Source organism: Schistocerca gregaria, chromosome 5, assembly GCF_023897955.1.
Source record: "Schistocerca gregaria isolate iqSchGreg1 chromosome 5, iqSchGreg1.2, whole genome shotgun sequence".
In the NCBI taxonomy this organism is placed as follows: Eukaryota; Metazoa; Arthropoda; class Insecta; order Orthoptera; family Acrididae; genus Schistocerca; species Schistocerca gregaria.
Window position 1 is genome coordinate 349,468,215 of NC_064924.1, and position 144,179 is coordinate 349,612,393.

The following is a 144,179-nucleotide window of genomic DNA, read 5'->3' on the forward strand; positions in this document are numbered from 1 at the left end:
AAGCAATGTATATACTGCTGCACATGAACGATCTTTCCAAAATGCACTTTTTTTGCTGTGTTTCATTTCCTGAAGGACCGGGAAAAGTTTACTTTTCTGTGGGGAAAAAAATGTATTTTCACCCAGCACATTTGGAAAATTCCAGGAACTTTGTTGCCTTGGGTTACAAGTTTTGTGTGCGTGATTTTATAATGATTATTAACAAGTCTCACATTAGACTGCACACATCTTCATGATTGTCACAAAACCTGTGGCTGAGTGCTGACACACAAAAGTGCAAGGGTTCCCCTATTTGTTCTGATCACATCCAATGGTATAAATAAAACATGGAAGCAAAAGTCTTTTGTGAAACCACATTAAAAAGATATTAATGTTCCAATGTGAGACTTCTTACAGACAATCATTACAAAATATTAGTAAATAAAACTTAACACAATATTGGTTAAAACACTAAAGCGGGCACCACTCTTCATAAACAGAGAACAATAGGCATGAAATCTGCAGCTTGTTGTCAACAAGGGGGTGACCATGTTCAGTGACAACCTGGGTGAGAAACAGGGTGGAGCGTCTTGAGGAGAAATGTTTACACCTGACATTAGGTCGCAGCAACCTACAACTGCATGCCTAACATGGATTAATGTATTTCACATGGAAATAAAGATGATTCGTAAAAGCCCAATACAGAGATGGCTGTCTTCAAAAGTGGTGCTTATTTGCATAAAGCACTATGAAATTAAATTAAAGCTGTTGTAATACAACGCAATAAGCAGAAGGAATATAATTGGAAGGAGAATCAGCGATCACATATCGCTCTAAGATTGTAGATACCAGTGCCTACCAATTTTAATTGTGTATTACAGCATTTAGGATGGTCACTAAGTGACCGAAAATCGATTTTGTGGATAATAAAACAAAAAAATACGACCAATGCTGGTTCTCCTTCAATTATATCCATTATCTGGTCGTGGTGCACAGTACACTCCATGGAGTCGCCAATCAATAAGCAGAAGGAAGGTCGGTACTAGAGTCGTCATCAGGTTGTGATCATCATTAAGGCAGTGACCCAGCTTACTTTCCCACCCTTTCAAACACAGCAAACCTTATAATACAGGTGGCCATGACCCAACATGCCAATAATGAAAATCTTGCTTACTGCGCTAACGCATTATGTGATCAATAACTATGCAAATAGCCTGCATTTTCTGTTTTGTTCCAAGGCCGACTTTTTTCAGAAATCTGTATCAAAATCAATTTTAAAGGTGTTGATACCACCAAGAAAAACTTAAAATGTGGGAAATGTTGTAACATGGAATCATTAATGATAGAAAAACATTATACTGACAGAGTAGGACTTCTGTTCAGGCCAACAAAAATTAATGTAAAAAGCAGGAAAATTTAAAGTGAGGATGTAGGAAAGGGGGTTTTACTGTATTTACAGATTAAATACAGATAGTGCGCATATGTGTATAAACTACTGCCTGCCTGGGTCAAAGATTAGGTAGTATGGTAAAGTAGTTGTAGTTGTTGTGGTCTTCAGTCTTGAGACTGGTTTGATACAGCTCTCCATGCTACCCTATCCTGCGCAAGCTTCTTCACCTCCCAGTACTTACTGCAACCCACATCCTTCTGAATCTGCTTAGTGTATTCATCTCTTGGTCTCCCTCTACGATTTTTACCCTCCACGCTGCCCTCCAATGCTAAATTTGTGATCCCTTGATGCCTCAGAATATGTCCTACTAACCAGTCTCTTCTTTTTGTCAAGTTGTGCCACAAACTCCTCTTTTCCCCAATTCTATTCAATACTTCATCATTAGTTATGTGATCTATCCATCGAATCTTCAGCATTCTTCTGTAGCACCACATTTGGAAAGCTTCTATTCTCTTCTTGTCCAAACTATTTATCGTCCATGTTTCATTTCCATACATGGCTACACTCCATACAAATACTTTCAGAAACGACTTCCTGACACTTAAATCTATACTCAATGTTAACAAATTTCTCTTCTTCAGAAACGCTTTCCGTGCCATTGCCAGTTTACATCTTATATCCTCTCTATTTCGACCATCATCAGTTATTTTGCTCCCCAATTGGCAAAACTCCTTTACTACTTTAAGTGTCTCATTTCCTAATCTAATTCCCTCAGCATCACCCAACAATTCGACTATCTTCCATTATCCTCGTTTTGCTTTTGTTGATGTTCATCTCATATCTCTCATATCTCTTTCAAGACACTGTCCATTCCGTTCAACTGCTCTTCCAAGTCCTTTGCTGTCTCTGACAGAATTACAATGTCATCGGCGAACCTCAAAGTTTTTATTTCTTGTCCATGGATTTTAATTCCTACTCCAAATTTTTCTTTTATTTCCTTTACTGCTTGCTCAATATACAGATTGAATAACATCGGGGATAGACTACAGCCCTGTCTCACTCCCTTCCCAACCACTGCTTCCCTTTCATGTCCCTCGGCTCTTATAACTGCCATGTGGTTTCTGTAAAAATTGTAAATAGCCTTTCGCTCCCTGTATTTTACCCCTGCCACCTTTAGAATTTGAAAGAGAGTATTCCAGTCAACATTGTCAAAAGCTTTCTCTAAGTCTACAAATGTTAGAAATGTAGGTTTGCCCTTCCTTAATCTTCCTTCTAAGACAAGTCATAAGGTCAGTATTGCCTCACGTGTTCCAACATTTCTACGGAATCCAAACTGATCTTCCCCGAGGTGCTTCTACTAGTTTTTCCATTCGTCTCTAAAAAATTCGAGTTAGTATTTTGCAGCTGTGACTTATTAAACTGATAGTTCGGTAACTTTCACATCTGTCAACACCTCCTTTCTTTGGGATTGGAATTATTATATTCTTCTTGAAGTCTGAGGGTACTTCACCTGTCTCGTACATCTTGCTCACCAGATGGTAGAGTTTTGTCAGGACTGGCTCTCCCAAGGCCGTCAGTAGTTCTAATGGAATGTTGTCTGCTCCTGAGGCCTTGTTTCGACTCAGGTCTTTCAGTTCTCTGTCAAACTCTTAACACAGTATCGTATCTCCCATTTCATCTTCATCTACATCGTTTTCCATTTCCATAATATTGTCCTCAAGTACATTGCCCTTGTATAGACCCTCTATATACTCCTTCCACCTTTCTGCTTTCCCTTCTTTGCTTAGAACTGGGTTTCTATCTGAGCTCTTGATATTCATGCAAGTGGCTCGCTCTGCTCCAAAGGTCTCTTTAATTTTCCTGTAGGCAGTATCTATCTTACCCTTAGTGAGATAAGCCTCTACATCCTTACATTTGTCTTCTAGCCATCCATGCTTGGCCATTTTGCACTTACTGTCGATCTCATTTTTGAGACGTTTTTATTCCTTTTTGGCTGCTTCATTTACTGCGTTTTTATATTTTCTCCTTTCATCAATTAAATTCAATATTTCTTCTGTTACCCAAGGATTTCTACAAGCCCTCGTCTTTTTACCTACTTGATCCTCTGCTGCCTTCACTATTTCATCCCTCAGAGCTACCCATTCTTCTTCTACTTTATTTATTTCCCCCATTCCTGTCTATTGTTCCCTTATGCTCTCCCTGAAACTCTGTACAACCTCTGGTTCTTTCAGTTTATCCAGATCCCATTTCCTTAAATTCCCACCTTTTTGCAGTTTCTTCAGTTTTAATCTACAGTTCATAACCAATTAGATTGTGGTCAGAGTCCACATCTGCCCCTGGAAATGTCTTATAATTTAAACCTGGTTCCTAAATCTCTGTCTTACCATTATATAATCTATCTGATACCTTCTAGTATCTCCAGGATTCTTCCATGTATACAACCTTCTTTCATGGTAAAGTTCTGCTGCCAAATTCTTGTTTGGTGTTGCCAGTTGCACTGCATGGAAGCACTGGTTGCTGGTGCCAACAAATAGATCAGGGAACTGAATTGAGAGGAAGATTTAATCAGGACTAACAAAAATGAATTGGCTGTGGGTGGGCATTGAAACAAATGGATGATATATGGACAGGTAACTCTTTTGTCGGATTTCAAAACATAAGACCAGGGAAAAAAAAAAAAAAAAAAAAAAAAAAAAAAGAGGCTGCTAGTAACATGGATGTGTACAGCTGACGACTGTAATGCATGGAAAAGTCTACAGTAGTCTGTAGTTCAGAATCAGATGTAGAGTGGCTGACGCAATATGTAACACCAAAAAATAGACTTTATATACAAGGTACTTCAAATCCTTAAATGAACACAATCACTGCTTGTGGTAATAGAGCATATACATACATACTATAAAATTAAGTCTGCAAGAGCTTCTTTCTGTTATCTAACCTCAGGAACTACTATGGGGATTTTGTTACTGTTTTCACTAATAAATAGGCTTATTCACAATGAAAGTTTGTATATACAGGGTGTTCTAGCTATCTTGTCCACCCAAAATATCTCTGGAACAGTAACAGCTATTGGCAAATGACATTCACCGGTATCAATGTAGGGCTGGGGCCCACGAATGTACATATTTGGAAACATTCTACAACGAAAGCATGTGTGTTTTTCAACACAAACTTATGTTTTGTTTTTTTTTTTTTTTTTTTTTTTTTTTTTTTTTTTTTTTTTTTTTTTTTTTTTTTTTAAATGGACCTCTTATATTTTTTCTTCAGCAATCCATGGCATGACAAAGCACATACACAATGGCGTCGATTGCATAGCAATATTCCAATTACATTCCGAGATATTAAGACGTGAAGTTGACGCTTGAAACACCCAACATGCGCTGCTAGTGCACGTCCTGAGGCGTGAACCCCTGGCTGCCCGTAATCGCGATTTCATTGACATGCGTAATCACACTTCCATACTTATCAAGCGGTCTGAAACGAGTAATACGGTATTCTACCACCAACTCTTATAAGCACATAATGGTTTCCCTCTTGCATGTTTTACGTATCTACATACACAATATGAACCAGTACCGATCGGTGTACACCCATCAGGTTGTCTTATTTATCCTGCACACCCAAAATAAGGTTTATCTAATGCGTTATATGACCCACTGTGCCCGTCGCGCAGGGCCTGGCTCTACCTAGTCAAGTGTCCAACGTAGTTCCCACTACTGCCACAGTTACCACTTCACCTTGTTTATGATTTGCGACCCATGCAAACTCCTGTACTCCACCACCTATTACCATATATACAATTTCTGACATGGTTAAGGAACCTGTTAAAAATGCAGACTGTATTTGACAACTGCTGTACTATGAATGTGTTTTTGGGCTGAAGTAGGTCTTTACCACTTTCAGTGCGGCTGATGCTTATATGCGTCACAACAAGCCATCAGCCAGTGCGGTTGACGCTTATAAGCGTCCGTGCTCGCTGTCGGATTACTCAGTTTAGTTGTAGCGACTAAGCTAGCATCAAAGCGTGTAAACTTTTCTTCTGTGTGGTCAGTTATCGTACGTATATTGTTGGTAATGGCGGCTAATGAACAGTCACCTAGGCCTTCCAACGTGAAATGGAGCAGGAAAAGTGTTAAATTGAGAGAGGAACAGTTACTTAGTGTACTGGACAACAGTGATTTTCTGTGTAGTGAGGACGAGGCATATCGTGGAGGTTGTTATTTAGAGGCTGCTGAAGAACTGCATGGAAGCATGGCTTTCGAATCTGTTTCATGACAGTTCTGAATCTGACAATACGGATCATGATCGTCTGGAAATCTATGATGAAGAAGAACCTGACCTGTCACACGGAAATAATCCAGGTGATTCCTGGCATGAAAACCACATAATATGTAGTATCACCCATTTACGAAGGAATACGTTTTGCAAATTCATCCTGCTGGCAATTCTCCTATGGATTTTTTCAGATTATTGCTAACAGACGAATTGTTGCAACTTGTAGTTGACGAAAAGAATGATAACGCAGTCAACATATTGCTGAGGGAAAATACAAAAGAGGGATCTAGGATCTTTAAATGGAAACCTGTAAGTATAGGCAAATCACTAGTTTTTGTGGGTGTTTCGTTACATATGGGTAACATTAAACATGCATGATTACAAGACTACAGGAAGAAAGAACCGCTGTTTGAGAATAGAGGAATAGCAATAAGTAAAGCAGAGACCGGCATTTCATTATATTAGGGTCTCTGCATTTTTCAGAAAATCCACTTCCAGGAAAGCCGAAACCAGACAATTGTTTATATAAAATACGACCTATATTGGATTATTTGACACAAGAATGTCTCAAGTGTATCACCCGGGAAGAGACTTATCAATAGATGAATCAGTGATTCTTTGGAGGGGAAGATTGTCATTTAGACAATACATAAAAAGCAAACGTAATAAATATGGCATGGCATTAAGATGGGCATGATCAACAATCCAGACAGCTTCATAAATAAGTGTGCTGTATACACAGGAAGTAGTGGAGATGTGCAGGGAAAGGTCACGTGGAAAAGGTCGTTTTGCATTTGATGGCAGAAAAGCTGCATGTTGGTCATCACATTTACTTGGACAATTATTATAACATTTTTCATTTAGCTACATCTCTGTTGAACCTAAAAACACTTCCCACAGGTACTTTGAAATTAAATAGGAAATATACCCCTGAAGACGTTGTATCGGCAAAACTTGGGAGAGTAGAGACAATTGCGCGGTATTTTAATGGAGTTATGATTGGAAAATGGAAGGATCGACGAGGTTCCAACATTTCCACAGAACATCAAATGTTATGGAGCAAGTGATGAATGCACGCCAGCAAATAGTCATGAAACTTTTGCCTATTATTAGGTACAATGCGTGTATGTCCGGGACTGATAAACAAGATCAGATGTTTTCGTATTATTTGTGTGAACAAAAAACTACTCTTTCATGTCATTGACATGCTAGTTTTCAATTATCTATATCTGTACAACAAATACCCGGGAAATAAAATGACATATGATTACAGAATGAACATTGTAAAGGGCTTCCTTCCACCAATGAACGTTTCCACAAAATGTGAGCAAGAAATATCACAAACAAATGTGCAAAAGCGGGAAGCTACTGCTGTCTAAGAAGTGTGCGGAACAAGGCAAGTGCACTGATACACCATACTAGTGTACAACCTGCCCAGACAAACCTGGATACTGCTTGAACTCCTGTATAATTTCCCATAAGTAGCAAAAACATGATATCGGGGAAATTCCGATTATCAAAGACAACTTCTTTTATTTCTTTTGACATTGCATTGTTTCTTTTTATGAAGTGACAGGTTAGAAATTTTTTTCACAAGTTGACTTATTTCTTACTGCATTGTAAAGTGTTCACGTCAGTTTTCTGCGAAAGAATTTGTTGTGCTAAATTTGTTTTAAAAGCACCACAATTGAAGTGATGGGGGACACAAGAAGCCTCCACATAGGGTGTGTTTTGCTTACTAATTTCTACACATCCCCTGGGCATCTAAGATAAATGTAGGCGGCTAATTCTCTTGTACCAGGAGTAAACATGCTACTAAACTAACGACCTCTATCAGAGTCAATCTTAAAAAATGAGCATTTGGAGTAAATATAATTTCAAATCAATCCAGTTTCCTTTTTTGCCTTCTTAAGAATTTGGGTTTTGGAATCCAAGTTTTTCCTGAATGCAGTAGATTTGTTGCTTGTTTGAATTGTATTTTTTGTTACAATATCAACAAATCACGAACATTTGAATGATGCCTGTGACCCCTATAGGTGTTAGACAGCAAACACACTTTAAAACATGACCACAATACAATCGAAGCGTATTTGAAGTAAAGCATCTTAGGGGTCATCATTAAGTCAGTACAGAACATGATACTACAGATCTTACAAGGTCTTGAAGTCAGTCTGTAGCTCAGGTATACTTAGGAGCATCGGCTCCGAGCGGTACCTGCCATTTCAGAGTGTTACCAGCTGGCACTCGCATGTTGCTGGGCTGCACTGGAGAGCTGTGCAGCTGCACTGATTTCACAACGAAAGTGTTAATTGAACACATGAAAATGCTCAGCATTTTCACAAAAAGCTACACATAATTTTTAATTCATATCATGGAAAAATTAAAGACATGGCGTTTTGAAGCTTATACAATGAGTGGAATGTCATATTTTATTGATTAAAACATTAAAAAACATCAACATTTTCTGTGCACATATGCATGAATGTACACACACTTCTCATGCTTGTACATTTATGTAGTGTAATTAAAAAAAAAAAACAGTATAAACTGTCATAATTTTGGTGAAACAGTGGAAAATCGCAAAAATTAAATTAGCTGATTTAGGATAGAGAGAGAGAGAGAGAGAGAGAGAGAGAGAGAGAGAGAGAGAGAGAGAGAGAGAGTGTGTGTGTGTTCGCTCGCTCGCTCTGACACACAGAATGAGAAAGGCTGGCCAGTATTTACATTCCAAGACGTGCAACTTCTAGTACTGCCAAAAACGACATACAAAAGTAGAGTACAGCATTCTTATTTTTCCCCCCCTAATGAAATTGTCCTTGTGCAGGAAAGAGATATTGCTTGGGGAGTTTAAATTGAATATGAAGGAAGGTGAGGCCTATCAGGTCATTTAAATCCCAAGCTACGAGTACACACTTTTACGACAGCTACCTGCTATTGAAAAAGCTTTGACTGCTGTGATCTACACTTGTGCCTATTGACAGTGCTGGGATTTACACTTCCTGGATGTAGTACTGCAGTCTTCGTTGTCTTGATAATTTTCTGAACAATATTTTTGTACAATACATAGTAATGTTAGTTGATTTACTGAATATTGCAAGGAGACTTTCACTTTTCTTACAGAGGAAAGAGCAGCTCCTAAACACAGTAAAGACAAAGTATGTAAGTTCAAGGATACAATTGCAGAAGCTGACATAATCAATTACGAAATATTAAAGCACAGTCAGTAATATATTCCACATCCATTAATAGTTGTCATATTTATAGAATGGGTAATGATCTTTCTTTGATTGAATGTCAGTATTAAATGGCAAGCATTCTTGAACTCCAAAATACATCCACAACTTGATTCAGCAGTTAATGTAAAAGGGTCTCTGGATAATTTCATATAGGCCATGAATTAAAAATTTATATAACCAACTCACAACAAATTAAATTCAACACAAACAAGAGTAGCCATTTGCCGTATGTATAACAGTCCCCCAAGTCAAGTCATAACAAACTGTGGCAACTTGAGACGTGGAGCATGGTAATGTATGAACCACCATAAGGAATTCCCATTAAAAATACTCTTCTACAATTTTTTTTATAACATGATGTATTACAGTTGGATGGCAAACACTTCACAGCCTATAGTGACAATGTAATGTTAATTATTATATAGTTTTCCACTTTGGAAACTTCTGTACATATACAATTCAATGGCTTAAGTTACCTATTAAATAACACTGAATGATTTAAAATCATTTTTTTCCTCCTCTCTAACTTTCCTGTGGGCAGCATCTCAACCATTCTGTGTTCCAAGTTGTTATATACTGCCAGCATGTTGTTGCTGTTGCTGTTGTTGTTGTTGTTTGAGGTATACCATCACACCTGTAAATGGTACAATTCCATTGTCAGAAAGATAAGAACAACATATCATAAATAACAGATGAATAAACTGGTATCTCATTCAAAGACTGCCAGACATGTAAATACCTTGCTACTGTTTATTGATTGTGTGTGTGTGTGTGTGTGTGTGTGTGTGTGTGTGTGTGTGTGTGTGTGTGTGTGTGGTTAACAGAATCTGAGTAGAATGACAATACAAAATCACATAAATTAATAAACATTAACAATGCAGTATAATAATGTGGATTAATTTTAATTATCAACAGCCTCATTTGCACCATTTACCTAGAATTTATGTAAGTTTCACTCGGGATAACCCAACCTTCTTCAGAATAACAGTAACTACTGTTTGTCCCTAGTGGACATCGTCAAGCTAAAACTACAAATCCATAAATTATCGTCAGACTGTAAAACTTATCTGAAACTGCCTTGGCTCCACTTCACAACCGCGATGTGGCAGCCACGAGTCCTGTACTGGTAACCATAATTTATGGATTTGTAGTTTTAGCTTGATGATGTCCACTAAGGACAAACAGCAGTTACTGTTATTCTGAAGAAGGTTGGGTTGTCCCTACTGAAACCTAGGTAAACGGTGCAACCGAGGCTGTTTCTTATTAAAATTAATATTTATACATTTGCTGGCAGGGCCGCGTAATGTTGAAGATATTTAATAATGTGAATAAATATTTTGAAGTGCCTACTGCAATAACAACAGGCACCTAATACTCTCTGTCATGCTCTTATTTCCAAATCATATTTAAGCTTTTACTACAAAAGTACAAGTCATGACATGTGATGTGAAACAATACCACAATTTTCCACAGAAAAGTTCTTTACATACAGCTGGAGAGTTCTGTTGACATACTCTCATGGGAAAGCACAAATGAATGTAAAGTGGAAGGATATTCTTGTGTACTGATTACTTGAGTGTAGTACACTACCTTGATAATGGTACAAGATACAGCAGTTATTAGATACAGGGTACAACATTGTTGGCACAATACTATCAAGGAGAGGATCCCAAGGGAGGAATCGCCCTCTTGAAACTATCTCTACTATAGTTTAGGTTAGGGTCCCAGGTATTGCACACGATTCAGCCTTTCGCCCTAGGTTTGTTTGCGAGTAATCAATGAAAAAGAATTCTGCATGCTACACCACAGCATTAAAAATGACAGTGTTAATCAGAGCAGTGGTATAGTGTACTAGTTGAAATACTTTCCCTTCATTCTCAAGGGCGTCAGTTTGAATCCTATTGTGCTTTTAAATTTTTATTTCTAATCCTTTGCAGTATCATCTTAAGCATGCCATTAACTTTCTCATTTGCTCAGTTTTGCAAATCTCATCATATCTCCTTTGACAAAATATATCTTATTACCTAAATTAATTTTAAAATATTTATTATGGTTATAACAACCCACATGAAGATTTATATAAAAGAAGGGCTTATAGATAAAACAAAATTCACACTAATTGTGGAAAATAAATAATAGATGAAAATGTAAATTTATAAAATGAAAAGACTCTAGGTTAGAATAACAATATAAAGGAAAGGACAGATGTGTGCATATATTACGAACACGCAAACTCACCCACAGACAAATGGCTGCCATCTCAGGCAGCATTCCAATCCGAGCTGCCAGAGAGGGTGGTCGTGTGTGTGAGGTATGCTTCCTTATGTGAATGAAAATATATATGCTGAAGAAGGCTTTGGCCAAAAGCTCAATGTGTAACAGTCTTTCCATTGTGCCTGTCTGCAACTCAAAGTGTCATGTTTACAGTGAGTAGCCTTCCGAATGCCATGACAGGTACAGGGTGCATCCATCTGCAAGTGGTCGCTCATGTCGGCTCAAATGATGTGTGTCGCTATGGATCACAGGAAATCCTCTCTGGCTTCAGGCGGCTGTCTGATTTGGTGAAGACTGTCAGTCTCGCTAGCAGGATGAAAGGGCTCACCATCTGCAGCATCGTCAACTGCGGACCTTTGGTACAGAGCTGAGTGGAGGGTCTGAATCAGAGGCTGAGACAGTTCTGCAACCGTGTGGGCTGCTGATTCCTCGTCTTGCGCCATAGGGTGATGGGGTTTCAGATTCCGCTGGATAGGTCAGGAGTCCACTACACCCAGCAGTCGGAGCAGCAAACGGTATTGTAATTGTAAACTGTCAAAGCTGCGTTGGTAAAGTACCGGAACTTCAAGCGCTGATAGAAAGCACCAAAGTTGAAATCGTTATAGGTATGGAAAGCTGGCTGAAGCCAGAGATAAAGTATGCCGAAATTTTTACACAAGCCCAGACGGTGTTTAGAAAGGCTAGATTGCACGCAACTGGTGGTGGCGTGTTTGTCGCTGTTAGTAGTAGTTTATCCTGTAGTGAAGTAGAAGTGGATAGTTCCTGTGAATTATTATGGGTGGAAATTACACTCAACAACCGAGCTAGGTTAATAATTGGCTCCTTTTAAGGACATCCCAACTCAGCAGCATTAGTGGCACAACAACTGAGAGAAAATCTGGGATACATTTCACATAAATTTCCTCAGGATGTTATAGTCTTAGCTGAAGATTTCAATTTACCAGATACAGACCGGGACACTCAGATGTTTAGGGCAGGTGGTACGGACAGAGCATCGAGTGACATTATACTGAGTGCACTATCCGAAAATTACCTCGAGCAATTAAACAGAGAACCAACTCATGGAGATAACATCTTGGACCTACTTATAACAAACAGACCCGAACTTTTCGACTCTGTAAGTGCAGAACAGGGAATCAGTGATCATAAGGCCGTTGCAGCACCCTGAATATGGAAGTAAATAGGAATACAAAGTAAGGGAGGAAGGTTTATCTGTTTAGCAAGTGTAATGAGGAGGCAGATTTCAGACTACCTAACAGATCAAAACGAAAATTTCTGTTCCAACACTGACAATGTTGAGTGTTTATGAAAAAAGTTCAAGGCAATCGTAAAATGTGTTTTAGACAGGTACGTGCTGAGTAAAACTGTGAGGGATGGGAAAAACCCACCGTGCTTTAACAACAAAGTTAGGAAACTACTGCGGAAGCAAAGAGAGCTTCACTGCAAGTTTAAACGCAGCCAAAACCTCTCAGACAAACAGAAGCTAAACGATGTCAAAGTTAGAGTAAGGAGGGCTACGCAGGAAGTGTTCAGTGAATTCGAAAGTAAAATTCTATGTACTGACTTGACAGAAAATCCCAGGAAGTTCTGGTCTTATGTCAAATCAGTAAGTGGCTCGAAACAGCATATCCAGACACTCTGGAAAGATGGCATTGAAACAGAGGACGACACGCATAAAGCTGAAATACTTAACACCTTTTTCCAAAGCTGTTTCACAGAGGAAGACCGCACTGCTGTTCCTTCTCTAAATCCTTGCACAAACGAAAAAATGGCTGGCATCAAAATAAGTGCCCAAGGAACAGAAAAGCAACTGAAATCACTCGATAGAGGGAAGCCCACTGGACCTGACAGGATACCAATTCAATTCTACACAGAGTACATGAAAGAACTTGCCCCCCTTCTAACAGTCGTGTACCGCAAGTCTCTAGAGGAACGGAAGGTTCCAAATCATTGGAAAAGAGCACAGGTAGTCCCAGTTTTCAAGAAGGGTCATCGATCAGCTGCGCAAAACTATAGGCCTATATCTCTGACATCGATCTGTTGTAGAATTTTAGAACATGTTTTTTGCTTGCATATCATGTCATTTCTGGAAACCCAGGATCTACTCTGCAGGAATCAACATGGATTCCGGCAACAGCAATCGTGTGAGACGCAACTCGCTATATTAGATACAGGCTCCCAGGTAGATGCCATTTTCCTTGACTTCCAGAAGGCGTTCGATACAGTTCCACACTGTCGCCTGATAAAGTAAGAGCCTACAGAATATCAGACCAACCGTGTGGCTCGATTGAAGAGTTTTTAGCATACAGAACATAGCATGTTGTTCTCAATGGAGAGACGTCTATAGACAAAGTAACCTCAGGCATACCAAAGGGGAGTGTTATGTGACCATTGCTTTTCACAGTATATTTAAATGACCTAGTAGATAGTGTCGAAGTTCCATGCGGCTTTTCGTGGATGATGCTGCAGTATACAGAGAAGTTGCAGCATTAGAAAATTGCAGCAAAATGCAGGAAGATCTGCAGCGGATAGGCACTTGGTGCAGGGAGTGACAATTGACCCTTAAGATAGACAAATGTAATGTATTGCGAATACATAGAAGGAAGGATCCTTTATTGTTTGATTATATGATAGCGAAACTAACACTGGTAGCAGTTACTTCTTTAAAAGATCTGGGAGTATGCGTACTGAATGATTTGAAGTGGAATGACCATAAAAAATTAATTGTTAGTATGGCGGGTGCCAGGTTGAGATTCATTGGAAGAGTCCTTAGAAAATGTAGTTCATCAACAAAGGAAGTGGCTAACAAAAAGCTTGTTCGGCATATACTTGAGTATTGCTCATCAGTGTGGGATCCGTTCCAGGTCAGGTGGACAGAGGAGATGGAGAAGATCCAAAGAAGAGCGGTGCGTTTTGTCACAGGGTTATTTGGTAAGCGTCATAGCGTTACGGAGATGTTTAGCAAATTCAAGTGGTAGACTCTTCAAGAGAGGCGCTCTGCATCGCGATGTAGTTTGCTGTCCAGGTTTCAACAGGGTGTGTTTCTGGATGAGGTATCGAATATATTGCTTCCCCCTACTTATACCTGCCAAGGAGATCACAAATGTAGAGTTAGAGAGATTCGAGTGTGCACGGAGGCTTTCTAACAGTCGTTCACCCAGCGAACCATACGCAAGTGGAACAGGAAAGGGAGGTAATGACAGTGGCACGTGAAGTGCCCTCCGCCACACACCGCCACACACAGCACTGAGAATAATTTTCATTTGATACGGTCAGGAAGTGTAATTCACTCCATTTTGTTTCTAATAGATTCTGATTTGTAGATTGTAATTGAGATGGTGATATGGAACCTCGAAGCTGCATACATTGCTAATGAAAAGGTCTGTGTGTCATATCACGGTGATTCACTACCAAAAACTGTACTTTCTACATCTACATCCATACTCCACAAGCCACCTGACTCTGTGTGGCGGAGGGTACCCTGAGTACCTCTATCGGTTCTCCCTTCTATTTCAGTCTCGTATTGTTCGTGGAAAGAAGGATTGTCGGTATGCTTCTGTGTGGGCTCTAATCTCTCTGATTTTATCCTCATGGTCTCTTCGCGAGATATACGTAGGAGGGAGCAATATACTGCTTGACTCTTCGGTGAAGGTATGTTCTCGAAACTTTAACTAAAGCTCGTACCGAGCTACTGAGTGTCTCTCCTGCAGTCTTCAACTGGAGTTTATCTATTATCTCCGAAACGCTTTCACGATTACTAAATGATCTTGTAATGAAGCGCTCTGCTCTCCGTTGGATCTTCTCTATCTCTTATCAACCCTATCTGGTACGGATCCCACACTGCTGAGCAGTATTCAAGCAGTGGGCAAACAAGCGTACTGTAACCTACTTCCTTTGTTTTCGGATTGCATTTCCTTAGGATTCTTCCAATGAATCTCAGTCTGGCATCTGTTTTACCAACAATCAACTTTAAATGATCATTCCATTTTAAATCACTCCTAATGCGTACTCCCAGATAATTTATGGAATTAACTGCTTCCAGTTGCTGACCTGCTATTTTGTAGCTAAATGATAAGGGATCTGTCTTTCTATGTATTCGCAGCACATTACACTTGTCTACATTGAGATTCAACTGCCATTACCTGCACCATGCGTCAATTCGCTGCAGATCCTCCTGCATTTCAGTACAATTTTCCATTGTTGCAACCTCTCGATACACCACACCATCATCTGCAAAAAGCCCCAGTGAACTTCCGATGTCATTTAGGTATACTGTGAATAGCAACGGTCCTATGACACTCCCCTGCGGCACACCTGAAATCACTCTTACTTCGGAAGACTTCTCTCCATTGAGAATGACATGCTGCGTTCTGTTATCTAGGAACTCCTCAATCCAATCACACAATTGGTCTCATAGTCCATATGCTCTTACTTTGTTCATTAAACAACTGTGCGGAACTGTGTCAAACGCCTTGCGGAAGTCAAGTAACACGGCATCTACCTGCAAACCCGTGTCGAAGGCCCTCTGAGTCTCGTGGACGAATAGCACGAGCTGGGTTTCACACGACCGTCTTTTTCGAAACCCATGCTGATTCCTACAGAGTAGATTTCTAGTCTCCAGAAAAGTCATTATACTTAACATAACACGTGTTCCAAAATTCTACAACTGATCGACGTTAGAGATATAGGTCTATAGTTCTGCACATCTGTTCGATGCCCCTTCTTGAAAACGGGGATGACTTGTGCCCTTTTCCAATCCTTTGGAACGCTTCGCTCTTCTAGAGACCTACGGTACACCGCTGCAAGAAGGGGGGCAAGTTCCTTCGCGTACTCTGAGTAAAATCGAACTGGTATCCTATCAGGACCAGCGGCCTTTCCTCTTTTGAGCGATTTTAATTGTTTCTCTATCCCTCTGTCGTCTATTTCTATATCTACCATTTTGTCAACTGTGCGACAATGTAGAGAAGGAACTACAGTGCAGTGTTCCTCTGTGAAACAGCTTTGGAAAAAGACATTTAGTATTTCGGCCTTTAGTCTGTCATCCTCTGTTTCAGTACCATTTTGGTCACAGAGTGTCTGGACATTTTGTTTTGATCCACCTACCACTTTGACATAGGACCAAAATTTCTTAGGATTTTCTGCCAAGTCAGTACATAGAACTTTACTTTCGAATTCATTGAACACCTCTCGCATAGCCCTCCTCACACTACATTTCGCTTCACATAATTTTTGTTTGTCTGCAAGGCTTTAGCTATGTTTATGTATGCCGTGAAGTTCCCTTTGCTTCCGCAGCAGTTTTCTAACTTGGTTGTTGTACCACGGTGGCTCTTTTCCATCTCTTATGAACTTGCTTGGCACATACTCATCTAACGCATATTGTACAATGGTTTTGAACTTCGTCCACTGATCCTCAACACTATCTGTACTCGAGACAAAACTTTTGTGTCGAGCCGCCAAGTATTCTGAAATCTGCTTTTTGTCACTTTTGCTAAACAGAAAAATCTTCCTACCTTTTTTAATATTTCTATTTATGGCTGAAATCATCGATGCAGTAACCGCTTTATGATCGCTGATTCCCTGTTCTGCATTAACTGATTCAAATAGTTCAAGTCTGTTTGTCACCAGAAGGTCTAATATATTATCGGCACGAGTCAGTTCTCTGTTTCACTGCTCAAGGTAGTTTTCAGATAAAGCACTTAAAAATATTTCACTGGATTCTTTGTCCCTGCCACCTGTTATGAACGTTTCAGTCTCCCAGTCTATATCCGGCAAATTAAAATCTCCACCCAGAACTATAACATGGTGGGGAAATCTACTCGAAATATTTTCCAAATTATTCTTCAGGTGCTGAGCCACAACGGCTGCTGAGCCGGGGGGCCTATAGAGACATCTAATTACCATGTCTGAGCTGGCTTTAACCGTGACCTTCACCCAAATCATTTCACAATTCGGATCTCCGTCAATTTCCTTCGATACTATTGCACTTCTTATCGCTATAAACACGCCTCTCCCTTCACTGTCCAGCCTGTCTCTGCAGTATACATTCCAATCTGAGTTTAGGATTTCATTACTGTTTACGTCTGGTTTCAGCCAACTTTCTGTCCCTAGTACTATATGGGCGTTGTGACCGTTTATTAATGAGAGCAGTTCTGGGACCTTTCTATAGATGCTCCTGCAGTTTACTATTAGCACATTAATATTATTATTCCCTGTTGCATTTTGCCTACTCGTACCTTGCCGCATCTCAGGAGGCGTCCTGTCAGGCCTAGGGAGGGAATGGAGGGAATTCTCTAACCTAAAAAACCCCCATGTGCACTCCACACGTACTCCGCTACCCTTGTAGCCGCTTCCGGTGTGTAGTGCACGCCTGACCTATTCAGGGGGACCCTACATTTCTCCACCCGATAGCGGAGGTCGAGAAATTTGCACTCCAGCTCTCTGCAGAATCGTCTGAGCCTCTGGTTTAAGCCTTCCACTCGGCTCCAAACCAGAGGACCGCGATCGGTTCTGGGAATGATACTGCAAATAGTTAGCTCTGATACCACCCCGCGAGCGAGGCTTTCCGCCTTCACCAATTCCGCCAACCACCTGTACGAACTGAGGATGACCGCTGAACCCAGACGGCAGGAGTCATTGGTGCCGACATGAGCAACAATTTGCAGTCGGGTGCACCCAGTGCTCTCTATTGCCACCGGAAGGGCCTCCTCCACATCTCGGATGAGACCCCCCGGCAAGCAGACAGAGTGAACACTGTCTTCTTCCCCGACCTTTCTGCTATTGCCCTAAGGGGCTCCATCACCCGCCTAACGTTGGAGCTCCCAATAACTAATAAACCCCTCCCCCCGTGTGCCTGCTCGTACCTTGCTGAAGGAGCAGCCACATGTCCACTCACAGGCAGAGCGGGCGATGCCACACGGCCAGCCTCCACATTTACTCTCGGCCTCGTGTGCCGCGAACGCCACTGAACCCGCCACTCCCCTTGGGGAGAGGGTGGCCCAACTGCGCCCAGGACCCGTGAAGATGTCTCGACAGCAGGGACAGTGGGTGAAGCATGTAACACCTGGGGTGTACCTTGCGATGCACCAGACTCCCCACTGCCGCTACACTCCGAGGCAGCAGCCTGAAGACGGCTGACCGCGGCCATCAACACGTCCAGCTGTTCGCGAACAGCGGCCAGCTCCTACTGCGTCCATACACAGCAGTCACACATCCTATCCATCCTAAGGAATCAATTTACTGAAGAGATTTAATCAACTTTTAACTAGACTGCTAATTCACTAAAGGCGGCTGATTATTGACTAAACTGTGATTGCTAACCACTTCTTGTAGAAAACAATGAAAATAGCACTACCTGTCTCTGGACTGTATTCAAAACAAACACTAGCACTAGTGGCACTATGGCTGACTAAAGCGACTCACTCTGACTGTATTCAAAACTAACACGAAATCTATGGAACACTATTAATAGCACTCGACAATTAAAGCTTCCTAAAAGCAAACACACACACACACACACACACACACACACACACACACACACACACACACACACCATGTGTATACCTGCCATGGGATCCACACTGGGTGTGTTGGTGTGAGTGGAGCAGTACAAGGACAATGGTACTCACAGTGGAGCAGCGGGTGTTTGTTGTGATGACCAAGTTGTGGAAAGGGTGCGGTCAGTTGATTACTGAGAAGTGCTTTGGTAGTTAGGATTTTGAGTATCTGCGTATTTCTAGACACAGTTCGTGCGTTTTCGTCTGGGTCTACAGTAGAGTTGCGCAGCACGCGCTGATAGTCCATTTATCTGCATAGTTCAGTTTTCCACGGACTTTAGTATGGACAGGGCTGCAATTGTTGGGTGCAGATGCGAACTCAGTTGGCGAGATTGAGTATATTAATCAACTACTTGACAGATTTGTACTTCACAATGCTAAGAGAGCCATGACCCAATGGAAATCAAACAAAATTTCCTTGATGAGACATGAGCTCAATGGTCAACTCATTTAGCTTTCACAGAGGACTCTACCAGAGAGAGCTTTCTCTGTGCCAAAGTTGTCACAATATTGTTCAAAATTTAATATGAGTCACTTGAATACAGCAAAAAGGGTACTTAGGTGTGTAAGGAAACAGCAAGTTACCAACTCATATGATTCCACAGGTCAAACAAGAGGGAAAGTCAAAAAATAGAGGGACTTCTGCAATTTCTCATGGTTTTACTTCGTAACACTGCTAGTATCCAGGGCTGAAGTACTGTCATCTGCAACTATATTACACAACATATCATTCTCCCATCACTCTTATTTCCATGTTAGTTGTTGTATTGTAGCAGACCATCAAACATGGCAGCTCCTCTGTCAATCCACACTAAAGAGGAAATAAGGGGAGTATTCACTTTGTTTTCAAAAGGTGTTAAGCCTGTGGAAATTATTCGTTGAATGCAAGCACAGTATGGTGACAGCTGTTTATCACGAAACAAGATCTATAAATAGATAGAGCACTTCAAACAGGTAAGAACTACTTTGTGTGACAAGGAGAGATCAGGCAGGCTTCTGACAATAACTGAGGACAATTTGGAAGTCATCGAGGGTGTGGTACTGGACCAATACTTCACATATCCATCATTGTTCAGCATATTCCATCTCACACGGACTAAATTTTCGGAATGTGTGCACAAGGTAGGCACAGAAAGATTTGTCTGTGCAGCATAAGGCGCAAAAGATGGACATCTCTTGTAAACTTCTAGCCCATTTTCATCGTGAGGGAGATGGATTTTTATAGCAAATCATTACTGTAGACGAAATGTGTGTGCATTTTCATGAAGCAGAAAGCAAGGCTGCAAACATGGTTTTGAAACACCCATCACCAGAAGTTAAGAAATTTAAATGTCAACCATCAGCTGGTATGACTATGCTAACACTCTTCCTGGACATGGAATATGTGGTAGCCATTCATTTCACCCCAAGACGTGAAACTGTGAACAGTGAGAATTATTGTGATGTGTTGCAAATTATACTGAAACATGCAATCAGACGCAAATGTGGTGGGAGACTGAAAAGACGTCATCCTGCAGCAAGTTAACACTCAGCCACTTCTGCCAAATGGACGACCGAAACAATAAAAGAGTTGGGATTCTAATTGCTGGAACACCCTCCATACATTCCAGACCTGGCTTCAAGTGATTTCCATATGTTTGGATCATTGAAGGAAGCAATCAGGGGAAGAATATTTGTAACCAGTGCCGAAGTCATTGATGTGGTAAAATTTGCTACAGGTGCAAACAAAAAAACTTTTTTCCAATGGAATCAGAAAACTTGTGAAACACTGAACAAAGTCTGTAGAAATGTGTGAGAGAGAACTGTGCAATGTGAACTGAGTACTCGGGGTAAATTGAGATACATGAAAAAAAACCTAAAATCTTTATTGCCAATTTCAAATATCAGGCCACACGCCCAAACTATTGCAACCCCATTCACTGTTGGTTTTTGGTATCCCTAGTCTGTGGAAACAACAGGCTGGTATTTACACTGATCTTGGTAAACATGCATCACTCATTGGCACTGTATGAAACTTGGATTCTAATGATATTCCATTTATTTTCTAATTTACACAGTAAAACTTGTTTAATTAACACAGCTTCATTATGTATCGGTATGTTCTCACTACACCACAATCAGTAAAAAGATAAATTTCTGAGACCAAGATTATATCTTACCTTACCTTTCCTTTCCTTTCTAGTAAAGAAAGATGTTTCACAATAATGCATGCCTAGTGATACCACCATTGTCTTAAAATTTCAACATTCTTTCCCTATTGTTGTTCCACAAATGCTGTTAAATTTCTTGATTGTATGTTTAATATTAGCTTTCTCTGGGAGTAAAAGTGCACAACCAAAGAATTTAGGCTTTTAATACGGTTGTTATTACAATCAATTTGCAACAGACTACTGACCCAAATTGTTTTTCTCTACAAAATTTCAAAATTATACTTTTTCATTTTTTTCTGTATTCCAGCCAGAGCTTGAAACTTACGTAATCACCTGTCAATACAATAGTTAGGATGAAAATCCTATTACTAATGCCAGTCAAAAAACCAATTGGGTAAAAATTAACTACTGCGCCATTCAGAGAGATGATATGACACACGATACAACATGTAGCAATAAAGGTCAAGTGAGCAATATTTATTGCTGTGGCACTCTTGTTTTGTTCCAATGGGATTATACGACAAGCAAGGCGACACACACAAAATCTCATTTCTGTTTCTGTTGCAATCATGGGCTCTTTTGAAGAGACATTGTGACTTCTTGTTTAAGGCTCAATAAATAAATAAAGTACTTGGTGCACCCATACAATGCTATAAGTAGCAAACAGTGTGGCTACAGTTTCTAGTGATGCCTCACAGTTTCTAGTGAGGTCTCAATGAGAAAAACTCCAAAATCAGAAAAACTCAATGAGATAAACTCCAAAATTGCACTTTTCAGAGCAACTAGTATCAGCTATCCTGACAAAGTAGGACACAAATTTTTGACTTATACAGCAAGTTAGTCAAATTGTATGAATGACATAAATATCACCATGAAAAGTTTATTTCTGATAAGACCACCAAGTGTTATAACAACTGCAATATAAATGCTCCAAACAAAAGGTGTGCTTTGTCAGTGGTGCATATTTTCGTGACTTTCGCTGAGAAACTAATGTTGCACTGATCATCTTCAGATAGCAGTGTAGAAATTTTTGTCAGAATCAGCTAACAAAGCGAGGTTACGATGTTTGGATCATGGATTTACTTCAAACTTTGTACACTTTTAGTAGTCCATTAGGACAACATAACGAGCAAGAAGTACTATTTAGGAAAGAACTGCAAGAGTGTTTCACACATCAGTGACACACCAGTGTGTTGCAATCCTGTCGTGAGCTGGAGGTAGAGGTGGTCGTGTGGTTAAGTTCAAGCTCTAATCATTGGACTGATGCATTGAGTCCTGTGCACTCACCCTCTCAATTTTTATTTTTCCCAGCACTAGAGGTCATATTATTTCATACATATTACACTTGAAAAGTAATACAATGAAAAGACAGGAGTATTCGCATTAACTTTTATTGAATTTCCAGTTTTACTTGGTTGCTTATTAATTTTTATAATCACAACAAATATTATAATTATTGACAACCAATGACCAAATACAGTTTTCCTGTAAATGTATGCTTGCCATGACTTCTGAAATCCCTTATACCAGTGATCAGGTAAGGTACTGAGAACAGATTTTCACGTGGATACTTCGATCTGCAGACAGGTTCAATTATGAGGTACAGGCTTGGAAGCCCAAATAAATCACAATAAATAAAAGTGTTTATTCAATAATACAGAGTTAAAATGTGCCAGAATATGAGGGTAATGTATTGATTAATAGTTGGATGTGCTTTCAACATTATGAGTTGCAGGATGATATTTTTCACACAGATATGGGAAACAAAGCGAAACAACAGCATCTTTGTCAAATGAATGCAGTTTTCCTGTGTGCAAAAGGAAACTTCAGAGTTTCTAAGAAAAACAAAGCTCATTGGCATACTGAAATTTCTCTTTTTTCTGACAATTTGGTAAACGACTTGTAATGGAACATTATTGCAAATATTGGTGCGAAAATTGGTGATGTACAATTGTAAGTATTTTAATAGCATCTTCAAGAGAAGCAATTCTCGTTCACTGTCAGTCTAATATGGACATGTTTGAAGGCAGTCGATAAAATTTTTAACTTGACTATGGAAATAAAAGTCGCATACTACTTATTTTTATAATGAAAATTCAATAAAAGTTCATGCAAATATGCTTATCTTTTAACCTTATTACCTTTCAAATAGAATATACATGAAATAACATGACTAATGTTGAAAAAATTATAAATTAAAAAATATGAGAAGGTCTTGATCCATTACGCCACTTATTACAAAGTCTGAACACTTACCACACAACAGCCGCCAGCTTGTGCTCAGGGTCACAATGCAGCAGTAAATCACTGATTCATAAAACGTGAGATTTTCTAAAAAATGTTTGAGTAGTATTTCTTTCTACTTGCACATTGTGTTGACCTAATAAACTACTGAAAGTGCGCAAAATTTGAAGCAAATATGTGATCTGAACATCTGTGTGTGAGACTGCATATGCCAGATTTGTGTGCTGATTTGATATTCTCAAATTTGCAACATTTTACTGTTCATGTCACTTTTGCATAATCTTTAATCAATTATATCAATACTGGTTTGTATTGCAGAATTTCGAACATTTGCAGTAAAGTACTGTTATTTACAATTATAGGCTTAAACTTATTTGTGCTCTTTTAAAATTTTTAAGATTGGTATGCCTATCCTCATTCGAAACCATAGTCCTCTAATTTCATTGTATAATCACATAAGAAACAGTTTATTTTCAAGAATTTTCAGATACTTATAAAGCTATATTATTGAAAATTTTTGCAAGTTACCACTACAAGTATTATGGATAACTTATTTTGTAGAAAATTATTGTTTGCGATTAATATTTACTGCCAAAGAAAAGACCGCACTGGAATTCAGTTTATATAAATGCAAATAAACATATCTTTTTGAGAATTTTCTGAAGTTACTATTGCCCTGTGCTTAATCCTATCTGTAGTAAATTAGCGTTCAGATATTGTGACTAACATTATGTTACATCTAGTGTTCCCTTCAAGAGGAGTATATATTATCTACATTATTGCTCTATTTCAAATTTGTTGACGACCGTAACTAACCTCAAAAAGTTTTAAAGAACTAGTATTTTTTATCAAAATTTTTTCTGGTGCCTCAACAGAAATAGGAAATTGGTAATTTTTTAGCTCAACAGAATGGAAGACAGTCAGCATGTTTTGTTTAAAGTTATTTGTTCACAGTCCTGTAATACACTACACCAGCCATAACGCAGTTGCACTGTGAATGCTATTTTTGAACACGGGGATGAGTTGGTCGACGTTCATAAGCAGCTAAAAATCACCCTGATAACTTGCAAATGATTCGCAACTGCTGCAAGTGTGTGTGTGTGTGTGTATGTGTGTGTGTGTGTGTGTGTGTGTGTGTGTGTGTGGAGCTCCCAAGAATCATGAACCTACAGTATCGGTGCCAAAGGTACCTCAAAATACTATCCTCTCCTTTGGATCCTTCTCCCTCTTCAGGAAGTAGGGGGTCTGTCATTACTCACACACTTGACAGTGAGTGGCATGTCGGAACAGGGTGGACTCTGGTTGTTACACTGATTCCCCTAACCAACATGTTCAAGTTGCTGTGTTGCATTGAAACTGAGCCAAGGGAACACACTTCGTCTGTTTCATCCCATGTCAAGAGTGGGCAGTTCATATGTACAGTGAATAATAGTACCTCTTAAGGAAATGAAGCAAGTGACAGGAAAGAATATCAGATGTCTGTGGGCCTTATTCAACATGTTGAAGATACTATTCTGGCAGCCACTGAGGGAACGGAGTGCAACTAACTACAGATTGTGTCGCAATTCTGCCTATGGTCTGGGCTACAATGACATACTTGGGTCATACCAGCGACTGAAAAAGAAAGCTGACAAGACCATCCTTGCACACGGAGTTTCAACGTAAAACTCAATTTGCACCACTGGTCCTGGAACTAATCATGGCCACCTAGTTCTCAGTCCAGTGGAAGGACTGAACCAGAGACTTCAAAGGTTCTGTGACAGGCCAGGCTGAAATTTCCTGGACTTGCGCCTTAGAGTTAAGAAATCTAGGGTGCCCCTGAACTGGTCAGGAGTGCACTACACATCACAGGCTGCTATCCAGGTAGACGACAGAGAGGTGCACTAAATAACAAGGATGCAGGGTGTTTCTGGGTAGGGGAGGAGAGGGCCAATTACTTAAAAGGGTGGTGGTTATCTTACTCTTTGGCACTGTTTTGATTAGGTTTAGAGAGGTAAGAAGCATGCTGGTCAGGGCTGTGATCCAGCTGCGTGTTTCTCATAATATTTTTTTTGTTTTGTTGGTCATGACACTAAAATAATTTGCATGGATTCATCAGGGACTTATGGTCAGACTGAAGGGGTCAGAACTCTTTATTTTCACTAGTTGTTTAGCAGAACTTGTAATTTTGCATGTTAAGATGATATGTACTCTTAATCAATTGCACGAGTCTGAACTTAACTCATTTTGCCAGTGAGTAATTTTGAACATTTTTTGTTACTAATTGACACGTTTAATATGTTCTTTGTTGATTAGACTTCTGTTTAGTTGAGCTAGTATGGAGTTTAACTTCAGTTAATTTTAACTGCGAGCACTGTCTATATTTTACAGCTATTTTATTTACTTTTAAAAAATGAGTTTGCTAACTACTTTGTTGGGGCTTCGAGTTAATTTTAGTTCACTTAGTAACATAGTACCTTATCACCAGCTTACAAATTACAGTATGAATTTATTGACAATTAACTTTATTAGTTAAACTTTAACAATTTTAATTGGAGTATGTTATTTAACACTGGAAGCACCTATCTTCAACTTAACAGTAGCTTCTTTATCTGGTTCACACGTCATATGGAAGTTGCTTATTTTAATTTTAAAAAGTGACCAACCCTTGGCAAAGATTGTATCAGACCCAGAATAGACAATGAGTAGCCGAGTCTCTCCAGCCAAGAATATTGCCAGAATTGGCAGCACAGTAAGAGAGAGAGAGAGAGAGAGAGAGAGAGAGAGAGAGAGAGAGAGAGAGAGAGAGAGAGAGAGAGAGATAGAATTGCCAGATTCTTCGTGGCTTTTCACTGTCAAAAATAGTTTCAATATGTTACTTGTATGCAGCAATCTATCTCCTAAAATGCACCAAATGTGAACAGACCAACAACTACCGTCTTTACAGCAATTTTTTCAAACTATGCCCAGTGGGTATGAAACTGTCACATCAGACTGTATGATATGGAAAAATCAGGTTTTTTATTGAATAGTTATCTCAAAATCAGATGTGACAGCCTGCATAATGGAGAACATGCACAAATCTCAAAACATGTTTTTGAGTTTTTTATGTGAAAAGTAAAAGTTTTAGTGAGAAACTGACTACAAAGACAGATGTAGCTTTGCTTCATCTAGATAAAACACTGGAGGCACACTGAATGATCTGAGATTTTACCTGCCTTATATTGTACACAAGTGGTGTGGAGAGAACAGCACTCCATGTTGCGTTGGGCAATATGACAAAGATAAATGTTGGTGTTGTACAGTTGTCAGCCCCATGTGAACCAGTTAAGTCAATTCCACTATGTATCAATGAATTCTGCCAATGACTGTTGCTTTTGCACTGTATCATGCATTGCATGGCGTACCTTATTACCTCGGCGTGAATTGCACTAAAAGTAAACAGCAGCTGTGAAAACCTACATTAGGCCTGGCCAAACAGTGGCCACCAAATGCAAGTACTCTCGCCCTGCTCCTGCCCCAGTGCTCCTAGTGCAGTGCGAGTGGGGCTGGGGCTGGGGCATGAGTAAGAAAAGGAAAAGGCTGGAACCGAATTCTGCTACAGTGAGATACTCAGCTTGTCACATTTTGCTAGCAATACCAGTTGTGTTAAATTAGATTTACATTCTGCACTAGGAATACCATGTCTACGCACTTATCAAAAAATAGTGAAGAAGCCAAATCATTCAATGAGGAATGGGAACGGCTTTACTTTTTGTATAGTTTGAAGGCCATGCAATGTGTTTAACACACCACTGCACTACTATGAGGTGGGAAAATACTTACTGGAACATTGTTGCAACACCAGCCAGAAAGGTGGTACGCTGCACTTGTCTTCTGATGGAGGGGAGAGAATGCTAGCTGAACTTAAGGTAGCCACTGAGGAAAACACTTGAGATATGGGTAAATAGTGCTGGGGCAAAATTTTTTATGGTTGATACCACAAATTATTTGATTTCATTAAATCTTAATGCAAGGGAAAAACCATCTGGTAACACATGGAAAACAAGATTAACTATCAAACAATAATTAATCCTATGGGAAAATCAGAAGTTCATTACATGGAATTTTCCCAAAATTGAAAGCAGTCATTTGTGGACAGGAATGCCAGACTACATTTCAATGATTGAAACATTTCATAGTAAGTTCTCAAAGAGATTCCATGACATTGCATTTCTGAAGACTGATTTTGATTTATTTGTCAGACTGTTCTTGCTTCTGGCTGCTGGTGTACCACCTGCTTACCTCCAGCTTAAGCTGACAGGCACAAACTGCAGCACCCAGTTCAATGACTGTTTGCTTAATGCAAGAATTTAATAGACTCTCGTAACACATTACTCCAAGAGCCATATCCTCAACTGCACAGACAAGTCACTGAAGTTATTTCAATGTGTGTGTGTGTGTGTGGGGGGGGGGGGGGGGGGGGGCAGTGCCATTTCTTGGTCATATTTGATAACTGTCATCATGGAATTGACATAAGCCGATGTGTCTATATTACATATTTATCTTGTTATTTCTGAGCTTATACAAGGCACTACAGTGTCTAATATTTTGAGAGCTGTTAGTACCCACCAAAATAAGGAAAAAAGTCCAAAGGCTCTCAAATGCATACGATAAGAGCTATGAGCATTTTTTCCAACACTGCGAAAGATTTCTTCTACTGAAGATGTGCTCATAACTCTTAAGGTATGCAATTTAGAATTAATGTTTATTGGACCACTAAAAATATTTGACAGTTTTTTTAACAGTCTGCATACATCTGTGACACACACATTCATATTCATAAATGTAAAATGCCATGTTTGAATAATTAGTGTGTAAGGGTACAACAGATGCAGATTTTGCATTAAGGCCAACTCACTCTATGAGTGAGTTCCATGTATACATTATAATTATGATTGTTATGTGAAATGTGACCAAGAAATGGCACTGCCTAAGAGCTGACAGTGCTAATATAAATGACAATCTGTGGGTAAGAGTTTCATATTAGACCCCAGTGGGAAAGCGCCGGTAGATAGGCACAATAAATAAAACACACAAACACACACACACACAGAATTTGAGCTTTCGCAACCGGTGGCTGCTTCGTCAGGAAAGAGGGAAGGAAAAGAAAAGATGAAAGGATGTGGGTTTTAAGGGAGAGAGTAAGGAGTCATTCCAATCCCGGGAGCGGAAAGACTTACCTTAGGCACACACCCATCCCTACATACACAGACACCAGTGTCTGTGGTGTATGCGTGCGCGCGCGCGCGAATATATACCTATCCGCGCGCGAATATATACCTATCCTTTTTTTCCTCTAAGGTAAGTCTTTCCACTCCCGGGATTGAAATGACTCCTTACCCTCTCCCTTAAAACCCACATCCTTTCATCTTTCCTTTTCCTTCCCTCTTTCCTGACGAAGCAGCCGCCGGTTGCAAAAGCTCAAATTCTGTGTGTGTGTTTTATTCATTGTGCCTATCTACCGGCGCTTTCCCGCTTGCTAAGTCTTGGAATCTTTGTTAAGATTCCAAGACTTACCAAGCGGGAAAGCGCCGGCAGACAGGCACAATGAACAAAACACACAAACACACACACAGAATTATTAGCTTTCGCAACCGATGGTTGCTTCTTCAGGAAAGAGGGAAGGAGAGGGAAAGACGAAAGGATGTGGGTTTTAAGGGAGAGGGTAAGGAGTCATTCCAATCCCAGGAGCGGAAAGACTTCCCTTAGGGGGAAAAAAGGACAGGTGTACACTCGCGCGCACACACACACACATATCCATCCGCACATACACAGACACAAGCAGATTATATATAGGGTGAAGAGCAATGTCTGGCAAGTCTTAAGCTTTGGCTGCATGGTTCATATGTTCAAAGTTCTGTTAGCTGGCAAAGCCCAAAAAATATCAAAGCATATAAAACTGTTTGAGGCGACAGACTGGATCTGTAGCTTAGCCTGAGGTATAGGCTAGATCGGAAGGTGACAGATTAGTTGAGTTGGTGAAGCCAATGAATGTGACACTAAAAAATATAGTTGTGACAGAATGGTCGGTAGCTTAGCCCACTTTGGGGGGGGGGGGGGAGTGGGGGGAGAGAGAGAGAGAGAGAGAGAGAGAGAGAGAGAGAGAGAGAGAGAGAGAGAGAGAGAGAGATCACCACTAATATCACATTATAGTCACCATATTGTTTATGGTGTTTGTCGCACATTTCTTACATCACTTTACCAAAGCCGACACACTTATCGAACATTCCTCTATATCCAAATGGAATATGTGTCAAAATACTCCAAGTTTTTTCTATGATGTTAAATAACTCTTCTCAGTTTACCTTGCACTTTTGATTAATTCATCAGAAAAAGTGTCTTAAATATGAGTGAATATTGGCAACAACAGATAGTTTCAGAAGTCAGAAATCTTTCACTCAGTCATAAAGTCAGTTCAAATATTGTCATTATGACATCAGAGGCAACAGGAAGGAAATTCATGCCTACCTTATAGATTAGTAGTCTTGTGAGACTGACAGTATACCACTGTGTTTACCATGAAAGAGATGTTTTCAGAAGTGGCATTACACAATGACTCTGCTACCTAGCAAAGAATATAGTTATCCGAGAAATGGAGGTAGTAGGAAAATCAGCATAAGGAATCATTTTCAAGTGGAAAATGATGTTCTGATTGCACACACCATGATTTTTGAAAGCGGTAAGTATAGCAATCACCTTATTTCACATGTCTAATCTTGGAAATAAATGTGCTGCAAATTGTAATGAATCAAGAAGAGAGTCTACTAAACGTGCTTTCTGAATCATGAACTAGTTGGCAGGGAGTACGTAACAGCAGAAACACAAATCCGTATCTGGCATAGTGAAATTGGTAAAGGAGGGGGGGGGGGGGGGATTCTGCCAAGTCAAAATCACACTTTCTGTATGTGGCAGCACATAGAAGCAAAGCAATACTAATAGAATCGGCAAAAGGAGCTGACTAGAAGGAAGAATTTCATAATTCCAGGTGATCAAAAAGTCAGTATAAATTTGAAAACTGAATAAATCACGCAATAATGTAGATGGAGAGGTACAAATTAGCTCACATGCTTTGAATGACATGGGGTTTTATTAGAACCAAAAAAATACAAAAGTTCAAAAAATGTCCGACAGATGGCGCTTCATCTGATCAGGACAGCAATAATTAGCATAACAAAGTAAAACAAAGCAAAGATGATGTTCTTTACAGGAAATGCTCAATATGTCCACCAACATTCAACAACAGCTGTAGTTGAGAAATAATGTTGTGAACAGCACTGTAAAGCATGTCAGGAGTTATGGTGAGGCATTGGCATTGGAGTCTTTCAGTATCCCTAAAGCCGATAATCGCACGGACTGAGGTCTGGAGACCTGGGAGGCCAAGCATGACGAAAGTGGCGGCTGAGCACATGGTCATCACCAAATGACGTGCGAAAGAGATATTTCACACGTCTAGCTATACTCCCATGTCATTCCAAGCAAGTGTGTCAATTTTTACCTCTCTATCAACATTATTCCATGGTTTACTAAGTTTTCAAACATATAGGACTTTTTGATCACCCGGTATATCACTGCTTCAGTTTGTGTAGGTATGAAAGATCCCAGAACCTCACCGTAAATCATATAACTTTCAAGGAAATGAATACTGGAGCAAATAGAAACAATACAGAAAATGTGGCCTGCTATTAAAAGTGAAAAATTGTCATCCATGATTGTTTTGAATACGTATAGAGCAAACTGTAGACTACTAAAGACTTATTCATTTCATTAATGGTATACCTGCAAATAAAGTCATTTATGAGCTGCCACCGTTCAATACACGTCTTTATTTTGTCTTCTCCACATATATTGAAATAAATTAGAAGTAAACAACTCTTCGCACTGCCTTGGTACTTTTAAGGTTCTTAATATCAGATCACATTCCGTCTAAGCTATTTATATGTGCTCCTTATTTTGGACCGTTGAAATGGAGGCTATGGTTTATGGAGAGGCCACTGAATCCTTTGTACTCTGGGCACTTGTACGAGCTGAAACACACACTGTTGTTCCAGGTGATATATCTTCCTTTATTAGGTCCAAAGGTACCTCCTTGGTATTCTCTTCAGCAACAAGGAGAAAACCTTATTATTGCCCCCTTTCAAAAGCGACAAATGCCCATTGCCCTGAGCATTATTGCCTCTCCCAAATGTTCATTTCCCAAATAGGACATCATCAATATACATAATTACCATCTTTTTCACCAAGTTTTTAATTTTTCTCTAAACACAGATACAAACTGATTTACAGTACTGGTTCCAATCAACTATACTAATTGCCAATCTGTGACTCCTAAGACATATATCTGCTGCCAAATTTAAACATCCAAAATTATGTGAGTCGTAAAAAGGCATTTGTTGGTACTCTGCTAACTTCAAACCAAAAACCTTTCTCTGCTGAGCACTGTTTCTCGTGCCAATTATTTCCTTTCATGTGACACCACCATATAAAACTGGCACTCATACTCTTCTTCAGTACCAGTTTCATTTTTGATCATCACACTTCACTACTACTCTTTTGCGATGAAACCACTAGTCATGCACCAATATAGTATAAAATTTGCTTTTCAAAGTACAGAAAAACTCCAAATCATTTTTCTGGGTCAGATTAGCAATTCTTACAAGAACTCACTACGTATTTGAAACTGATCAGTATCTGAACGACCGCCAAATTATTTGCTCCTCAAAAGTAGGCAAAGAAAACAAGTGACATTACAGAAAGAAACTAAAGATCAAATGTTTAGCACCAACATTTCCAGTTGATCACAAACTGTAAATATAAAGAAAACATTGCATATTGGAAACACATCACTGCAAGATACAGCTTGCTTTTAGAGATTGAAATTACTAACACAAAATATGATATAGTTGTTGTAATGGTCTGCAGTCCAGAGACTGGTTCGATGCAGCTCTCCATGCTACTCTATCCTGTGCAAGCTTCAACTGCCAGTACTTACTGCAACTTACATCCTTCTGAATCTGCTTAGTGTATTCATCTCTTGGTCTCCCTCTACAATTTTTACCCTCCACGCTGCCCTCCAATGCTAAATTTGTGATCCCTTGGTGCCTCAGAACATGTCCTACCAACTGGTCCCTTCTTCTTGTCAAGTTGTGCCACAAACTCCTCTTCTCCAAAATTCCATTCAATACCTCCTCATTAGTTATGTGATCTACCCATCTAATCTTCAGCATTCTTCTGTAGCACCACATTTTAAAAGCTTCTATTCTCTTCTTGTCCAAACTATTTATCGTCCATGTTTCACTCCCATACATAGCTACACTCCACATACAAATACTTTCAGAACCGACTTTCTGACACTTAAATCTTACCCAATGTTAACAAATTTCTCTTCTTCAGAAACGCTTTCCTTGCCATTGCCAGTCTACATTTTATATCCTCTCTACTTCGACCATCCTCAGTTACTTTGTTCCCCAAATAGCAAAATTCATTTACTACTTTAAGTGTCTTATTTCCTAATCTAATTCCCTCAGCATCACCAGATTTAATTCGACTATATTCCATTATCCTCATTATATGATAGAGATGCAATAAAATATATATCACTCCTGTATCTCATAGTTCAGTTCCCATCCAGGGGAAAGTTGGAACTTTTGCTGTAATATAGGCCTGGAAATGACTGGTTGGGTATAACACGCATTTGAAACATATTTCAAATAGCATAACTGAAGTTTAACATCTAACAGTTGAAATGTAACCTTCTGCCCTAGTCCAGACAAACTAAGCCACAGACCAGTCAGTCACTACAATGATTTTTTTTTCTCTTCTGTTTGCTTTCACACTTATTGGTTTTGAAAACTCTCAACCAAAGTGTTGCATTCTAACCTAACTTAGTCCAGTGGCTTACATCTACATCTACAACCATACTCCGCAAGCCACCTGACGGTGTGTGGCGGAAGGTACCCTGAGTACCTCTATCGGTTCTCCCTTCTATTCCAGTCTCATATTGTTCGTGGAAACAAAGATTGTCGGTATGCTTCTGTGTGGGCTCTAATCTCTGATTTTATCCTCATGGTCTCTTCGCGAGATATATGTAGGAGGGAGCAATATACTGCTTGACTCTTCGGTGAAGGTTATGTTCTCGAAACTTTAACAAAAGCCCGTACCGAGCAACTGAGCGTCTCTCCTGCAGAGTCTTCCACCGGAGATTATCTATCATCTCCGTAACGCTTTCGCGATTATTAAATGATCCTGTAATGAAGCGCGCTGCTTTCCATTGGATCTTCTCTATCAAGCCTATCTGGTACAGATCCCACACTGCTGAGGAGTTTTCCCGCAGTGGGCGAACAAGCGTACTGTAACCTACTTCCTTTGTTTTCAGATTTCCTTAGGATTCTTCCAATGAATCTCAGTCTGGCATCTGCTTTACCGATGATCAACTTTATAAGATCATTCCATTTTAAATCACTTCTAATGCGTACTCCCAGATAATTTATGGAATTAACTGCTTCCAGTTGCTGACCTGCTATTTTGTAGCTAAATGATAAGGGATCTGTCTTTCTATGTATTCGCAGCACATTACACTTGTCTACATTGAGATTCAACTCCCATTACCTGCACCATGCGTCAATTCACTGCAGATCCTCCTGCATTTCAGTACAATTTTCCATTGTTGCAACCTCTCGATACACCACACCATCATCTGCAAAAAGCCTCAGTGAACTTCCGATGTCATCCACCAGGTCATCTATGTATATTGTGAATAGCAACGGTCCTATGACACTCCCCTGCGGCACACCTGAAATCACTCTTACTTCGGAAGACTTCTCTCCATTGAGAATGACATGCTGCATTCTGTTATCTAGGAACTCCTCAATCCAATCACACAATTGGTCTCATATGCTCTTACTTTGTTCATTAAACAACTGTGCGGAACTGTATCAAACGCCTTGCGGAAGTCAAGTAACATGGCATCTACCTGTGAACCCGTGTCTATGGCCCTCTGAGTCTCGTGGACGAATAGCGCGAGCTGGGTTTCACACAACCGTCTTTTTCGAAACCCATGCTGATTCCTACAGAGTAGATTTCTAGTCTCCAGAAAAGTCATTATATTCGAACATAATATGTGTTCCAAAATTCTACAACTGATCGACGTTAGAGATCTAGGTCTATAGTTCTGCACATCTGTTCGACGTCCCTTCTTGAAAACGGGGATGACCTGTGCCCTTTTCCAATCCTTTGGAACGCTATGCTCTTCTCGAGACCTACAGTACACTGCAGAAAGAGGGAGGCAAGTTCCTTCGCGTACTCTGTGTAAAATCGAACTGGTATCCCATCAAGGTCCAGCGGCCTTTCCTCTTTTGAGTGACTTTAATTGCTTCTCTATCCCTCTGTCATCTATTTCGATATCTACCATTTTGCCATCTGTATGACAATCTACAGAAGGAACTACAGTGCAGTCTTCCTCGGTGAAACAGCTTTGGAAAAAGATGCTACAGATTAGTCTGTCATCACAGTCAGGTTTTCTGCTATAGCATTTGTATCTGAAGTGTTGGATTCCACACCAACCTAGGCTTAAGGCTATGTTACAGATCAGTGTCTCCACAACCAGGCTTTTGCACTAACTTGTGTTAGAAATTTCATGCTACTTTGTCAGTCACTGAGGCAACCAACCACTGGACTGCAAATCTACATCTACATCCATTGCAAACCACTTACGTGTATGGCAGACGGTACTTCCCTTTGTACCATTTATTGGTCTTCTTTCTGTTCCAATCAGATATGGAGGATGAGAAGAATGGCTATCTACATGCCTCTGTACATGGTGTGTGTGTGTGTGTGTGTGTGTGTGTGTGTGTGTGTGTGTGTGTGTGTGTAGGGAGTGGGGAGGGGAGGCTTTAAGTCTGTCTAACAAAGGCCTTAACAGCCGAAAGCTTTAATTGTGAATGTCTTTTTGTTGTGCCCATCTGCGACTCAGAATCTCCATTACATGGTGAGTAGCAACTTCCCTTCTAATAATATTGTTACATTCCATCCTGGATTTTCCATTGCTTGATCAACTAGCTTTCCAAGCTCACACTTATTCTACTAGACACACCACGTACACTTGTTTTTTCTAAAGTTTGGCAGTTCCTCCACCAGACGTATCACAAATGCCAAATTGCTTCTGACAGACTGTTCAAGCTGTAAGGTTGTTACACCAATGAAAACAATCAAATTTTGATAATATGATGTGAATCGATAGACAAAAAAAATCTACTCCCCAAGTGGCAGCAGCAGAAAACATGCACAAAGGTACTAAATTTCTAATATTTTGGAGCCAGTTGCTCCTGGTAGAAGGTTTGAAGGGGAAGGAAGAAGTGTGAAGGAAAAGGACTCTTGAGGTTTCGGAAATCAGGTGAGTGCAGGAAAGTCACCCAGAACCCCACGTCAGAGGAGATTTACCAGATGGGATGAAAAGAAAGACTGATTGTTGGGGACTGCACACTGGAAGAGATTTGAAAACCATAGAGCTTAAAGGTGCAAGGTAATACTTATGACAGATTACTGACAAAATGAAGGTCAATATGAGTGGAAAGCTAAGTGCATTACACATGGTACAGGAGGGAGGTGGGGAAAAAATAGACAGGTCAGAATATAAATGATACAGAGAACTAAAAGGTAGCGTAGAAAGGAATAGTTACCGAGACGGAATGCTGATGTTCTGGCATAATCACAAGTAGCAGAACGAAGATGCAGAACGCAAGACCAGAGAGGGCTGTGAAATGTCGTCGACCAATGGTGTGGGCAATAGGGCTACACCATGACAGGAGCACCCTCAAACCAAAATGAATATAAGCACCACTTGTGCCAGCCTTGGCCGGTCAGATTGGCTCATTATAAGGTCATTAGCGGACAGGATTCGCAGAGCAGTATTAGTGACGTGTGTCAACTTTCGGGAACTTTGTCTATAGCGAAGAATATTACTGTTTGCATGTCGTCTCCCGTTTGCGACTACTACTTGTAAATCTCCAAGTTAAGTATTGTCAATTCCACTTTATAGAAATAAAACTACTAAAGTTATTTGCTTGAACTGTTGTATAGCACTCCGAGAACACAGCATCCCTTAGGCACCCTATACGAGATGAGTGGGCAAGAACTAACAACTGGCGACGAGGTGACACACACACACACACACACACACACACACACACACACACCGTGCCCAATGGCCACTTTTTTTTTTATGTGCTGGTGGCTTAATTCTCTCATGTCTTTACTTTGCAGGGGTTTATTGCTTTACCAGTTTCTTGTCGTTTTTTCTAATCAGTGTTTACAGGTGGGCGTTGCAGAACTTTACTTTGATTTTGTTGTTATTTAAATTGCTTGCCTTGTATATTTTTTGCATTTGTGTCTTCCAAGATGCCCAGTGATCCTGTCCTGCCCCCTGCTCAGGCGCCACAGCTGCAAGTGTTAGATGCCACACAGCTAATGCATATGTTTCAGTTTCAGGTGCAGCAAATATCAGCACTACTCAACATGGTGCAGCAGTTACTGGCCAACACTGCTCACCCGACAGAACAAGCACCGCCTACTACACCTGCTATACCACCTTTTTGACAGTTTCGTGACGAAGAAGAGGAACGGCTTGAGGGGTTAGCACAGTGTTAGGCACATTTACTAGCTCACAATACAACAGGTACTGTGAAACTTTCTTATCTATTATCCACAGTACGAAGTGCGGTATTCAGATTAATTCAGAAACTCTTTTCTAACGCCACTCGAGTGGACTTGCATATGGCAATGTGATCGCCTCGCTAACAAACTATTATGACCAACAAGTGAATGTGGTAGGAGCTAGGTATCAATTCTTTAATTGCAAAAAACTGTCAGGACAAACTTATCACAAGTGGGTAACAGATTTGCAGTGTATGGCAAGGAAACGCAAATTAAAATTCAGTGCTTTATTGTGTTGCACGATGCAATCGTGTACAGTGTGCCTGATGTCAAACTCTGGGAACATATTTTGAAACAGTGCGATCCATCATTTCAGCAGGTAGTGCAAATACTAGATCAGTATGATTCCAGTGCCTTGTCAGCTCACACATTTGAGCAGCCAGCTATTTGTCAGGTCGAGTCCCTTAGTTGCAATTGCCCCATTCTACAGCGGCGGTTTGCACTAGCCAAGCCAAGTAAAGACCACCACGCCACATAAGCAGTTCGCTACACAGGCGGCTATGCAGGCAAACAGAATCAAGTCTTCCCTCGCTTTTATACATGGCACAAACGCCAAGACTGCCCCTCCCAACAAGCTCAGTGTTACGCTTGTGGTAGAAAAGAACATATGCAGTCTACATGTTTGAAACAGAACATACATAAGAATTTAACTCACTCACAAAAATCTAGTCACAAGGACCATGTTATTAATGCACTATATTCCAAGTCTGCAACTTGCAAATGTGCTGCTTCTACAGTGATATGCCAGTCGAACAAACTTTTTGTTTATTTACTTATTTGTGGGAAACGTGGGAAATTTCAGTTGGACACAGGTGCCTCTGTCATGTTGCTCAATCGTCATACATATGAACTGTAAGGCTCCCCATGCTTGTCCAAAACTAGCACCCAACTGACGGATAATGGACAAGACATTCCCATTCTCGAAACATGTACTTTGCCTGCCATGTATCACTTGCATATGTGAACAGTGACTTTCCAGTGCTGCAGTCATGTGATTGTGAGAACATATTTGGTCTTAATTCATTTTATTTGTTTGGCTTAAACATTCAGGACAATGTTTTGTCAGTGTTTGCAGTCGGCATTTAATGGAAAAGACAGTGTAGCTAGCTTGCTAAAATAATTCCTGGAACTCTTCTCTGAAGGTTTAGGAAAAAATAATTTTGTTACACATATTATGCTGAAAGACAATGCTCAGCCAAACTTTTGCTGGGCCAGACCTGTTCCCACTGCATTATGGGACAAAGTTGCTGCTGAACTTAAAGACTTACAAGATAACGGAGTTATTGCACCAACATCAGTTAGTCAATAGGCAAGTCCACTAGATTTGCTCCCCAAACCAACAGGTTCCAATCGCCTCTGTCTACTTTAAATCTACAGTCAACCCACAAACTGTAATTGATACTTATCCATTGCCACACCCAGAAGATCTCATGGACAAATTAGGCGCTGAACGCAACTTTTCAATAATTGATTTGCATGGCGCGTCTCTTCAAATACCGCTCGATGAAGAATCTCAAAAGTGTGTGTAGTAAATACTTGTATGAGCTTGTTTAAATATTTGCATTTGCCTTTTGGCAGTGCTCCTGCACCCGCTCACGTGCTTTCATATGCTATTTGAGACAGGCCTAGAGTGTTGACTGGACAGGTAAGACTTTTTTTTTTTTTAAACCTGGGTTGCAGTATCTTGGTCATGTCAAACAGGCGAGGTGTACATCCTCTTCAGTCGCATTTTTTAACCATACAGACTTTGCAGGTTCCTCACAATATCACAAAATTGCAGTCAGTTTTAGGGAAAATGAATATTCGGTTCATAACAAATACCGCATAAATCGCAGCTCTATTGCATCACAAGAATGTCCCCTTTGTTTGAACAGATGGGTGCCAAGTAGCTTTTCGAAAACTTAAACATGCATTGCTCAGTGATCGTTGCTTAGTTCACTTTGATTCGGACAAACCAGTTGTAATGCAAGTTGACACTTCCTCTTATGGAATTGGTGCAGTGCTTTCGCACTGAATTGGTGACGAAGACAGGCCTATTCTTTTCACATCAAAAGTGTTGCCCAAAGCTCTCTGTAACTACTCACAAATTGAAAAAGAGGTTTTAGCTATTGTGTATGGTTCCACCAAATCCCCCAACTACTTGTATGGCAACAAATTCTACTTAATAATGCATCACAACCCTAGTTTCATCCAACAAAAACAGTCCCGTTACGAACTGCCTAAAAATTGCAAAACTGGGCATTGTTGTTTCAATACCAGTATGAGATTGTGTATCATCTGATAGCACAACATGGTAAGCGGACACCCTTTCATGCCTTCTGATTGTCCCAGAGACACTTCTGCTGTACCTTGTTGTCACACTGATGCTCAGGATTCCCAATTTGCTTTAGTATTTTCCACTGAAATACAAGAAAATTGCACAGGCCACAGAAAATGAGCCAGATTTGAACATTTTGTTCAACTACATTCGCACATCTTGGCCTTGTTCCTTGCATTGCATAAAGAACTCAGTAGTGCACCGATACTCAGCATGTCGGTGTAGCCACACTGTACAGAAATGTGTGATTGTTCAGAATGACAGTGGACAGTCATGCGTGTTGATCCCTAAAGCTTCGATAAAAGAAGTGTTGAAGTTACTCGAGGACACTGGGGATTGTTTGTATGAAACACACATCGACACTGTACTTGACAGTGTATGGAAGCCCAAACAGAACAGATGACAACACAGTGCCATGCATGTGAAGAAAACCAGTCTGCTCTGCAACAAAAATTCTCTGTTTGGCCTAATTTGCACTCACCATGGCAACGTGTGCAAAGAACTCTGCGGGACCTTTCTGGAACACTCGTTGGTTGATTGTGGTTGACTCGTATAGCAAGTTTCCTTTTGCTCTGCCAATGAACTCGACAATGTCACGTAGCACAATTCAGGTGTTGTCATCGATTTTTTGCCTAGAAGATTTATCTGAAGTAATAGTGTCAGACAACAGCCCCTCAATTCATATCAAATGAATTTGGAACATTCTGTGAGCACAATGGCATACAGCATCTAACTAGGGCACCATTCCATCCACAGTCAAACAGCAAAGCGGAACGTTTTGTCAGAACGTTGAAGCAGATAGCCTAACTTCGCTCCACACACACCAGAGATCAAGTACTGCAACTGTTCCTCACCTCGTACCGTTCGCACCCACAAGATGGACTATCACTAGCAGAAATGCTTCACGGCCACTGCCATCACACAGTGCTCAAGCTCCTCAGCATCCTGCACCAAAGGAAGAATGCAAGTATCACTTTGCACTGCATAATATATAAAGAAACTTCCACATTGGAATGGCTCCTTACCCTCTCCCTTAAAACCCACACCCTTTCATCTTTCCTACTCCTTCCCTCTTTCCTGACGAAGCAACCGCCGGTTGCGAAAGCTCGTAATTTTGTGTGTGTGTGTGTGTGTGTGTGTGTGTGTGTGTGTGTGTGTGTGTGTGTGTGTGTGTGTGTTATTTTATTGTGCCCGTCTTCCGGCACTTTCCCACTTGGTAAGTCTTGGAATCTTTGTTATATGATGATGATGATGTAAATAAAATAGAAAGAAACTTCTACATGGGAAAAATATATTAAAAACAAAGATTCCAAGACTTACCAAGCGGGAAAGCTCCGGCAGACAGGCACATGAACAAAACACACAAACACGCACACAGAATTACTAGCTTTCGCAACCAATGGTTGCTTCTTCAGGAAGGAGAGGGAAAGACGAAAGGATGTGGGTTTTAAGGGAGAGGGTAAGGAGTCATTCCAATCTCGGGAACGGAAAGACTTCCCTTAGGGTAAAAAAAGGACAGGTGTACACTCGCGCGCGCGCGCGCGCCCACACACACACACACACACACACACACACACACACACACACACACACACACACACACACACACACACACACACACACAGACACAGACACAGACACAGACACAGACACAGACACAAGCAGACATATTTAAAGGCAAAGAGTCTTTGCCTTTAAGTGTGTGTGTGTGTGTGTGTGTGTGTGTGTGTGTGTGTGTGTGTGTGTGTGTGTGTGTGTGTGTGTGCGTGCGTGCGAGTGTATACCTATATAAAATAGAAACAACTTCCACATGGGAAAAATGTATTAAAAACAAGGTTTCCAAGCCTTACCAAGCGGGAAAGCGCCGGTAGATAGGCACAATAAATAAAACGCACAAACACACACACAGAATTTCGAGCTTTCGCAACCGGCGGCTGCTTCGTCAGGAAAGAGGGAAGGAAAAGAAAAGATGAAAGAATGTGGGTTTTAAGGGAGAGGGTAAGGAGTCATTCGAATCCCGGGAGCGGAAAGACTTACCTTAGGTGGAAAAAAGGATAGGTATATACTCGCGCGCGCACACACACACACGTATATCCATCCATACATACACAGACACAAGCCTTTTTTCCACCTAAGGTAAGTCTTTCCGCTCCCGGTTTTGGAATGACTCCTTACCCTCTCCCTTAAAACCTACATCCTTCCATCTTTCCTTTTGCTTCCCTCTTTCCTGACGAAGCAGCCGCCGGTTGCGAAGGCTCGAAATTCTGTGTGTGTGTTTGTGCGTTTTATTTATTATGCCTATCTACCGGCGCTTTCCCGCTTGGTAAGTCTAGGAATCTTTGTTTTTAGCGGCATCAGACGGTGGGCGTGAAGCAAGATCATCCTTCGACTTGTCGCTTGCATGTATCTTCTTTCAGGTCCACATGGCTTGCAGCTCCGCCATCAAAATCAACTTTGCCTCTGTCTTATACACGATGATCTTTCAGTTTCTCTTCCCCCAAATTCATGGGTCCAGAGGAGAGTGCAGCCACAGCAGCTACCAGATGGTAGCAACATGATACTGCAGGACGACCTCATGGAGACAGAGCCTTCACTGCTTCCGCCTCCCGTCGTCCTACTGATGAAGCTGGATCCGCCTGTACCACATCAGTCGCCGCCTTCTTCATGTGGTTCATGGCAGCAAGCTTAGAAATTTCAGTACCTTTGTGCATGTTTTCCGCTGCTGCCACTTGGGGAGTAGATTTTTTACCCTTCTGGTCATTTAGCGCGGGACGTTTCCGCCAGAGAGCAGGTCAGATGGAGGTACGGCCGGGAGCTCGATGTCCCCTGCACCCACAGTTTCCGGCCCAATTTTGAGCCCACACTCCTGCATCTTTGCCATGGTCACACTCCATGCAGGATAACAGTCCATCATTTTGGGGGGGGGGGGGGGGGCATGAATGTTCTGGCGCAACCACAAGTGCCGGAAAAAAGATGCAGAACGCAAGACCAGAGAAGGTAGTGAAACAGTGACTGCCAATGGTGCATGGAGTAAGACCGCATCACAACAGGAGCGCCCTCAAACCGAAGTGAATACAAGCATCACATCTGCCAGCCTCTCGAATGGTCAGATCGGCTCAGTATACTGAAATTAGTGAACAGGATTCGCAGAGTAGTATCAGTGACTTGAGTCAACTTGCAGGAACTTTGTCTATAGCAAAGAATTTTACTGTTTTTCATATTGCCTCTCCCAATTAAATATTGTCAACTTTGCTTTATAGAAATAAAACTACTTACGTTATTTGCTATAGCATCCCTTAGGCACGAGACGAGTGGACAAGACCCAACAGCTTAGAGCTAAGAAAGTAACGCAAGTTAAGGCAGATGAGTGGCAAGAATCAAGGACAGATTGTAAATCCAGTTCCACCTGCAGAGTTCTAAGAAAATGGTGTCTGATGGAAGAATCCAGACGGCACATGTGGTGAAACTGGCACCAAGGTCATGACTTGCATGTTGGAGTGCATGCTCTGCAACAGGATATTGTGTGATACCATTATTCACCCTCTGACTATGTCCTTTATTCCTATCTGATAACTTGGTGGTTGTAAAGGCTGAACATTATTTCCATAACAGCTGGTACATGGCAAGGGTCATTTCACTGGTGGCTCCCCCTTTGGCAGTACAGGATCTGACAAGGATATTGTGGAGATTGGAAGGGTGAGGAAAAGCTAATGTGTGTGTGATGGGGAAACTGTCTGACAGAATGGTCCTAATTTCAGAATTTGATTTTAGAAGTTGCAACCTTGACGAAGTAGCTAATCAATGCAAGCAAGACCACGATGACACTGAGTGACAAGAAGTGTACTTCAAAGTCATTTTTTGGAGCGATCAGCAGTACCAGGTTTGGACGTGAAGGCTGGGGAAATTCCAGTAAAGACTGCTGTAAAAAGTATGTATCTGAGAAAATATATTCGCGTCAAATGCCAAGACTGCATCGGAGGAACATTTGACAAAAGATGCTAACTGTCAAAATGAAAGTACTGTTGTTTGTTACTAGGTTTCGGGTGAACTGACGTGTGTAGCTGACCTCTCAGTGAGGATCAAGTAAGTGGCATGGGATTCAGAATAGCAACACATGAAATTTAATTTGGAGTATGTACTTAGAGATTCCAAGAATTTTAACAGGTCATCCTCACCATGAGTCCTTATGGCACATATCGAGATACCTAAACCGAACCAAGGGCAGGAGGCTTATGGGTCCCAGGAAAGCCCCCTCAAAGTGACCCACAAAAAGTTGGCATAGGAAGGAAGCATCCTGGTCCCCATGTCCATGCAAATGATCTGTCTGTCTGTCTGACGCTCAAAGGTACAGTAGTTGTCGGTATGAACAAAGTTGATTAAGGTGAACAGGAAGGATGTCATAGCTTTGGAAACAGGTGAGCACTGATAAGGCGACACCAATAGTGGCGAGCAAGGTGTGTGGTGTGAGTGGTATGAGCACAGATTTCACATAATCTAGGAAATGGTTGGCGTCTTGAATATAGGAGGGAAGTCTTTTCAATATTACAAAGTCACAACCTTAATGAAGTAGCTGATTAACACGTTCAAGGCCAGGATAACACTGAGTGACAAGTTGTTTTTTGGAGGGATCAATAGTACCAGGATTAGATGTGATGGCGCGGAAAATTTCATTGAAGTCTGAAGTGAGAGCCCACTTTGAAAGCTTATCATTAGATCCAGGATTTTAGGGAAAAACCTATTTTGTTCCTCATTAAATAAAGGCAATAAAAGTTGTAAATACACGAATTACGTGCATTTATGATCGAAAACGCTAGTTTTATAGCATCTAAAAATTCCTAATTTCATGTTAGTAACCAATTGTACCTAAATTTTTAAAATCCAACTAAACAAAAATTTTTATGACTAATATTCTCTTGTGGTCCTCCCAGCTAAGAATTGCGCAAATATTTCATCGAAAACTGTAATTTTATAGTACTCAAAATACCAAATTTCATGTTAGAACCTGACTGAGTCTAATTTTTAAAAATCCAGTAAAATTAAATTTGTATGACTGACTACTCTTCTGGTCTTCCCATCTACTTAGAAAACAGTAAATGTATGATAACGGGTTTGTCTGCATGCGTGAACCCCAATCATGAGCCGGACGATGACAGCAACAGTATATTTGTGGAAAGTCAAGCATGCCAAAGCTAGCCAGCTCCAAATCATCTCCAATTCATCAGTAGTTACAATAATGTCCTGATTTCTCTACAGATGAAAGAGTTATTCACTGCAATATGTGCAACAAAGACTTAAGTAAAATGTTAACCTTTTATTTGCCTTCCCACGTTACCTTGGACCAGACACATGCCAATGCAAAAATATTGCTTCTAAGCCCTTAATGTAGGTTAATTTTGCTAAGTAGATCTGTTATGTAAATTCTTCCACAAAGTGTCTCTGATTTCTTTTTGTTTTTAGGTGTGTTCTGAACAGAGGTAATATTTAAGTCAGCATGTTGGAGGGATTAAACACAAGGCAAATTTTAACAATAAATCAAACTTGAAACATACCTTTGTAAGTAAACCAAATGTAACAAACGAAAACGAATTTAATCTTTACGTGTGTCGAGCCAATGTTGCAGCAAACATACCACTCAACGCAGTTAAACATAGCCAGTTCAAAAGTTTTCTAGAGACATAGCATCAGCGCAGCATTCCAAGAAAATCCACACTGAAAAAGAACTATTTAGCTACTTTATATGATTATACATAAGCAAGATAAGGGAAGATATATAGACGATTCATACATGTGGACCTCTGTCGATGAGACAACTAACAGACAAAGTTGATATGTTGCTAATTTGATTGTTGGAAAGTTAGATCCTGACACTGTACCTCATCTAATCTGCAACAAGGAGCTAAAAAAGAGTAACCAGGAAACAACTGCTCATTTTGTTACATTTTGTACACTACTTTCAAGCAAGACTAGATGAAAATAAAGTACTTGTAATCTACACTGATGCAGCCACATACATGATTGCTGCTGTTAAATTGTTGAAAGTATTTTACTCAGCCTTCCTCCATATCACGTCTTGCCCATGTCATGAATCGTGTAGTTGAGACGATGTCTCGAATTTTGACATGTAAATAAGCCAGTTTCAACCACCAAAAAGGTTTTTATTAAAGCATCTGCAATAATCCAGTTATTTTGAGAGGAACTTCCCAACATACCACTTCCACCAGAACTCATACTTACTCGCCAGGGAATGTGGCTAGAGGCCATGGAATATTACAGCGAGCATTTGGAAGACATTAAGAACATTACTCTTAAGGGGACCACGCTGTGGTTCAGGTAAAAAAAAAAAATGATTTTCGGTTTTCATCACATTTCGATAGGTTCAGATTTTATTTAAGTATTCTGAAAAGGATTTTGCTGACTTTTTTTTTTTTTGAGCATTCAAAAAGCATTTTCATACCATGTGTATTTATGTGCCATGCCCACTTTTCTGCATATATTTTAGATCTCTATTTCCCTACATTGCACATTATGGATAATTTATTTATTTATTTATTTATTTTTTACTCCCGAGTTTGTTGGCTATCCTTGGAATGCAACTGTTGGTGTTCTTTTGTTTCTGCTGTTTGTAAACAACACACTTTCAAACACGCGGTTAGTTTTGTGAATCACGCGGTTAGTTTTGTGAATGCGAGTAGTAGTTATACTTCCATTCACAGTGCGTGTTTACGTGTGTTTTGTTGTGTTTATTGAAGAAGATGAAGCGTAAAAGCATTTTCAAGAAATGACAATTTAGAGGAAACAAGTTTAGAAAGCTTTCTGTACAAAAGGTTATGTAACCTGGCAACAACGTTTCTAATTGTAATTCTTCAACATGTGCAGTATCAAAGCAGCTCTCACCATTTGAACAGAGTTACAACGAATTTACTGTAAGTAACAAGGGGTGCAGTAACATTATTATAAATATGAGAATATTATCAGATGTAATTTATAAATTTGTACAATGTAGACAGTGTGGCGAGTCACAGACTGTGAAAATTTGAGAGAGTGCCAGTGGGAGATAAGGCCTAGAAATTGCTTTGGATTTAATTTGCACTAAATGCTCAGCTGTGATTTCATTTGTGAGTTCTTCAAAACCAGATGCAAGTGGCCCTTATGAAATCAATACTAGATTAGTTTATGCCTTATGATCCACTGGCAAGGGCATGGCTGCAGGGAGAACATTTTATTCAGTGATGAACTTACATCAACCACCAAATAAATTTGAAAAACTGACTGCAATATTAGAGAAAGCTGTATGTGAGGTCAGTGAGGAAAGCATGAAACTGGCTGCTAGGAAAGCAGTGGAAGAAAATGGTGAATGTTCGGATATTGCAGTTGAACTAGATAGAAGTTGGCAGAAAAGAGGACATACTTCTCTGAATGGAGTACTGACTGCCACAAGTGTAGACACCAGTAAAGTGTCAGATGTGGAGATAATGTCTACATATTGCAAAAGTTGTAAAGTCAATGAACATTAAGAACATCAACAAAAGCAAAACAAGGATAATGGAATGTAGTCGAAATAAACCGGGTGAAGCTGAGGGAATTACATTAGGAAATGAGACACTTAAAGTAGTAAAGGAGTTTTGCTATTTGGGGAGCAAAATTACTGATGATGGTCAAAGTAGAGAGGATATAAAATGTAGAATGGCAATGGTAAGGAAAGCGTTTCTGAAGAAGAGAAATTTGTTAACATCGAGTAATGATTTAAGTGTCAGGAAGTCGGTTCTGAAAGTATTTGTATGGTGTGTAGCCGTGTATGGAAGTGAAACGTGGATGATAAATACTTAGACAATAAGAGAATAGAAGCTTTCGAAATGTGGTGCTACAGAAGAATGCTGAAGATTAGATGGGTAGATCACATAACTAATGAGGAGGTATTGAATAGAATTGGGGAGAAGAGGAGTTTGTGACACAACTTGAATAGAAGAAGGGATCGGTTGGAAGGACATGTTCTGAGACATCGAGGGATCACCAATTTAGTATTGGAGGGCAGTGTGGAGGGTAAAAACCATAGAGGGAGACCAAGAGATGAATACACTAAGCAGATTCAGAAGGATGTACGCTGCAGTAGGTAATGGGAGATGAAGAAGCTTGCACAGGATATAGTAGCATGGAGAGCTGTATCAAACCAGTCTCAGTACTGAAGACCACAACAACATCAACATCATAGATAGATAAATGAAATTTTCATGGACTCCACATAACAAAAAGCCACCTTTGGTACTACATTTATTAATACTCCCCCATTAGAAATACGTATACGAATACTCAATACGTAATCCGTTACCCTTGTAGCCACTTTCTGCGTGTAGTGAACGCCTGACCTATTCAGGCAGACCTTACATTTCTCCACCCGATAGCTGAGACTGAGAAATTTTCACCCCCAGATCTCCGCAGAATAGTCAACCTCTGGTTTTAGCCTTCCACTTGACTGCAAACCAGAGGACCGCGATCGGTTCTGGAAATGCTACTACAAATAGTTAGCTCAGATTCCACCCTGTGAGCTAGGCTTTCTGCCTTCACCAACTCCACCAAACGCCTGTATGAACTGAGGATGACCTATGAAGCCAGACGTCAGGAGTCATAGGTGCCGACATGAGCAACAATTTGCAGTCCAGTGCACCCAGTGCTCTATTGCCACCGGCAGGGGCCTCCTCAATATCTCGGATGAGACACCGCCCCCCCTGCCCCTCACCGCAAGCCAATAGAGTGAACACTGGCCTTCTTCCCCAACCTTTCTGCTATCTCCCTAAGGCACTCCAACACCCGCGCAACGTTAGAGCTCCAACGTCCCCCTCCTGTGCCTGCTTGGACCTTGCTGAAGGAGCGGCCACATGTCCACTCACAGGCTGAGCGGGCAAGGCCACACAGCCAGCCTCCACATTGACCCTCGGCGTCATGTGACACAAACGCCGTTGAACCCGCCGCTCCTCCTGTGTCTGTACACAGCAGTCACACATCCTATCCATCCTAAGAAATCAACAATTTACTGTAGAGAGTTAATCAACTTTTAACTAGACTGCTAATTCGCTAAAGGCAGCTGATAGCTGACTAAACTGTGGTTACTAGACACTTCTCATTGAAAACAATGAAAATAAGCACTACTTGTATCTGGACTGTATTCAAAACAAACACTAGCACTACTGGCACTACAGCTGACTACAGGGACTCACTCTGACTGTATTCAAAACAAACACGAAATCTACGGAACATTATTGCTAGTACTCGAAAATTAAAGCTTCCTAAAAGCAAACACATGGAAGAGGAAGTGACAAGAAAAATACAGTTAATACCTAAATTAACGTAGCTCGCTACAAAGCCAAGTATCCAGAGAAACCCTTAATAATGAAGTCTAATCAACATCTTATAATATCTGTGCACCTTTTTTCAGACAGTATTTCATGACAGACAGCTGCATTATCTGTGGAAAGTCTGACATTACTATTAATATTGTCCTTAAGGTCATTAACATATAACATGAACAGCAAAGACCCCATCATACTTCCCTGGAGCACACACTAAGTTATGTGCATGACTCTCCATTCGAAGTTAACATGGTACATATTATCACGAAATCCTCGGAGGAAGTCATTTCGTTCAAGATACTTTATTACATTTGAGTTCAGAATTTGTTCTGATTCTACAAAGAATGAACATCAAGGATACCGGTGCTTTCTTCCAGCTGTTGGGTAAGTTGTTGTTGTTGTTTTTTTTTCTTTTCTTTTTGTGTGTGTGTGTGTGTGTGTGTGTGTGTGTGTGTGTGTGTGTGTGTGTGTGTGTGTGTGTGTGTTCGAGGGATGTATGGTAGGTTATGGTTTAAAGAGGGGCTAAGTCAGCAGCAAATTCTGTATAGAATCTAACAGGGATTTTATTGGTCCCAGAGATTCGGTCAGTTTTTGTGATTTTAGTTGTTTCTCCATATCACTGACACTACCACCTGTATCAAACATCTTTGCAATAGTGTGAGGATTACACAGAACCTCTGAAACAATAAACATTATTGTGTAATGAAAAGCACTTTTGACGGACGAAGTGGATCAGTAATTCTGAAATTAGCCCTGTGCTGTCTCTGCACTAGTTTTTCCCCAATTTATTTATTTATTGTGCTTTTACGGACTCATTGGACCACTTCAGTCAATTTCTTTCCGGTCTTCCTAAGATTTCTCATTGTTTTTTCCTTCTTGGCTTTCCAGTATTTCTTCATTCTATCTGATCTTTGTTTTCTTTCCTCTTCTGAAAATACCCTTTTAGTTGTTTCTCTTTTATCAATTTTTGGCAAGAATCTAATATTTCTATTTTTTAATTTATTTACTTATTTTGATTTGGTTTTCAAGTCCTCCAGCGTTATGTCTAATTCTTTCATGTCTTCTTTTATTTCCTTTATCCAGACAGGTTGTTTTTGTTTCCAGAGTTTCTCCAAAATTTTGCGTATTAATCTGTCTTCAGGTGTTCTCAATAGATGGCCAAAAAATGATATTCTCTTCTTTCTCATGGTATCCGTTACTGGTTCTATCTCCTGATATACTACTGCATTTGGGACAATACGCCATTCTCCTGCTTTTTGGTACTTTTTATTGATGCACGTCCTTATTATTCTTCTTTCTATTTTTAGAATTTTGTCTGTGTTGTTCTTTTGATTTAGCTTAAACAGGGTTTCACTTCCATAGGTTATTTCTGGTTGGACAACAGTCTTGTAATGTTTTAATTGTGTATTTATTGACAAACATTTTTTGTTGTATGTGTTTCTGGATACTTTTTGGGCTCTTGATAATTTATTAGTTCTCTCTGTCCAGTACATTTTTTCATTTAAGTTATAGGTTATATTTTCTCCAAGGTACTTAAATTGTTTTACAATTTCTATATCGGTCCCACACATCTGTACACTATTTATTACAAGGGGGTCTGTTACCATTATTTTTGTTTTTTCAAATGAAATTGTTAATCCTACTTTCCCTGCAATATTTTGGAGATTTGTGAGTTGATCCCTAGCCTCTTCAATGTTGTTGGCTAGTAGTGCCAGATCATCTGCAAATCCCAAACAATTTAGGCTAATTTTGTCTTTATTGTACTCAATTTTTATATTTTTTAATTTTCTTTATACCATTCTCTCATTAAATATTCCAGAGTACAGTTGAACAGAAGGGGTGATAATACATCACCTTGTCTTAGTCCTGTTTTAATTGTGAAGGGTTCAGACATTTCACTTCTGAACTTCACCTTTGATTTAGTATTTGTTAAAGTTAAGCTTATCATCTTCACTAGTTTAGGATGTAATCCCAAGATTTCATAGTATTTTCAACATTGAAGGTCTGTGAATAGTATCATATGCTTTTTTAAAGTCCACGAAAGTTATAATCATTTGTTTCTGTCTTCTTTTGTAAATATCCATTACCAATTTTAGTGTTATGATTTTTTCCGGACAGCTGCGCCATGGTCGAAATCCTCCTTGGTAATCCCCTAATTCTTTTTCCAGATCACCTTTACATCGATTATAAATTATTCTAGAAAATATTTTATATGTACAATCCAAGAGAGAGATTCCTCTATAGTTGTCCGGATTAGTTCTATCTCCTTTCTTGTGTAGAGGGTGTATTACTGCTGTTGTCCAATGTTCCGGCAATGTTTCATCATTCCACATTTTAATTAAACTTTGGTGAAGTGATTCTTTACTTGATTCTGATGCATTTTTCCACAGCTCTGCAAATGTTTGGTCTTCGCCACTAGCTTTATAATTTTTCAATTCTTTAATGCCTTGATTTACTTCATTAATGTTTGGTGGACCAATGTATTCTGTTGAAGTTTTAATGGGTGTTTCTGTGTTTATATGAAGCCGTTCTTTTGGTTCTTCACCATTCAGTAATTGATCGAATGCATCTGCTAGAATTTGGGCATTATCTTTATTGTTGTGTGCTATTTTTCCAGTTGTATCTTTTAGCATGAGTGTTGGTGGTTCATATTTTTGAAGTTGTTTACTAAATATTTTATAATAATCCCTTGAATTTGTCTTTTTATGATCTATTTCTATTTGCTGAATAATGCTCTTTTGATATTGTCTTTTAGTACTTCTGATTGTTTTTTGAGTTAGTTTTCTTTGTTTAGTCAATTCTTCATGTGATTTCTCTGTTTTCTGGCTTTGATGATTTAACCATGCTTGGTGTCTATTTTCAAATGCTTTATCGCATTCCTCATTCCACCATTGATGCTTTTTCCTTTGGTTTGGTGGGGCAATGTTTTCGGCTATTTATTTTAGTTTCAGGACTATCTCTTCTAATTTATCAGTTTTCTCAATTTTTTTGAGTTAGTTCTTTATATTGATCATTGTTTATTAGTTTATGAAGGTCATATATTTTTCTCATTTTAAATTTGGATTTTGGTTTCTTTGCAGGTGTGAATTTACATTTGATTTTCACCATGTAATGGTCTGATCCCATGTCTATTCCTCTAAGTACTTTAACATTTTGGATTTCTTTATGGTAATTTTTGTCCATACAGACGTGTTCTAATTGCCATTCCCCCTTTTTCCAATCTGGGTGTTTCCATGTCTTTAGTTTATTGGGTTTTCTCATAAAATAGGTCGATTTTGGTATCATGTTATGGTTTCTACAGAATTCTACTAATCTTATACCATTTTTATTGGTTCGTTTTTGAGCTGGCCATTTTCCTATTATGTCTTTGTATCTCTTTTCATTGCCCAGTTGTGCATTGAAATCACCTATTAAAATTTTACTATGATTTTTGTTTATATTTGTCACTGTTTGATCTAGTAGGTCCCAGAATTCATCCGTCTCTTCTCTGGTTTTTCTCCTATTGTTTTTATCATTCGTGGGAGCATGGGCGTTAATTATTGTATAGATTTTATTTGATGCTTTTACTGTCAGCGTCGAGAGCCTAGGAGATTGGGCCTGGAAATCTGTTATCGAATCAATTATTTTTAAGTTGACTATGAGTCCCGTACCAAATTGTGGACAATTTTTCCATCATTCTTTCTCCCAGGATGCCTTTGTATATTCTATAACCTTGAGATCCCATGGGCACCTGGTCCGAATTCCTCATCTCTTGTAGTCCTGCTATTAGGATCCGTTGTTTGCCTAGTTCATTAGTTAGTATTTTCAATTTTCCTACTTGTGCCAGGGAGTTAATGTTAAATGTTGCTAAATAATTTATTTGTTTCATTTTTAATTTCTGTTTCGGTCTTTGGTCTGTCTTGGGTATTTCCAGATGCTCCGACTCATCCAACTTATCTTTTAAGTGACTGCCCACTGTATTCGAGTGCAGTCTTTCTTGGGTAGTGCCAAGCAGTGGAGATTTTCTTAAAAGATTTCCGTCCATATTTGACTATCGAAGGCATTGAGCCTTGGATGGAGCAAGCTCCGAATTACAACTATGGTTGTGAACCATAGAGGTTGAGTGTTTGGTCCGCGAGAGCTATTTTATTTCACTCATATCCACCGGCAAGCCGGTGAGGAAACCCCTATCCGCCACCCGGGGACGCGCCACGTCGGAGTATCACCTCTCCGCCTGCTACGACACCGTAGTAGGTAGCTTTTCCCCAATATATTAACAACAATGAGTTCAAATACTACATATTTTTCTACTTTCCTTGATTATAACAAAAAAGAACTGTTTATCTACTGCTTATCTTGTAATTAATTTGTCTTCCAAGCACTCACCTCAGTATACATCCATTTACATTTTATCAATGTTTAGATCTTTCTTAACCTTCTGATAGGAATGCGTATTTATCACATACGCAGTGATAAAGTTCGTTACCTTTTCTTGCAAGAGAGGGAGGGAAATCACTCCTTCATTCTAGCTTTCTCTTTTGACCCCATCCTACTCCAATCCTGGCCTCTGCCCGCTACTGTAAACAAGCTAGTAACACATGTTTCGTAACTGAGGAATACGCACGACTCTCTGTGTTAAGTTTTTAACTTTTCATTTTCCATTATTTATTGTTAAATGTTTAATGCTTATTAGTAATTTAAAGTGGTGTTAATGTGTCTTGAATCGACAATGAAATTAAATTAAATTGTACGTGTCAGATACGCGCGACCTTCAATGCTTGCATATTTTACACTCCTGGAAATGGAAAAAAGAACACATTGACACCGGTGTGTCAGACCCACCATACTTGCTCCGGACACTGCGAGAGCGCTGTACAAGCAATGATCACACGCACGGCACAGCAGACACACCAGGAACCGCGGTGTTGGCCGTCGAATGGCGCTAGCTGCGCAGCATTTGTGCACCGCCGCCGTCAGTGTCAGCCAGTTTGCCGTGGCATATGGAGCTCCATCGCAGTCTTTAACACTGGTAGCATGCCGCGACAGCGTAGACGTGAACCGTACGTGCAGTTGACGGACTTTGAGCGAGGGCGTATAGTGGGCATGCGGGAGACCGGGTGGATGTCCCGCCGAATTGCTCAACACGTGGGGTGTGAGGTCTCCACAGTACATCGATGTTGTCGCCAATGGTCGGCGGAAGGTGCACGTGCCCGTCGACCTGGGACCGGACCACAGCGACGCACGGATGCACGCCAAGACCGTAGGATCCTACGCAGTGCCGTAGGGGACCGCACCGCCACTTCCCAGCAAATTAGGGACACTGTTGCTCCTGGGGTATCGGCGAGGACCATTCGCAACCGTCTCCATGAAGCTGGGCTACGGTCCCGCACAACGTTAGGCCGTCTTCCGCTCACACCCCAACATAGTGCAGCCCGCCTCCAGTGGTGTCGCGACAGGCGTGAATGGAGGGACGAATGGAGTCGTGTCGTCTTCAGCGAGGAGAGTCGCTTCTGCCTTGGTGCCAATGATGGTCGTATGCGCGTTTGGCACCGTGCAGGTGAGCGCCACAATCAGGACTGCATACGACCGAGGCACACAGGGCCAACACCCGGCATCATGGTGTGGGGAGCGATATCCTACACTGGCCGTACACCTCTGGTGATCGTCGAGGGGACACTGAATAGTGCACGGTACATCCAAACCGTCATCGAACCCATCGTTCTACCATTCCTAGACCGGCAAGGGAACTTGCTGTTCCAACAGGACAATGCACGTCCGCATGTATCCCGTGCCACCCAACGTGCTCTAGAAGTTGTAAGTCAACTACCCTGGCCAGCAAGATCTCCGGATCTGTCCCCCATTGAGCATGTTTGGGACTGGATGAAGCGTCGTCTCACGCGGTCTGCACGTCCAGCACGAACGCTTGTCCAACTGAGGCGCCAGGTGGAAATGGCATGGCAAGCCGTTCCACAGGACTACATCCAGCATCTCTACAATCGTCTCCAGCGGAGAATAGCAACCTGCATTGCTGCGAAAGGTGGATATACACTGTACTAGTGCCGACATTGTGCATGCTCTGTTGCCTGTGTCTATGTGCCTGTGGTTCTGTCAGTGTGATCATGTGATGTATCTGACCCCAGGAATGTGTCAATAAAGTTTCCCCTTCCTGGGACAATGAATTCACGGTGTTCTTATTTCAATTTCCAGGAGTGTATTTATTCAGTTTTGCTTCATATTTATTTCTTAGGTGCTATGAGGGACAAAGAGATGTATAATTTAAACAATCCTGTGGGTGTTGAAGCTGTGATAAATGCAATTCTGCACGATACCAATGAAGAGGATGATCAGGACATCAGATTCATAGAGGACAGCGATACTGATGAAGAAAAACACGTATCGGAAACACATGGAGTTTCTGATATGAAACTGAATGGTCAGTCCAGCTCAGAAGGCTGTTCAAAGGAAAAATAACAAAAATAATTGATGTTTGGTCATGGCAAAAAAAGCCAAGGAACAGGCAAAGACGAGGTATACAAAATTTTTTACTTCATCTGCCTGGAATAATCGGACCTATGAAAAAATGTGACTAATATTCTATATTTATGGAAATGCCTCATCTCTGACATTAATATTCAATGTATTGTAGAAAATACAAACAAATTTATTCTTACGATACAAGATAACTATTCTCGTTCAAGGGACACTCAAAAGACAGACATAACAGAAACAGTAGCCCTATTCGGGCTGCTTTATCTCGCTGTGGATGTACCATGCGAATCGTCTGAGTCTTGACGACTTATGGCAGATGGATGACTTCCTGATCGTCATGAGTGAAGTTTTTAATGTGATCTATTCATTTTCATGATGTGGAAACAAGAGGAGAACGAAGAAAAACTGACCGCCTATCTCCTATGAGAATTATTTTTGAAGAAATTGTTTTGAACTGTCAAAAATGCTTTTCACTTGGTGAAGATGACACAGTCGATGAAAAACTCTGGGCTTTTCGAGGTACATGTGGCTTCATATAATGCGTGCCAAAAAAGCCAAGGAAATATGGCATAAAAATGTATGCTTTGGTAGACTCTCTGCTATATTATACATGTAATATGGAAATATGCGCTGGAAGCCAACCAGAAGGTCCATTTAGTGTAAGTAATAAATCATCTGACATTGTGAAAATGTTAGCAACATCCATTTCCTATAGTGGGAGAAATATCATGGCCGACAATTGGTTTACAGATTACTATTTGGTAAAGGAATAGGCATTAAAAAATTCATATATTGGCATGTTACATGAAAATAAGCCTCAGATCCCTCCAGAATTCACAGCGAGCAGAAAACGAGAGCCCCAGTCAAGTCTGACGGGTTTTCGCAAAGAGGCAACACTTATTTCATAAGTGCCAAAAAAGTACAAGAATGTTTTGTTGACATACAGCTTTCACAGTGATGGAAAAATCTATGAAGGATTGGGTGATCTCAAGAAACCAGAAATTATAACTTTTTACAGTCACACAAAAGGAGGCATTGATACTGTCGACAAACACTTTGGGTCTTTCAATGATGCGGTGAACACAAATCAATGGCCTTTGATGGTGTTTTTGTCAATGGTGAATGTTGCTGCCATAAATTCATTTATAATTTGGAGAGGAAACACCAGTAATAATTTCAAGAGAAGAAAATATATCAAATATCTCTCTAACGAACTTGTGCAGCAACATGTAACAAGTAGAAGTACTAAAGTAACTTGAGACCTCCATACAGAAGTTTTAAATGTGTCGTACACAAAAGATGAACACCAACAGCAAGAAGGAAGAGGAGGAGAAGATCAAGCTCAGGAGCCTCTGAAGAAAATATGTAGGCCATGTTTAGTTAGAAAGAAAATGAGAATCGTCAGTTTCATATGTGAAATATGTGAACACTTTACTTGTTTACAACATTCAAGAACTGTTTGCAATGATTATACACTCCTGGAAATGGAAAAAAGAACACATTGACACCGGTGTGTCAGACCCACCATACTTGCTCCGGACACTGCGAGAGGGCTGTACAAGCAATGATCACATGCACGGCACAGCGGACACACCAGGAACCGCGGTGTTGGCCGTCGAATGGCGCTAGCTGCGCAGCATTTGTGCACCGCCGCCGTCAGTGTCAGCCAGTTTGCCGTGGCATACGGAGCTCCATCGCAGTCTTTAACACTGGTAGCATGCCGCGACAGCGTGGACGTGAACCGTATGAGCAGTTGACGGACTTTGAGCGAGGGCGTATAGTGGGCATGCGGCAGGCCAGGTGGACGTACCGCCGAATTGCTCAACACGTGGGGCCTGAGGTTTCCACAGTACATCGATGTTGTCGCCAGTGGTTGGCGGAAGGTGCACGTGCCCGTCGACCTGGGACCGGACCGCAGCGACGCATGGATGCACGCCAAGACCGTAGGATCCTATGCAGTGCCATAGGGGATCGCACCGCCACTTCCCAGCAAATTAGGGACACTGTTGCTCCTGGGGTATCGACGAGGACCATTCGCAACCGTCTCCACGAAGCTGGGCTATGGTCCCGCACACCGTTAGGCCGTCTTCCGCCCATGCCCCAAAATCGTGCAGCCCGTCTCCAGTGGTGTCGCGACAGGCGTGAATGGAGGGACGAATGGAGAAGTGTCGTCTTCAGCGATGAGAGTCGCTTCTGCCTTGGTGCCAATGATGGTCGTATGCGTGTGTGGCGCCGTGCAGGTGAGCGCCACAATCAGGACTGCATACGACCAAGGCACACAGGGCCAACACCCGGCATCATGGTGTGGAGAGCGATCTCCTACACTGGCCGTACACCTCTGGTGATCGTCGAGGGGTCACTGAATAGTGCACGGTACATCCAAACTGTCATCGAACCCATCGTTCTACCTTTCCTAGACCGGCAAGGGAACTTGCTGTTCGAACAGGACAATGCACGTCCGCATGTATCCCGTGCCACCCAACGTGCTCTAGAAGGTGTAAGTCAACTACCCTGGCCAGCAAGATCTCCGGATCTGTCCCCCATTGAGCTTGTTTAGGACTCAATGAAGCATCGTCTCACGCGGTCTGCACGTCCAGCACGAACGCTGGTCCAACTGAGGCGCCAGGTGGAAATGGCATGGCAAGCCGTTCCACAGGACTACATCCAGCATCTCTACGATCGTCTCCATGGGAGAATAGCAGCCTGCATTGCTGCGAAAGGTGGATATACACTGTACTAGTGCCGACATTGTGCATGCTCTGTTGCCTGTGTCTATGTGCCTGTGGTTCTGTCAGTGTGATCATGTGATGTATCTGACCCCAGGAATGTGTCAATAAAGTTTCCCCTTCCTGGGACAATGAATTCACGGTGTTCTTATTTCAATTTCCAGGAATGTATTTCAGCTTCTAAATAATAAATAATCACCAGTTTCAAATGTGAGATATGTTGACAGTATGTTTTGTTTAAATCATTCAAGAAATGTTTGCATTGATTGTATTTCAACTTCTAAATAACTTCAGTATATTGAGAAACCAAAATTTCAAGCATAATCCTGTACAAATTTGACATTCATAAACGGAAAGGTAAGTATCAGTATGTCGAGAAGCTGTGAGAAGAAAATGTGTATTTTGAAACATAACAACTTTATTTTTAAATAAATTTTTTGCCTTGCTTTTGTTTATATAGCCCATGAATAATACCTAATATTACTTTTATGATAAAAATTTAGTGTTTAAAGAGACATTAAGTTTATAAACAACAAGTGGTATCTGCGAGATATGCATAACTGTCCTTGTCCGACCAGAAAGCGCACCTATCTGGAGGTTAAGCAGCAACGATTTTATTTTTAGAATAATATTAAAATTATTTCGTTACTTTATAAGCTTTACCCTAAAGCTATTTTCCCAATCGATCATGCCCTAACTAAAAAATATGGTGTAGTAACATCCATGCTAAAAAACTAGAGACAAAGAGGCCCTCTCCAATTACATACTTATTCCACTATTTCCAATATTTTCAAACATGTTTTAGAAAGTAACAGAGAATACAGACTCATTTAACTTAACTGAATTTGTTAACTGTGTTCCATTCTCCACAGATAAAGTAGAACAACACCTCACAAACTCCATCTTCGAGGAAGTAAACAGGAAAAATTGTACATCTGATAGCTTACCAAAGCATTTGTGTCGATCACAAAATTATCCTTGACAAAGTAAATGTTTATGGTATGTTTATAACCCTTTTGGATGGACAAAGCCTTACCTTCATAACAAAACGCAAGGTTCACATTGACAGTTATAGGCCTGGAACTAAACACAGAGTGGGTGAACATAACATGCGAATCCCACAGAAATGGGCGGTGAAGTAGATAACCACACATTTATCTGAAGTATTTTTCTGTATCTTTGAATTCTTGCACTTGTTTCCTAGAACATTTACTTCTTAAAATTTTTTGCTTCAATTGTGATATATAGTCACAATACACACACAAATTATTTCCCTTGTCTTGGGTTCAGAGTGGATTTATGTATTCTGGTACAAAGGCATCATCGAGCTCCCCTGCTATATGAAACAAAAAGTGAATCACAACCAATTCAAAAGATAATTAAAACAAATCTCAATAGCGATATTTTCTACAATTTATCCATATAGCAAGATTCTAAGATTGAAATTTCTGTTAATTAAGCAGCAAGTAACGATGTTGTCTGTACACCTGAATGATAACCAATGTCTTGCAACGAGGGCTCAGTATTTACAGGTGTAAGTAACTTATTATTTAGAATACAGAGTTAGCAAAGGATTTTTTTTTTAAGTAGCCTCTTTCTTTTTGAACTACTTGGATAGATTTAGCTGGCATAAGAATGAATAGCATTAAGCAGTACAGTGGCATTTTATTGTTAATAAAGCCCACAGATTCGGTTTCTATCATTAGTTTATGTTTTCTTAATGTATATTTTGATTAATTCTACATGCCTGAAGGTTCTTCTTGATGGTATCTGTGGATCTTTATGAATTAATTAATAAAAATCAGTGAATTACCTAAAGTCAAGCCTATTTTGAACAAGCATTACGAATAATCAGGTTACCCACATCCACACAAAATATGAATGACACTCAAAAATAGTTCTCTTCACTGTTCTGTACAATACAAAATGCTCTTTTCAAAGGCTGCAATAGTACCATCACTACAGCAATCACCCAATAGTAAGGTCATGCATGTATACTCATTTTGTGTACATTACTGGCACGTGATTTTTCAAGTTTCTCCTGTGGATAGAATATGCAATAATAATTTTTCAAGCATGTGTTCAGGACTGATGTCCCAGATGCATGCCCAAAAATTACTAAGTTATTGGGACATTAGTATCAACACCTTAGAAGACATCCTACAAGGAGGTAGAATGTTAGCCTACAAGGAGGCAGCATGTTAATGAAGAAACTGATGTTAAGTCATTCTTTCACTATCACCAAATAAATGTTAATTCACAGCAGTTTTAATAAAAATCTGTATACAACCTTCTCCACAACTGCCACTGACTGCTTCAAACAGCAATACCTAGGTGCTTGTTATCTACAGCCTGGTAACTGTTAGCATCAGGGCTCTTGTTAGAAGCCCCTTTTACTTAAAAATCTCGAGTATCTTCTGTAATACCATACTTCTGTGGAATCCACCCTGCACAACAATGATACATTGCATGCAACAAGATTATGTGGTCAAAAAATTGTAAATAAATAATAAACTAAGCAAAAGCCAAAATTTCTGAAATTACGTCCAGATTTTAAAAATTCACTAACAGTTATACTGTGCAGAAAGTTTTGTTTCTATAAATATGGAGAACATATACCATTTTAAAAATTATTCTTCTGCAGTGTACTTTATTTAAAAATACTAAGTGCAGTTCGCAGATGGAAAATTGAAAGTAGCCATAATAATAAGTTATACATCTTGACCAGTTATTATAAAAAAACACTGATGTATACAAAGGCTTGCTGAGAAGTAATGCCTCCAAACTATCCATTCTGTTCTCAATATTGGTTAAGGTATTACACGTTACGCCTATTACGTTATCTACTTTCCCACTCTGCTGTCTTAAGTTTCAAGCCTCTGCCACTATAGGGACCTACATTGCAGCACGTAACATGGCTGTGTGTAACGTAACTATGTCGGTGCATAAGAAACAGCGTGCTGTAATCAAGTTTCTAACAGCAGAAAACATGTCTCCAATAGAAATCCATAAAAGAATGAAAGCTATGTACAGTGAATGCTGCACTGAGCCATTTCCTTGGGTTCACTATCACTGATCGTTCTCCATACAGTCCCAAGATGGGCCCATCTGATATTCATCTGTTTCCAAAACTATAACACCTTTGTGGACATCACCTTGATAGTGGTGCAAGAGGAGATGAAGCTATGGCTCTTTCACCAACTTCAAACACTCTACAGCAACGGTATCAACTAAGTGGTCTGTCATTGGAAGAAATGTGACTGTCGGCAGGGTGGCTATATTCAGGAATAAATATGTAGACATGAGGAACAAAGATGTAGAATGTTGGAAAAGTTCGTTTTATTTAAAACGCTTTAAAGGTTTTCACAGAAAAAAATTGGAATCATTACTTTTCAGCTTGCCCTCATATTTATGAAAACTCATGAAAAGAAAGTAAAAATTATTCAGTTAACAAATTAAGTATTACATTTTGTATTTTGATTTTCTAAAAATACATGGTGGACATACTATTTCAGTAAATCAAATTTTAACAGCAACAAATTATTGTTCAGAGCAAACTTTTCAGAAAATACAAGAAATACACATTTGGCTGATACACAGGTTGAGTACCTCATACTACTATCTGTACTGAATTTAATAAGGTCTTTTATCACATATCGAAGAATTCTTAAAGCAACTGGTAATGATGGCTTCATAGAAAACTGGGAACCATCCAGTAAATGGCATGGCAGTTAAGAATGTGCCACTATTTTAGAGAAGCAAACATTCACGATTTCTCTCAATCAAACATTCACAATTTCTCTCAATTTTCCATCTCCACATCTAGGAAATGGAAGACAGAAATCAGAACAGTTACTTTAGGTTAAGACACAATCTCCACTGCCATGCCATTTACTGTGCAGTTGGTCCATAACTAATCTAGTGCAGCAAAATATAAATATTAGGTTGATGCAAAAGTTCATAGCATTTTTGTTTTGCATGTTGGTATTGCAGCTACTATAGGTTTAATTATTGACTGACAGTTTTTATTTGTAGTTCACTGTTACTATCCCAATTCACATATAGTCATTTTGTCATTTAGAGGTGGTGTGGACGCTCGAACATTGAGTGCCAAGTGGAGAAATCTGAATATTTGACATACACTCTTCTGTTAAGAGTTCAACGGAGGGGTTACACAGCGGAAGCAGCCTAAAAAAAATTGTGTCATGTATGGGGATAATGCCAGTGGACAGAGTATAACAAGAAAACTGTTTTCTCGTTTTGATGAGGATTGTTTTTACATTTGTGACTCTCCACAATCAGGAAGACCTTCGGGGTTTGATGATCATTTAAATGCTTTAATGCACAGTGATCTATAATCAGTGTACTCAAGAACTGACAAACATGAAGCACTGTCATCATTCCACTATGATGCAACACTTGCATGCAATAGGAAAGATTCAAAAATCAAGTGTACAGGTAACGCATGCTCTAAGACAAAATCATAAAAATTAGCGGATGGCCACATGTGCATCTCTTTTGGCTCATGAACAACACTGACTATTCCTATCCTGTATTGTCACTGGTGACAAAAATATGGTGTCTTTATGCTAACACAAGGGGAAAAAAGGAACGGTTGAGACCAAACAAAGCAGCAACTCCATGCACAAAAATCTATGTGCATCCACAAAAGATAACATTTACATCTGGTGGAACACTGACTGTGTGGTGTACTACGAAGTGCTTTCCCAAGATGTAACCATCAATGCTGACATTTTTGTCAGCAACTAAGATGTCTTGCAGACGTAACTCAAAATACAAGCAGAAACACTGAAAGATGTGATGCTACTACACAATAATGTCCATCCACATTCTGCTGGACTGGCAGAAAACACTATGCAGAGGTAGGGTGTGGAATGACTTCCACACCCAACTTAATTCACCTAATCTTCGCACCCTCAGATTTTCTCCTTTTCCGCTCTCTATCCAACAATCTTCAAGGAACTTCCTTTCCGGATGAAAATGTGCTTTGAACATGGCTTGTTGAGTTCTTCCCCTTAAAACGATGTGATTTCTACAGTTGTGGAATTGAGAAGTTATCCCAGTTTTGGCAGATTGTTGTAAATAGTGAAGGAGAATATATTACTGTGTATAGCTGTTTTGTTTATTCAACTCTTGGAAAGCACTATGCAGTAGTTAACTGGTCAAATATTTCCACCACCATTTCAAAACTGCAATTAGATGTGCAGGGGACAGGAGACAACATAGGGGCATATAGTTTTCTATAGGGTAGGCAATTATAGAAAGAAAGTTATGTATGTAAATTCATCTTGTCACTTTAGTTCATCTGGATGAAATCAGTAACAATCTATCAGTATATCAAAACACATTAAAAGTGAACAGTTTAGGTGTTTTGCTCTGTAATTCATCTTTATAGAACACTGTAACTAGTGAGACAGATGTCAATCCAAAAGAACGAACATATTTGTTAGCATATGCTGATTACAGCCCTGGCAGTCTGAAGTGGAAATATTTTAAGACAGTGAGGGCCTTAGTCCAAAATGTAAGCAAAGTCACCCTGACTCAGTGCTGAGATCTAAGTGCTGGAGCTATCCAGAGGAAAAGTGCTGAGAGTCCCTCAAAGTTGAAGATCCTAGTTTGGCCTACACAGAAAATTTTTATCACCTGGCCAACTGGTTTAAAAATGACAAGTTGCAGCTGAGAGAAAACTGCAGATTACAGTTACGGTCCCCAGAAGATACTTCATCATGAAACATAATGAGATCACCATGTGATGCATATAATGAAATATTAGTTCCAGTGGCATTGTATAGAACTGAGACTGAGTACCACCAATGTGTACAAAGAGAACAGCATCTGAATAAGTAATTTCAGAGGATACTTGGACCAGTGCAAGATGCGGATGGCTGGAGGAGGAGGATCCAGGAAATATACAATCTACTGTGTTAAACATACCTAGTGCAGAAAATTAAGAAAGGCGGCACAGATGGTCCAAAGATGGGGTTTGTACGTCTAAACATTAGAGCCAAAGTTGCAGTGATGGGGAGACCTGAAGGAACATATTCTTTGCTCATTCAGGAAGCAAACTATTGAAAAATCATGAAAGATCTAAGACATCTGGGGGTTAAATCTAAACGGATGGCAAAACACACAGTCACTGTAGATAGCTTATGAGGTAGGCAAGCAATCTTTACGGTTGATAAATGGTGGATGTAAGTATGTATATACCTTCTATGAATTTTACAGCAAATAAAGAAAAATGAAAATAAGTAAGTGTCACACTGAAATTCTTAACATTTACTTTCAGGATTTCATAAGATGTGTGCCAACTCTTTAATAATCATGTGCAAACAATTAACTGTTCAATACCCTACATTTCCTAGATTGACATCTACACAGTACATGAACTTACTGCTTCAGAAAAAAATTTATGGAAAATATAGAATTTCAAGCATCTAGAACACAATCTATCAAGATAGCAGTTTAAAAATATGTGACTGTAATGGAAACAGTTGACTAAAATATTTTGCATGGGAAAATATGTGCAAGGTCAAGGGTATTTCATTACTTTTGAAATGCACAAATTTATTCTAAGAAGACCTCTTGTTCCTGGAAAGAAAAATACTTCCTAGGATTGATAAAAAATGACTAGCTCAAAACTTAATACAGTTCTTGTCGATGTTCTGGTCGTATTATAAGTGATAAATTTGTGAAGAGATAAATCTCTCAATCTGGAGGTTGGTTTGAACACCACAATGTTTTATTAGGCATGTTCCTGTTTGAGGTGGTATGAATTTACCTTCCTCTGACGTTTGAACTGAATGATCTAGCCACATATTAGGGTAGCCATAGTTAAATTTGAACTCCAAACCCTAGGACAACAACATATTTTTCTGGTCTATGAACAGCCAGAGGTAAAATAAGCTGTAAGTGACAATCCTCTGGCCAACTGAGAAATGAACTTTGGATCTTAATGGCTGTAGTCTGTTACCCAATCAACACTCTTCTGTATGCCAATTTATTTCAGAGGATAATCTCTAGAGTTAACCTTTTAACTTGAATCGCTTCTGAAGTCTTACATACTGGCAATGTAATAAGCAACTAATAAATGACAAATTTGTAAATAAACCAAACACATGAAATCTGTTAAAGTAGACAATGTGAACTTGCTTGTTGAGGATTTGGAAGTGAATTATGTACAAATGAAAACTTATGCCTGTTTACTACAACTATTTTGTTTAAGATACTTTCATTTCCTTGAAGTCATTTCAGAGAAAAAAATTCCCAACCAAATGGAAAGTGTACCTGATAAGGCTGTTAGATTCATCTAAATAAACACAAGAAAGAGATCACTTCAAAAATCACACATTTATTATCTTAGCATTTGAACTTTCTCATTGTTTCCATGCCCAGTCAGCATTTCCAGAACATAGCAACACAAACTGCTTTGGCTGGTTGGTTGGTTGGTATAAAGGGGGGGGGGGGAGGGGGGGGGAGGAAACCAAATTACGAGATCTGTTCCGAATAAAACAATGCCACAAGTGTGAGAATAAAACAAACAAGACTGACAATTCAAAACGGAATGAAAGAAAAAATAAATCACAAGAATTATGAAGAGCAACAAACCTGTAAATAGATGAACAGGGAGAAGAAAACCACAGAAACGCAAGAAATGGGATGAAGAGATTAAAACAACAATGCAGGTTACCATGGCTCCCTGACCATGAGAATAAAAAAGGAGAAGCCAGCCACTCTGCAACACAAGATCTTGTCACTGGGCAGTCAAAGTAGGACAGTGCACCAAAATATGGGCCACTGTCAACCGGGCACCACACCTACACTCGGGCGGGTCTTCACAGCGCAGGTGTAGCCAATACAGAGCTGCCAGAGGACAACTGATTCCCTAAGAGAGGACTGCATGGAAGACTTCCATACATTCATAGTCTCCTTAACGACACGCAGTTTGTTGTGTGTACTGTTATGCCATTCCGTCTCCCAAAGCCGAAAAACCCTACGGCATAAGTCAGAAAGCAGGTCAGGTTCAGAGATGCCCACTTACAGAAATGGTTTCCACATAGCCTGTTTGGCCAGCCTGTCGGGAAGTTCATTGCATGGGATACCGATGTGTCCTGGAGTCCACACAAACACCTCTGAACGATGGGACCAGTCCAGGGCATAGATGGACTCCTGGATGGATGTTACCAAAGGATGGCGAGGGTAGCACTGGTCGATAACTTGTAGGCTGCTCAAGGAGTCAGTACACAGAAGAAACTGTTCCCTGCGGCATGAACAGATATACTGAAGTGGACGAGAGGAGGCCACCAGCTCTGCAGTGAATACACTGCAGCCATTGGGCAAGGAATGCTGTTCAAAATTACCTCTGTTGATGTAGGCGAAGCCAACACAATCATCAGCCATCAAGCTGTCAGTGTAAACCACTTCAGAGCCCTGGAACACATCGAGAATCGAGAGGAAGGGACAGTGGAGAGCGGCAGGAGTAACTGAGTCCTTCGGGTCATGCGAAAGGTTCAGAAGAATCTGTGGCCTAGGTTTACACCGTGGAGATGTATGCAGAAGGACCGGGATGGGAGGTGGTAAATGGCAGGACTCCAGTTCAGACAGAAGGGATCGCACACGAATCATTAACCCTGACCGGGGCCGCCAATGCTGGAGATGAATTGCTGCATCGGATATGCAATGGAGGGACTCCAGCCTCCACCAGGACACTGGTCACTGAACTCATTCAAAAAGCTCCCATCGCTAAGCAAACGTCACAGTGGTGCTGCACTGGCTTGAATACACGCAATGATGAGGGTCTGCCGAACCATAAATCAGACTCCCATAATCAAGATGGGATTGAACAAGGGCTTTGTAGAGCTGCAGCAGAGTCGATATGTCTCCACTACACTGAGTAGATCGTCATGAAGGTAAAGTTCTGATACAGGATGAACAGTATAACGCCGACAGAAGTGCACGACACACGGTTTCGTGGCCAAAACCTGGAAGCCGTGGGTGAGAGCCCATGACTGTGCCTTGTGAACGGCTCCCGGTAGGCATCACTAAGGAACACCAGTGCTGATGGAGCAGTACGAAATGCAGAAGTCATCTGCAAACAGAGTGGGTGAGACGGACGGCTATACAACTGCTGCTAGACCGTTAATGGCCACTGAAAGTAGTGATACACTCAATACAGAGCCCTGCAGGACCCTATTCTCCTGGATATGAGGGGGAACTATGGTAGGCACCAACCTTGACATGGAAAGTATGGAGCGACAGGAAGTTTTGGACAAAAATTGGGAGTGGGCCCCGAAGACCCCACTCATACAATGTGGCAAGGACATGTCGCTAGGCCGTATCATATGCTTTACGCAAGTCAAAATAGACAGCAACCAGGTGTTGGTCTGGAAAAGCTGTTCAGATGGCAGGCTTGAGGACACAAGATTAACAGTGGTAGAGCACCCCTGGCAGAAGCCAGTAGGCCACAAGATTCCAGGACTCAACCCAACCACCTACACATCATATGTTCCAGCAGCTGACAAACAAGGTTGGTGAGGCTGGTGAGCCAATAGCTATCCACATCAAGTGGGTTTTTGCTACCTTTGAGCACTGGAACAATGGTGCTCTCTCGCCATTGCAATCGAAAGGTGCCATTCCAACAGATCTGGTTGAAGAAGATGATGAGGAGACGCCACTTGTAGACAGACGAGAGATGTTTAATCATCTGACTGTGGATCCGATCTGGCCCAGGAGCTGTGTCGGACCAATATGCAAGTGCGCTCAGGAGCTCCTAATCAGTAAAAGAGGTGTTATAGGGCTCACTGTGGCATGTAGTGAACGAGAGGACTTACTTTCTATCCGCCGTTTGTGGGTTCGAAAGGCTGGGGGACAGTTCTCTGACACAGAAGCTCGAGCATAGTGCTCAGTAAGTGCTCGGCAATCGCGTTTGCATCGCTACATAGTACAACATTGATGGTAATACCAGGGACACCTGTTGGGGTCTGGTACCCAAAACGTCGTCTGATCTTCATCCAGACTTGGGAAGCTGACTTGTGGCACCCAACGGTCGAAATGTACCTATCCCAATACTCCTGTTTCTGTCGTTTTATAAGCAGGCAAACTCGGACACAGAGCTGCTTAAACGCTATTAGGTGCTCTAGGGAAGTGTGCCGCTTATGTCGCTGTAGGAATCACCAACACACTGTAATTGCCTCAGCGATATCTGGCGACCACCAAGGGACTGTCTTTCACCGGGGCACCCTAAAGAGCGAGGGATTGCGTTTTCTGCCACAACAATGATTGCGGTAGTCACCTGCTCAGCCATCACATCAATCTTACCATGTGCGGCAGAGTCAACGGTGACATCAGAGGTGAAAGTTTCCCAGTCCATCTTGTTTAAAGCCCATCTGGGCAGGCATCTGTGGGCTTGTTGCCAGGGCAGTGACAGGAAGATGGGGAAGTGCTCACTACCACACAGGTCATCATGTGCTCTCCAGTTGATAGATGGGAAAAGTTCTGGGATGAAAATTGATAACTCAATGGCCGAGTAACTACCTTGAGCCATACTGAAATGTGTGGCGGAACCAGAATTTAAGAGGCAGAGGTCGAACTGAGACAATAAAGTTTTGACATCTCTGCCTTGGCCAGTAAGTAAGGTGTTACCCCAAAAGGGGTTATGGGCATTAAAATCTCCCAAAAGTAGGAAAGGTTTAGGGAGTTGATCAATCAGTACAGCTAATACATACGGGGATACTGTACCATCTGGAGGAAGATATACATTGCAGACAGTTATTTCCTGCATCGTCCGTATTTCAACTGCCACAGCTTAATGAGGGGTTTGAAGGGGCATAGGTTCACTGGAGACTGAGTTTAAGACAAATGCAAACTCCACCTGACACACTATTATAGTCACTACAGTCGGTTCCTGTAATATCCCTTATAGCTGCCGAGGGCAGGGGTCTGCATTGCTGGGACCCAGGTTTCCTGGAGGGCAATGCAGAAAGAATATGTAAAGCTTAACAGTTACCGTTGCTCAGCCAGGCAATGGAAAAAACTGCCGCAATTCCACCGGAGGATGACATCATCATGAGACTGGGAAGGCAGGGAACATTCAATGATGCAGTTTACACCTCTGGGTCACCTGCTGCCACTGACTTTTTGCCTGAGCAACCTATATTCATTGTGTCTGAGAGTCCGGCAAGATCCAGGTCCTCAGCAGACACCGGAATCTCCACCTCATCCTCAGACGCAAGAGCTTGTAGGTAGCGGTGGTGTGGGTGCCACTGCAAGTTCCTTGTTCTTAGAGGTGTTCTTTTTTTATTTCTCTCATTGTTCTTTGTGTTTGCCTGGCTAGGAGGACTTCACTGAATCAGTCTCCAGGATGGAGGATGTGCGTGAAGCCCTATGACCAGCTGCTTTTGGGCTGTTCAACCAATGGCAGGTGTCATCCTTCCTACTAGCAGAAACCTGGGAAGGGAAGGACTTAAGGGACCCCTTCCTAGCGAGAGGAGCTGAGAAAGCCTTGCGCTTCTCTGGCTCAGAAGTGGGGACTGAAATCCCCAATGGTTGGGGGGGGTCTGCCGGTTCTGAGAGGCAACAGGAATTCGACGAACTGATGGGGCAAGAACTGTTCTCGTAGTGGTGGCATGTGAGGTGGTCATGGTCACATGACGTAGGCATTCAAATTTCCTCTTAGCCTCAGTGTAGGTCAGTCGGTCCAGGGTCTTATATTCCATGATTTTTCTCTTTCTGTCAAACCTTGCAGTCTGGCGAGCAAAGCGAATGATGCTCTCCGCAGTTGACATATATGGGAGTTGGGGCACATGGGCCGGACTTACAGCACTTAAAGCACCGCATTGGGGGAGGTATATATGGCTCGATCTCAAAGTGGTAGGCCATCACCGTTATGTTCTCAGGCAATTTGTCACTCTCGTAGACCAAGATGAAGGCACCAGTGGCAACCTGATTATCCCTCAGACCCCGACGGACGCGCAGGATAAAATGAATATCTCGCCGCTCTAAATTGGCGTGCAGCTCATAGACTGCAAAAGAAGGTCCCTGTGAAATATGATACCTTGGACCATATTTAAGCTCTTTTGAGGCGTGATGGTAACAAAACATCCTCCAACTTGCCAGAAGCGAGTAATGCCCATGACTGGGTAGAGGATGCTGTTTTTATCACAACTGACTAAGAGCACATTTTGGACAAGCCCTCAAACTCCCCAACTTGTCCTCCAAATGCTCCACAAAAAACTGAGGCTTCACGGACATGAAAGATTTCCCATCAACTTTCGTACATATGAGGTACCGTGGCGAATAAGCTTCACTGCCATCCTCATTCTGGCATTCGTCCCATGGTGTGGCCAGGGAGGGGAACGATTTGGGGTCATATTTCTTAGCATTTAAGTTAGACTTTGCCCGCTTAGAGACTGCTGGCTGTGGACCACCAGCAAGAGATGACGTACTACGCTTCGTGCTGAGTCATCCGCCCTGATGCCACCCACTCTGACCAGGAGCCCCTCCCAGGGGCACCACCCATCCGCAGCGAAGGCCACCTGGCAGGATGGCCACAGCCGGGAGTCCCAATGCCCCAGGGTGACGGGCATCTACTCCTTGGCATACTTGGGGAGCAGCTTAGGTATCAGCAGAACAATCCCTGTGTTGTCAGGGGGCTACAACCAACAGGGAACATGGTGGCCTTACCACAACGGACTGGCTCCCGTGCTGGATATGAGGTACAAAGAAGTGCATGGTCATCATTGGTACATAAAGTGACACTGCATAGTGCATGGTGGAAAACGCGCCCAGGAAGGTGCCCTCACCCAAGAGATGGAGAATGAGACGGGACTGCAATGCGACGACGTGAAAGTGGGCTGAAGATCTCAATGCACGATGGACACGATGCACCATGTAAGGCGGCCTTCCCCAATTGGCTTTCTTTCAGGAAAATTTTGAAAAATGGAGTTCAAACATTACAGGGGGTCATCAAATAAAGGTCAAAACATGTGAAATCCTGTTAGTTGCTTCTTACGACAGGGAGGAATACCTCGGGCCTACTCTTACCCCCGGACCCACAGGGTGGAAATCTCTTTATTTGCCTCAATCAAGTTCCATGTTGCTCAATGTTGTTCCAGTACAGTGCATATTAGCAAGTGACACAGATGTTAGGTTGTTCCACGCACTCAGTACACATCTACACCAGCTGGAAGGATCACCCATTTTTGCATGTTGGTCTTGCAGGGGGAGGGGGGGGGGGGGGGGGGGGGGGAAGACACCCACTCTAAGGCAATTATCTCCAAATGGGGTTGGGGCTAGCTCTTCCTTTGCAGGGATATCCAGCAACAGCTTGCTCTTCCATCTGGTGATGTGGTTAGACTTTTATGTTCCCTCCGATGGCTGAATCCTAACGATGAAAATCTTTCTGTGTTTCAATCACCAGATGCAGCTTGATGTTCATGCAGTGTAAAGGCCAAGCATATCCAAAAGCAAAGTCAACTTTTCTTCTACCTCTTCAGATGTCTTTCCTTGGGCAGCAAGTGTTGTATCATCAGCGTAATTGATATGATTAGAATGTTCAGTAATGGACTTATCACTGACCACGAACACTGCCTTAAGGTAAGCTGTTCTTTTGTACAGGTCATCTACTTTTCTTACCCTGGAGAAAGACACACAACCTCTTATTCTACAGGACAGGACAGTGCCTAAGAGGGATGATGCTGGTGTCCACTGGTGAGCTGGTAAATTTTCTTCAGCAACTTTCTATGGCTGATAGTTTTTTCGACAGCTGTTAAGCTGACAAAGGCAACTTCACTTATCTTAGCCTGTTCGAAACCATTCTCAATGTGTTGAAATGTTCAATATCTGACTGCAGCACTGTTTCCCAGGTTGAAAATCAGCTGGCCGAGGAATAAATTTAATTTGTTGATTTGTTTGAAGACAGACATTCGAAGATCTCCAGACAGTGACAACAATGATACTGGAGGAAAGCTCTTAGGGTTGTCTGGCTACTAACTTGCTTTAAAATAATATTGTCCGAGAGACAGTTGATATATGAGGTAAACATTATTTTCGTTTGTAGAGTAACAAGATGCCTTCATGGCATTTCATTTTAATCACAAAGATAAGCTATCAAATAAGAATGTCATCCTAACTCATGATCCCCTAGAAGATCTCTCTTCTTACGGAGCAGCCCTTTTATTGAAGCACAAACTGAATTTCTTGTAACACACATTGCTATTTTTGAGAAGTCTATTAATATTCATTACCTTTTACTGTAATACTACAAATCAAAGAGGACAGAAATCAAATTCTAGATTTAAAGAGTGCTAACTTTTATTTCCTGTTTTTGATCATTCTCAATTAAACTTTATGAAAACGATACATTGCTACGCACCACGTAATACCACAATAAATGTTGTGCCTGTCTGCAACTCAACATCACTATAATATGGTGAGTGACAACCTATCCTTTCAACAATGTTGTTGTTATTCCATCATGGATTTTCCGTTGATTGATTGAAACATATGATTTTCTCACATCACCTCAGTAGGCTAACACTACAGTAGTTTTCCATAGCACACTGCAGCAATAACTCTGTATGCTGTTGTTTATGGTAAAGAACAGTTAACATGAATAATTTATTTGCTTTAAAATAATATTGTCTGAGAGACAATTCCTGCACTAGCCATTGTCCATGCCATGCCATAGTGGTGTAGTTTGCATGCCTCAGTGATATAGATAGCCATACAGTATGCGATTGTACACTGTAGAGTCATCTGTAGAGAGGCCTGACAAATAACTGTTTGCCTCTGTACACACTGTAAACTGTAATTAAACCTTTTCGTACCATTTAGTTTAACAAAATCTGTGTCCCATTGGTTGGAGATAATGTTCACTAAATGGACCAGCGTGATGCACGAAACAACTGCAATACAAGCTGACATGTGCATAGTTACTACATAGCTGTACACATTTGTTTCAAATGATACTGCTCTTTATGAAGAATACTAATTTAATTCTTGTCCCTTAAAAGCAGATAGTTCCTTAAAAGTAGATATTGTCAACAAAAAATTTAATGACAAGAAGAAATGCTGCCCTTGAATTAATTTCTAGTAGGAAAGTACTTACAACTCCAAAAATTTGTAGTACTATATAATGTGGTAGTTTTCAAAGCATTGTGGTAGATGTAAAACCACTTACACCCCCCCCCCCCCCCCCATGCATTCCCATGTCATTTCACTCATGTTGTGTGTTTTATGCAAATTTTTGCACAGCCTTACTGCATTTTTTTTTCAGAACCATAGCCAACCTATTAAAAACACATTTTTTGTATCCTTTGAAGACTTTTTCTTATGATTCAGAAACAGACAAACATTTGATCTAGACGATCAATTTCACCCATTCCCTTTCTGTATTTGATAATGCATTTGGGCTTCATTGTTTTTCTAATCAGGTTGTCGATAGGTTCAACCATCTTGACACTTGTGTGTTTCATTAATGTCATATATACATCACACTTGTATATCTCAGTGTCTACAAATTATTACAACTTCTCCATAAATATTCTTCTTTCTTTAGCCTTTTTTTGGCATTTATTATGCCACTAACATATGTTTCCCTGGTGTAATTTTTAAAAAAGTAAGAGAGAGGAAAACCTCTTGCTAAGAAACAAAGCATATAACTCATTCAATACAAATGGGAGATATGATACTGCGTGAAGAGTTTGACAGAGCACTGAAAGACCTATGTCGAAACAAGGCCCCAGGTCTAGACAATATTCCATTAGAACTACTGACAGCCTTGGGAAAGCCAGTCCTGACAAAACTACCATCTGGTGAGCAAAATGTATGAGACAAGCGAAGTACCCTCAGACTTCAAGAAGAATATAATAATTCCATCCCAAAGAAAGCAGGAGTTGACAGATGTGAAAATTACCAAACTATCAATTTAATAAGCCACGGCTGCAAAATACTAACACAAAATCTTTACAGACGAATGGAAGAACTAGTAGAAGCCGACCTTGGAGAAGATCAGTTTGGATTCCATAGAAATGTTGGCACACCTGAGGCAATACTGACCCTACGACTTATCTTAGAAGAAAGATTAAGAAAGCCAAACCTACGTTTCTAGCATTTGTAGACTTAGATAAAGCTTTTGACAATGTTGACTGGAATACTCTCTTTCACATTCTGAAGGTGGCAGGGGTAAAATACAGGGAGCAAAAGGCTATTTACAATTTGCACAGAAACCAGATGGCAGTTATAAGAGTCGAGGGGCATGAAAGGGGAGCAGCAGTTGGGAAGGGAGTGAGACAGGGTTGTAGCCTATCCCTGATGTTATTCAATCTGTATATTGAGCAAGCAATAAAGGAAACAAAAGAAAAGTTCGGAGTAGGTATTAAAATCTATGGAGAAGAAATAAAAACTTCGAGGTTCGCCAATGACATCGTAATTCTGCCAGAGACAGCATAGGACTTGGAAGAGCAGTTGAACGGAATGGACAGTATCTGGAAAGGAGGATATAAGATGAACATCAACATAAGCAAAACAAGGATAATGGAATGTAGGCGAATTAAATGGAGTGATGCTGAGGGAATTAAATTGGGAAATGAGACAAAGTAGTAAAGCAGTTTTGCTATTTGGGGAACAAAGTAACTGATGATGGTTGAAGTAGAGGGGATATAAAATGTACACTGGCAGTAGCAAGGAAAGCATTTCTGAAGAAGAGAAATTTGTTAACATCAAGTATAGATTTAAGTGTCAGAAAGTCGTTTCTGAAAATATTTGTATGGAGTGCAGCCATGTATGGAAGTGAAACATGGACAATAAATAGTTTGGACAAGAAGAGAATAGAAGCTTTCGAAATGTGGTGCTACAGAAGAATGCTGAAGATTAGATGGGTATATCACATAACTAATGAGGAGGTATTGAATAGAATTGGGGAGGAGTTTGTGGCACAACTTGACTAGAAGAAGTGATCAGTTGGTAGGACATGTTCTGTGGCACCAAGGGATCACCAATTTAGTATTAGAGGGCACCGTGGAGGATAAAAATCACAGAGGGAGACCTAGAGATGAATACACTAAGCAGACTCAGAAGGATGTAGGCTGCAGTAGATACTGGGAGACAAAGCTTGCACAGGATGGAGAAGCATGGGGAGCTGCATCAAACCAGTCTGAGGACTGAAAACCACAACAACAACAACATGATAAATATACTTTATATTTTGCAGTACTGGACTATGGTGGGTTCTTTACTTGCTCCGAGAGGAGACCAAGTGGATAAAGCCACACACAAAATATTAGTTTACATTATTACAACATCGATAAGAAAAACTACTTAACTTTTTACAATTCATTTCCATAGGAATATCATATCATGACTATTTACAACTGTCTCTGAACATTAATGTATCACTTAATACACACACATTTCTAGTCCCTTCACTCCAGCGTACTTTTAACAATAACTTTCACACCGATTTCATCCTAATATTTAGAACACATACTTGGACTACTAGAAAACAATGCTACTGATGTTCACACACTGGCCTGAGTGGTCCATGCCCAGCCATAAGGAGAAGAACCACTGCAGCTTGCTTTGGCACCTTGCTCTTTGGACAACACCACATATCTATGCTGTCATTTACCTTGTGTGTAAATTTCTCATTCCTCATGTTGATGATATGTTATCTTTCGAAACTGATCAGTGTTGTCAGCAGATGCATTATTGTTAAAATATGCTAGGCCTATCTAAAAAGTATCCGACCTTTGGCCACAAAAAAATATTTCCAAACCCTGACAGGATTGGAACCCCAACCCCCTTCTCCAAAGTAGGACCCTTGCGCTTGCACACACTTAGCCCACTGATGCTGGAAACACCTCTGAAAGTCGCCTTTTGGAATGGTGTTCAGTTCCGTTATCATGTTCCATATTATCTCTTTTCTACTCTCAAAATGGGATCCTTTCAGTGGCATCTTCAATTTTGGAAACAACCGGAAGTCACAAGGAGCCATGTCTGGAGAGTAGGGAGGTCGGCGAATGGCTGTAATTCCATGTTTGGCCAACAAATTTTGCGTCAAGTGGGATGAATGTGTGGGGGCATTGTCGTGATGCAACTGCCAGTTTTTTGCTGTCCATGTCTGGTATTTTGTGTCAAACTGCGTCACAGAGTCTCTGGAGAACATCTTGATAGTCACTGTCTGTCCTTCCAGTGCGTATTTCATGATGCACAATTCCATGGACATCAAAGAAGACAGTCAGCATCACCTTGATTTTTCTTAGCACCTGCCACACTTTCTTCAGCCTTGGAGAACTCAGGATGCTTCCATTGTGATGACTGTCTTTTTGTTTCTGGGTCATACCTGCACACCCATGACATCTCCAGTTATCACTGGATCAGTGTTGATGGTGTCCAGAAGGTCCTTTGCAACATCAAAACGGAGGTCTTTTTGTTCCGGCGATAACAACTTGGGCACAAATTTTGCAACTAATCCGTGCATGTTCAAATCATCACGCAAAATTGCATGTGCAGAATCTTTACTCACCCCAACCTCTTGAGCAATCTCCCACATGGTCAAATGACGATCTGCCATCACCAAATTTTGCAGTCTCTCAACAACAGCTGCACTCCGAGCAGTTTGGGAACTGCCAGAACACTGGTCCCTCTCTACCGATGTGCGGCCATTTTTGAATCGGTTGAACCACTTCTTAATTTATGTTACACCCATCGCATCTTCTCCAAACACCTGCTAAATCTTACGAACTGTTTCGCTTTGAGAATCACCAAGCTCCTGACAAAATTTGATGCAGTGTCTTTGCCCTACACGTTCAGTCATCTTGAAAGAATTGGAAATCAGACGAATACATTGTGTAGCACCTCACTCAGCGACTGACAGGTAGCTACTGACGCGCTGGAAGGCAAGGACAAAATTCACGTGTGGTCATAAAGGTCTCCTCCTTTACTGTGTACAGTGGCACCACAGTATCATCTCTATTTTGCGCGTAAAAATCAAAGGTCAAATACTTTTTAGACAGACCTCATAATCTCAAAACTTGTTTCAAACTTTCAAAAGGCATTACTTTCTTAAATATCAGCATTTTTACTACTGGTCTTTTAGACCAACACATTTTGATATTTGGTTTTCTGAGTTGAGCCATCAAAATGCAGAGTGCATAGTAAGTCTCCACTTTGTTAATTTCAACAGATTATCGAGCACTTTCTGTTTTTTCTATTTGTTTTCTATTATCTAACATGCAAAGAGGTTTGTTTCCATAACAAGTATTTTCCAAAATGTGCTATAAAACCTAATAGAAAACAGTTATAGTAACCCTGGGTGTTCAAAAAATGGCTCTGAGCACTATGCGACTTAACATCTGTGGTCATCAGTCGCCTAGAACTTAGAACTAATTAAACCTAACTAACCTAAAGACATCACACACATCCATGCCCTAGGCAGGATTCGAACCTGCGACCGTAGCACTCGCGCGGTTCCGGACTGAGGGCCTAGAACTGCGAGACCACCGCGGCCGGCCCTGGGTGTTCACTTAGATATTTTGAAACATGTGCTTTTATACCACAAGCCTCAAAATTTTTCCAAATGGTTGGTGTGTTCTTGCTTTATATTTGTTATTGAATTTTCCTCTTCACTATTGCCACACTTTCTACTTTGTACAATCACATGGCTATCGCTGGATTGTTCATCACGAAGTATATGTAAATGCTCCTCTATTAATATTATTTAAGGGTTTCATAAATTTTTCTTCAAAGATTAAATAATAAAACAACTAGCAAGCTTGTTCTGTAAACATGTAGATTTCACAAATTTTTATAAATTCTCACAGGGTAGTGGTAAGAATTAAACCACAATTGTAATTGACAAATTGCCTCAAAAGACTCCCGATGTTTATGTTAGGCATGCTATTGTTTCCACAAGCCTGCCTCAAGATATTCATGTTTGGTCCAAACTTGTTACATGAGTCAGACTCATCAAAGTATGTCAAAGGGGTTTATGCAACCTCGTCCTCATGAGCCCTGTGAGAGAGAGACACAGGGAGTTGCTGCCTATTCCTAGATTCATCATTTAAATCTGATTTGTTCAGTTTCTTTGGCATCTCTGTCAAACTCTCCCACATGTCAAACAAACTGGTGGCCATTCATGGTAGAATTTTGCACGGAGTACAGTTTAACAAAAGATAACAACTTCATTTAAAAAGCACGAATGAAGGTTATATGCATGGAAGTGGCATGGAGGAACCAGAAGGTTCCAGATTAGATCATTTAACACTGACATATTTTGAAAGCAAATTTTAAACTGCAAAACACAGGGGCAGATTTGGACACTGATAATGTATGGTTACAAACTGTAGAATGTGACTGAATAAACTGCAAACAGGTAGTAAAGTAAAGAGATAGGTCCTGGATAACTTTAAAGAAACAAAGGTTGCTGTGATTTTCAAAAGGAGAATTATGGAACAATTACCCAAAACAGGTGAAATAAATATGAGGGAAAGTCAAATAAAATTTTGTGATAGCATTAATAAGGCATATTCAACCTTCTGTGCAAACAAATTTTTCCCAGCTACGGATGAGTAGGCAGTTTTTGTTGCGGAAACCTGAATTCTGGTTGTTTGGGTACTACTCCATCTCAAAAATCTCGTAGTTTTTTTTTTTTTTTTTGTGAATGCCTGCCATGCACTGTTTCCTCATCCAAAGAAAGAGGAAGAACTCATCATGTGCAATATTAGGAGAATATGGTACTGCAGCACAGCTTCGCAGGGCATTTTCGTTGGATCATTGCAACTACAAATAATGTGAGTTTTATTCACCAGAAGCATCAACAGTGGTGGTGATTTCTGCTTGACACTGCTTCACCTCAATAAAGCAAAATGCATCTGGTGAAAAAAAAATGCATTTTTTGAAGTTGCAACAACAGGATGAAAATACACTCAAGAAGTGTAAAGCCACTACAGACAATATGGCCACACAAATGAAGAATTTACTACTGTGTCCATTAAGAGGAATGTCATCCTACCACTCATTTCAGTGTGATGATGATGCAGAATATAGAGGCCAGCACGTCAAAGGCAAGGCTGTAACATCCACAATGCCAGGCAGGATCTCAAAAGGAGCTGTCTACACAGGAACACCAGGATGGAGGAAGTCATAGTAGCCCAACAGTGTTCCTGGTGTCCCACTTGTTCGCTTACAGGAGAAGGTGCTGTCATTGGGAAATTATAGCAGGCCCAGCAAGGCAATGGTTGTCCCTCCAGCTCTATACTGTCTTTAACTTATGAATAAACGGCTTCCTTAATAAAGGATGTTTTCTTGATGGGACACCATTCAACTCCTGCCACTGCCACCACAGTCCACATCTCAGTAGGGGAACTGCACTACAATCTGACATACCGTCAGCCTAATCCGCCTGCCACCCTAGGGGTCACAAACTGCCCTGTACAATAGAGTGAAGCAAAAACTTGAGAGCTCAAAGAAACAGCATGTATGACTGTGTCCTGTGCAGAAAGCCCAGTCACATAAGGATTCAGCAAAAACTTTCTCTTGAACAACTTTTCTCAATGCTTCACTTACTGTGTACCACAACCACCTCATTTATTTTAGGCAGTATGATTGTGTGACAGTTTGTCCCTTAAAATCACAATCTGTTGGTATCACACCAGCATCACCTTACCAGATGACCGTGCCTTCGCCTTTTTCAGTGGTGGTGAATCCACAAATTTCCACTGCTTTGGACCTTTACCTCCAGGTCATAATGACACAACCCACCGTCCTTCATGATTAGGAAGTAAAAAAGTTATCTGGCTTGGCCTGACAGCTGTAACATTTCCTCTACTGCTGCAATTCAGCAGCCTTTTTGAGTGGTTGGGGTAGGGGAGGAAACTCATTAGTGATGACAATTGTGTTCAGAATGTCGTGGAAGATAATGAAGACCAGTCCTTGACTGGCTTTTTCTTTCTCCACTACTGCCTGCATTGTGATAAACCATTCTTTAAGTACCAGGGCCTTCATTCCTCTTCCTATTTCCACTTGTTCAGAGAGGTGCTCTGCCACTTCACGATGATGATGATGATTATTATTATTATTATTATTATTATTATTATTATTATTATTATTATTATTATTATTATTAAATTATTATTATTATTTCTTTCTTATCTCAGACGTTATGTCTGGTCAAAAGTAGAAAGTGACACGGACCTTGATCAAGCGTGACTTCCTTTTAACTGTACAGTATATGTTATATTGCATTTAGGAACTTTCGGGTAATTGAACATGTATCAATAATTATTGATTTCTGTAGTTGTATATATAAGTTTAGATGTAGCTGTATTGCATTGATGTACTGGTAGATATTGTGTGGTATGACCCCTGTAGTTGATAGTATAATTGGCATAATGTCAACTTTATCCTGATACCACATATCCTTGACTTCCTCAGCCAGTTGGATGTATTTTTCAATTTTTTCTCCTGTTTTCTTTTGTATATTTGTTGTATTGGGTATGGATATTTCGATTAGTTGTGTTAATTTCTTCTTTTTATTGGTGAGTATGATGTCAGGTTTGTTATGTGGTGTTGTTTTATCTGTTATAATGGTTGTGTTCCAGTATAATTTGTATTCATCATTCTCCAGTACATTTTGTGGTGCATACTTGTATGTGGGAACGTGTTGTTTTATAAGTTTATGTTGTAAGGCAAGCTGTTGATGTATTATTTTTGCTACATTGTCATGTCTTCTGGGGTATTCTGTATTTGCTAGTATTGTACATCTGCTTGTGATGTGATCTACTGTTTCTATGTGTTGTTTGCAAAGTCTGCATTTATCTGTTGCAGTTTTGGGATCTTTAATAATATGCTTGCTGTAATATCTGGTGTTTATTGTTTGATCCTGTATTGCAGTCATGAATCCTTCCGCCTCACTGTATATATTGCCTTTTCTTAGCCATGGGTTGGAAGTGTGTTGATCGATGTGTGGCTGTGTTAGATGATACGTGTGCTTGCCATGTAGTGTTTTCTTTTTCCAATTTACTTTCTTCGTATCTGTTGATGTTATGTGATCTAAAGGGTTGTAGAAGTAGTTATGAAACTGCAGTGGTGTAGCCGATGTATTTATATGAGTGATTGCTTTTGTGTATTTTGCTAGTTTCTGCTCATTCTAGAAAGAATTTTCTTAAATTGTCTACCTGTCCATAATGTAGGTTTTTTATGTCGATAAATCCCCTTCCTCCTTCCTTTCTGCTTAATGTGAATCTTTCTGTTGCTGAAGGTATGTGATGTATTCTATATTTGTGGTATTGTGATCATGTAAGTGTACTGAGTGCTTCTAGGTCTGTGTTACTCCATTTCACTACTCCAAATGAGAAGGTCAATATTGGTATAGCTTAAGTATTTATAGCTTTTGTCTTGTTTCTTGCAGTCAATTCTGTTTTCAGTATTTTTGTTAGTCTTTGTCTATATTTTTCTTTTATTTCTTCTTTAATATTTGTATTATCTATTCCTATTTTTTGTCTGTATCCTAGATATTTATAGGCATCTGTTTTTTCCATCGCTTCTATGCAGTCGCTGTGGTTATCCAATATGTAATCTTCTTGTTTAATGTGTTCTCCCTTGACTATGCTATTTTTCTTACATTTGTCTGTTCCGAAAGCCATATTTATATCATTGCTGAATACTTCAGTTATCTTTAGTAATTGGTTGAGTTGTTGATTTGTTGCTGCCAGTAGTTTTAGATCATCCATGTATAGCAAATGTGTGATTTTGTGTGGGTATGTTCCAGTAATATTGTAGCCATAATTTGTATTATTTTGCATGTTGGATAGTGGGTTCAGAGCAAGGCAGAACCAGAAAGGACTTAATGAGTCTCCTTGGTATATTCCACGCTTAATCTGTATTGGCTGTGAAGTGATATTATTTGAATTTGTTTGGATATTAAGTGTGGTTTTCCAATTTTTCATTACTATGTTTAGGAACTGTATCAATTTAGGATCTACTTTGTATATTTCCAATATTTGTAGTAACCATGAGTGGGGTACACTATCAAAAGCTTTTCGGTATTCAATGTATGCGTAGTGTAGCGACCTTTGTTTAGTTTTAGCTTGATATATTACCTCTGCATCTATTATCAGTTGCTCTTTACATCCTCGTGCTCCTTTGCAACAGCCTTTTTGTTCTTCATTTATAATTTTGTTCTGTGTTATATGTGTCATTAATTTCTGTGTAATGACTGAAGTTAATATTTTGTATATTGTTGGTAGGCATGTTATGAGGCGGTATTTAGCTGGGTTTGCTGTGTCTGCTTGATCTTTAGGTTTCAGATAAGTTATTCCATGTGTGAGTGTATCAGGGAATGTGTATGGGTCTGCAATGTAACTGTTAAATAATTTAGTTAGACGTGAATGTGTTGAGGTGAACGTCTTTAGCCAGAAATTTGCTATTTTATCTTTTCCAGGGGCTTTCCAATTGTGAGTAGTATTAATTGTTTTGGTGACTCCATGTTACAAAATTATCACTTCAGGCATTTGTGGTATCATCTTGTATGTGTGTTTCTGCTTCTATCCACCGTGCATGCCTGTTATGTTGTACCGGGTTTGACCATATGTTGCTCCAGAAGTGTTCCATGTCTGTTATGTTTGGTGGATTGTCTATTTTAATGTGTGTGTTATCTATTGTTTGGTAAAATTTCTTTTGGTTTGTGTTGAATGTTTGGTTTTGTTTCCTTCTATTTTCACTTTTTTTGTATCTTATAAGTGGTTTGGCCAATGCTTGTAATTTCTGCTTCTTTTCATCTAATTGCTCTATCGCTTCTTGTTGTGAGATTCTACCTAGCCTTTTTCGTTTTTTTTTTCTGACATTTGATGTCTTATAAGTTGTGTTAGCTGTCCAATGTCTTTATCAGTTTTTCTATTCTGACCTGTAGCCTGTGTTGCCGTGCCAGTTTTGTGGGTTTCTTCTGTGTGTTGGTTGCTTCTAATCTCTGCCGAGTGTGTATATTTAGTGTAGTGAGTGCTTCTATGTAAACCAGTAGTTGTAACTCTTCCAAAGTTGTGTTTTCATTTATTTTGTTGTGTATGATTATGTTGATAGTTTTTATTGTTGTTTCGACTTGTGGGTTATTTGGCGGTCTACGCAAGAATGGTCTAATGTATATATTTGTGTCTTTGTATTCTATTTATGTCGCTGAAATTTTTCTTCTATATCTAACATGTGTGTCACTTTGTGTTCTATTTGTACTTGTTCTGGTGGCAGTCTTAAGATTTTGTTTTCCTCTGATTGTTTAATTGATGCGTGTTGCTCTTTGTTTATTTGCTCTGGGATGTGCGAGTCTTCTTCTTCTGACTGCACATTATTTTGTTCAAGTATTTGTTGTACTTGTTGTTTGATGTTTTCTAATTCTGACTGGGGTATCCTGTTATTTTTTATTATTACACGCATCTTATCAGCTAGGCGTTGTTCTGTTAAAAATTTTAATTCTGGGTATCTGGTAATAAATGTTGTGTATACTTGTGATCTGTATCCAGTTGTGTTGGTTCCTAGGTTTGTTGCTTGGTAATAACAGAACATGAGGTGTCAATTAACTTCATCTGACCATCTCATCCTCTGTCTTTGTTTTCCTTCTAGGGTGGTTGCAGGAAGCATATCCTGCAAAACACCTCTATTTGGATTTAAATCATTTTCCAGTTGGTTAGCAGTGTCGTTACCATTGTGGGCGGGCATAGGGTTCAAGTGTGTGTGTGTGTGTGTTTGAGGTTTACGGGCGCTAAACAGCGTGGTCATCAGCGCCCAAGCGCATAGAAACAGGAACACAGGCGGTGAAGGGACGAAGACGGACGCCGAACAAGGAGAACGGCTAAAAGACACAGGCCTGACGCAGTTCCAAATGCGCACATACAGAGGCAAAACAAGAGGAGAAGAAACACACTAAAAAAGGAAAGGAAACACAAGGAAAAGAGAACAGATACCGAAGTGAAACAAGGAGGTAATCGTGACTGGCGGACCTCTTACCTAAAAACTGGGTGAGCCAGTCACCCAGCAGCACATTAAAACCTTCTCCCTAAAATCCGAGGCAACAGATTGGACAGGACACAAAACCGTAAAACCTTAACCACAGTCGCTGCGTCGTCTTGCAAAATAGAGGGCAAATCCGGTGGCAAGGAAACCACCGCCCTCTGGTCAGAGAATAAAAGACAGTCAAGTAAAATGTGGCGGACAGTAATCTGGACGCCACAAGCACTGCAGATTGGGGGGTCCTCCCGCCGGAGTAAAAAACCATGCGTGAAGGGACTGTGTCCAATGCGGAGGCGAGTGAGGAGAACCTCATCCCGCCTGTATGACTGGTAGGACGTACGCCATGGTCGCGTAGTGGCCTTTACCAGACGCAGCTTATTGTCAGAAACTGCCAACCACTCCTCTTCCCATTGATGCATAACACGAAAACGCAAAAGGGAGGTTACAGCATGGAGGGGGACGGCACAGTCAACAACGTGAGGGAGGGAACATGCATCTTTGGCAGCCACATCCGCCAGTTCGTTTCCCCTAATACCCACGTGCCCCGGCACCCAGCAGAAAGAAACCTCCTTCCCCTGCCGTTGCAGGTGGAGTAGGGCATCACGGATGTTCTGGACGACCGTATCCGCTGGGTACAAGTGTTGAATGGTCTGAAGGGCACTCAGGGAGTCAGAACAGATGAGGAACTTAATACTGGGAACACATCTCATCTGCTCCAATGCCCGCAATATTGCAAACAATTCGGCATCGAGGATGGTAAACACCGCAGGAAGCCGTAACTTGACGACTCGATCAGGGAAAACAACAGCACAACCAACAGTGTCCCCCTGTTTAGAGCCATCTGTGAATACAGGTACATGGTCCGGATGCTGGTTCAAAATATCGTAAAATAAGGAGGTAAAAACAAACGCCGGAGTGCAGTTCCTCCGGTTCTCCGACAAGTCTAAAAGGATGCTGGGCCTCTGGAGCAACCAGGGAGGCAGGCGAGTAAAACCTTGTCGTTGGGGGGCCACACGCTCCACACCAAGGGACTCAAGCAAATGCTTGGCACGAATCCCAAATGGTTTTGTTGCCCTGGGACGACTGGAAAAGAGACGTTCCATAGGCGGTCGGGCAACGGTAGGGTACGCAGGGGAGGTAGGACAGGCAAGGAAATAACACACCCGTCGCACCATGAGGAGTTTCCGCCGGATGGCGAGCGGCGGTTCCCCTGCCTCAGCACACAGGCTGGGGATGGGACTGGTACGGAAGGCACCAGTGGCCAGCCTGATACCCTCATGGTGTACTGCGTCAAGGATCTTCAGATACGAAGGCCTTGCTGACCCATACACGGTGCAAGCATAGTCAAGACGCGATCGGACGAAAGCCCTATAAAACTGCAGCAGACGCGCCCGATCTGCTCCCCAGGACCGATGGCTCAGACACTTCAAAATATTCAGTGCCTTCAGGGCCCGCACCTTGAGGTCTTTAAGGTGAGGCAACCACGACAACTTGGAATCAAAAGTGAGGCCCAGGAACCTCACAGTGTCTCTAAAAGGAAGAACGGTGTCCCTCAGACGCAATTCAGGGGAGGTAAAAAGACGCCGAGAACGATTAAAATGAACACACACAGATTTCTCTGCAGAAAAGGTAAAACCCGTCTTTGCAGTCCATGCCTCTAAGCGCTTTATCGTAAGCTGTAACTGCCGACTAGCACTGACAAGACTGGAGGAAGAACAGAAAACAGCAAAATCGTCCACAAACAAGGAGCATTGGGCAGGACTCCGGATAGTGGACGTGATACTGTTAATAGCAACGGCAAAGAGGGTGACACTTAAAACGCTGCCCTGAGGAACACCATTCTCCTGCACGTACAAATCCAATAGCACATTACCAACCCGATACCGAAAGAGGCGGTGAGAAAGAAAGGACCGAATGAAGATGGGGAGACGGCCACGAAAGCCCCACTCATGGAGTTGATTGAGGATAAGGCGGCGCCAAGTAGTGTCATACGCCTTATTAATGTCAAAGAAGACCCCTAGACAATGCTGGTTACGTAGAAAGGCCTGCTGGATGGCGGCCTCAAGCAGGGTCAAGTTGTCTATAGTGGAACGACATCTCCGAAAGCCACACTGAGAGGGGCTAAGGAGCTGCCTGGTCTCGAGCAGCCAAACCAGGCGGCGGTTGACCATGCGTTCCAACGTCTTCCCAACACAGCTCGTCAAGGCAATACTCCGATAACTACTGGGATGCGTTCGGTCCTTCCCTGGTTTGAGGGGGGGAATCAAAATTGCCTCCCTCCACGAGTCAGGGTACGTGCCGGATAACCATATCATATTGAAACAGTTCAGGAGAACTTCCTTGGATGGCAGCGACAGGTGCCGCAGCATGCTGTACCGGATTTGATCATGACCAGGCGCAGTATCATGAGCCACAGACAGCGCAGAATCCAGTTCCCACATTGTGAAGGGGCAGATATAGGGTTCAGAATTTAGAGACCGGAAGTCCAAGTGACCCCTTTCGACGGCAGTGCGGTAGCGGCAGAAATCTGGATCACAGTTAATAGTGGCGGTAGATTCCGCAAAATGCATGGCCAGTGTCTGGGTAATGTCTCTCGCCGCTGTGAGGAGACATCCCTGATGCAGCAATGCCGTGACAGGTAGCTGGCTGAGTTTCCCGGAAATCCTCCTGATGGCTTCCCATACTTTCGTAGAACTAGTGGAGCGAGAGATGGAATTCAAGAACGATTGCCATGACCGTCGTTTGCTCTCTTTAATCACTCACCGCGCTCTGGCCCTTGCCACCCGAAAGGCCGCAAGATTGTCAGCTGAGGGACGGCACTTGAAGCGGCGCAGTGCTGCACGGCGGGCGCGGATGGCTGAGTGGCACTCAGTGGTCCACCAAGGGACAGGACGCCTCTTGGGATGACCGGATGATCGTGGGATTGACAATTCAGCAGCATGAGAGATCACGGCTGCAACATGGTCTACCCATTCGTGGACGCTGGCACGGTGTTCCAAAACAGCCAGTTGGCTGAAAAGTGTCCAGTCAGCTCTGCAAAGGTGCCACCGGGGCGGCACTGGTAATGCCACAGCCTCATCCAGGAGGCGAATCCAGAGGGGGAAGTGGTCACTAGAATGGAGGTCAGCTGCAGCCTCCCACAGAGCAGAATCCGCGAGTGCTGGAGAGCAAAAGGAAAGGTCAATAGCCGATGACGATCCGGAAGCAGTACAGAAATGAGTGGGAGCACCAGAGTTGAGGAGGCACAGTTCTTCAGACATCATGACGCTTTCCAGAATGCGACCCCTGGAACAAGTAGTCGGAGAGCCCCATAAGACATTATGAGCGTTGAAGTCCCCCAGAAGAAGAAATGGGCGAGGGAGTTGGCTAATAAGGTCCGTGAGAGCCTCAGAGTCTATCGCATCCGGAGGTGGTAAATAAACAGAACAGACTGTGAGCCTCCGACCCACAAGAATGTCAACTGCAACTGCTTGCAAGTCGGTGACGAGAGGGAGCTCAGATGAGGGGTGCACATCACGGACAAAAACCGCAACACCACCCTTTGCCCTTTGCCCCGTCAGATCATCTTTTCGATACGCGGTATAGCCGCATAAAGAAGGAGAATCAGTGGCCCGAAAATGTGTCTCTTGGATACATAAGCACAAGGGGCACTCTCGTATAAGGAGTTGTAATTCGGCCACATGCTTCCTGAAACCATTCAGGTTCCACTGTAATATGGGAGCCAGTGATCAGGGTGGCTGAACTTTCACCCTGCCTCTGTGCTTTGGAGGAGAGACCGTACTGGCCGGAGATTTATTCCTGGGGCGAGAAGATCGCCCCCGGTCGACATCAATGTCCATAAGATCCGATGACGACCCACGGGAGATGTCAGACAGTACGATGGCATCATCATCGGACCGACGCTGACTAGTCTCCTCAGGTGACAGAACCTTCATCTTCTGAGGCTTTGTCTTGGGGGGCTTGGAATGCAGAGCCTTGTCAACAGTTGGAGGTTGACTCGCCTGGGCAGTAGGCGCCATATGGGGGGACGCTGGAAGTACCTCAATGTCAGCAACCACGGACTTGTCCGATGTAGCGGGGAGAGCCGCAGATTGCAAAACAACCGCAGCAGCACAAGTGCACTGGCAAGCGCAGGTTTTAGTGCTAACACTAGCAACCTCCGTTTGTGTAGCAACAGTGGCCAGTTGTACCGGTTTTTTGAGAGCGGAAGCGAAAGATGTTGAAAACACAGGAGGTTGCATGGCCTTAAAGATCTTCTTGGCCTCACCATAGGGGATGCGCTTAGATGTTTTAATCTCCTGTACCTTCCGCTCTTCGAGATAGATGGGGCAGATCCGGCTCCAGACAGGGTGACTCCCAGAGCAATTCACGCACTTCACAGGCGATGAACAATCGGCTCCGTCATGGGCAGGCTGACCACATTTACCACATGTGGCTATCCCATTGCACCCCAACGTAGTATGCCCAAAGCGCTGACATTTAAAACAGCGCATTGGGTTGGGGAAATATGGCCGTACGGACAAACGTAAGAACCCCGCTTTAACATGCTCCGGGAGTCTCGGGGAACTGAATGTGAGAATAAACGAGTCAGATTTGACGAGGTCCCCATTGACTCGTTTCATAATGTGCTGCACGTCAACAATTCCTTCGTCAGCCCACTCAGATTTTAGCACGTCTATGGGGATATCCACCAAGTCCCTGCACGTCACAACACCCTTACTATAGTTCAAAGTGGAGTGGAGCTCGGTCTCGACAGCGTACTCTCCTAGACAATTTGCTTTCCGAAGGGCAGCGACTTGACGGGAACTACAAGTTTCAACTAACAGAGTCCCATTGCGCAGTCGCTTTACAGATTTCAGTGTTCCTGCAATTCCCTCAAGACCCTTGTGGATGTAGAAGGGAGAAACCCTCTCAAAGCTACCCTCCTTCCTTTTAATAATCAAAAACACATTCTGATTATCAGCATGTGCTCCGTTACTACATTCTGTTAAACCTCTAGCAACACCAGGCGCTGATGGACTCGCAGCGCGTAGCCGCTTTTTCGATTGGGTGTGCTTTCCTACCAGCGGCCCACCCAAGCCACTGGTAGGGGGAAATGTAGAGGTCGAAGGGTCCATTGTGGTCCCACGAACAGCTAGGGAACTAAAAGTCTGCTCAGACAGAGCCCCGCGTGCCTGAGTAAGCCTTATACAACTGGGGTGCGGCAGGTGCCCCAGAGGTTGCCCGCTTGCGACTGTTCCACCCCAACAGCCATGCATCTTCTAGGCGCGGAGCACACCGAAAGATTGAGGGGTTTTTATAGAGGTTGGCCTTCCTCGCAATCCAGGCGGTCAAGCCAAGATTACCATTCCCCGCAGCACACAACATTTCACCGCCGCGCCGTACGGTGGTCGCTGAAGCATGTCCGGGGGTTACGGTGACAGGACACTGGCGGCGCAGACCAGTCCCCAGCTCAGGACCCCGGGGTCGCCAAGCCCGTACTCAGCAAGTGAATGCTGAGCCCCTGGGGGCGGCATAGGGTTCAAGCGTCGTCCCCGACCATTACGGCGCTTGTCCGAGGATTCTTTAGTTGTGTCCTGAACCAACTAACCACATTAAAAGGGGAGTTAGCCCTATTGGTGGTTTGTTCTTTTCGTCGCTTTTTACGACTGGCAGAACATACCAGAGGCCTATTCTATTCCCGGGCCTCCACGGGGTGCTGCTTTATCTGTTATAATGGTTCTGTTCCAGTATAATTTGTATTCATCATTCTCCAGTACATTTTTGGTGCATACTTGTATGTGAGAAAGTGTTTTATTAGTTTATGTTGTATGGCAAGTTGTTGACGAATTATTTTTGCTATATTGTCATGTGTTCTGGTGTTTATCTGTTGTGGTATTGGGTCATCATCATCATCATCATCATCATCATCATCATCATCATCATCATCATCATCATCATCATCATCATCATCATTATTATTTTTTGCACCTTTCAGGCTAGTTTAGCCACAACAGAAATGTCCATAGCACCTAACCACTGTGCCATACAATGGTGCATCACTGACACACACATCCATCACCTCAGAAAGGATTGTCCCAGTGTTATTCCAGTCAAGTGCAGGGGAAAAAAATTCTACACTAAACTGTATCAGTGAAATGCGCCACATTTTTTTGGTTCCTCGAGCAACATGGTACTGTGGCACAAGGACTTCAGTATTTACCAAAACTGTGAACAAGTAACTGCCAACAAAAATTCAATTATGTTACCTTTCTTCTAAGGTCACAAAACTTTGCAACTATCTCTCACACAACAGAAAAGGAATGAATAACTTTGAGAGGTGAAATAGTGACTGCAGCAGAGGCTCAAATAGGCAAAAAGACAAAGTGCAGTAACAGTCCCTGGAAAATGCACGAGATCTTTTATGTAATTAACAAAAGGAAAAAGACCGTACACAAAACAAGCGTGAAGGACTGTAGGCACCTAGAAAATTAGACTGGTAAAGTACAAAATGGCAAAGGAGAAATGGCTAGACAAGAAAAGGAAAGCTATGGAAGCATGCTTCGTTATGGGCAAAAGATGTCATCTGTCGGAAAAGTTAAGAAACCTTCGGACAAAAAGAAACAGCTTTATGAATAGTGAGAGCTCAAATGGCAAGGCAGTACTAAGCAAAGAAGGGAAGGCTGAAAGGCAGAGGAAATATATAAGAGAGCTATAAAAAGAAAAACTTAAGGGCAATATTACGTAAAGGGAGGCAAAACTAGATTTATTTATTTATTCATTCCATGTGATCTGATGGTACACAGTGTGTTGTAGATGTCATATGAAATGAGAGATAAAACTGTGAGAAGAATTTGACAGAGCATTGAAAGATTTAAGTCAAAGAAAGCCCCTGAAGTAGTCTTAGAGCTTGGAAGTACCAGCCTTGACAAAACTATGACCTGATATACAAGACATTCTAAATACCTACTGTCAGACTTCAAGAGGACTAGCAATACCAATAACAAAGAAGGTATGTGCTGACAGTTATGAATATTATGTAATTATTAGTTTAGTAAGCTATAACTACAAGATACTAACATGAATTATTTATATAATAATTGAGAAAATTTCTGTGGTATGTCAATATCTGGAACAACCAGTCTGGGTCCCAGAGCAATGTGTAACATGCAAGGCAATGCTGACCCCACTAGTTACCTCAGAGGATAGACTGGAAAAAAGGCGGACCAACAGTTACCGCATTTGTAGCTTCAGACAAACGTTTTGACAGCGTTGACTGGAATACACACAAATTCTGAAGCTATAGCGGGTAAAATACAGAAGAAAAATGTTATCTACCACTTATAGCGAAATAAAGCTGTAATTATAAGAGTCAGAGGGCACGAAAGGATTAGGAAGAGCTGAGAAGAGAGTGAGAAAGGGTTGTAGCCTCTCAGACATTTAACCCGTGCAAGTGCTGAAGGAAACTGAGAAGAAATTAGGAAAGAGAATTTTAGTTTAAGGAGAAGTAGTAAAAATTGAGGTTTGACAATAATCTTAGTACTATCAGAGGTGAGTTGGAATTTCAGTGTGGTTTCAAGTAATCTGAAAGCTTTCAGATTTTCACAATACCACATTTGGATGAAACTGATGTATTTCTAGGCCCATTTCTGTCTGTTGGGACTGGGAATATTCAAATATCTACAAATGTCTCAAATCAGGTTTTCTGCCTATCCAGACCTCTTCACCTCTTTAGTGGGAGACCAAGGTTTTTTTTATTAATATAGTGCCACTAAACCTGCTTTTTGCCAGAATCACAAAGGCTTATACAGTAAGCACTCCGACTATTGAACTCTAATCTTATTTCCTTCTTTCTTTAATTTTCAGTTACTCTGATTGTTCCTTTTGGCAACACCACTTTGTTCCAACACATGTTTAACTTTTCTCATGAGGGATCCTTCCCACCATTAAAAAATTTCTTGGAGCATCATTGACACACCTATGTGTGGAATACACATTCCCCCACCCCATTTTTCTTTCAACAGTTTCTCAAATCTGATTAGTAATATGTCTGACTTATTTCAGGTGATATTGAATGTTTCCCTTAATCATCAATTAAGGCAAGGAAATACTTAACACCACCGAAATGGTTTAAACAGGTCCACACAAATACTAGGTCAATATTTTTTATCTGTGTAGTAGCAATTCCATAGCCCCCCCTCTCCCCCCCCCCCCTGTTCAAGTGCCCTAATGAAGTATTTCCTTGCTCTAATTGATGATATTTCAAGCAAAGTGTTCATTATATAAGTAAAATTCAAGGGCTATTAATAATGATAAGCAGAAATGGAAATTAGGGGAACAAATGTACATTGTACACAATAAATAAAAACATGTCTTGTCACAAATATGTCTTCTGAAATAGTGTGGCCAATTTAGCTGGCAACTTATTGCTACTCTGCTGAATCAGCTCATACATCTCATTTATTAAAGATGGAGTCTTAACTAGATTTTTCAGCATATTCTAAGTCTGATATGCCACTAAAGCAAATAAACAGAATGGCAATTTTTATTATTTTTTTATATGACAGTAGATTGGTACTTAACTGTGATGTATTCTCTAAGAGTCATCAGACACATTTATCTGGTGTTTCCAGAAGATACTTGCAATATCATTTTTGTAACATGTACGTAGAGTCTGTCCACACTAAATCTGCTTACCACATGTTTCTTACAATGAATGTCCAGTGTCAATGGAAAATGTGCAACTCTTTCCGGTTACACACTAAAAGTTTAGGGTGGAAATTGTGTGCCTACTGAATAGCATGTTCGCAAATTGGTCTAATACATTATTGGGTTTAATACATTTTCCCTGGCACTTAACAATTTTTCATCACATCTTCCCTGCCTGTGGTGAACTATCTCACAAGCCTGCCCACCCTGTGCTGTCTGCCACCACCATGCAGCAATGCTATTCAATCACTGATAGCATATCACCTGCATTAGGCCTAGAGGTCTAGTGACAAAACGTGCATGAAAACAAACGAATCACAATATCAAATTCTAGTCAGACCACATAGCATTTTCCGTCTGCCTTTTACTTAGACTTCACCTCTCAATTACATGAAGATTTACCATAATGACACAAGGTTCGGATTCCAAATTAAACTTTAGGCTCCTCATTGAGGCAGGATTACTAACGTAGGTTAGAAACTCTCCAGTCAGAACATGGGATCAAACTGAAAAACTTGCACCAGGTATTTCTGCCATACAGATTAACAACAACAAAATTGAAAACTATATTTCTGATCTTAAGAATTCAGTTTATGAGATAAGTAAGGACAATAATCCACTCAAACTAGCATTAACTGAGTTATATGTGTTAAATGTTTGTTGTAAAATTTGTCATATCTACAAACAAGTTGTTGTGTACATCAGAAAATAAAAATACTTACCGCACTGAGTTATGCTGGTGAAAGCCGGGCGAAAGGATCGACGAGACTTATGATAGCCGCCACTGAAGAAATCACACCAAGTACACCAACTGTACCAGGATTTAATCTGATATAGCCCAGAGCAGACATTGGAATAAAGAAGTCACAACCATTTTTCACTGTGTCAATAACAACATCCTTGTGTTCTTGCACAAACTTAATTAAAGAGAGTTTATCTGTTGCAGGCTTTCTGTAGTAATCAGGGCTACCCATGCGTTTAAGTCCTATACAGTTATGAGTCTCATATTTCACAATCTGCAGTATCTCATAAACATCCCGCACTAAATTCATGACAATAGAGTACAGCCAATACTTATTTGCAACTTGATTCCATTTGGCACTGTTGATATTTAACATGCCTGTTCTGCCAAACCAAAGAATATGGTCAGCCAACAAGTACAAGGCATTAGCAATTCTGGACAGTGTACAAGTTATCCTCAGGGTCAAATCAGGATATTGCACAGATGACAAAGCCCCGTAAAGCACATCCAAACACCTGCCCAAACGCAACACTGCAAAGTAAAAAATAAACAAAATCAAGAACAATCGTATAAATTTAAAGCCTCGGTGACTGTTCATGTTTATTACAAAATGGAAAATATTTTAGTTTCCAAAAGTCTAGATTCTCGGGGAGGGAGGGGGCAAAAGGGAAAGAGGAAAACAAAAAATAGTAATTTAAGACTTTTATCCTGTCTGTGTACAGTTACATGCCAGAATTTAATATTAAATTTAAAATTGATGTTATAAAATGACATGCAATTAATATCACATATTGTTTTAAACTAATATAGAAAATTCTGCTACTATTGCCAGCAATAATGTTGATAGTGAGAGACTTCTTTAGCTTTATGGGACTGACATAGTAGCATGTAGTTAGAGGTACATTTCTTACATGTTGCAAGGATATTTATTCCTCAATTCCCTGGACTACAAAATTATATTCCCATCACCGTGGTAAAATAAAGAACAAGTCATGTTCTGGTCATATTATCTGATAGGTGTACAGTAGAGAGTCGATTACCCAAAGTAATTGGGGGACATGGGTGTTCGGAAAACTGGTTTGTTCGGATAATCAAACTGTACATATTTATTTGCCAAAACGAAGTACTGTACAGTAAATTTATTCATAGAAACAGGCATCTCTTAGTATTACAAAGTAACATACAAAGGCAACTTCAGTAGGAATATATAGTATGTGGCACAGTTTATTAAACAAAAATATATATACATATTACATATGCATTTTGCATTAACAATACACACAGTATACAAAATTAAAATTAGATAAAGTGGTTGCAGATTCACCTTCTTCTAACCTTTTAATAATCTCGTACTTGTCCCCCATAGAAAGGACAACATGTTTACGTTTCAGCATTTTGTATCGTCAAGTTCACTTCTTCAAGCAGCAGCACCCAAGTGGTCGTTAGGTTGACCGATGTTTGAATAATCGACGCTCTACTGTATTTGCAAATCACATGATGGGCATTTATGGGAACAATAAAGATCTGATTAAATTGTCATCAGAGGATGAACTATGCAGGAAGATAAGGTGTCAGTGGACCATGCCAGAATTGTGGCTGTCCGAAACAAATGAGGTATTGTTAACAACCCCAAAAGTGACTGGAGCATCAGAGCAGACTATTGGCCATATCATTCAACACTACTCCAAGAGAAGATACCATGGGAAATGGAGTGGTACCCTGGAAACTACATCTTGTAGTGATCCTTTTCATATTCATATATCAACCATTGATCAAGTACATGATACAGCTTTAATCAAATACATACATGACAAGGAAAGACACAAACATGTGACAAGTGTACATTATACAATAACGATAACATTCTCTCTAGCTTCCTGCTGCATCAAATGGTTTAAAATCCACAAGCTCTCAGCCGAGTACTCCTTGGTCATTGTCAAGTAGCGACTGTCTTTTGGCTACTGCTTCCATTCTTCTACAATTACACTGCGTTTTGTGACATCAGTGATGCTCAGTCCAGTGCCATAAGATAATGTTTTTGTTGCACATCTGCTGTGCCCGCTTCAACCTTCCAATGACCGGGTTTTAACAGTGCTTAGATTCACACTGCAATTTTTAATAAGAGTGTGGTCACAATTTTTCTCTCTATCTTTCCTTTATTACACTAGCCCAGAAATTATTAGCCCATGCAATAATGGATGTCTTGTCAAATGTAATATGATATCCATTTTCTATGGTATGTTCTGCTCTCACTGATTTCAGGATACCCAAGGCGAAAGCATCTCACATGTTCTACACAGCCCTGTTCAATAGCACACGCAGTCTGTCCGCGCGCGCCCGCACGCGCACATGCACACGCACACGCACACGCACACTGATGACTAAATCAATTTTTATGCTGGCTAATTTTTTCTGTAACTGAGCCACAAAATTGCAAAAGTGTTACCTTTTTAGAGTCCTCCTCAGGGTTCTCCTGCGTAAGTGTTTTTGGAATGATGGCTTGCAAAAATCTGGTGGTTGTTGAAGTTGTTTTCCTTGAATACTTTCCATAAGTGGCTCAGTTCCTTTGCCAGGTTTTCAGTGTCTGACAAGGTTTCCACTCAATGCACCAAGGACCTCAGAAAAGAATGTTTCTGTGACAGAAGGTAACAGCGGTTAGCATGCAGGTATTGCCCCTGTGTGGGTGTGTTTCTGATAAACATTGTGGCTGAGGCACACATTTGCATTACAGCAGATGATGACGTCAAGGAATGGTAAGGCACAAATTGTCTACCACCTCCTTGAATTTGGTGCTGTCATGGATGTTGTTGACATGGTCCAAGAATTCTCCCAGTTTTTCATGTTCATGAATGCAGCCAACAAACATGTCATTGATGTAATGATAAAAAGCAACTACACTTTACAGGAGCTCTGTCCAGGTTGATGTCCTCAAAATATTCCACACACTATTGGGTATAACTGGAGCTACACCATTTGTCTGGTGAAAATAGTCTCCAAACAACAACGTCAGAATGTACTTAAATAAATCCACAACAGTGTAGTCAAATAATAAAGCAGGTATATAGAATCTATTATGGGAATGCGCTTGAAAAATGACACCACATCAAAGCTGATCATAGTATCTCCTTATCCAAGACAGGCATTTTATTTGACCGATGAAGTCAGTCATGTTCTTTGTGTGGCCCATACAGTGACCAATGTGTGAAGTAATGAGGCTGGCCAGATGTTTCACGAGTTGGTAAGTCAATTGTGCTCATGATGGGATGTACAGATATGTTGTTCTTGTGAACATTTGGAAGGCGATATTACATAGATGGCCAAGTTGCCCAAGGGAGGAGATTTTTAATGGCACTCTTCCAGTGAAGACTTCTTGACAGTCGAGGTTTTCCTTACTGGAAACTCAGCCACACAGAGCAATATCTGCATGCTGACAACTATCATCATTCATTGCAAAAACATTATGTTTTGAGGATCTTGACGCATCAAGCAAAAGGCATCTTTGATGCTGAAAACCTGGCAAAGGAACTGAGCCACTTAGAGAAAGTATTCAAGGAAAACAGCTACAACAACCACCAGATTTCACAACTCGTCTTTCTAAAAACATGTAAGCAGAAGGACCCCAAAGAGGACTCAAAGAGGGCTGCATTTTTGTCATTATGTGGCTCAGTAACAGGAAAGATTAGCTGGATCCTAACAAGCTTAAAATCGTCTCCAGAGTTCCAGCAAAAATTCGACAACTCATGAAGCCTGTGAGAGAGAATGTAGGCCTCAAAAATCCAGAGTAAAGAGAATACCATGCAGGTGTGAACAGTTTTGTCAGCTAGCTACTATTGAACAGCACTGTGTATAACATGAGAGATGTTTTCACCTTCACCCTCAGCAATCAGCAATAACAAAGCATGCTTTAGAAAACTGACATCATATTGCATTTGACAATACATCTCTTACGACACAGACTAAGTTTCTGGCATAGCACAATTAAAAAAAGCAATTAAGGTAAAAGTTTGTGACAACACCCTCAATAAGGATTGTGGCCTGCAGGTAAGCACAGCTTGGGGCCCTGCCATCCAAAGGTTGAAATGAGCGTTGTAGGTGCGCAATAGAAACTAACTTTTATGGTACTGAAGCAAGCACCAATGACATCACATGCCATGCCATAAGGATGGCAGCAACATATACGCCTACATCAGCATCTACGTGGATACTCTGCAAATCACATTTAAGTGCCTGGCAGAGGGTTCATCGAACCACCTTCACAATTATCTATTATTCCAATCTTGTACAGCATGCGGAAAGAACTAACACCTATACCTTTCTGTATGAGCTCTGATTTCCCTATTTTATCGTGGTGATTGTTTCTCCCTACGTAGGTCGGTGTCAACAAAGTATTTTCTCATTCAGAAGAGGAAGTTGGTTGGTTTGTGGGATTAAAGGGACCAGACTAGTACGGTCATCGGTCCCTTGTTCCAAGAAAAAAAAACTAAAACCTCCTAAAGAGAAGAAAAACTAACAACAAGAAAGACAGCGGACGACACAGGACAAGAAATACTCAGACAAAGAACAGACAAAACAAAGTAAAACCACACAGAGTGTGGCGGTGGTTGCCGACCATAGGGATAAAAAAGGAAAAGCCAACCACGGAGAACACATTAAAAACTCAGTTTAAAATTGTAGGCCAAAGGCCAGAACCAACACAATAAATTAAAATGAAACAGAAACACTCAGATTAAACGATAAAAACCCCCTGACTGAATAAAACGTAAAACTAAGTCAGCCATAGCAGAGTCATCTGTTAAAAGCGCAGGGAGCGTGTCAGGCAGTGCGAACGACTGGCTGAGCACAGCTAAAAGTGGACAGTTCAATAAAATGTTGACCACTGTCAAAACGGAGCCGCAGCGACATCAAGGTGGGTCCTCACGTCGCAATAGGTGGCCGTGCTTCAGCCATGTGTGCCCAATGCGCAGCCGGCAGAGGCAACAGACTCCTTGCGAGAGGCCCGCAAGGAGGAGCGCCACACATCGGTAGCCTCCTTGATGGCCCGAAGTTTGTTTCGTGAAGGCAGGGCGCGCCATTCAGTGTCCCAAAGGTCCAGAATTTTGCTGCGTAGGAACGCTCGCAAATCTGTCTCCGGGAGGCCAATGTCCAGAGATGGTATACTGGTGGCCTCTATCGCCAGGTGGTCAACATTCTCATTGCCGGGTATCCCAACATGGCCTGGGGTCCACACGAAGACCACAGAGCGGCCGCAACGCGCAAGAGTATGCAGGGACTCCTGGATAGCCATCACCAGACGAGAACAAGGAAAACACTGGTCGAGAGCTCGTAAACCGCTCAGGGTATCGCTACAGATAACGAAGGACTCACCTGAGCAGGAGCGGATGTACTCTAGGGCACGAAAGATGGAGACCAGCTAAGCAGTGTAAACGCTGCAGCCATCTGGCAAGGAGCGTTGTTCGGAATGGTCCCCTAGAGTTAGCGCATAACCAACACGACCAGCAACCATCGAACCGTCAGTGTATACAACGCCAGAGCCCTGATACGTGGCCAGGATGGAATAAAAGCGGTGGCGGAAGGCCTCTAGAGGGACTAGGTCCTTCGAGCCCTGTGCCAAATCGAGCCAAACGCAAGGGCGAGGGCGAGGAACACATCATGGGGGTATACGCAATGTGGCCCGGAAAGGAGATGGAACAGTGAGAACCCTAAGCCCGGAAAGAAGCTCTTTGACTCGGACCGTGATCGTACAGCCTGACCGGAATCGACGATCTAGCAGATGGACGACCGATTGCGGGAACAGGAGACGACAGTTGGGATGCCCAGGCAAGCTAAAAACATGGGCAGCATAAGCGGCCAGCAAACATTGGCGTCGTAACCGCAGGGGATGGACACCTGCCTCCACTAGTATGCTGTCCACAGGGCTGCTCCGGAAGGCACCAGTGGCAAGTCGTATCCCGCTGTGTAGTATTGGGTCCAGCACCCGCAACGCAGATGGGGATGCTGAGCCATAAGCCAGACTCCCATAGTCCAGACGGGACTGGATTAACGCCTGGTAAAGCTGTAGGAGAGTAGATCGGTCGGTTCCCCACCTGGTGTGGCTCAGGCATCGCAGAGCATTTAGATGCCGCCAACACGCCTGTTTAAGCTGCCGAATATGAGGCAGCCAAGTCAACCGGGCATCAAAAACCTATGTAACTCCACCACTGTAAGAAGCTCGCCGTCAAGATAAAGCCGCGGCTCTGGGTAAACTGTGCGTCGCCGGCAGAAATGCATAACGCAGGTCTTGGCTGCCGAAAACTGAAAACCATGCGCTACAGCCCAAGACTGCGCCTTGCGGATTGCGCCCTGTAGCTGTCGTTCAGCAGCTGCAATGCCAATAGAGCTGTAGTAAAGGCAGAAGTCGTCAGCAAACAGGGAAGTGGAGACAGAATTTCCCACGGCCGCAGCGAGCTCGTTAATGGCTATTAAAAACAGGTAGACACATAGAACAGAACCCTGTGGCACACCATTCTCCTGGACTTGGGAGGAACCATATGAGGCTGCGACGTGCACGCGGAAGGTACGATACGACAGAAAATTGCGAATATAGATCGGCAGAGGGTGCAAAGACTCCGTCTATGAAGCCTAGAAACGATGTGATGACGCCATGTCGTATCGTATGCCTTCTGCATGTCGAAAAAGACAGTGACCAGATGCTGACGGCGGGCAAAGGCAGTACGGATGGCCGACTCCAGGCTCACCAGACTGTCGACGGCGGATCGGCCTTTACGGAACCCACCCTGAGACGGAGCCAGAAGACCCCGAGACTCCAGTACCCAATTCAAGTGCCGGCTCACCAACCATTCAAGCAACTTGCAAAGAACGTGGGTGAGGCTAATGGGACGGTAGCTGGCCACCTCCAAAGAGTTCTTCCCTGGTTTCAGAATGGGGACAACAAGACTTTCCCGCCATTGCGACAGAAACTCACCCTCGACCCAAATGCGGTTGTAAAGGTCGAGGAAGCATCGCTGTCAGTCCACTGAAAGGTGTTTCAGCATCTGAGAGTGGATGCTATCTGGCCCAGGAGCGGTATCAGGACAAGCGGCGAGGGCACTGCGAAATTCCCACTCACTGAATGGAACATTGTACAATTCAGGATGGTGGCTGCGAAAAGAAAGACTCCGACGTTCTATCCGCTCTTTAATGGAGCGGAAGCCCCAGGGGTAGTTGGCAGAAGCAGAATTTAGAGCAAAGTGCTCTGCCAAGCGGTTTGCAATGACGTCGGAGTCAGTACAAACTGCTCCATTCAGTGAGAGCACAGGGACACTGACAGGGGTCCGATAGCCAGGTGGCGAATCTTGGCCCAGACCTGCGATGGAGGGACATGGAGGCCAATGGTGGACACATATCGCTCCCAACACTCCTGCTTGCGTTGGCGGATAATGTGGCGGGCTGGCGCACGCAGCCGTTTGAAGGTGATAAGGTGTTCGATTGAGGGATGTCACTTGTGATGCTGGAGTGCCAGCCGGCGAGCTTTAATCGCTTCAGCGATCTCAGGCGACCACCAAGGCACAGTCCGCCGCCGAGGGGACCCAGAAGAACGGGGAATGGCAGATTTGGCGGCAGTAACGATGCCGGTGGTGACCGATTGAACCACTGCATCAATGTCATCGTTAGAGAGAGGCTCAATAGTGGCAGTGAAGGAGAACAAGTCCCAGTCAGCCTTATTCATAGCCCATCTGCTAGGGCGCTCAGAAGACTGACGCTGTGGCAGTGACAGAAAGATCGGAAAGCAGTCACTACCACACAGGTCGTCATGCACTCTCCATTGGACAGACGGTAAGAGGCTAGGGCTACAGATGGAAAGGTCAATGGTGGAGTATGTGCCATGCGCCACACTGAAGTGTGTGAAGGCACCATCATTTAAAATCGAGAGATCGAGCTGCGCCTATAAATGCTCAACGATGGCGCCTCGACGTGTTGCCACTGACCCATCCCACAGATGGTTATGGGCATTAAAGTCGCCCAGTAACAGGAAAGGTGGCGGCAATTGGGCTATCAGAGCAGCCAGGACATGCTGCGCGACATCATCTGGTGGAAGATAAAGACTGCAGACGGTAACAACCTGTGGCGTCCAGACCCGAACAGCGACAGCCTCTAAAGGTGTTTGGAGAGGTACAGACTTGCTGTGAAGAGAGTTCAGGACATATATGCAGACGCCACCAGACACCCTTTCATAAGCTGCCCGGTTCTTATAATAACCCCGATAGCCACGGAGGGCGGGGGTTCGCATTGCCGGAAACCACGTTTCCTGCAGAGCAATGCAGAGGAAAGGGTGAAGGCTGATAAGTTGGCGGAGCTCAGCTAGATGGTGGAAGAAACCGCTGCAGTTCCACTGAAGGATGGTGTTGTCCATGGCTGAGAAAGGCGCGACAGGACTGGGAAGGCAGATTACGCCACTGGGTCACCTGCTGTCTCCGATGGAGCACCCGTGCAAATGCTATCCATTGCGTCCGAGGGACCGGCGAGATCGAGGTCCTCAGCAGACGCAAGAATCTCCACCTCATCCTCAGATACAGAGCTTGTAGGTAGTGGTGGAGTAGGAGCCATCACAGGTGCCTTGGTCTTACGGGGCTTCAGTGTCATTTTGTCTCGCTGTTCCTTTGGTTGCCGTTGCTGATAGGGCTTACTGGAGTCAGTCTCCGGAACCGAAGATGATCGCGAAGCTCGACGACCAGCGGCCTGTGGCTTCTTCAGCCACTAGTTGGTGTCTGCTGTGCTGCTGGTAGGAACCTGGAAAGGGAGTGACCCAAGGGATCCCTTCCGAGTGAGAGAAACCGAAGATGACTTGTGCTTCTCCGGCTTAGAAGTGGGGACTGGTGTCCCTGGTGGTTTAGTGGGTGCAACAGCAAGAGAAGGGGCCCCCATCGTCAAGGGGACACGTGAGGTCCTCTGACGCTGAGAGCTGACTGTGTGGTGCAGCTAAAGGAGGTGGAGCAGGAGTGACAGTGGAGGCATAAGATGACATCATGCACACGGGATGTAGCCGTTCAAATTTCCGCTTAGCCTCACTGTAAGTAAGTCGGTCCAGGGTCTTATATTCCATGATTTTGCTTTCTTTCTGTAAGATCCTGCAGTCTGGCAAGCAAGGTGAGTGAGGCTCTCCACAGTTGACACAGATGGGAGGCAGAGCACATGGAGTATCGGGATGAGATGGATGTCCGGAATCTCTACATGTGAGGCTGGAAGTACAGTGGGAAGACATATGGCCGAACTTCCAGCACTTAAAGCACCGCATCGAGGGAGGGATATAGGGCTTGACGTCACAACGGTAGACCATCACCTTGACCTTCTCCGGTAATGTATCACCCTCGAAGGCCAAGATGAAGGCACCGGTAAGAACCTGATTGTCTCTCGGACCCCGATGAACGCACCGGACGAAATGAACACCTCTACGCTCTAAGTTGGCGCGCAGCTCGTCATCAGACTGCAGAAGTAGGTACCTATGGAAAATAACACCCTGGACCATATTTAAACTCTTATGTGGTGTGATGGTAACATTAACATCCCCCAACTTGTCACAAGCAAGCAACCTGCGTGACTGGGCGGAGGATGCTGTTTTTATCAAAACTGACCCAGAGCCCTCCACCTCCCCAAACTTGTCCTCCAAATGCTCTACAAAGAACTGAGGCTTCATGGATACAAAGGATTCCCCATCAGCTCTGGTACAGACGAGATACCTGGGCGAATACTTGTCACTATCATTCATTGCCTTTCGTTCCTCCCATGGTGTGGCCAGGGATGGGAACGATTTGGGGTCATAAATCTTAGCTTTAAAATGAGCCCTTGAACGTTTAGAGACTGCTGGTGGCTGGCCACCAGCAAGAGATGATGTACCACGCTTCATTGCGGGACATCCACCCTGATGCCACCTACTCCGACCAAGGGCCCTCCCCATGGGCGCCACCCAGCCACAGCAAGAGCCACCTGGCAGGATGGCCATTGCCGGGAGTCCTGATGCCCCAGGGAGATGGGCATCTACTCCTTGGCATACGTGGGGAGTAAACGGCGCAGGCATCAGTAGAGCGATCCCTGTGTTGTCAGGCGGCTACAACCAACAGGGTACATGGCGGCCCCACCATAACAGACTGGCTACCGTGCTGGATCTTAGGTGCAAAAATGTATAAGGTCGTCGTCGCAGCGGAAAGCAATACTGCACAGTGCAGTGTGGTAATCGCACCCAGGGACGTATCCTCGCCCAAGAGATGGAAAACGAGCGGGACACCATTGCAACAACGAGGAAGCCAGCTAAAGATCGCAATGCACGACAGATACAGTGCACCATGTAAGGCGCCCTTCCCCAAGTGGCTCGCTCTTTGGAACAATTTAGAAAGATGGAGGTCAAACCCGAGAGGGGACCATCATATCAGGTCGAAAGGGTTGAGACTCCTTTTAGTCGCCTCTTACGACAGGCAGGAATACCACGGGCCTATTCTTACCCCCGAACCCGCAGGGGGAGAGGAAGTCGGTGATTGGAATTTTGTGAGAAGATTCCGTCGCAACGAAAAACGCCTTTCTTTTAATGATGTCCAGCAAATCCTGTGTCATTTCAGTACCACTATCTCCAATATTTCGCGATAATACAAAAAGAGCTGCCCTCCTTTGAACTTTTTTGATGTGCTGTGTCAGTCCTATGTGGTAAGGATCCCACACCGCACAGCAGTATTCTAAAAGAGGACGGACAAGTGTAGTGTAGGCAGTCTCCTGAGTAGATCTGTTTCATTTTCTAAGTGTCCTGCCAATAAAACGAGTCTTTAGTTAGCCTTCCCCACATTTTCTGTGTGTTCCTTCCAAATTAAGTTGTTCATAATTGTAATTCCTAGATATTTTGTTGAATTTACAGCCTTTAGATTCGGATGCCTTATCGTGTAACTGAAGTTTAACAAATTACTTTTAACACTCATGTGGATGACCTCACACTTTTCGTTATTTAGGGTCAACTACCAATTTTCACACCATTCTGATATCTTTTCCAAATCGTTTTGTAATTTGTTTTGATCTTCTGATGACTTGTATTAGACGATAAACAACAGCGTCATCCGCAAACAACCTACGATGGCAGCTCAGATTGTCTCCCAAATCATTTATATAGATAAGGAACAGCAAAAGGCCTATAAAGCTACATTGGGAAATACCAGAAATCACTTCTGTTTTATTCAATTACTATCCATCTATTGCTATGACCTGTGATCTCTCTGACAGGAAATCACAAATCCAGTCACATAACAGACGATATTCCATAAGCACGCAATTTCAGTACAAGCCGCTTGTGTGGTACAGTGTCAAAAGCCTTCCAGAAATCCGGAAATACGGAATCAATCTGAAATCCCTTGTCAATTTCATGTGAATAAAGATGTAGTTGTGTTTCTAAAGAACAATGGTTTCCAATCCATGTTGACTGTGTCAATGGACCGTTTTCTTCAAGGTAATTCATAATGTTCAAACACAACACATGTTCCAAAATCCTGCTGCATATTGACATTAATGATATGGCCCTGTAGTTAAGTGGATTACTCCTAGTACCTTTCTTGAATATTGGTGTGACCTGTGCAACTTTCCAGTCTTTGGGTACAGATCTTTCGTTGAGCGAACGGTTGTAAACGATTGTCAAATATGGAGCTAATGCATCTGCATATTATGAGAGGAACCTATCTGGTATACAGTCTGGACCAGAAGACTTGCTTTTATTAAGTGATTTAAGTTGCTTCACTACTCTGAGAATATTTACTTCTACGTTACTCATGTTGGCAGCTGTTCTTGATTCAAATTCTGCAATATTTACTTTGTCTTCTTTTGTGAAGGCTTTTAGGAAGGGTGTGTTTAGTAACTCTACTTTGGCAGCACTGTCTTCGATAGTATCTCCATTGCTATAGTGCAGAGAAGGCATCAATTGTTTCTTGCCGCTAACATACTTCACATACGACCAGAAACTCTTTGGATTTTCTGCCAGGTTTTGAGACAAAGTTTAGTTGTGGAAACTGTTATAAGGATCTCGCATTGAAGGTCGCACTAAATTTCGAGCTTCTGTAAAAGACCGCCAATCTTAGGGATTTTGTGCCTGTTTAAATTTGGCATGTTTGTTTTGTTGTTTCTGCAAGACCCATTTTGTGTACCATGGATGATCAACTCCGTCATTTGTTAATTTACTTGGTGTAAATCTCTCAACTGCTGCAGATGCTATTTCTTTTAATTCAAGCAATGTCTGGTCTACACTTCTATTATTAATTTGGAAGGAGTGGAGATTGTTTCTCAGGAAGGCATCAAGTGAATTTTTATCTGCCTTTTTTTTTAAATAGGTATATTTTTCGTTGTGAGCAGTCAGGTGCTTAGGGGCAGCAGAGGTGGGAGTATCAGAAAAGGGGTGAAGCAGATAATGAGAGCCTTACTGGCCGAAAGTTAATTTGTCACAATTTTTTGTTGTGCCTTACTGGCTGAAAGCTAATTTTTGACGGTCATTTTGTTGTGCCTATCTGTGGCTCAGCATCTCTGCTGTATGGTGAGTAGCAAGTTTCCTATTCACAATATAATTACACAGCCAAATACACATAAAAGGTACAGCAAATACTGTTCTTGTGTTTTCACTAACAACAACTGGTTTACAAGTGCCATTTCATCCTCATGCCGAAAAAGAGAATACACTTTTCAGTTGCTGTGGTTAGGCCTAAAGGAGGAATGACATCTGCTGAATATTCTGTCCAGAAGTTAGTTTCATTGAAGGTTATTAAAACTGTAACATACCTCTGGTACTAAAATATTATGACGAGTGAAGTTAAATTCTAAGATGATGACAGAACAAGTTGCAGACATGTCATTCCACATCAAGTGGTCTAGGCTCCTCACTCTACCTTCTTGGATTTAGCTAAATTGGCAAAGTTTTAGGTTCTCCTGTGGACTGCTTGTTGAGATACAGCTACTCATTTGAGCCCATACTATGACCACTGGGATTTCATCAACTTTCAGACCTAATATATCTCTTTGCTGCCCCCTCCCCCTCCCCCCCCCCCCCCCCCCGAACCATGGACCTTGTCGTTCGTGGGGAGGCTTGCATGCCTCAACAATACAGATAGCCGTACCGTAGGTGCAACCACAATGGAGGGGTATCTGTTGAGAGACCAGACAAATGTGTGGTTCCTGAAGAGGGGCACCAACCTTTTCAGTAGTTGCAGGGGCTAAAGTCTGGATGATTGACTGATCTGGCCCTGTAACACTAACCAAATTGGCCTTGCTGTTCTGGTACTGCGAACAGCTGAAAGCAAGGGGAAACTACAGCCGTAATTTTTCCCGGGTGCATGCAGCTTTACTGTATGATTAAATGATGATGGCGTCCTCTTGGGTAAAATATTCCGGGGGTAAAATAGTCCCCCATTTGGCTCTCCGGGCGGGGATTTCTCAGGAGGACATTGGTATCAGGAGAAAGAAAACTGGTGTTCAACGGATCGAAGTGTGGAACGTCAGATCCCTTAATCGGGCAGGTAGTTTAGAAAATTTAAAAATGGTAATGGATAGGTTAAAGTTAGAGATAGTCACAGGAGGAACAAGACTTTTGCTCAGGCGACTACAGGGTTATAAATACAAAATCAAACAGGGGTAATGCAGGAGTAGGTTTAATAATGAATAAAAAAATAGGAGTACGGGTAAGCTACTACAAACAGCATAGTGAATGCATTATTGTGGAGAAGATAGACACGAAGCCCACGCCCACTACAGTAGTACAAGTTTATATGCCAACTAGCTCTGCAGATGACGAAGAAATTGATGAAATGTGTATGACGAGATAAAAGAAATTATTCTGGTAGTGAAGGGAGACGAAAATTTAATAGTCACGGGTGACTGGAATTCGAGAGTAGGAAAGGGAGAGAAGGAAACGTAGTAGGTGTATATGGATTGGGGCTAAAAAATGAAAGAGGAAGATGCCTGGTAGAATTTTGCACAGAGCATAACTTGATCATAGCTAACACTTGGTTTAAGAATCATGAAAGAAGGTTGTATACATGGAAGAACCCTGGAGATACTAAAAGGTATAAGATTATATAATGGTAAGACAGAGATTTAGGAACCAGGTTTTAAATTGTAAGACATTTCCAGGGGCAGATGTGGACTCTGACCACTATCTATTGGTTATGAACTGTAGATTAAAACTGAAGAAACTGCAAAAAGGTGGGAATTTAAGGAGATGGGACCTGGATAAACCGTAAGAACCAGAGGTTGTACAGAGTTTCAGGGAGAGCATAAGGGAACAATTGACAGGAATACAGTAGAAAAAGAATGGGTAGCTCTGAGGGATGAAATAGTGAAGGCAGCAGAGGATCAAATAGGTAAAAAGACAAGGGGTTGTAGAAATCCTTGGGTAACGGAACAAATATTGAATTTAATTGATGAAAGGAGAAAATATAAAAATGCAGTAAATGGAGCAGGCAAAAAGGAATACAAACGTCTCAAAAATGATATCGACAGGATGTGCAAAGTGGCTAAACAGGGATGGCTAGAGGACAAATATAAGGATGTAGAGGCTTATCTCACTAGGGGTAAGACACCGCCTACAGGAAAATTAAAGAGACCTTTGGAGAAAGGAGAACCACTTGCATGAATATCAAGAGCTCAGATGGAAATCCAGTTCTAAGCAAAGAAGGGAAAGCAGAAAGGTGGAAGGAGTATATAGAGGGTCTATACAGGGGCGATGTTCTTGAAAACAATATTATGGAAATGGAAGAGGATAAAGATGAAATGGGGGATACGATACTGCGTGTAGAGTTTGACAGAGCACTGAAATACCTGAGTCAAAACAAGGCCCCTAGACTAGACAACATTCCATTAGAACTACTGACAGCCTAGGGAGAGCCACTCCTGCCAAACCTCTACCATCTGGTGAGCTAGATGTATGAGACAGGCGAAATACCGTCAGAGTTCAAGAAGAATATAATAATTCCAATCCTAAAGAAAGCAGGTGTTGACAGATGTGAAAATTACCGAACAATCAGTTTAGTAAGTCACAGCTGCAAAATACTAACGCGAATTCTTTACAGACGAATGGAAAAACTGATAGAAGCCGATCTCGGGGAAGATCAGTTTGGATTCTGTAGAAATGTTGGAACACATCAGGCAATACTGACCCTACGATTTATCGTAGAAGAAAGATTAAGGGAAGGCAAACCTATGTTTCTAGCATCTGTAGGCTTAGATGAAGCTTTTGACAATGTTGACTGGAATACTCTCTTTCACATTCTGAAGGTGGCAGGGGTAAAATACAGGGAGCGAAAGGCTACCGTATTTACTTGAATCTAAGCCGCACATTTTTCCGGTTTTTGTAATCCAAAAAACCGTCTGCGGCTTAGAATTGAATGCAAAGTAAGGGAAGTTCTGAAAAATGTTGGTAGATGCCACCACAAGTAACTTCTGCCGTCGAATATATGTAGCGCTACACAGGCATGCTTTGGAGGCATAAAGATAAATACTGGCGCCAAAACCTCTGTGTCAGTCAATAAATTAAAAAAAAAAAGTAGAGGGCAAGCTTTTTTTATCTGCCCCGAGTTTCAACCACAGCATTTTCATACATTATCCAACGAAGTAAATACAAATTTCGTATTTTTCATCTTCGAATGTAGCAGCCTTTCAATGTACTACGAAAATCTGACTGGCAAGACTGTTTGGGATGTTTGTGAATATGGCCAATTCTACATTCTCAATTTTTTCCTACCTGTGACAAGAGATGGTTACTAATAGGAACTTTGATGAATTGTGAATCACATGCAGTATTCTCTTCACCATAAGAAACATACAAATGTAAACATTTTGCCGTGTATCCCTACGTGTTTCCTGCTACCTCATTTAAATCCTGTCTTCCTAATAAATTACAAAACTAGAGTGAGACAATAGCAAACGCGGAAGAATATACGTATCATGTCATGTTCATATTCATATTATTCCTATTCTGAATAGTGATACAGTCAGAAATGAAGCACAGCAACTGACTAGATTTTAAAACCAAAGATGACTAATTTCTGTGCAGAATGTAATGTACTATAGAGGCGTCTGCAAAAATTATCAAACGTAGAAAAATTTTCGCTAAACTTTCGTTCAGAACATCTATCGTATGCAGTCTATTATTTGGTTATTGTTGATCATTATCAAAGAAAGCGGCAGTGTAACAAACAATTGTTTCACTAATGAGACGATTCCTCTCTCTATTTTTTTTTTTTTTTTACTTGTAAGTAGCGGTAGCATGCACAAAAGCAAGCCATGCCGCGAGCAGCGACAGGCCGTAAACACACATTATCAGAATGCGACAAACAATGCATGGCACAATACAATAATGCATTTTGAGCTTAGAGTGAAGGAAACACCTGTAACAAAGAACGGCACTTATCAGATAAAGAAAAATAAGCAATCAATTCAAACCAGGCGAAGCACGTGAGAAAGGCTCTCTAGTATAAATACGGATGGAGCGCCTGACGCATAGCAATGACTACATGGTAAAGCTTAACTGCTAAGTTTACCACACGCACCAAACTAATGTAGCTGTATCGTCATTCATTCAACGTAAATTGTCTCATATTAAAATGGACCAACTTTGTTTCGGTTTGGAGGTGCGGTCTAAAGCGTTTCTCCCCTTGAATTTCAAGTCTCAAATTTCAGGTGCGGCTTAGATTCGGGTAAATACGGTATTTACAATTTGTACAGAAACCAGATGGCAGTTATAAGAGTCGAGGGGCATGAAAGGGGAGCAGCAGTTGGGAAGGGAGTGAGACAGGGTTGTAGCCTATCCTTGATGTTATTCAATCTGTATATTGAGCAAGCAATAAAGGAAACAAAAGAAAAGTTCGGAGAAGAAATAAAAACTTTGAGGTTCGCCGATGACATCGTAATCCTGTCAGAGACAGCAAAGGACTTGGAAGAGCAGTTGAACGGAATGGATAGTGTCTTGAAAGGAAGATATAAGATGAACATCAACAAAAGCTAAACGAGGATAGTGGAATGTAGTTGAATTAAGTCAGGTAATGCTGAGGGAATTAGATTAGGAAATGAGACACTTAAAGTAGTAAAGGAGTTTTGCTATTTGGGGAGCAAAATAACTGATGATGGTCGAAGTAGAGAAGATATAAAATGTAGACTGGCAATGGCAAGGAAATGCGTTTCTGAAGAAGAGAAATTTGTTAACATCAAGTATAGATTTAAATGTCAGGAAGTCGTTTCTGAAAGTATTTGTATGGAGTGTAGTCATGTAAGGAAGTGAAACGTGGACGATAAATAGTTTGGACAAGAAGAGAATAGAAGCTTTTGAAATGTGGTGCTACAGAAAAATGCTGAAGACTAGATGGGTAGATCACATAACTAATGAGGAGGTACTGAATAGAAATGGGGAGAAGAGGAGTTTGTGGCACAACTTGACTAGAAGAAGGGATCGGTTGGGAGGAAATGTTCTGGGACATCGGGGGATTACCAATTTAGTATTGGAGGGCAGCAAGGACGGTAAAAATGGTAGAGGGAGACCAAGAGATGAATACACTAAGCAAATTGAGAATGATGTAGGCTGCAGTAGGTACTGGGAGATGATGAAGGTTGCACAGGATAGAGTAGCATGGAGAGCTGCATCAAACCAGTCCAAGGACTGAAGACGACGACAACAACAACAAATCTCTTTGATTTAATACCATGAAACTTAGCTACCTTGTACAGCTTTTAACACTCTATTTAATGGTAATAATAATTATTTTTGTGTGCACCTTAAGTAGATAAATTGTCTCAAAGTCAGCCTAAAAATTGGCATATGAAGAAAGGTCAGAAGTTCTAAGTTATATAAGCTCCTTAAATAATTAAATAATAGAATCAAATTTTATGCTTAGTTTTTGTACAAGTTGTTCTCTTAAAATTTATAATTTGATGTTGCTAGCTCTTTTTGTTACTTAACAAATATAGTGTAAAGTTTACAATTTCTGTAAAAAGTCTAAAAATTGTGTATTTTTCAATCCAATGTTGCACAGAAGTATCTTCTAAAATGTTTAAAACCACTCTCATGTTTTGAACCTCCTAGAAAAGTGCTTTTGATCAATGCTGGCATACAGGCATACACTGCCTTAAGAAAAGGGTAAAAGTAAGTGTGGTCTCAACTCAGACTGCAGACGTGTGTGAAATTGCATTTATGTGTGTGTGTATGTGTGTCTACTGCTGACAAAGGCCTTAATGGCCGAAAGCTTTAATTGTGTGGATCTCTTTATTGTGCCTATCGCAATCCAGCATGTCTGCTATATGGTGAGTAACAACTTTCCTTCTCTGGTATTGTAAAAGTAAAGAGCATTTCCATAAAAAATTATTTAAAATTCAAACTCTATCTTTTTTGGTTCAGACTTCTTTTAATGCTTTATTTATTTAGAAATTATCAGTATTCTACTGCTTTGGTCCATGGTGACATTGTCGCTACCAGTTCAAAAACTTTAAATACTATCCCCATCGCCGTGTGCCCAATACCAATGCTGTCCGCAGCTTGTGGTCTCGCAGTCGTGTTCTCACTTCCGGAGCACGGGGTCCCGAGTTTGATTCCCGGCGGGATCAGGGATTTTCACCTGCCTCGAGATGACTGGGTGTTTGTGTTATTATTTCATCATCATTCATGAAAGTGGCGAGACTGGACTGAGGAAAGGTTGTGAATTTGTACGGGCGCTGGTAACTGTGCAGTTGAGCGCCCCACAAACCAATCATCATCATCATCATCATCATCATCATCAATACCAAAGCAATATCAGCCACAGGTGGGTTTCTTAGCCCAGGTCCCAAACCCATGATTTTGTTTCTTACTCGAATTCTAAGGCCTTAAGTGGGTGTCTGCCTGGTTCCCAAGCCAATGATTTAGCATCTTATTCTAGGTTCTCTTGGCAAAATTGGGTATATTACAGGGTTCCCAAGCCAATGATCACAGCTTGATTTTGATTGATAGTAATCTTTCTTCACATTCTATTACATTTACAAGCCACTTACTCCAGTGGGGTTTCTGGAAATTGACATAGGTGGCCAGATGATGTGACTGAAGGGGCAGGGAGCATGCAAATTAGGTGTTGCTCTGGAAGCAAACCTATATCTTGCTTTTCTGGCCAATAAAACAAATGCGCAGGACCTAGCAGATGCATAAATTTTATCCCCATATCGTTTTCCACAACTAAAACTTCAGCAACATGGCCAATCAACAATTTGTTGTCATAAATACAGACAACATAACAACCTGGGGACAGTTGAGGCAATTTAAAATACAGAATAGTGGCGTCAGAAATTCTGGCAACAAAATATATCACATCATTGGGAACTTTGCAAACACGAGTTAAGTTTGACTCAAATGGTACAAATTTGTGATGCTATCGTGCTGCTTTCTCGACATCTTCCTTCCTGTAACACTCTGCTTACTTCAATGTCAGCTTCTGTGACAAAATATATTAAATTTCATTTACAATTTGATCACAGAAGTTGAAGAGATACTTTGACATCAATATCTGTTCAGATGAAGTCTTGGGAGGCTTGCCTGTGCAGCCAACCATTAAGGTGTTCCACCAACTCCATCACAGGGAGATTTCCCATGGGTTGTACTAAAGGAATTCCATCCAGCCCCAATATTGAAATCATTTTTTTGGCTAGGTAATTTCATGAAGTTTTTGTAGTTTTTATATTGTGCCACCGAGTCATCAGTGAAATAGTATATTTTAGTAACATTTGCTCAAGCCTCCAAAAATTCGATAAACTTTCGAATAAGCACATGTACAGACACTGCATAGTGTTGAAATTCTTTGGAACTCATGCAGCAGTTAACAGCTTGCAAGGAGCCCACATTATCAACACAATAAGCAACAAATGGATACACTGTGGCTTGTGAATTTTCCCAATGAAAGCCCTGGGCAGCATCTCTGACTACAAATGAATAGTATTCAGCAAAGTCCATCAGAACTATCAATTATGTTTCTTTTAAGTCAGTCTTCATTAACTCTAAGTATTATTTTGATGTTTCGCAACAAAATGGTGGCCTGTTAGCCTCCAAATGTTGCTTGAGAGTTTTTCACTAATGTCCTATACTGTTAAGACACTACTTTCTAGTGCTTTGCTGTCAGTGTGAAAGCACTGTTTGAATTAAATTGATTTCTGAGCATCCCAGTCTGGCTAACAGAAATGAGTCCAATTTTGTTCGAATAAACAATACCAACAATTTCCTTTGTTCAAATAATGTGAGCTGTGGTGGCATTTTGATGACAATTTGCACCCAACAGTGCATTCAGCTACAGGATAATTATTAATTGATTAATTAACATCATTTTGAATTACACTAATTAGCAAATTAATACTAATGTGAATCACAAAATCAGTATACTAGGTCACATATGTACTCATTTATGTTTGGCATTCGCGATGGATCCCCACATTGGTGTAGACAACCACCAAAAAAAGACTACACAGAACATTTGAGATCAAAATAATAGCTATTTGTAAACAAACAAGGCGGCATGGTGCCAAGAAAGCCGGTACTGCACATGGGATTCTGTGACTTGTCCAGCTTTGGCCCTCATTTTCTGACACTGAATGCTAGTGTTAGTCAACGAGAGCCACTAGCAGATACTTTTGTACAACATGGGACTGAAAATATCCCATTTTTAGCCTTTTTTTACAAAAATAGCTAGCAACATCAAATTATAAATTTTGAAAGACCAACTTGTAGATGTACTATGTATTTGACATCTATTAGTTATTGAAGGAGCTATGTAACTCTGAACTTTTTAAGAGTGCCAATTTTTTTAGGCTAACTGACAATTTTTCAACTTACAGTGAGCACAGAAATAGTAATTATTATCATCATTAAAAAGATCACTAAACGTTGTACAAGTTATCTAACTTTAAAAAATAAAATAAATAAATAAGTACCACGAGGCATTGTATCTCAAAGTTCGTGAAATCTCTGTCTTACTATATGTGGCCAGGATACGGGGTCAAACAAATGCTATGTCTCAGACAGATTGAAATGTTCTGAATGTTCGATGAGAAAATTTAGTATATAACTGAGTTATTAAAGAAGATTAACACCACATCGATAGTCTTTAATGTCTGGCTCAAACACTGTTAATGATTGTTAAGACAATGGTGATAAACAGCTGAAATAACAGTCATATTCAAAAGTTTCTTCCCTCCAGAACTTTTATATAAGCTCGAATGAGCTGAATCTGCTTAATTACAAAAAGTTAAGAACATAATTAGAGATATGATAGCATTAATACCACACCTACTCTGCTTAGCACTAATTGAATCATTGATAGTGTAAGTTATTTGTGGCACCCTGTACAAGAAGCAAATTTTATGGAGAACATCAAATATAACACAAGTTTTATATCATGATTATAGGAAGGAATATGTTCACTAATATTATAAACTCTCATTACATTCAATCCTAGTAGCATCGAGGTCTCCCATACCTTATCATTAGAAGCTGAAGCTATTAACTGGATATCTAGTATTGCTCTAGACTCGTTACTGTGGAAAGCTTTACCAAAAAGACCTTTTGACTAGCAAATAGTTTATCTTTAGTAAAATTTGTATTTTAAAACTCAGAGCTTATATTGCTATTCAATAGATAAATTACAGACTGGAGCAGCAAGTACAAATCACTACTCTGACCAAGATTTGAAGACTTTGAGGATGCTTACAACTCAGTGTCAAATCTGTACTATCAGCCTTTCAGAAACAAAGCACTGATTTAACCTAAGCACATATACAGAAGAACATGCAACACAGCCTACAATATTACATCATGGTGGTGAGAAAATCACAGTTGAAACAAGTGCCTTATTATATAAAATATACCTAAGAAAATGTGCACCTTAGCAACTTATCTCTTGATATTACGTTAACTGGGTTTGTCAACTCCCAGCCACACTGAAAATTTTCAATCATACCCTTCACCTCCACTACACTACTTTATTAGTATGCAAAGGCGCACTCAGAAATGCACAGGGGAGGGAGGAATTTGCCTATACCCTTCTCAAAGGAAATATCCCGTAATTTACCTTAAATGACTTATGAAATTCATGGAAAACATAAGTGTGGGTGGCAGGACATATTTGATCACTGTCCTCCTCACCAACAATCCAGTGTCCTACCACTGGTCCACATCACCCAGTACCTGGTATTACATGATCACTAAATATCACTGAAAAATGACAAGCTCTACAGTGAAACAGTGATTCCACAAGCCTGTTACAAACACCATTCATTTAATTATGTGTTTATTGATGATTACAATATGAGCTGCATGGTATCTAGGACACCTAAGTGAAAAATACTTACATTTTCTGAAAGAACTAAATGTGTATTCCAGATCCTTTAATCGATCTACTGACTGTTTGCTACGCTGCTTTTCCTGCATATAATGCCAAGCGAATTTGCTTGTATACTGCAGTAACCTGAAAAATTACACTGTCACTCATTCATTCATTCATACATAGCCTTTTATTAATCCTATCAGGAAGAATAGTCTTTGGGGATGTGGGATGAGTCACATTACACTTTAAATAGCAGGGGCAACCCATGTAGACTACTTCTGTAGGATACAATAGTGGCCAAATTGTTATGGTGAAGCTGTAGCATCAACATGTTTTGAAATTCTGCGTTTGATATACATTTCACATAACCAGGCCCGATAAAATTGTTCTGATTTGCATGTGGGGTGTCTGGCGCTAAGTTTTTGGCATTTTTAGAGAGTGTATAATTACATAGGTTGACTACAATGACTGACAGCTGAAAACCAGGTGTTTTTGCAGCCCTAGTTACATTATCTACAGTGAATTTTTTTCAGTGTTACAATGAAATGATTGTGGGGGAATATTAGCCATCATCTGTTGTTCTATTGCTGATTACTTCAGTGAACTAATTAGAATTAAATCCATGTAACAGAACAGTGGCAAAGTGAGTGATTTAATTCAGTTCACTCGGAGTCATACAATTAGATGTTAAGTGTAGGAATAAATATTTCATCCACAACAACTACTGCTCTTAGGACACTTAGAAAGGTGCAACACACAGCATCAAATGGCTTTCAGGCTAGAATTTCACATCAGACAGTGATCAATATTAAAAAAACAAATCCAAAAACTTTGTTGATCCGCAGCAACACACAGGCAGATGTGGAAGAAAACAAACATTGAGCCCTAGAGTTCAGTAAAAATTGACAAAATATCACTATTTCCAATCATAAAACTACAAGTACACAATAACAATTGGTCCATTTTATTTGGACTGTTGAGCTCCGTGGCCGTGGATAATGATATTTCACTGAAAAAATACGGCAACCAGCCACTTCTTAATGCGTTTTTTTATTTACGCCAATATGCATTTCGGGTTTGCGTCCATCTTCAGCTGGCAAATTACATGGATCTTCAGTTACTACAGTAGTACAATCTCGACAGCAGTTTGGATGCTGCAGCAGGCCTCTGCAAAAGCAACGACTCCAATCATTTACTTCAATTTCGCAAGTTTAAAGTGTGACTTTAAACTTACGAAATTGAAGTAAATGATTGGAGTCGTTGCTTTTGCAGAGGCCTGCTGCAGCATCCAAACTGCTGTCGAGATTGTACTACTGTAGTAAATGAAGATCCATGTAATTTGCCAGCTGAAGATGGGTGCAAACCCGAAATGCATATTGGCGTAAATAAAAAACGCATTAAAAAGTGGCTGGTTGCTGTATTTTTTCAGTGAAATACAAGTACACAACACTCTGTGCAGCTGGATTATTACGGAATGACTGTGTCAGCTAGAACTGGAAGGATAGAGTTGTACAACACTGGCCTGTCAGTGCACCCATCCCAACCTAAGACCAAGATCACTCCAAGAACAGCCTCAAAGCAGTTAAACTGACGAAAATCCCCACAGAGTTGAACTACTGATATTTCGAAATGATGATCTTGAAAATTTTGTGGACACACTCTATACAACTAGCAAAACTTGCCTATGAATAGGACTGTCAGTTAAAATTTTTAGTGATACAAGATGTGTAGTAATAAAAGGCTTAATATTTTCTTTTAGGGGTGGTTCACCAATCAATCAATGTTCCGCATCACAGAGGAAAGCAGCCAGTATGTGAAGAGAAGGGAATCACAAAAGTTTCATCAAAACTGTACACCACACTATGAAGCAACCCACCCCTCTTCAATTATGGTCTGGAGTGTCCCCCCCCCCCCCCTTCCCCATGGCTGGTACAGGCAACCTGTACATTTTCATTGTTAAAAGTTCTATGAATCAAGGACAATATTTCAAAGTGTTAAAAGAGAGACTGCAACAGGGTAGGGAATGGTTTAATGGCAAAGACTGTTTTTATGCATGATCGAGCACCATGCCAAAAAGCAAAGAGTCTGGGAATGCTTTTGGACGAAAATGATGTCACTGTGCTCCCGTAGCCTGGGAATAGCCCCGACATGCACCCAACCGAAAATGTTTGGGCAACAGTTAGGATGAAAATCGGAATATGAAAGACAACATAGGATGGTTCGACTGAATTCATGATAAAATGTGGTTACATGACCCAGGTGTTCAAAACGGCTATAAAATTAGTAGAAAGTACACCTAAATGCGCCAAGATGTTAATACAGGCTAATGGAATCCACACATGTTAACTGCAAACTTACACTGAATTTATCATAATTTTCAATAAAATTTGGGCTTCATGCAACTTTATCATAATAATATGGCCACTTTTGTATAACCTCAACTATTTACGACTAGTGCAATGCCCCATGCTGATAAAAGGCAGTGTGAGGCTAAGGTTTTGATCTAACAGTTTAGTTCATATAAGAAACTACGTAACTTGCACATACGCCATCAGCTAGTCACATATTTCGAAAGGTTTAAAAAAAAAACACTTTTGCTAAGTCAGCAGAATTTACATGCTCAGCAGTAATTTTTCGAGTGCCAATATATTCCTCCCTCACTGGATTTCAGAGGCTCGAAATCCGTTGTCATAATAAATACCATGAACTGTCTACATCTGCATACTTGAAATTACTTATGCTCTTACTATTTTCGTAAAATTGATTAATTACAAATGTTATAAAATTCGTAAATAGGGCTTCATTAAATGTGTAACTCACCTAACAAGTTTATCGCGGCCGGCTGTTTGGGAATTTAGCTTAACAATTACCTCCATTGCGAACACTACTTTATAAATGAAAAATAAACAGATGAAAAAGACAACTGATGCTTCTAAAATATCCACGACTGTCGTTATTTATATGGCCACAGTAATCTGTTTTAATATCTTATCACCTCAGGACTTTCGACTTCGGTTAGGTTAGTCGGCTACATCGCACAATTTTGGTTTTCATCCTAATCGGACAGATCTTTGACAGTTGTAAACCAACGATATAATACCACCTCAAGCCACCGTCAGCATATCGACGAAGCAACTTCAAACGGAATTGAGGTCGCTACTGTCGTCTTTGCACATATATTTATTGGGCGTTAGATGCCGCGAACGTTATCTTTGGGTAGTGTTTCCAGTACAGTAACGTAGTTGACGTCGGTGGCCTCCAGCCATTAATTTGGTTTTTTTTTCATTACTGCTTGATAGTCGGAGACCAAGTAAAAATGACCCGTAAGTCTAGCTCTGTTTGTTGTTAACATTTCTATCAATTTTCAATTTAAAATTAGTAAATTGCGAAACTTTCACTATGTCTGCAGTACGTCTTGCTAGATCTTTCTACAAAAAGCTTCCGTGGAATGTTTGTGATAGTATACTATTATTCTTGTGCTTTCAGTTGTATCTGTGATGTGAGGATTTGATTTAATGTGTACTAAAAGTGAAATAACCTTCTATATAGAAAGCCTTGATTGCGTGTAACCCTCTCACAAATAACTGTTAATGTTGTGAAAGTTGTTGTTCAAGGTCCTACGTCAATGCTACACATTCTTTAGAGTTGTTTACTGAAAGAGGCACTAGACCCTGACTTTGATTTCTGGAGCTGTGAAAATTACTATTAAACGTAGTTTTTACAATAAAGTTAAATTTGTAAAATGCATTGCATGAATTCGTTTACGGAGGTACGACGCTAAGCAGATTGGATTGTAGGAAATGAACGCCCGGATTGTAATAATGATTTAAAGAGTCTTCATGTTGGATTTTTTTTATTATTGTTCATTTTAAATGAGTTGTTACAATATATTTCTGTTCGCGAAAAGGTGGCAACCAGCGTGAATTGGCACGTTTGAAGAACCAGAAGAAAATGCAAGAAATACAAAAGAAGAAAGGTGCAAATGATAAAGATTCTAATAAAGGCCTGTCACTTGAACAGCGCAAACAAAGGTTAGTATCCTGAAAATAATACTTAATATTCTAGAGGAAATTTGTAATGTATGTTAATGCCTTTTTTGTGTTGCGTGGCATTGAAGCTAGTACTTGATACTTCTGTCGTGAGAGTATCAGTAACAAACGATTAAAATTTTTGCCAGGCAATCCTTACTACTTCCTTTTGGGAGGTGAGATTTCAGAGAACACTTGCCACACTGTTGGAATGTTACCAGATAGCTTTCATCCCATTCCAAATAAGAGATAATTTGTATATTGAGGAAAACGTGTTCATTGGTTCAAAATGCTCATAAAGGAAACCTTTCACTGTTACAGGGATGCAGAACTTATGCGCCAAAAACAAATGAAAGCCCTTCAAAAGGAGGGTGCCGCTGCCAGTTAAACATAACTATTACTGACATTTCTACATTATTACCAAAAAATTATTTTTTACTAACATTTGATGGCAGGATCTCTTCTTCCAGTGTGATTTGGCATGCTGAGGCAATTGATGAAAATTCGCATTTGTTCTACTTTTATAATAAAAATGACTGTCAAGAAATAAAGATTGCATTAGTGCCTAAAGAAATATGACTCTAAACACATTTGTTTTGTTCTGTGTGCAAGGTGCAGTAAAATTCAATAAATATTTAACTGTAAGGAAATATTCCAATTCAATAAAGATATGCACATGTGGATAAGTGTAAAAGATCTTTTTTTCTAATGGGTTCATCCTTAAATGCTTTGATAACAGTAGATTTAAAAATGCATTTGTGTAAGTAAGATACCCTACTCATTTTTAATGTAATGTTGGATGTTGTTAATATTGTTTACAAATTCTTTTTATTGTGAGTGTACCAAAAATTAATAAATCTCATTAGTGTTACATGATTGTTGTACTTCGACCCACCCATGGTAAGAAAAACTAGTCAGATTTTTGTGCGGAGCATTTTATTTCTCTACTACAAACTGAAAGGATGATTCATTTACTGTAAACAGGACCCAAAAAGTAGGGAATAAACAGATACTGAGGGTTTTTTTTTTTTTATTTGTTTAGGTATTTCAGGTTTTGTGACTGTTCAAAGAAATATCAATTGTGAAAACTCCTCTTTTAGTTTTCTTCAACTAATGAATTACATAATGTTAAATGCGTGACACTTTCATGTATTGAAGTGCATAAGCTGAATGCATTGTTACAATGAAATTGCAGGGATGTGGGAAGGCTTGACACACAAAATACCAGGAAAAAGGGGTCTTACAACAGTTTTAATCTGCAGAAGCAACTCCTGAATATTCTGTATATTGCTAGAGCCTTGCCCTTGCAAAACTCCATTTGTTATAAACTTTTGTTTCTTCATGACATATGTTTATTCTTGGTGATATTTGCATAATGAAGTTTTATTGGTAAGAATAATGATTAAGAGAGGTAATAATGTTGTAATGTGAAGTGATAAACTTTCCAAAACTATTGGCTTTTGTAGTCATTCTTGGAATAAAACTTAATGTTAAATAACACAAACTGAGAAAGGAAGGTGTTAAAACGTGCTAAGAGTGTAAACCAATAGACAAATAATTTGAACAACTGCATGTTTGCTGTAAGCTGTATAGATTCAGTATTTATTTTCTACCAGTTTTCGCCACAGCAGTCATCTTGGAGGAAGGAAAACAAAGTTTTGCATTGGATGGATATGCAATAAAACTTTCCAGGTGACAAATTGAAAACCATCAGATTTATTAAACATTTACAGATTCAGACTGTTTTTAATTCATCCAGTGAAAAGTTGAAATGCGTATCCACATAATGTGCAGATTTGTCACCCTCCCCTCTTTTGAAGCTAGTTCCTACAATTGAAACCAGTAGAAAATAAACAATAAATTTATAGAGCTGATAAAGAATACACAGTTCTTCAAATTCTGGACAGCTGTATAGAGTCAATTCATTAAACTGAGGCATTGATAAGTCTGTAGGTTTTCTTTACTGTGGTGCAAGTGTGCAAACTCCAGTCAGACGTAATGTAAGAAAAGTGAAATTCTGAAACCGTATAAGCCCAAAATAAACTGACAACTTACCTTCTGTAACACACTTATATATAGTGGGACAAATTTATTCACTATAAACATGTTCCTATTCTTCCACATAGGTTTATGGTACACGTTAGTATGGTCATGTATTATATTACCTGCAGTAGGAAAGAGCACTCTTGTAATAAAAGTAGTACATTTTTCAAATTAGTGGCTTCCCTGCTAATTCTAGATGTGAACCTTACTTTGAGTAAGCACAAGGAGTTTATGCATTTTTCTAACACTAGCTTCCCTGTGTTAAGATGTACTGTGACCAACTCTGCTTTCATGATCAGATGTAGAGGATTCATGAATGAAGTGTGGTAGACAGTTACAACCAAAGTGATCATTCATACTATATTGGTATCTAAATGGCTGATAGTATTACAAAAAAAAAAAAGTTGGTTTTTTCCCAGATGTACTTTCAGTTGCTGTTCCCCTAAAACTGCTTAAAAATTCCATAACGTATGTCTAAGTTACAACTGGTAAGTGATGGCAGGTAACCACTATTTTGAAAGAATAAGAACTTTTTCTGTCATAAGTTTTGCATAATACTGGCATGACTACATCATATTTTATCATTACTATTACTTACATCTGTCTGTTGGATCGGGTACAGTACAGCTTACTTTCTGGTATTGGACATCTTGAAGTAACACTTTAACATATTCACATTCATTTACATTTGCACATTCAGTGTCGTAAGTCGTGACATCGTTCTAAGTGCAAGATCAGTGAGTGTGTGTGTCTGCTGTGATGTCCATTATATGGTAGACCAGTGATACAATGCCTTGATTAAGATACCATCATATCATTTGCTAATAAAAGTGTGCAGTAGGAGAGCTACCCCATAGTTGGGTGCTCATTTATGCAGCTTTATGGGCTCCTTTGGGCATCACAGCTGTTACTCATATTTGAATGTTATGCGCCATTTTGTGTTACAATGGATACTCGTATTTTACTCACTGAAAATTTAAATCTATTGTTTTATTGTTAATAGTTCACATGTTTAAGTGAGACCAGTCACTGAGTAGACTTTTTTTTAAAAAAAATGTCCATGAATACCAGAATGCTGTTTGTAGCAGCCTTATTGAACAGATGTATACATGCTATAAGAATAGAGGAATGTTTACAATCGATGCCAGTGTTTTTCACACAGTTAACAATCCTTGAAAGAGACATCTTATTCAGGATTGACTAATGTATGTCTTTGCATTATGTTCTGCCCAAAAAGAGAACAGAGGTCACATAGAGATTATTTTTATATCTTCCACTGATATTGTCTGTTGAATTTTATTTAAAATGAGAATTTTCTGTAAGCCCCAATTAACATTTACTTTTTAAGGTATCAGCATGGACTTAGGTCATTGAAGATGCTTCTGCAGGAGATTCAATTACCAAATCTACTGATTTTCTGGTTTATTAGTTTTTCACTATTAAGTGCATTGTTGATATGAGCTGCATTTTCATTAAAGATTGTGTTGTGAGACAATGGAGTTTGAAAGATCAAAAATATTGATGGCATTTTTGTCTAGAAGTCGAATACTGAAAGTTATGTCCAAGCACAAATCAAACTGCATTGACTCTTTTATTTAGACAGGTTCTTAATATGTTCCTTGACATTGGTTTATATGTTGAGTCCCTACAGCATAAACAGCAGTTGCTGGAGGTATGTGATGAACAAGTTTTCGACCAACAATGTTCACACATATACAATGGGTAACGTGTCATGTGAACAAATGGAAGCAGTGGTATTCATCACACTGTGGAGAAAGTTGTTCTTGTACATTCCTCACAATTGGTTAGGCATTGTTGTAATAAATTGTGGCCAGAAGGAGGGAATAAATAATAATAATAATATGCTTTGAATGGTATGCCAATATCGTGGATCAGGAAACACAACACTTGCAAACCTGAAAGTTTTCAGGTCACCAGTGAAAAATCTCCCAATTAAAAAAAAAATCTAGTTGTTACATCAACAAAGCTAATTAAAAATGTTTTTATAATTTAATAAAATCCAAAATTATTTACATGATCTGTCATTTATCACTGGAACACCATGATTGTCTCAAAGTGTTAAAGTTAACTGTCAATATAAGAACAAGAATTAAGAAACACCATAAAAATCTATTCATTCTTACTTAACCATCTTTCTCAAAACTTTAGGAAAAAGCTTAACCATCTGACCTCAAATATTTAAGAAAAACTGAATTTTCTGGATAGAGCAATGCTAAAATAAGGGAAAGGCAATCATCTGCCTATAGCAGATCGAGATGTAGAGCACACTCACTCATAGCAAACAGCATTCATTCTAGCTATTGAGCTATTTTTCTAGCAATAGTTCATTCAACAACAGGGACACCCAAATGCACACTCCAATGGCCACGGTAAGTCTTGGCTTGGCCATGTGAGTGGACATTTGGGTGTGTGTGTGGGAGAGAGAGTTTGTGTGCTATTGCTGGAAAAAGATCAGGTACTCAAAAGCTAGACTGTGAATGCTGTTTTCTGTTATGCTACTTTGCTCCACGCATTGATCCGCTATAGGTGAATGGTTGGTTACCTTTTCTTTATTTGACATATTGACCTCAAATAGTTTATTGTCCGTGTCACGATTAAGATTTCAGATGGATTTCAGTATTATAAAAACATATTTATACATACAACAAATTTACTCAATTTATTTGCCCAATAAATTATAATGGTTTCACTTGTTACAGGTTTTGACAGTGTGAATCACATCCTTTTACGCAAGTGAGGAGGGTGCAAAATGGTTTTCATCAAATCTCTTTTCATGAAAATGTTAAAATCCTGATTCCACTGAAACCGTAAACTATTTTTTCAAAAACTCAAATTTGTTATAACAAATACAGTGGGCAAAAGAAAGTTTTCATCTTTACAAAAACCATACTGCTATTATAAGAGTCAAAAGGAAAGAAAGGGAGGTGGTAGCTGAGAGTGTTGTGAGACAAGGATGTAGTCGATTCCTTTGTGTCATTTATTCTGCATGTAGAGTTAACAATAAAAGAAACAGAAGAAATATGAAAAGTGAATTGCAGTTCATGGAGAAGAAATGAAAGCTTTAAAAGTTTTGATGAAGTCAGAGATGGCAAAGGATGTGGGAGATCAGTTGGCTAACATCTTGAAAAGGGACTATAAGCTGAAAATCAATATAAATAAAATGGGAGCAATATGGTGTAGTCAAATTAAGCCAGGTGGTACTGGGAGAATCATATTAGGAAATGATATGCTGGAAGTAGTAGATTAGTTTAGTTACTTGTACTGCAAAGTAACTGGCAACAGCAGAAGTAAAAAGGATATTGAATGCAGATTGACAATAGCAGAAGCTTGCCTGAAAAAAAGAGACATGTTAACATCACACCTAAGTTTAAATGTTAAAATGTCTTTTTGGGACGTATGTATCTGAAGCTTAGCCTCTATTGAACTGAAATGTGGACAATAAGCAGTACAACCAAAAGGGAAGGATAGATTTTGAAATGTGGTGGTATGGAACAATGCTGAAGAGTAGTTTGATAGGCCAGGTAACTAATGAAGAGATACTGAGTCAAATTGTTGAGAATAGAGATGTACTGCACCACCTGACTACAAGAAAGAATAGACTGGTATGACACACTTTCAGACACCAAGAAATAGTCAATTTAGTAACAAAGGGAAGAGAGGTTAGAATTGTACAAGGAGACTGAAGCTTGAATAATAGATGCAAGTAGGTATGCCGAGATCAAGGGACTTGCAAGGGATTTGCTAGTGTAGGAAGCTAAATCACACCAATCTTCACACAGTAACAACAGTTTTCTTTTATTGCACTGTCATTATCATAATGTAATGTTACTACTTGAATGAACTTGGGAGGCTTGGATATTTAAAAGAAAAGAAAATATCTACCATTTATATATTGTATACCATTTCCCACTGATCATAGAAATTTTCTAACCCAAATTTAACATAGTACTTTTTTTTAACTAACTACTGCTTGGAAATAAAAATAAAACAAGTAGACTTTTCATAGCAATATTATTTTTACATGAAAGGCTTTACTTTATTGCTCTTTTCCACATAATTACTGCCTATATTAAGGGACTTATTGTATCATACAACTAGCTTTGAATACCATCCTCGTAGAAATCTTATGCCTGAGCAAAACTTTCAACAATTTGAACATTCTTTATTTGCATGAAACAAACTTCTTGGTACTTGAGGAAACTCATCACACAAAGTAGAAATCATAAAGCATAAAGGGTCTGTTCGCTCTCACTTTTTCATCAACTTTCCACACAAAGTTGTCAGTAATGACTGAAGCTCTCCCACTTCATTCCTCACTGTGCACACTTGCACAGTCATCTTTAAAAGCTCTCACCTATTTTCATACCATCCAATCGGAAATAAGTGTCATGAACTGTGCTTTGTGCAACTGTTGCACAATGTTTCGATTATCGAAAGTTATGCTCAGGTGGCATATTTCTATGAGAATGGTATTTGAAAGCTGGTTGTAAGATATGGTAAGTGACAATATTGATGGGGATTATGTAGAAAAGTAGGCTGAAGTGTAGGCTTCCATGTAGAAATAAAATTGCTAAGAAATGTCCACTTGTTTTATTTTTATTTACTCAAAAAACATGCTTTGTGATTTCACAACTGACATCGTCATCTTACACATAGGGGGATTACACATCCGCCTGTTTGGTCTTCACAAAGGGTATGTCCATTTTCTTCCTTGTTTGACCTATTCCCCTCTTTCCTTTCAGGCTGTAGTTAAGGATTTTCTTGGCTAGTCTCTTATTTCTCATTCTATTCACGTGTTATTTCCATCTGTGTATGTATTCTGTTATATCCTCATTAAGGGCAAGTACATTCAACTCTGCTTTAATGTTTTTGTTTATTGTTCCACTATTGTGAAGCCTGAAATTAATTGAAATCGATCTGACTTAGAAACATTTTGTCAATGAATATTGGACAATGTTCTTTTATTCGTCATTGGACAAGTCACATACTAGGTTGGACATCACATACTAGGTTGGACATAGCTTGAAACTTATATATGCAATACTATCTTCTTTATACATTTGCCAGTGGTTTTATGAAGTGTGAAACATTTTACATTGGTGGTGGCTTATTTGAAGATGATTCAGTAAGTTCCCCTGTTTGAAGACTGGTGTTGCTAATGCCAGCTGGTGTTACAATCATGTGCCACCACGTGTTACATAAAACTAGAACAATAATGAGTCTGATTAATAGTTTGTTTAAGGCAGCTACTTCAGCCAGGTACATGGTTTTTGCCAAGATAGGAAGTACAGCATCATTCAGTAATTAACTTTTTACATCTGGATGGGAAACATTATCAGTTTATGAGACCAGAGCAGCTACTTTTCAATCAAGCAGCACCTCAATTTGCCTCACAAGGGCTGAGTGCAGTCCACTTTCCAAAAGTGCTTGGCAGGCCCAGATGGGCACCCATCTGAGTGCTAGCCAAGCCCAACACCACTTAACTGCTTAACTTTGGTGAGCTGACCTGTCAATTATCATTGCGGCAAGGCCATTGACAATTCTTTAAAACCTACCTTGGTTATTTTCAAACTTGACCAGTATGGTGCTAGGGGCATTGCCCTATAATTGTTCAAATCCTAGTTGTGGAACAGAAAACAAAGAGTCAGCATTACTGTAAGTGAGGAAAATAACATCCCAGTGTTCCACAAGGCTCCATACTAGACCCAGTCCTATTTCTGACCTCTGCAAATGATTTACCAGCAAATATTAGCTAAGCATCAGTACTGTTTTCAGACAGTCCTTCCGTGTTAATTGAAAATCAGAATGCAGAAAAAATTTATGAATCACAGGGCAGTATTCTTTGTTCCTTATAAACCTGATTTCAGCTGAATGGGTTGAGTATAACACATGATGAATCTAAACATGATGTAATTCACACTCAAACAGTCAAAAAGTAAGCAGATTATAATTATTTAGAGCAACTAATATAAGGAAGGAAATCTCAGTCAAATTTTAAGGATTACATATGGATAAAAATTTGAGCTGACAGGCACACTTTGGGTACCTAGCTAACAAACTGAGCAATTTTGCATTGAGACTGTTATTACTCAATATGAACTCATGCAGGACGAACTGGTAATTTGAGTGCGATACAACTTATTACATATCCCATTAAATATATAAATATGTTCACTGAAATTTCAATTTAATGTTATAATACTATTTATTAGTGTAACAATTATTGTAATTGGATAAATGTTTGACATGTCTCCTGGTTGCAGACCAGTTGTATTGCACGTGTGAGTCATAATATGAATAAATCACAATTCATATCTCAGCTTCTTCACTACACCTGGTCTTTACTTTTTCCATCCAGGTTATTTATCTGACCAGTGCATTGGTCATAACCTCAGCAATGTTTTTATTACTTTTACATTCAGTGATTTAGACTTAACTATGTACTATGTTCAGCTGCCCGCCTCTCTCCCTCCCTCTCTCTCTCTCTTTCTAATAGAATAGTAATAAAACATATTATTATAAATGGAAACTCCAGGTTGGAATATCAACAATATTAGGAAAAGGATAGATTGCTACTCACCTTATAGATGACCCATTGAGTTACAAACAGGCACAACGAAAAGACTTTTGCACATTATAGCTTTCACCAAAAACGTATTCGGCTAAGAAAACACACACACATTCACACAACCAAGCACATGACCGCCAACACTTGCAGTTGAGACTGTCACATGAGTAGCAATCTGGAGTGGGGTGGGGAAGTGGGAGGGACAGCAGGGTATGGTTGATAAAAAAAGAAGAGCACTGTCTGGTGGGGTGTGCAGGGACTAGATCGTGGCCTGACGAGACTGCCAGGTGCAGTGTTGGGATGTGGGGCAAGAAGCAGGGAGCAGAAAAGGAGAGGAGCAGGGTAGAGGAAAGGATGGGTGGTACACAGTGAGGGTGGGGATGTGAAAAAGGAGAAGGTGATGGGACAGGACGGATACTGTTGGGTGGAGTTTGTGAGGACAGTAAGTTACCATACGTTGAGGCTGGGATAATTTTGGGAGTGGAGAATGTGTTGTATGGATAACACTCATGTATGGAGTTCCGAAAAGCTGGTGCAACGGTTGTAGCAGAGCTGGTATATGATATGAGTGCTTTCACAGGTGGCCCGGCGCAGCCGTGTTGTATAACTTTTCTGCTGCAATCATTGCACAACTTGTTATGTTAGTATGACTACGAACCAGCTATCCACTGAGATGAATGGCCAATGCCGAGCAGTGGCCAAGACCAATGTTGGGCGCTCTGTGGCACAACATGGAGCGGAACATAGCATGCTTGGTTTCAATGGCTGCTTCACAACCTAGGCCATCTCGATCCTCCCCCCCCCCCCCCCCCCTCCTCCCATTGCCAGCCTTGCAGAACTGCACAAATGTGAGTTATCCTTGCAACACATTCTCTGCTCCCGAAATTATTCCACCCTCAATCGACAGTAAACTATTGATCCCCGCCCCGCTCTCCACCCAACAGTATCTGCCCCATTGTTTGACCTCCTCCCATTTTAAATTACCTCACCCTCTTTGTGTGCAACCCTTTGCATTTACCCACCCATTGTTTCCCTTTCCCTCCTCCTCTCCTTTCCCACTCCCTGTCTTTTTCCCCCACGTCCCGACACTATGCCTGGCGGTCTTGTCAAGCCATGATCTAGTCCCTGCACACTGTGCCAGACAGTACTCTTCTCTTTCCCCATCCATACACTGCTTTCTCTTCGCCTTCCCTCTGCCACTACAGATTGCTATTCACGCACAGTTGCATCCCAGTCGGAGCTGCCGGTGGTAGTGGCCATGTGTGCATTAGGTGTGCTTGCTTGTGTGTTTGTGTTTGTTTTCTTTGCTGAAGAAGACTTTGGCCAAAAGCTGTAATGTTTAACAGACTTTTCGTCGTACCTGTCTGCAACTCAACGGGTCATCTTTATGATGAGTAACAATCTATTCTTTTCCTAACATTGTTGAAAACATATGATTGCACATTCAGGAAATTCTTCTACGGAGTAGGAGTTGTCAAGAAAATATGTGTTTTAAGTTAATTTTATTATATATGAAATACTGTAAATCACTGGGTAACTGATTAAATGTTTTTATGTTTGAATATTTTACTTCTTTCTGAGCCACATTAATGCTGAGTGGATAATAGTCTATGTCATTCTAGTATCAGAATGTGTGTTTTATTATTATTTCTATGAATTGTACTGTTGGTTTTGAATTGTGATTCACTGTTGACCACAACCTTCCTAATGGAGTAAATGTACTGTGACACCGTTATCAGTACGCCTGACTATTTAGAAAATGTTGTAGAATGGATACCGTATTTTACCTTTAATATATGGTTTAGTGATTGAAAATAGGGGAAGTCAGTCAACTTTTTGATATGTTCATCTCCAAAATCAGATGTTATCCGTAATGCAAAAATTGCAGAGATTAGATATTTAGAATATCAGCAGCATGTAACTTCTGATCCTGTGTAAACACTTAAGAATTTAGAATATCCTGTTTCATTTATAATGTTACCCTTGTGCATCATTTATGATGGTTTGGTCTTGCATAATCAATCATGAGGCCTGGACAAGCCACAGAAAATTTCATTTGGCAGTATCTTTCTCTTAAATTTTGTGTACTCTGATTCATGAATCCAGAAATTGCATGTTCTATGGAGAGACCATTTTGAAACCCAAATTGTGACTGAGTATCTTATTTAGGTTGTCATGTTTCTTGCATACATACACTTTTCCAGCAACTTCAACGGGGAGGTAAGCAGTGAGACTGATCAGTAATTACCAATATCTTTCTTTCTTATAATGGGGTCTGACAATAGCACATCACAGTCAGCCTAAGATATATCCTATGATAGTGGGATATTGCATGTACAACTGAATACATTGCTTGTACGTCTAGAACAGATTTTTTGTAATTTACTTGAGATATGTTAAATCCTGGCATTTGCTTATGGTGCTGTGGATCTTGGTGACATCCCAAGCAAGTATGCGCTGATACTTCCAAATTTCTTTAGAATATAAAGAAATTTGGGCTGGTGGTGGATGGTGATAAATCAAAACATCTCGTGTCACACTCTCCTTCCCTCCACTGTTGTTAATGGGACATACCTTTGAACCAGTTCAAGAGTTGAAGTACTTGGGATCCACAGCCTTATAGACTAATGAAAATGAAGTGACAGAGGAAGTGCATCCATAAATAATAAATGATTATTGCTTGTTATTTAGCCTGAACAATTTATTCATGTCACATCTGATATCACAGAGGAATAAGGCTCAGCTGTACATGACATTAAAATGGTCAGTACTTTTATATGATTGTTTAACCTGTGTGACATCAGCAATAACTGAAGAAGGAATCTGCACCTTCGAGTAGTATCTGCAATAACTTGGAAGGTAAATGGGAGCACAGAGAGAAAGATGACCTATCCCAGCAGTTTGGAAAGCCGCACACTGGTAAAAAATTAGGGCAGAAGAGGCTACAGTGGTTTAGTCACATCTTTAGAGCTGGTGTATTCCTCCCTAACCAAGTCCTCCATCCTCAAATTGCTGAAAAATGTCTAAGGATGCAATGAAAGGCTCGAGCACTGACAGTCCTCAAACAAGCATAGCTGACAGCGGTGGAAAATGAAGATAGAGATTTGAGCTTTGTGTAAGGTGTCTCTGTAAAATTTGTGTAGTGTGTAGTTACTATTATTTTCTTTCTGCTGTTTTTTTCTTTTGTTTCTACTTTGTGCCTTAAAGGCCCATTAATGCAATAAATGATGATAATGATGACCTGATTGTTATAATTTTTTGTTTGGCAGTTTTCTGTAATAACAAAGTCCTCACATTCTTTAACTGCTTTCCCAGTTTCCCTTTTAAATACTGACCATATTCTTGTAGATTTAATTTTATTATCAAACAATGGAAAATCCAGAATGGCTGAGCCAGATGCAGCTGCCTGCCCTGTTTCAGAGGATCATTCTCTCAGCCTTCAAGGTCCGGGCAATCGCAGAGGGTGGGCTTACTGGTAGTTGGGAGCTTCAATGTTAGGCGCGTAATGGGGCCCCTTAGGGATACGGCGGCTAAGGAGGGGAAGAAATCCAGTGTGCACTCCGTGTGCATTCCGGGAGGAGCCATTCCTGATGTGGAAAGGGTCCTTCCAGATGCCATGAAGAGCACAGGGTGCAGCCAGCTGCAGGTGGTGGCACATGTCGGCACTAATGACGTGTGTCGCTTTGGATCTGAGGAAATTCTCTCTGGATTCCAGTGGCTATCTGATTTGGTGAAGGCTGCCGGTCTTGCTTATGAGATGAAGGCAGAGCTCACCATCTGCAGCATCGTCGACAGAACCGACTGCGGACCTTTGGTGCGGAGCCGGGTGGAGGGTCTGAATCAGAGGCTCAGACGGTTTTGCGACCGTGTTGGCTGCAGATTCCTTGACTTGCGCCATAGGGTGGTGGGGTTTTGGGTTCTGTTGAATAGGTCAGGAGTTCACTACACTCAGCTGGCGGCTACATGGGTAGCGGAGGCTGCATGGCGTGGACTGGGCGGTTTTTTAGGTTAGAAGGCCTCGGGAAAGTACGGGGTGGGCTGCAATGTCAAAGGGTGCATGGCAAATACAGGACGTGCTTGGATCAAGGAACAGTCGGAATTATAGTTGTAAATTGTTGTAGTTGCGCTGAAAAGTCCCTGAGCTTCAAGTGCTAATAGAAAGCACAGAAGTTGATATCGTTATAGGTACAGAAAGCTGGATAAAGCCTGAAATAAGTTCTGCAGAAATTTTTATGAAGTCTCAGACGGTGTTCAGGAAAGATAGATTAGGCAGAATTGGTGGTGGAGTGTTTGTGTCTGTCAGTAGTGGTTTATCTTGTAGTGAAGTCGAAGTAGATACTCCGTGCGAATTGGTATGGGTGGAGGTTATACTTAACAGCCCAATTAAGTTAATAATTGGCTCCTTCTACTGACCCCCAGACTCCGATGATACTGTTGCGGAACAGTTCAGAGAAAGTTTGAGTCTCGTAACAAATAAATACCCCACTCATACGGTTATAGTTGGTGGGGACTTCAACCTACCCTCGGTATGTTGGCAAAAATACTTGTTCAAAACCGGTGGTAGGCAGAAAACATCTTCCAAGATTGTCCTAAATGCTTTCTCCGAAAATTATTTCGAGCAGTTAGTCCACGAACCCACGCGAATTGTAAATGGTTGCGAAAACACACTTGACCTCTTAGCTACAAACAATCCAGAGCTGATAGAGAGTATCATGACTGATACAGGGATTAGTGATCACAAGGTCGTTGTAGCTAGGTTCAATACAGTTTCTTCCAAATCCATCAGAAACAAATGCAAAATAATTTTATTTAAAAAAGTGGATAAAATGTCACTAGAAGCCTTCCTAAAAGACAATTTCCATTCCTTCTGAACTGACTATGCAAATGTAGACGAGATGTGGCTCAAATTCAAAGATATAGTAGCAACAGCAATTGAAAGATTCATACCTCATAAATTGGTAAGAGGTGGAACGGATCCCCCGTGGTACACAAAAAAGGTCCGAACGCTGTTGCAGAAGCAACGGAAAAAGCATGCGAAGTTCAGAAGAACGCGAAATCCCGAAGATGGGCTAAAATTTACAGACGCGCCGAAATTTGGCACGTACTTCGATGCGAGATGCCTTCAATAGGTTCCACAACGAAACATTGTCTCGAAATTTGGTAGAAAATCCGAAGAAATTCTGGTCGTATGTAAAGTACACAAGCGGCAAGACGCAGTCAATACCTTCGCTGCGCAGTGCCAATGGTACTGTTACCGACGACTGTGCCGCTAAAGCGGAGTTATTGAACGCAGTTTTCCGAAATTCCTTCACCAGGGAAGACGAATGGAATATTCCAGAATTTGAAACACAAACATCTGCTAACATGAGTTTCTTAGAAGTAGATACCTTTGGGGTTGCGAAGCAACTCAAATCACTTCAGGTCCAGATTAGGTTCCTTTCAGATTACGCTGATACTATAGCTCCCTACTTAGCACTCATATACAACCGCTCGCTCACCAATAGATCTGTACCTACAGATTGGAAAATTGCGCAGGTCGCACCAGTGTTTAAGAAGGGTAGTAGGAGTAACCCATTTAACTACAGACCTATATCATTGACGTCAGTTTGCAGTAGGGTTTTGGAGCATATACTGTATTCAAACATTATGAATCACCTCGAAGGGAACAATCTATTGACACGTAATCAGCATGACTTCAGAAAACATCGCTCTTGTGCAACGCAGCTAGCTCTTTATTTGCACGAAGTAATGGCCGCTATCGACAGGGGATCTCAAGTTGATTCCGTATTTATAGATTTCCGGAAAGCTTTTGACACTGTTCCTCACAAGCGACTTCTAATCAAGCTGCGGACCTATGGGGTATCGTCTCAGTTGTGCGACTGGATTCATGATTTCCTGTCAGGAAGATCGCAGTTCGTAGTAATAGACGGCAAATCATCGAGTAAAACTGAAGTGATATCAGGTGTTCCCCAGGGGAGCGTCCTGGGACCTCTGCTGTTCCTGATCTATATAAATGACCTGGGTGACAATCTGAGCACTTCTCTTAGATTGTTCGCAGATGATGCTGTAATTTACCGTCTAGTAAGGTCATCAGTTGCAAAGCGATTTAGAAAATATTGCTGTATGGTGTGTCAGGTGGCAGTTGACGCTAAATAACGAAAAGTGTGAGATGATCCATATGAGTTCCAAAAGAAATCTGTTGGAATTTGATTACTCGATAAATAGTACAATTCTCAAGGCTGTCAATTCATCTAAGTACCTGGGTGTTAAAATTACGAACAACTTCAGTTGGAAGGACCACATAGATAATATTGTGGGGAAGGCGAGTCAAAGGTTGCGTTTCATTGGCAGGACACTTAGAAGATACAACAAGTCCACTAAAGAGACAGCTTACACTACACTCGTTCGTCCTCTGTTAGAATATTGCTGCGCGGTGTGGGATCCTTACCAGGTGGGATTGACGGAGGACATCGAAAGGGTGCAAAAAAGGGCAGCTCGTTTTGTATTATGATGCAATAGGGGAGAGAGTGTGGCAGATATGATACACGAGTTGGGATGGAAGTAATTACAGCAAAGACGTTTTTCGTCGCGGCGAGACCTTTTTACGAAATTTCAGTCACCAACTTTCTCTTCCGAATGCAAAAATATTTTGTTGAGCCCAACCTACATAGGTAGGAATGATCATCAAAATAAAATAAGAGAAATCAGAGCTCGAACAGAAAGGTTTAGGTGTTCGTTTTTCCCGCGCGCTGTTCGGGAGTGGAATAGTAGAGAGATAGTATGATTGTGGTTCGATGAACCCTCTGCCAAGCACTTAAATGTGAATTGCAGAGTAGTCATGTAGATGTAGATGTAACAATATTATGAGAAGAAAAACTGCTACACACCATGTAGCAGAGATGCTGAGTCACAGACAGACACAACAAAAAGACAATTAAAGCTTTCAGCCATGGGCCTTTGTCAACACTACACGCACATACGCGCGTACACACACACCCACGCAAATGTAACTCACACACACAAATGCACTCTCAGGTAACTGAGACCACATAGCATCTCCATTATGTGGTGAGTAGCAACTTTCCTTCTCATAATATAAATTTAGTAACTTCAGCCATTTTGCAGAGCTTTAATTTTTTGAACACTTTCATTAAGGCAGCAAATTATTTCTTGCAACATGAAATCAGTCCTATTTCTCTGTTTGTCTTAATCATTTCCTGTAATTTCCTTTTCGTTTCACATGATGATTTGATTCCTTCTGTAATCCAAGGTGTTTTGATGTTTTATTACTGCCATATTTTGTTTTCTTGGGAAAGCTGCTGCTGAAGAATGATATAAATACATTAAACTTGAAAATGACTGGTGTCAAATTATACACATTCCAGCCCAGCCTGCAGGGCTGCCTTTGAACTTTGTCAGTTTAACATTAATTACTCTGTTTTCCATTGTGTACTACATTCCTTCATAATTCTGTTGGGAAATTCCAAATTATTTCTTCCAGAAAATTTAATTATAAATAATTGTTCCAGTGCCAGCTAGTTATTATGATCACAGGTTTACAGCTTTTGATCTAAGCAAGAAGTACACATTAATGATTTTCTACTCTCCGAATATGCTGTGTGTCGTTTTGTTTGGTGGCAACTCTCTTTAAAAACTTGTATGTAACAACTCCTCCTCAGTCCCACAATTCACTACATTGATTCAATGAACTGCTATTAGGGTATTCACTTGTCTGTCAAAGTCATCTGACTTCAGTCATACTGATTACATCTAGGTAGCAGTGAGAGTGTTACACTTGCCATGGACTCTTGCTCAGCCGATCTCTGTGATGCTAACTTGTGCAATCTAGGAGAGTGGTAACAGCTGTTATGGATCAGAATGACTCTTCACTAGCCTTCTGTGTCCTGAAGAGTCACTGCTAATACACGTTGCTTCAATGATCGGAGTTACGGGAGTGGTGCTACATGATACTTGGGAAGTGTGTGTATCACAATTGTTAACATTGCTTATAATTTCATCAAATTTGTGACCTGCTTATGTTTGTAGCTCTACAGACAGTGAGGCTACAAGTCACATCACTAACTAAGCAATTATGAAACTGAATTGCTAGCCAGTACTTACCTTTAACAGGTGAAATGTGTAGAATTGCTGATACACATATGAAAGTAAAACAGACACACTACCCAGCTTTTGGAACGAATAGTTCCTTCCTTCAGGAATAGAGATGGATATTTTATTTTGTTTTATCTTATGTATTAACATTACAGAGTGACCCCATCACCTTGGTAACTATAGTGGATTGTTTGCAACTACAAACCAGCCAATTTTCAGAATTTTGGTAATTTTATTGTTTTTTAATAATTAAATTGTTAATTTAAAAAAATTAAAAAAAGATTGAGATACATAAAGCTCAACTTGGAAAAGGAAAGAAAAAAATTTACTATATTCTTAAGAAGAAAAAATACACAAAACGAAAGATTTAAATAGCAAAAGATGCCCCTTTACCTGGCTGTTTTAAGTGGGAGGGCTTCAATAAACATTTTGAGCCTGTTTCACCTGAATTAGCATATTCTATTCTACTACAGCTACTACTATATGTATACATGCTGTGATGTTAACTCTATGTAATTTACTATTTGTTACTACAATTGCTTCCTCCAATTAACTGCGCTGTAACCAGGAGAGGAGCCTCAGGAGCTGACGTTGAGCTTTGTCTCCACGTAGAGCACTTATTATCGATGTTGTGCACTTGTGTTAGTGTATTTACATCTTATTATACTGCATATGTACATTTATGCACAATTTTATAAAGTTAATGATTTACAGTTTGCATTTTATACATTTCACAAATTACACAATTGCATATTTGAAAACAATGATACAAATAACTAAATAATTACTTGTTTTACTTGCATAAAGAGGAAAATTCACTGTTTTACTTCTATTACCAACTTACTTTTAAATTCCATGTATGTATTACTCGTAGTAAAGTTGCAGTCATGAGATCTGCTACTATGCCATATATGTATCTGGTGATATTGGAATGTTCGTGCCATCATCTGTGCCTATATGTTCACCTGTTTCCAAATCGGTGTTTGGATCTCTTTAGTCCCATGCATCATCTACATCTATACTCCGCAAGCCACCTGACGGTGTGTGGCGGAGGGTACCTTGAGTACCTCTATCGGTTCTCCCTTCTATTCCAGTCACGTATTGTGATTTTATCCTCATGGTCTCTTCGCTAGATATATGTAGGAGGGAGCAATATACTGCTTGACTCCTCGGTGAAGGTATGCTCTCAAAAGTTCAACAAAAGCCTGTACCAAGCAACTGCAGAGTCTTCCACCGGAGTTTATCCATCATCTCCGTAAAGCTTTCGCGATTACTAAATGATCCTGTAACAAAGTGCACTGCTCTCCATTGGATCTTCTCTATCTCTTCTATCAACCCTATCTGGTATGGATCCCACACCGGTGAGCAGTATTAAAGCAGTAGGCAAACAAGTGTACTGTAACCTACTTCATTTGTTTTCAGACTGCATTTCCTTAGGATTCTTCCAATGAACCCGTCTGGCATCTGCTTTACCAAGAATTAATTTTATATGGTCATTCCATTTTAAATCACTCCTAAGGCCTACTCCCAGATAATTTATGGAATTAACTGCTTCCAGTTGCTGACCTGCTATATTGTAGCTAAATGATAAAGGATCTTTCTTTCTATGTATTCGCAACACACTACACTTGTTTACATTGAGATTCAATTGCCATTTCCTGCACCATGCGTCAATTCGTTGCACATCCTCCTGCATTTCAGTACAATTTTCCATTGTTACAACCTCATGATATACTACAGCATCATCCGCAAAAAGCCTCAGTGAACTTCCGGTGTTATCTACAAGGTCATTTATCTATCTTGTGAACAGCAACAATCCTATGACACTCCCCCCCCCCCCCCCCCCCCCCCCCTCCCAGGGCACACGAAATCACTCTTACTTTGGAAGACTTCTTTCCATTGAGAATGACATACTGCATTCTGTTATCTAGGAACTCTTCAATCCAATCACACAATTGGTCTGATAGTTCATATGCTCTTACTTTGTTCATTAAATGACTGGGGAACTGTATCTCATGCCTCGCAGAAGTCAAGAAACACGGCATCTACCTGGGAACCTGTGCCTATGGCCCTCTGAGTCTCGTGGATGAATAGCGCGAGCTGGTTAGCACAACCGTCTTTTCCGAAACCCATGCTGATTCCTACAGAGTAGATTTCTAGTCTCCGGAAAAGTCATTGTACTTGAACATAATAATATAGGTCTATAGTTCTGCACATCTGTTCGACGTCCCTTCTTGAAAACGGGGATGACCTGTGCCCTTTTCCAATCTTTTGGAACACTATGCTCTTCTAGAGACTTATAGTACACCTCTGCAAGAAGGGGGGCAATTTCCTTCACGTACTCTGTGTAAAATGGAACTGGTATCCCATCAGATCCAGTGGCCTTTCCTCTTTTGAGCAATTTAAATTGTTTTTCTATCCCTCTGTCATCTATTTAGGTACCTACCATTTTGTCATCTGTGCGACAATGTAGAAAAGGAACTACAGTGCAGTGTTCCTCTGTAAAACAGCTTTGGAAAAAGACATTTAGTATTTCGGCCTTTACTCTGTCATCCTCTGTGCAGCACCATTTTGGTCACGGAGTGTCTGGACATTTTGTATTGATCCACCTACCGCTTTAACATAAGACCAAAATTTCTTAGGATTTTCTGCCAAGTCAGTACATAGAACTTTACTTTTGAATTCGTTGAACACCTCTCACATAGCCCTCCACACACTACATTTTGCTTCATATAATTTTTGTTTGTCTGCAAGGCTTTGGCTATGTTTATGTTTTCTGTGAAGTTCCCTTTGCTTCCGTAGCAGTTTTCCAACACGGTTCCTGTACCACGGTGGCTCTTTTCCATCTCTTATGATCTTGCTTGGCACATAGTCATCCAATGCATATTGTACGATGGTTTTGAACTTTGTCCACTGATCCTCAACACTATCTGTGCTTGAGACAAAACTTTTGTGTTGAGCCGCCAAGTATTCTGAAATCTGCTTTTTGTCACTTTTGCTAAACAGAAAAATCTTCCTACTTTTTTTAATATTTCTATTTACAGTTGAAATCACTGATGCTGTAACCGCTTTATGATCGCTGATTCCCTGTTCTGCGTTAACTGTTTCAAATAGTTTGGGTCTGTTTGTCACCAGAAGGTCTAATATCTTATCATCAGGAGTCGGTTCTCTGATTAAGTGCACAAGGTAGTTTTCAGATAATGCACTTAAAAAAATTCATTGGATTCTTTGTCCCTGCCACCTGTTATAATCATTTGAGTCTCCCAGTTTATATGTGGTAAATTAAAATCCTCACCAAAAACTATAACATGATCAGGAAATCTAATCAAAATATTTTCCAAATTTTCCTTCAGGTGTTCTGCCACAACAGCTGCTGAGCCAGGGGACCTATAGAGACATCCAATTACCGTGTTTGAGTCTGCTTTAACCGTACCCTTCACTTAAATTATTTCACATTTTGGATCTCTGTCAATTTCCTTCGATACTATTGCACTTTTTATCGCTATAAGCACGCCTCCTCCTTCACTGTCCATCCTGTCTCTGTGGTATACATTCCAATCTGAGTTTAGAATTTCATTACTGTTTACATCTGCTTTCAGCCAACTTCCTGTCCCTAGTACTATGTGGGCATTATAACCGTTCATTAGTGAGAGCAGTTCTGGGACATTTCTATAGACAATCCTGCAGTTTACTATTACTACACTAATATTGTCATTCTCTGTTACGTTTTGCCTACTGCTATCTTGTCGTGTCTAAGGAGGCATCTTGTCAGGCCTAGTGAAGGAATTCTCTAACCTAAAAAACTCACATGTGACTCCACATGTAATCCGCTACCCTTGTAGCCATTTACTGCGTGTAGTGCATGCCTGACCTATTCAGGGGGACCCTACAGTTCTCCAACCGATAGCGGAGGTCGAGAAATTTGCACCCCATATCTCCGCAGAATCATCTGAGCTGCTGGTTTAAGCCTTCCACTCGGTTCTAAACCAGAGGACCACGATCGGTTCTTGGAACGACACTGCAAATAGTTAGCTCAGATTCCACCTCATGAGTGAGACTTTCCGCCTTCCCCAACCGCCTCTATGAACTGAGGATGACCTCTGAACCCAGACGGCAGGAGTCACTGGTGCCGACATGAGCAACAATTTGCAGTCGGGTGCACCCAGTGCTCTCTATCGCCACCGTCAGGGCCTCCTCCACATCTCGGATGAGACCCCCTGGCAAGCAGACAGAGTGAACACTGGCCTTCTTCCCAGACCTTTCCGCTATTTCCCCAAGGGGATCCATCAGCCAGTCAACATTGGAACTCCCAATCACTAATAAACCCCTCCCCCCATGTGCCTGTTTGGACCTTGCTGAAGGAGCAGCCACATGTCCACTTACAGGCAGAGTGGGCGATGCCACACAGCCAGCCTCCACATTGACCCTTGGCCTCGTGAGACACGAACGCTGTTGAACTCACCACTCCCCTTGGGGAGAGGGTGGCCCAACTGCGCCCGGTACCTGTGAAGATGTCTCGACAGCATGGACCGTGGGTGAAGCTTGTTAACACCTTGGATGTACCATGTGACGCAGCAGACTCCCCACTGCCACTACACTCCGAGGCAGCAGCCTGAAGATGGCTGACCATGGCCATCAGCACTCTTAGCTGTTCACAAACAGTGGCCAGCTCCTCCTGCATCCGTACACAGCAGTCACACATCCTATCCATCCTAAGAAATCAATTTACTGTAGAGAGTTAAGTAATCAACTTTTAACTAGACTGCTATTCGCTAAAGCTGGCTGATAACTGACTAAACTGTGGTTACTAGACACTTCTTGTTGGAAACAATGAAAATAAGCACTAACTGTCTCTGGACTGTATTCAAAACAAACACAAAATCTATGAAAGACTATTACTAGTACTTGAAAATTAAAGCTTCCTAAAAGCAGAAACACATGGAAAAAGATGTGACAAGTAAGAAAAACACGGTTAATACTTAAATTTACATAGCTTGCTGCACAGGAGGTGTGAAGCAGACAGCATTTACGACAACACTGGCAGTCATGCTGTGTTGTAGGGTGTTTCAGGTCGTGATCTGGTATGTGGTCGTCGCTCTTATAAGCCTTGTGTAGCGCTATGATATTTCGTCAGCGATGTAATTAAGCATGCTTCAGTTATGAGGGTCTCTTAAAGCTTGATTTTTGATGTGTGTGGTGTGCGATCGACATTGCCCAAAATGGCCAAAGTGGTGCAAGTGTGTTGGGTAAGGGTCATGGTCCTTCAGGAAATGTGCCATACCATGATTTGGGTCAAAGTGTCTGAGCCTCAATTGTTCCCAGATGTTTGGGAAGAAGGAGAAAACCCAACAGCCCTTGTCAGACATTTCCCATTCTCTTTGCCATGTCTCAACCTCCCAAAGGTTTAATTGGTATTTTTCTGTTATATGCCCCCCTGTTATCTTATATAACTTATCCAGTCTTCCCCTTTTCAGCCAGTATGCTGCTGCTCAGTGTCTAATGGTTATGTCAACAGAGTATGTTGCTAGTGCAACAGTAGGAGTTCTACTATGGTCACAGTGTCAAATGCCCCTGGCATTCAGAGCAATACACCTCCTTGTCCATGCCTCACAATGATTTTTTGGATTGTGAGTGAGAATCAATGCACCCAGGCACTTGCTGCGAAATACATTACGGATTTAAAGAGGGCTATATGATACATTCACAGTTTCTGTAATGTGTTGAGTTTAGTGTGGCAAGTTGGTGCATTAGTCTTGTCATGTTTTCAGTTGTAAGTCTTATGTGCTCACTGAATGTGTCTGCTAGTGTTGTTCAGCTTAATGGTGGGGTTTCTGTGCAAGGCCCTTTGATCAATAAATATACTGCCTTGTGTGCCATAATTGTGAGCTTGTTATGCATGTACCAGTCACATGTTTTTATAAGTAGTTGTGTAGCCTTGTTTTCAAGTTACACTCTTGAGTTTGCAGTTATTACTACTAGAAAATCATAAGAATAGGCTACTATAGCCTTCACCCTATCTTCTTTGTTCAGATTGTTTAGGAGCCGTTCTATAGCAATATACCAGAAAATTGATCCACATATTGAACCTTGTGGGCATCCTTTTGTTATTTTCTTGATAACTTTCTGTGTTTGTGCTTGCCATTGCACAAACCTATCTTTGCAGTTGTCAAGTAAGATATTGTATAAGATTGTCAGTGTCTGCATATCTCGTAGCTGTCCGAAATAGGCAGGTCACCAGAGATTGTTGAAGGTGCTTGCTAAATAGGGATAGTACGGAGAAGATTAAAAAGGAAGGGCAAGATGAGAGGGCCTCATGTGCAGTGAGGACAAGGACAGACAAAGATGAAAGGGGGTGGCATCACGGAGAGTAACTCAAAGATAATGGTACATTGGTAAGCAATGTGCCAGCTTCAGTCCAGAGATGATCAGGAGAGAGTGAGAGCAGTAGTTAAACCATCTTATCAATTCTCTGAGCAATTTTGGTCTTCACTACATTCTATGTCATTCACTGCAATGATTCAAGTGTGACATTGAAGCCCAGAAGGCAGATATCATTTGCTCCAACATGCACCGCTGTCCGCCACCGTTTGTTGCACCCTGTTCCCTCAGTGTGTGCCGGAACAGCCTCTTCAACATCTTGAGAGAGACCACAAGACACACACAGACTGTCCAAAGTGATCCTTCCCATTTCTTGTTGCCATTTCCCTAAGCAGTACCAGTACTTGCTGTTCATTCAAACTGCCAGTGATTAACAAACCCTTGCTCTTTCGCACTCCCCTCCCCCTTAACAATGGACACACCAGGTTTCCCACCAGGAGAAGTATGTTCCACTGGCTCAGTTTCAGTGAAAGACAGTGCCTCAGACCTATTGGTTTGAGGGATGGGTGTAATACCCTGAGACTCCTTGGAACTGAAAGGATTAAGAAACCCAGGATAAAAATTTACTGATTCACAGAAGATATTTTAACTTTGAGCCACACCCATATTTTCTTTCTGGATTCATGCTCACATAACAAATTTGAGAATAGTGAAAATTTATGATAAATGCAGACAATAAACACTGCTATGAAACACAATGCAACTGTTGTAATACACACTGAACACAGTATCACACCACAGTTGTCAACTTGGTAAGACCTATGAATGTTGTAATCAAGCACATGTTTAGAACAAAATGACCAACGAGTTGAGTTTGTTTCTTGTTAGAGTACCAAAGGATCTTGATATCAAAAAGAAGCACAACTAGCTCAACCCAGTGCGAAACAGCTGATCTCAATTTTTTTTATATTGATTCAGCTGAACATTTTGAATTTTTGCCTCTATATCAGACAGACATCATTATTGTGCATGATTTTGAAAAGATTAGACAGTGAAATTCACAAAATAAGACCACAGCTGTGGTCCCTACAGCATGACAATTCGCTTGTCCATTCAGCTTTGAAACAAATAAGGCAACCACCCTTCCCCAGCCACTCTTCCAAGACCTGGATATATATTACTTTTTTTCTGTTTTCAGGAATAATTTATGTTCAAGGAGATAATTTCAATCAACTGATGGCAGTAAGGGAAAAGAAACTGTCACAACCAATGAAAGCATGTCAGAGGGAACTTTTTAGGATTATAAGACAAAATGAATTAAGGAGGGACTTAATTTGAAAGAAACATGGACTACACTTCTGCAAAGTTAATTCAAATATAAAAGTGTTTCATTTTTGATAGACGTCATATTCATTTACAGAAGAGTAAGTAAATATCAGACACAGAATGGTGTGCCAATGTGAAATTACAAATATGAAAAAGTAAATTACTGATGTTAGTATTTAGGTTATGGATTTAGAGTCCCTGCCTTTGGTACAGTCACCCATGTCATGCAACAGTTATTATTCATTTCTGAATATGCAGATTTGCAGAGAGAGAATACACACAGTACCAGAAGAATGTAGTCACCCAGCTCTCTCTTTTTT

At 40.9% G+C, this 144,179-nt stretch overlaps 2 protein-coding genes across 4 annotated transcripts; one reads left to right on the plus strand and one right to left on the minus strand.

Moving 5' to 3' along the window:
* Window positions 1-8,054: 8,054 nt before the first annotated feature.
* Window positions 8,055-118,533, minus strand: LOC126273452 (peroxisomal membrane protein 11B). 3 transcript variants are annotated; one of them, XR_007549324.1, is made up of 6 exons: window positions 118,264-118,533; window positions 115,469-115,584; window positions 93,111-93,661; window positions 59,978-60,134; window positions 58,724-59,023; window positions 8,055-9,514 (listed from the first exon to the last, which is right to left on the minus strand). XR_007549324.1 is itself a non-coding variant. In XM_049977007.1 (4 exons), exons 1-3 carry the CDS (start codon window positions 118,317-118,319, stop codon window positions 93,120-93,122), a joined length of 714 nt encoding a protein of 237 aa, XP_049832964.1. In that variant the 5' UTR covers window positions 118,320-118,529; the 3' UTR covers window positions 8,055-9,514; window positions 93,111-93,119. The 3 variants fall into 3 exon arrangements, 1 of the variants encoding a protein (XP_049832964.1); XR_007549323.1 differs by lacking the exon at window positions 58,724-59,023 and having other exon boundaries at window positions 118,264-118,529; XM_049977007.1 differs by lacking the exons at window positions 58,724-59,023; window positions 59,978-60,134 and having other exon boundaries at window positions 118,264-118,529.
* A 123-nt stretch (window positions 118,534-118,656) lies between these two features.
* On the plus strand, window positions 118,657-120,342 carry LOC126273453 (modifier of protein aggregation 4). The gene is made up of 3 exons (XM_049977009.1): window positions 118,657-118,766; window positions 119,351-119,474; window positions 119,793-120,342. Exons 1-3 carry the CDS (start codon window positions 118,760-118,762, stop codon window positions 119,857-119,859), a joined length of 198 nt encoding a protein of 65 aa, XP_049832966.1. The 5' UTR covers window positions 118,657-118,759; the 3' UTR covers window positions 119,860-120,342.
* The last annotated feature ends 23,837 nt before the right edge of the window (window positions 120,343-144,179 follow it).

What these genes read in the sequence shown, in the direction of transcription:
- LOC126273452 (XM_049977007.1), bottom strand. Translation starts at nt 118,319, where the DNA reads ATGGAGGTAATTGTTAAGCTAAATTCCCAAACAGCCGGCCGCGATAAA. An exon ending in GGCCGCGATAAACTTGTTAG is followed by an intron (nt 115,585 to 118,263) that starts GTGAGTTACACA and finishes GTAATTTTTCAG; the next exon opens with GTTACTGCAGTATACAAGCA. An exon ending in ATTTAGTTCTTTCAGAAAAT is followed by an intron (nt 93,662 to 115,468) that starts GTAAGTATTTTT and finishes TTTACTTTGCAG; the next exon opens with TGTTGCGTTTGGGCAGGTGT.
- LOC126273453 (XM_049977009.1), top strand. An exon ending in CTTGAACAGCGCAAACAAAG is followed by an intron (nt 119,475 to 119,792) that starts GTTAGTATCCTG and finishes TCACTGTTACAG; the next exon opens with GGATGCAGAACTTATGCGCC.